The sequence below is a fragment of the Jaculus jaculus genome, chromosome 1 (assembly GCF_020740685.1).
Source record: "Jaculus jaculus isolate mJacJac1 chromosome 1, mJacJac1.mat.Y.cur, whole genome shotgun sequence".
Classification (NCBI taxonomy): domain Eukaryota; kingdom Metazoa; phylum Chordata; class Mammalia; order Rodentia; family Dipodidae; genus Jaculus; species Jaculus jaculus.
In genome coordinates, this window is record NC_059102.1 from 132,861,130 (window position 1) to 132,973,199 (window position 112,070).

General features: G+C 47.5%; 1 protein-coding gene across 4 annotated transcripts; it reads right to left on the reverse strand.

Annotated features, from left to right (window-relative positions):
* Positions 1–7,356: 7,356 nt before the first annotated feature.
* On the reverse strand, positions 7,357–72,338 carry Gsn (gelsolin). Of its 4 annotated transcripts, none has more exons than XM_045146687.1 (18): positions 72,280–72,338; positions 58,490–58,579; positions 38,729–38,933; positions 38,025–38,179; positions 29,653–29,814; positions 26,900–27,049; positions 25,733–25,822; positions 22,589–22,721; positions 21,308–21,396; positions 20,933–21,148; positions 18,641–18,774; positions 16,953–17,043; positions 14,652–14,822; positions 14,086–14,260; positions 12,253–12,377; positions 12,014–12,091; positions 8,776–8,836; positions 7,357–7,742 (listed from the first exon to the last, which is right to left on the reverse strand). In XM_045146687.1, the coding sequence occupies exons 3-18, from the start codon at positions 38,922–38,924 to the stop codon at positions 7,573–7,575; spliced, it is 2,196 nt and encodes a 731-aa protein (XP_045002622.1). In that variant the 5' UTR covers positions 38,925–38,933; positions 58,490–58,579; positions 72,280–72,338; the 3' UTR covers positions 7,357–7,572. The 4 variants fall into 4 exon arrangements, with proteins under 4 accessions (XP_045002622.1, XP_045002619.1, XP_004662813.2 ...); XM_045146684.1 differs by lacking the exon at positions 72,280–72,338 and adding an exon at positions 40,275–40,336; XM_004662756.3 differs by lacking the exon at positions 72,280–72,338 and adding an exon at positions 40,275–40,345.
* Positions 72,339–112,070: the final 39,732 nt, after the last annotated feature.

Sequence of the window (112,070 nt, forward strand, 5' to 3'; positions counted from 1 at the left end):
TTGAGCACTAGTCACAAGCTCAAACACTTGTACCTACAACCTAGCATTTTATCTTCAATATGATTTAGGTATTTATTATCACCATTTTATAGGTCCAAACAACATTAAGCCTCAGGTAAAACATCCCAAGCCATGCTGTTAGTAAGGGCCAGAGCTGGAGTTCAAACCCAGACCTGTCCAATTCCAAAGATTCTAAGGTGTCTCCATGTATCTTCTTTGTGCAACTCTGCCATCTCTATACACTGCCACCATATATGTAAATCCCATTTGTCAATCTCAGAGTTCCTAATCTCTATACACTGCCACCATATATGTAAATCCCATTTGTCAATCTCAGAGTTCCTAGACTCTGAATTCATTCTTGAGGAGGGCTCAAATTCAGTCTCTAGTTTTACAGTATCTGATCTAACAAAAGTTCAGTACAGCAGAGGAGAGTTGATTGGCTGTTTACAGCCACATGTTACACTGGCCTGAGTGGAAAAATAAAAAAGGATTCAAAAGACTAAAATAGAATGTCCCATTCCACTATATTATTTCAACTATAATAATTCCCCACACCAGGTCTTTCCCAAGTCAGTCAGCAAGTAAATGATTAACTCAGAACTCTTTTTAAAATATTTTTATTTGAGAGAGAGAGTATGGGCATGCCAAGTTCTCTGGCCACTGCAAAGGAATTCCAGAGCATGTGCCACACTCTGCATCTGGTTTGACATGGCTACTGGGGACTTCAGGCTTAGCAAGCAAGCACATTTTTTTATTTAAAAATTTTAAATTGTTTTATTTTGATTTATTTATTTGACAGAAAGAGAGAGAGAGAATAGGCAAGCCAGGGCCTCCAGCCACAGCAGACCTACTCCAGACACATGCGCCCCTCGTGCATCTGGCTACTGTGGAATTGAACCAAGGCCCTTTGTCTTTGCTGGCAAACACCTTAACCGCTAAGCCTTCACTCCAGCCTGCAAGCAAGCACTAAACCACAGAGTCCCCTCCCCAGGCCTGGAGCTGTTCGGTTTATGTGTGCATGTGTGCCGCCGCACGCGTCTGGAAGTCAAGAACAAGCTTGGGTGTCAGTTCTCACCTTCTACCTTGTTTGAGACAGTATCTGTTCTTGCTGAATCTGCCAGGCCAGCTGGCTGTGAGCTGCTGGGGTGCTCTGTCCCTGCTTCCCATCTTGCATAGAGGCATACTGGGACTGCAGGTGTTTGCACCACCACTGGCTTTCCATGGGTGCTAATGATCGGGCCTCACATTATCATGCTTGTGCACCAAGCTTTAGCCCACTCAGCCAGCTCCCCAGCTCTTATGATAAATCTTCAATTCACACTTATGACACATCATAAAGCAAATAGATGAGAGCAATAAGGCTGCTTTGAGAGTTCGTTACCAAGGATGGTCTTAAATCAGGCTCTGCTTCTATATCTGATTATTCTTACCAGTTAAAAATGGAATTTGAGCCAGACGTGGTGGTGCTTGCCTGTAATCCCAGCACTGGGAAGACCGAGGAAGGAGAATCGTTGTGAGTCGGGGGCCAGCCTGAGCCTACAGAGTGAATTCCAGGTCAGCCTAGGCTAGAAAGAGACCCTACCTCAAAAACAAAAGCAAAAAAAAAAAACAAAAAAAAAAAAACTGGAATTTGACTCATAAAGTTAGAATTCTACCGATCCTCTTTTGTCTTTTACAATGATGCAGATAACACTGGGTTTACAGCAGGTCCAGGCTCAATTGAGGCTAGAATTTTCCTAAAGAAGATACTTAAAGAAAGGATGCAGTTTTTTAACCCACCCAGAAGAGTTTGGTGAGAAAGGAAGTGGAAAGCACTGTTGAAACAGGTTGCGCCTGACACTACCTACACAAGACCATCATAATAAGAGGAAACGAGGATGACATCAAAATAAAAAACTGACTGAAAGGGGGAGGGGATATGATGGAGAGTGGAGTTTCAAAGGGGAAAGTGGGGAGAGGGAGGAAATTACCATGGGATATTGTTTATAATCATGGAAGTTGTCAATAAAAAAAAAATAATAAAACAGTTTTTATAGAAATGTGGAGACTTAGCCAGGTGTGGTGGTGCACGCCTTTAATCCCAGAACTCAGAAGGCAGAGGTAGGAGGATTGCCGTGAGTTCAAGGCCACCCTGAGACTACATAGTGAATTCTAGGTCAGCCTGGGCTACAGTGAAACCCTACCTCACAAAAAAAAAAAAAAAAAAAGTGCAGGTTCTCATTGCCAGTCATGGTAGTACACGCCTTTAATCCCAGTACTTGAGAGGCAGAGGTAGGAGAATCACTGTGAGTTTGAAGACACCCTGAGACTGTGAATTCCAGGTCAGCTTGAGCTAGAGTGAGACCTTACCTCGAAGCTCCCCTCCTCCCCCTAAAAAAAGAAATTTGGAGATTTAGCCGCCATAACATAGGCTGAGAATCTTCCCTAAAACATTCTGGTGAAGAGGGGTCTAGAAATTGAGCCTCTGAAAATTATTCCACAAGACTATAATGAACCTTTATTATAAATAACCTTTATTTTTAGCATTTTGTCCCAAAATAGTCTCCAACAAAGTAACTATCTAGTGTCCACTTTCCTCTTTCCTTCCTACAAACCCCAGCTTTGTTTAGCTGGTTCCAGCTGATAATTGTCACCTCAGAAGAGGAAGAATGCACCCTGAAGAGGATAAATTTCATTGGATCATGAATAATCCCCTCCTCCATGATCTTGTCAAGAGTGGTTCTGTGACCCAAAGTGGGCTCTGAGTCCTGAGTAAAGATTTTCTTTGACCTTAGGAGCTCTTCTCCATTTTCTGGGAAAACTTCTAGAAATGATCGTTCGTCCTTTCTGCCGATAATTGACAAGTATGGGTCGAGAGCCAGAATGCCCACAGACTTGACTACCAGGCTGGAGCACTGTGCCAAGAAAGCCAGCAGGAGACCCAGGCTCACTGATGAGCCCCACAACTCTGGACTCATGATGCGCTCATGGCTCTCCACCCCTCACAGCAAACACTTCCAGCTCAGGGTGGAATTTCCTCCACGGATGGGCTAGGCCCTATAAACATTCTTTCACCATTTTTGATCACACTATGGGTCATACATTGGGTCAAAAACTGCCTGCCTTCATCTGTATAAAGGATGATCACTGTGAGTTCAAGGCCAGCCTGGGACTACAGCGTGAGTTCCAGATCATCCTGGGCTAGAGTGAGACTCTACCTCAAGAAAGAAAATACTTAAAGGCATGTACCCTACCACTGAGCTACCTCTCCAGCTCAAAGAAAGTTGTGGGTGTGTGTGTGGGGGGGGAGTTATACATGTGTGTGTGCAGGTGTGCATGCCCTGTGCATACAGGTATGGAGGCCAGAGTAGGATGTATGTTCTCCTTTTCCTCTTCCACCTTATTTCCCTGAGACACTGGAGCTCTCTGTTTGTTTTTTTCTGTTAGAATGGCTGACTGGTGAACCTCAGCGATCCTCCTGTCTCTACCACTCTCAGAGTTGGGGTTATAGGCATTTTATGGGGTTTTATGTGGGAGTTGGGGATCAAACTCAGGTCCTCATGCTTGTACAGCAAGTGCTCTTACCCAGTAAACCAGCCCAAGTTCTATGTTATATTTCTAATGTCTTTCATATATTAAGTACAAAATAACTGTAGAATTCAGTCTCCCACACAGGACCCAAGGCCAGGCCAATCTTTAAGAGAGGCCGCTTCGGCACCTGCCCCGGGGTGTCATAGTGACTTCACTGGTGTGGGCTATCATGAAGTCTAACGTGGTTAGGAAGACAAATATATGGTTGAAGTTAAACTATTCCTGATTTCCTCTGTTGTCTTTGAGGAAGAAAAGGAAGTGAAGGTGGTTCTGTTGCATGAGCGATCCAGAATTCTCTCTAGATCACAGCCGCTCCCTCGCAAACCAGTGTAAACCAAGTGAAGAATGTATGGGTCAGCCCACCTGCAGTGAATTTCTAGGAGCCAAGCTTGCTTTGTCTAGACAGGCCTCCACCTGCCTCCAGGGAAGGCACTAGAATCAGTTATGGGAAATCACTAGATGGTTTCAGTATTTAACACTTGTCAAGTTGCTTTAACCACTGAACATAGTAGGCAAGGTGTGTCTTACGCCAAGTCCTAATGCTTTGGCCTGTTATTCATGGGCCCCGCCCACTGCTCACTCGGCTCCAGGGCCTAGCACTTCCCACCTTCTGCTCTAGCCATTCAGCTGTCTGTCCCGTTCTCCTCCATAGCACCCCACCTTTGACTGTACTGCACCCTCTGCTTGAGATGGCTTGCTTCTGAAAACCTCCGCACAACCCCACATCCCCATCCCACTTTGAGAATTCCTCCTTTATTGCCCTCATCACTTTTGCAATGACTCAGAATCCCTGGAGGTAGAGCCCCTAGGGAATGGTTCCTTTAAAAAGCTCCCTGGACAATTTCAGGGCTTGGCCAGCTTTGGAAACAACAGTGTAAACACACACACACACACACACACACACACACACTTCCCACCATGTAAAAACTTCACACTGGGTTCTGTTTTGCTATAGTCCTGCCCGCGGGTGCTTTATTCTGTAACTTGCAGTGTCATGGAACAAAAGTAGGAAAATGGCAAGTTGTGTCCAGAACGACTGAAGGAAGAGAACAGACTGTTTCCCAGCAAGCTCTTTGCACTGGTTGGCACCACCCTGGCGAAAAGGTTTTGAAAGAGTTTATGGAAGTGCCCCACAGGGACTTTAGAGGCTCTGAGCATAAGCAGAGATTTGGGCCCAGGGGAACCACATGGGGCATCAAGGAGTCTTCCTCCTACATTATAAGGATAGCAAACATGGGCATCTCTTGTTTGTAATCTTTCTTCCTTTCTCTTTTTCAAGGCAGGGTCTCAGGCTGACCTGAATTTACTATGTAGCATCAGGCTGGCCTTGAACTCCCAGGACTCCTCCTACCTCTGCCTCCTGAGTGCTGGGATTAAAGGCGTGCGCCACCACGCCCGGCTTTGGGCATCTGTTGTGACAGCAGCTCCTGAGGTGATGACTTCTGCAACGATTCTCTGGGCAGCAGAATGAGCCAGCAGTAGATAGGAAAGCTCAGGCAGATGTCACAGGATGTGGTAGCTGTGACAATGCATCTTGTCCAGTTTCTAGTACAAAAATGTAGCTAAGGATCCCAGCTTCTGGCTTTGAACTGTATTCCCACAGCTGCCCAAGGCCATGCCTTTTGATGACAGGACATGGGAGGAGTGTTCACGGGAGATATACAACTCATTTGTTGGCTCAGAACACTTTGAATAGAACACGTTTGTGTACCTACGTTCATAATAGCATTGTGCAAGCAGTCAAAGGTACAAAAACTCAAACACCCACCAATGGATGAGTAGATAAACGAAGGTGTTGTGATATACACAGACAGCAGAACAGTATTCAGCCACAGAGGTGTATATGCTATAACACGAATCAATCTTGAAAACGTTATCCAAAGTGGAATAAGCCAGACACAGATATCAGACATTGTATGGCTCCCCTTAAATGAGGTTCTCAGAGGGCCAAAACATAGAGGCAGAGTAGAATTGAGATTTCCCAGGGTATGAGAAAGGAGGGACAGAAAGTTATTATTTAATGCACGTGGTACTTATGTTGGGGACCACAAAAAACGCTTGGGTACTGGTAGTGGTGATGAGCACACTGCATTGTAAAACCTGTAACTGGCAGAGTAGGAGTAGGAAGCTTGCTAGGTAGTTAGGGACGGCCATCGAGAGGAAGCCATCTTGTGTCCTCAGCTGCAGCTCAGCTGCTCCTTGGCTGCATCTTGCCTTTGGAATGTAGTAGTTAAATAGACTGTAGGGCTACAACAGTGAACTTGGGGCTGGAGAGATGGCTTAGACGTTAAGGCACTTGCCTGCAAAGCTAAAGGACCCAGGTTTGATTTTCCAGGACCCACATAAACTAGATGCACAAGGTGGTACATGTGCCTGGAGTTCATTTGCAGTGGTTAGAGGCCTAGGTACACCCATTCATTCTCTCTCTGTGTCTCAAATAAATAAATTAAAATTAAAAAAAAAAAAAACTTCAACAGTGAAGTTGAGAACACTGGGGAAGGACAATCATAGGGTTAAGAGCTGGGTGTGAGAAAGCTAAGCTGACCAGATAAGAGGAAGAACAGGTCTCTGGGGGAAACAACAAAGCAAGATGGGCAGGCTGTGGCTATACCCCCTCCAAGAAATCCAACTTGTGACATTCCCTGGACTGTCTGAGCTCTCTTCCTTGACTCATCAGCCAATCTAAGTCCTATATACATTTAAGCTTAATCAATACAGTTCATTTCAACTTGATGCCTAAGTTCCATGGGCCAAGGACAGATATCCTCAGCACATAAGGCCCTAGACAAAGCCACTGTCCACCTGTCTTTGGGTCCCCTCTTCTATGGATTCTCCTCACACAAGAGCTCTTGTCTCTTTGCTTCCTCTTGTCAGTAAGCATTTCTCTAACTTGCTTTTACTCTGTACTAAAATTTCTACTTCTGAACTCATCCTTCTTTGGCTGTGAAATTCACTGAATTCTGCAAAACAAAGAACCCAAGGCCATGGGTCCAGTAGCGCCTTGGTAACTGTCGAAGAGCCCAGCACCCTAGTTCCTGAGTTAAGCCTGTCTAAGGGCTGAGACCAAGCTTTGACTCTGCCAATAAGACTATTACATAATATTACTGAATTATAGACCTAAAAATGATTGGCACAAAAAAATTGTTAACATAGCTTGCTACAATTAAAAAAAAAACAACAAAAAATCTGGGCATGGTGATACTTATCTATAATCTACTCAAGAGATTAAGGCAGGATACTTGTAGGGTCAAGGCCACCCTAGGTAACTTAACAAGAGCCTGTCTCAAAATAAAAAGGTAGAAAAGGGGCTGGAGAGATGGCTTAGCAGTTACGGAGCTTGCTGGAAAAGCCAAACCACCCAGTGGTAGAGCACTTGCCTAGCATGTCCAAGACCCCGGGGCTCAATCTGCAGTACTTACCAAGAGAAACAGCAACCATATCCTTAAGTTTAAGAAGAACGCTTTGACTTTGGCTCAGGCCTGCCTGGAAGCTTTGCCAGACTTTCCTGGATTAAACAGTCTGGTAGCATGCTTCCTCCAGGCCTTCTTTCCTTCTCTTCCTCTTAGGCCGGCCTTCCCTGTTATCCCTCCAGGACAGTCCACGTGCATCTCACTGCGGCTCGGGAACCAGCATGAACACACGGGGTGAGCTCACAGGCCCGTGCGAGGCACCTGTCTGGATAGCCTCACAATCACCAAGGTCACGGGCAGGGCAGACACTGTTCACTATTACTACCGGGGAGGTAGAGCTGTGGAATGAGGAAAAGGCAGAGCCACACTTGGCTAACACACTTCAAAAAGCTTTTATTTCCAAAGATATCTGAGACAATTTTGCGAAGGCCCGAAATTTTGCAGGGCTCGTTTTAGCTACGCATGCATGCACATACACGTGTACATACACATGCACACACGACAGACCTGCCCTGTTTGCCATTGGGTCTTTTTGGGAGATGGACAGTTCTCAAAGGCACCGGTGGATGACATTGGGCCTGGCCCTTGTTCAGGCAGCCAGCTCAGCCAGGGCCCGGTCCAAGGGGTCCACTGACCAGTAGTTGTCGTCCCAGCCGAGGAACCAGCCCACGAAGGAAGGCGGCTCGTGGCCCTGCTTCACAACCGTGATGGGGGTCCGCCTGTCCCGATTTGCGGGGTCCGTCTCGATGTACCGCTTAGCTTTAAGCACACACAGAAGAGAAGGAAACCCAGAGGTTTTTTGGTGTCTCCTCCCCAGGGAGAGGTTGGCTCAGGGAAGGGGTTGTAAGTGAAGAGGGTCTTGGTCCTAGCGTTCCTGCTGCCCACCCTGTGCTGGACACAATCGCACAAAGACTCCTGTGTGGGTTCTCCACCGCCCTGCCCCCAACACAGGACAGGGCAGAAACTAAGGCTTAACTTCCTCCTCAACAGAGCTCTCAGCTCTTGTCTGGCTATATCATTTTCCTGGGGAATCAGAAGATACTAAAGAAAGTATTTTGGGCTGGTCATGGTGACACACATCTTTAACTTGGGAGGCAGAAGTAGGAGGATTGCTTCGAGTTCGAGGCCAGCCTGGGATTACAGAGAGAGTTCTAGGTCAGCCTGGGCTAGGGCAAAACTCTACCTCAAAAAAAAAAAAATGTTTTGAGGTTCTTTGTTCCTAAATTATTAGCTCTATTTGGCTATCAGGATGTTTTTCCACACGGAGACCTGACAAGTGTGGCTTTAAGCATCCTGGGAGTTGATCATGGTTTCTTATCTGTTTCTTTCTTCCACTGGGACACCCTGAAGCTTTCTAAAGGAACATATCTGTCCCTTTACACTTGCCATAGCTTGGGTCTGGTATATTTCTCCAAAGACTTAGTCCTCAGCTTGGCACCACAGGGAGGTAACAGGAACTATCAGTGCGGGGGCCTTCTGGTCCTTGGGCCCACCCCTTCGTCTCCTCTTTTATCAATTCTCAGCATGCCGGAAATGGCTTTGCTATTTTACATACTCCGCACCCTGCTGCCTCAGCACAGGCTCAACTGACCGTGGGCTGAAACCTCTGAAATGGACCTTCCCTCACTATATGCTGATCGCCTCTTATGGAAAGCTGGTGGACACTGCACTTTAATCAGGGCTTAGGAGGAAGTCTCTACCTACAGATGCTAACTCCCAGACCAGTGTGGGAAGCTGTTCACACCTTCCCATGGCCAAAGACACCTGGCCCGTGACAGGCCTGAGTTCTTACCAGAGGTCAAGGCTTCTGTCTTTTCCTCTTCCAGAGAATCCTTTCCAACCCAGACAAAGACCTAGAGGGGAGACGGGAGATAAAAACACAAGAGAGGTGCTCTTGAGACTCACTGCTGGAGGAAGAATAAGGGAGAGGGGCGCCCCAGGTGTCAGACAAGACAAAGCCCTTAGGAGGGCAGCCTGCCTGTGGACGATGACTGGAATGCATGGAACAAAGGCTGCACAGCAGACACCTACAAACGGGCCTTGCTTGTTTGCCCATCCACTAAAGCGTGCCGGCCGTTTCCCCACAAGCTTAGTTACCTATGGTGACTAACAGTCTAGATTTCCAAGTTCTCTCAAAGATGGGAGGATCTGCAGACTGAAGAGATGGCTCTGCAGTTAAAGGCACTCACTTGTAAAGCCTGATGGCCTAGGGTTCCATTCTCCAGTACCCACATAAAGCCAGATACACAAAGTGGTGCATGTGTCTGGAGTTTGTGGTAGTAGGAGGCCCTGACACACGCCCATACTCTCTCTCTCTCTCTCTCTCTCTCTCTCTCTCTCGGCCCTGACATGACCATACTCTCCCTCTCAAAAATAAGTAAAAAACATTTTTTAGGGCTTGAGAGATGGCTTAGAGGTTAAGGCACTTGCCTACAAAGCCTAAGTACCCATATTTGATCTCTCTCCAGATCCCATGTAAGCCAGATACACAAAGGTGATGCAAGCATCTGGAGTTGGATTGCAGTGGCTGAAGCCCTGCCATGCAAGTCTCTCTGTCTCTCTCTCTCTCACTCTCGCTCTCTCTCAATACACACACACACACACACACACATTTATTTATTTATTTATTTATTTATTTGACAGTGACAGACACAGAGAGAGAGAGAATGGGTGCATCAGGGTCTCCAGCTACTGCAAATGAACTCCAGGTGCATGCGACACCTTGTGCTTCTGGCTTATCTGGGTACTGGGGGACCGAGCCTCATAATGGGGTCTTTAGGATTCACAGGCAAGTGCTTAACCACTAAGCGATCTCTCCAGCCCCTGTTGATTTTGTTGTTGTTGTTGTTGTTGTTTTAACTGGAGGATCTGGCAACTCCAGGCAGTCACCCTCACTTGGATGAAGTTCAGCAGTGGTAGATCCTTTAGGGGGCTCCAGCTTGCCTCAGGCTAGGCCACTGCCCAGGTGGCCCCCTCGGAGCCTACTGCCCTCATTAGCACCGCAACACCGAGGCACTGAGTTGATAAGCCTTCTCTAGAAGTGCACAGGTTGCCCCTTCAGATGCATGGGTCTGTTCAGCAAATGGGTGGCCAAGCACACTCTCACATCCAACAAATACCCACTGTGAGGCTGCTGGGTTCCTACGTGTCTTGATTAAGACAAACTAAAAACTGCTCATGTCATGCCATGTTGAGCTTATGACAGATCTACTTAAACATCAAAATCTCTTCTGCTGCTGTGGGTGCGCAGATGTGCAGGTGGGCGTGGGTGTGCATGTGGAAGCCAGGGGTTAACATCAAGCATTTGCCTAGCTCATTCACCATCTGACTGACTGAGTCAGGGTCTGTCTCTCCCTTGAGCCACAGCATGGTGATTCAGCTGGTCTAGCTAGCCAGTTCTGCCTCCTAGATGCTGGGAATACAGGAGAGCCTCCATGCCCACCTGGCACTTACATGGGTTCTGGGGATCTGACCTCTGGTCCTCACGCTTGCACAAAGGTTGCTTTATCCACTGAGCCATGTCCCTAGTGCCTCTTCTTTGCTTATCTTCATGTGTCATGCAGCTCTCAAATGTCATATATTCAATAACACCTGTCATTGATTAAACAGCACTGGATCTTAAATGCCAGGCTCGATGACTCTTCCTTTTGCATAGACCTGTTATCTATGGACCTGGAGGAAGCCCCTCTAAGGCCGTACGCTGCCTATTCCGCTTATCCTGGGATTCCCACTCCTCAGCATCTTGATGTGAAGATGGCGATGTTAATATTGGCTTGGAGCTGCATAGCGAGATGAATAGGGAGCTAAAATTGTCAATGGATCAGTCAATACACTAGCTGAATGGCTCAAGCTGTAAGCACTCTGGTATGATCTTCCTATTGGGGATTCCTTGCTGCCCCATGGTGGAGCATGGGCTTGGGCCTTCATGGCCAGCTATTCTACAGCCTAGAGGAGGCTAGGAGCCGACACTTGATTAAAGGAGTTGTTGGCCTGACACTCCCATAAGAACAACACCTCAAAGGGCAGAAGACATCTTCTTGATACAGCCCTCCATACCCAGCATCCACCATTCAAGAGTGTCAGCACAGGTGGGTGCTCCACCAATACCAGGCGAATGGATGGATGCCATTGCATTGCCTAAGCTGGGTCCTCTACAACAGCCACAACAGGAGATGAAATGAGAGAGCACAGAGGCCTCTATAACAGAAGGGACCAGCATATGACATGGAGCAAAGATTAACTTTCTTCATCAACAGATATAAAGTAAGAGTTCAGGGCTGGGACACTGGTTCAGTACGTAAAGTGTTTGCCACAATGCATGAGGACACGAGCTTGGATCCCCAGCACTCATGTAAATGCCAGGCATGGCAGTGTGCACCCATAATCCCAGCTCATGGGAGGTGGAGACAGGAAGATCCCCAGGGCAAGCTGGCTGGCTATACTGACCACAGTGGTGAGCTCTGGGTTCAGGCAGAGACCTTATCTAAATAAAAAAAGGTGGCAAGGAGCTAGGCATGGTGGCACACACCTTTAACCCCAGCACTCGGGAGGCAGAGGTAGGAGGATCACCGTGAGTTGGAGGCCCCCCTGAGACTACATAGTGAGTTCCAGGTCAGCCTAAGCTAGAGTGAGACCCTACCTCAAAGAAAAAAAAAAAAGGTGGCAAGAAATCAAGGAAGGCAAGCAATATCAAGCACTGACCTACACACATGCACTCATACATGCACACACACTACATATACATGCATATATATATATACATACATGGATACACACACACATACATATACACGCACAATCAAGACTTGGGTCATCTGCTCTGCATTTGCAGGATGTTTTGTGGTTTCTGAGGGGCTTGCACTTGCCAAGTAGGTCCCACTACTGTCGTTATACAGCCAAGGCTCAGGGAGAGACCATGACGAGCAGCCTTCTCTGATGCCATGCAGGGATCCTCATTTTATCCGCTGGGCTTGGAGCAGGAGTCCAGCTTTCCCTACTGCCCTGGACTTCACCCTCTCTCCTTCACTCACCTGGTCCCAGGTGTCCAGGAGCATGACGTCGTCAGTAGCCAGGTCTTCCTGCATGAGCTCACCGGGAACCTCTTCAATCTGGGAAGGGTCAAAGGAGGCCAACAAGAGCATCAACAGCAACGCAGAGCTCGTGCTGCCCAGCGGGACTCTCTTGCACTCAGTCATCTCTGTCTCTCCTGCCCCTGCCATTCACTGGCTCCCTGGCCCAAGTAGTGCAGAGGCATGACCTTCAGACTCACCACAAAGCGTCCGATCTTGTTGGAGCAGGCGAATAGGCGAGGAGGATGGGCATCCATCTTCTTGTCCTTGAGCCTCGGGGATGTGCGGTAGGCGGCCTTCCCGCCCAAGGCTTCCCAGAAGCTGTCTGTGACAGGAGGACATACCAGTTGCAGAAGAAAGCCACCACCCCACACGCACAGTTTACTTGAACTGGATAAAGTGTGCCCAGACCCAACTAGCTGCATTCCATCCTAAAATCCCAGGGGCTCAGCTCAAGAGGGAAGGGAGCTGAGGGAACGGAACGTAAGATGATGAAAGGAAGGCCTGGGGACAGTAGATGCGCAGCAGACACATGCATAGGACGAGGCACTGTTGGGGGGGGGGTAAGTATTCCCACGCAGCATGTGAGCAGTGATGGCTTGCACAAAAGTTCACATAGCTAGGAAATGATAGAGCCCTAGGGCAAATCTTTTCAGACTCCATTTTTTTTTGGGGGGGGGTAGATTTTCAAGGTAGAGTTTCACTCTAGTCCAGGCTGACCTGGAATTAACTATGTAGTCTCAGGGTGGCCTTGAGCTCATGAGGATCCTCCTACCTATGCCTCCCAAGTGCTGGGGTTAAAGGTGTGCGCCACCACGCCCGGCAGATTCCAATTTTTTTTTTTTTAATTTATTTGAGGGCTGGAGAGAAGAGCTTAACAGTTAAGGTCCTTGCCTGCAAAGCCAAAGGACCTTGGTTCAATTCCTCAGTACCCACATAAGCCAAATGTACAAGGTGGTGCTTGCATCTGGAGTTCGTTTACAGTAGCTGGAAGCCCTGGTATGCTTATTCAAACTCCAGATGCATGCGTCACCTTGTGCAACTGGCTAACATGGGTACTGAGGAATCAAACCTGGGTCCTTAGGCTTCTCAGGCAAGCTCCTTAACCACTAAACCATCTCTCCAGCCCTTCCATATTCTTTTTTCTATACATGCCACCAATGCCTATCCACATGTTGCCATTTCAACTGAATTTTATCACAATTAAGTGCAGTAACATGTTTATTTCCTCATTCCCATGGATTCCCCCTAGTCCCATTTCAAGGGCCAATAGCTGCACATCCCTACGGGCCATCAAGCTGGAGCTGGGAGATATCTACCCTCATAGAAGGTTCTACTGGACAGAGCAGCAAATGACCAAGGTACCCTTCCCCGCTACCAAGAAATGCCAAGCAGGAAAAGATGGGCTTCAGGTACCAGTGGAAAAGAGGGTTGAACCAGAAGAGGCTCCTGACCTATGCTCAAGAAGCAAAGGAGAGGCTGGAGAGATGGCTTGGCAGTTAAGGCACTTGCCTGCAAAGCCAAAGGACTCAGGTTTGATTCCCCAGGACCCATGTAAGTCAGATGCACAAGGTGGTTCATGTGTCTGGAGTTCATTTGCAGCAGCTGGAGACCCTAGTGCGCCCATTCTCTCTCTCTCTCTCTCTCTCTCTCTCTCTCTTTGCCTCTTTCTCTCTCCCCTTCTCTCTCTGCCTCTGTCTCTTTCAAATAAATTGATAATAATAACAATAATAGTAATAAAAGAAGCAAAGGAGGCCGCAGATTGCCTCTGCACTGAGAAAGCCAGCTGCTGCTCCGATGCAGTCTTCCTTACCCCCATCTCTCAAGGTCCCTGGGAAGTGACTGTCTCCTCCTGCAGCCCTGCACAGCTCTCCTGTCTTTGATATCTAGAGACCACCTTGTTACTGCCACCATCCACCTGCTTCCATCTGACACTCATGAGGAAATGGGTGCTGGGGTTGAGTAGGAGATGGAGCAGCATGCAGCAGGAAGGGGGCGACTGTGCCAACACCAGGTCCCTACATAGGCCCCACCTGGCTCACTGCCTTCTGCCACCTGCACAGGCTGGGCCCGCAGCACCTTCAGCAGCTCCTGGGCCCCGGTCTTCTCTGGCTCACTGGCTCCTGTACCCACCCACAGGTAGGCAGCTGAAGGGGTTTTCAGCACAAAGACATCGTTGGAGTTCAGGGTTCCAGCCTTTGGGATCACCTGGGAGGACAGCATTCAGTTAATGAGGAACCAGGAAAAACAAAAACAAACAACAACAACAACAACAACAACAAAAACAGCCCCGTTGCCTCCTAACAGCCCGAGGTGTTCTGGAGCAAGCCCAGCTTCCTGGTAGAGAGACAGAATCAAGCACAGTGTTGTATAGAATGGGTAGTAGGCTATTCGTTATGAAGGTATGCAGGGACACTGGGTACCCCTGAACTAGGGAAACTCCAAAACAGAAGATCTTGCTGCCAGGGGAGAAAGGTCAAACGAGCTGCTTCTCACCCCCCATGCAGCCCCACCCAACACTGGGCATGAAGGTTCTGCTCATGAAGCCTGGCAGGTTTCAGCAAGGCAGTCCCTCTTGCCATTTGAGATCTGGTGTTACCTCGACAGCCCGAGTGGCTCCAGAGCTGCTGGCCCGGACCTGGAAGAGGCGGGTACTGGCAGGGGCTGTTTGCCCACCCTCACGGGAGGTGCCACCCTTATAGATGATCATGGGCTTCCCGCCAAACAGGCTCATGAGATGGGCAGGCTCCTTGCCTTGGACCACACGGCTCTGGCAAAGAGAAGAGAGCATTGGTCTTTCTATGTGGCCCTGGGTCTCTCCCTCCTGTCAACAAGTCCATGCCTGAGTGAAGCACCAAGGTTCCACAGCACCCAGGCGCTGGAGTGAGAAAATAGGGTTCCGGGAAGATGGAAACATGGCCAAGGGCCCCTGGGCACTGCCTCAGCTTCTATTTTCTCCCTGCAGCCCCTGTGAGGACTTGCCCTGCCACCCCTGAGTCTGGTCCAAGCACTCAGCGAGTCTGTATTTGCAAATCCACCCTTAAATGGAAGCATGGGAATTGCTGAGGCCATTCTTCCAGAATGCTGACATCAGTCTCAGACATGCAGGAGGGTGGAGTGGGGCGGGAAGAGCCTTTCAGATCTGGAGGGACACTTCTGCATTCCATGCAGCTCAGAGGTGGCTGCTCTCAGCAACTGTCAGCGTGCCAGAGGGAATGGGATGGGGGACCTACACCAAGACAGATGCTATCCGTTCCTGCCCCATGTGCCCACCTCACTTCTCATGCAAGACCCGGCCCCTGCTAACTGAATCCGTACCTGAGCTTACATGGTGCTCGAGCTGCGCTCACAGATCCCATAACCCACTGAAGCAAAGTTCAGATCCCAACCTCACCCCACAGATGAGAACCCAGGCAAGAGTCTCAACTTTCCTGCAAGATGGGGTCCAGAATGCTCCTGCCAGTGCTGTTGGTGGGGGAGGAGCCAAGACAGTGACTGTCTCCCTTGGTGCTCAGCACCCAGACTATTCTGGTCTCGGAGGCACCAACAACCTGATCCACACCTACAGCCCTGTCCACGCCAAAACTGCAGGATGGAGCCAGAGAGTCCCTGTCTCCATACCTGCCTGCCTGCTTGGCTCTGCCACGGTGACTTTTTTTGAAATAACTAATCTATCCCCCTCATTTTATTATAATCACTTAGGGAACTAAGGCTTGAAGGAGAGGTGATTTCTTTTTTAAAAATAATTGAACTAATGGCTTAGTGGTTAAGGCAATTACCTACAAAGCCTAACAACCAGAGTTCGATTCCCAGGTACTCACATAAAACCAGAGGTACAGAGTGGGCCCTGCAGCTACAGCTCCTTTGCAGTGGCAGGAGGCCCTGGTGTGACTAGTCTCTCCCCCTCCTCCCATTCACTCTCAAGCTTTCTTTCTTTCTTTCTTTCTTTCTTTCTTTCTTTCTTTCTTTCTTTCTTTCTTTCTTTCTTTCTTTCTCTCTCTCTCTCTCTCTCTCTCTCTCTCTCTCTCATTCCTTGCTAATAAATAATTTCTTTTTTTTGTTTTTTTTTTTTGGTTTTTCGAGGTAGGGTCTCACTCTGGTCCAGGCTGACCTGGAATTAACTCTGTAGTCTCAGGGTGGCCTTGAACTCACGGTGATCCTCCTACCTCTGCCTCCCGAGTGCTGGGATTAAAGGCGTGCACCACCACGCCCGGCTTAATAATTTCTTTTTTAAATCTCATTACCACAAATTCACCACTAAGCAATTTTGTGTTGCTCTCTGGATCAAGGTCAGTACCTTCACTGTGGCTTCTATATGGTCTGGCGCCTCTAAGCGACCCCCACTGGCCTCATATCATGGCCCCTTCCTTCCTCCTTGCTTTTCTACCCAATGTCCTTCCCGTCTCAGGACCTTCGTACATACCCCTCCCTCTGCCAGGACCATGCTTTCCTTCTGTCTTGCCTGGCCAACTCCCATCCATCTGTTAGGTCCTACCTGAAGACGTCCCATCTAATCCGGTCAGACCCTGCCTGGGGTTCCATCTCTACACTCACTGCACTTGCATAAGGAAGGAGCCCTGAGTGCTGGGCCTGACTCTAATGACTCACAGTGTCAGCTGTGTGCTCAGGCCTGTGAGGCAGGGACAGTTTTCATCACCACTTTGAGAACACAGAGGCTCTGAAAGGACAGGTTATTTGCCTAAGGTTGTTCCCTCATCAGGGTAGAGACTACATGTGTGTGTCTCTGGCCTGCAGATATGAGGCCCAATACAATACAAACGTGCAATCCTACACTACTGCGTGCGCAGATGGGCAGATGGATGGATGGATGATCCGACAGACAAGTGGTTGGACAGGCAAGGTCCAGGCTGCAGCCGTGAGAGGTAGCAGGCCAGCTCACCTGGACAGGAGTCCCCCCCAGCTCCTCATCCAGCTGGGCAGTCAGAATGGCAGATGCAGCGACCTCATCCTGGGTAGACTGGGCACCCTGCCTGGAAGAGGGAGGGAGACTCAGCAATAGGCTAGCACAGAGCCCTGGACCTGAGAACCATGAGTCTCCATGTTGCAGGTACACACATACACAAACATACATACACATACATAAAAACTTAAAGAAAAAGCTAACAGCTGTAACTTGGACAAAAAAAACCTGAGACTAGGACTGGAGAGATGGCTCAGGGCTTAAAGGTGCTTGCTTGCAAAGCCTGACAGTCTGGGTTCAATTCCCCAGTACCTATGTAAAGCCATATGGACAAAATGATGTGCACGCATCTGGAATTCCTTTGCAGTGGCAAGATGCCCTGGCATGTGCATACTCACTCTCTCTGTGTCTCAAATAAATAAATGAAAATATTTTTTAAAATGTCTGAGACTGTATAGTAAGAGGTACACTAATTTCCATCTTTCTTCCCTCCCTCCTTCCTTCCCTCCCTAGGCATAGAACCCAGGACTTCCCACATGCCAAGCAAGCGCTCTGCCACTGAGGAACACTCCCCAGCCCAAACCATAAATTTAAAGAATAAGAAGATACCATTTTAGCAACTATCAAGTTGACAAACATTCAAAAGTTTAATCACACAGTTCCCTGGGGTGGGCCTGGGGAGGCAGGGACTCTCGTGTGGGAACATGAAATGCCACAAATGCTATCAAGGGAAAATAAGGTTATCAATCAAAATGACAGGTTCACTGGCTATGACCCAGCAAGGCTACTTCTGGGAACTCACCCTAGAGGGACTTCTCTAAATATTCATCATGTTTGTCTACAGCCACTAATCTCAGTGGTGCTTCTAAAAGCTGAAGGTTGGCACCCGCCCAAGCACAGAGCAGCGGGGGACTTGTCAAACAAACCACCGTGTAACCACCCAAAGAACTGTGACACAGCTGTAAAAAATAACAATAACAGTAACACACACACACACACACACATACACATACACACACAGAGAGAGAAATTATGACACAGGTTGATTTCAAGGAAGAACTCAGTCATAAAAGGAAGATTTGGGACAATACCGCAGCATGGCATGCCTATATTTGCATAAGTCATGACTGGGAGGATAAGGAAAGAAAGACTGAGATCAGTCACAGGGAAGGGTGGAGTTTTAATGGGGGGGGGGTCCCAGGTGGGGGTGAGAGTTCTTTCTCAACAATACCTTTACTCTGCTTTGGTTTGGGAGCAATGAGACTTCATCCTCTGCTATCAATGATTGAGACTGTTATTGTAAGTGACATTATACACAATGGGACACATTTATGGGGTACAGAGGAATAATCTATAATTATCGTAACAGAAGCCTCTGTGGAAAGATAAACTTGTACCAGGACTTGGCACAGCCTGTGGGAGAAGCTGGATGCCATGCCTTGACTGGTCATGTCTCATGATGTGGCTGTGACATTCTGACGGGACTAGTTTAAGAGTTGTAACTCCGGGTGAGAATGGGTCCCACCAAAGGCTTCCACACTCCAGACGCCCTCACACCTGCTCACTCTCCTCCTCCTCTCCACCCCCCACCCCCGTCACCATGCTCGGGCCCAGCGGAGCTCCCCCATTATCCCTCCCATCACACCGCAGATGGCCCAGGGCCTCACCAGTTGTAGATTATCTGTCCCTGGCGGCCACCGTGGCGGTAGTTGTATAGAATGATGTAGCTGTCGCCCCCATAGAACTGTCCATAGGTGGAAGGGTCCACAGGCACTTTGTTGGAGCCTTCAATTCTCCATATCTACCAGGACAGAGATGGGATCAGATACCACACAGCACACCCTCTCCCACCTCTGGTCAGCCGGAAATCCCAGCATGGGGGTTAGTGGTTCGACAGGCTTTTCACAGAAACACCACAGGCTCAGGCTAATCACAGAACCACCGAGAGACAGGGCAGGAACTCCATCCCAGGTTTCTGCCCCGGTTCCTTCCACTAACCCTACCCCATCCGCTCACTGCCCCCAGGAGGCCGCATCAGCTTGCCAGAGTCAAACTCGGGTCCTGTAACCTCGGACAAGCTGACTTACAATGGCTGCTGTGACTGTTACCACTATCTGCGTCACGACTGACTGACCCGCCAGGATTTTACATGTTACCTCCAGACGCAGGGCCATCACCAGATGGCCTCAAAATGACCCCTGCTGGCAGGTCTCTGCAGGGATCTGGTGACAGGACTTTATCCAAGCAGTCAGAAGGCCTGCAGCGACACCTGGTGGTGTATCAGAGACCCTGGCAATTCTACCATTTCTGAATCTGGGGAATCGTGCAGTGATCCATTTTATAGGTGAGGCTCAGAGAAGGTAAATAACTGGCTTCAGGTTACTTAATAGGATGCCAGGCTTTTTTTTACACTTCTTTTCCCTAAGCACTTTCATGGCTTCTTCCTCCCCCCGAAGGGAAAAAAATGACAGAAGTAACACTAAAAGAGCACAAGCCCTGTTATCCCTGCCACCGGGAATGCAATGGGCGTTGTCTGAAGTAGACTCAATGTTATGAACATCTCTGAACCACCTCCACCTTCACTGTGACCTTTCCATCTCTAGGGCACATTCTCTGTCCTAACTATTGTAACAACCTCATAGGCTCCCTGGCTTCATTTTCCTGTCTCCCAGCCCATTTTCACAGTGATTCTCCACAGCATAGGCCTGAGTCTGTCATATGTCTGTTTTCAAAACCAAACCAATACAGCCCTTAGCAGCCCTCAAGTCTGCCGTAAGTCCGCCCTGGGACCAGGCATTCTTGGCTCCCTCCTGAAGATGCCATCAACTGAGCAGCCTCTGGGGACAGCACCCTCCTTCCCAAACAGTAGGTCCTGCCTGGGATGGTGCAGACAGCTGTCCGTGGCAGCAAACTCCTAATCCTACCGTGACACCCAAAGACTCTTTTCCCATGAGGCTGCTCAGCCACCTCATCCTCGTCACCCTGCCTGTGTTCCCACACAATCTCCCGAGCAACCCTCCATCTCTAGGAATCACATATCTTCTCCCTTCTCAGTCCAGACACTCCTCAGGGCCAGGGTGGGATCTGAGATCCTTGGCCCAGGACATTGTGCAGAGTGAGCGTTCAAGGGATGCCGCTTGTAAATAACAATAAGAAGAAGAGGGGGAGAAAGAAAAAGGAGGGGGAGGAAGAAACATAAAAGAATCACATCTACCAAAACTGTAGTAGGAACCTCAAACAGAAACATCCTAAGGGAAGCAGGAGGCAGGGCATGAGCCAGAGGTACGAAAGGGGGGGGGGAGAAAAGGAGGGAGGGAGGGAGAGGCCTGGCCACTGCCAGCCCAGTCTGACCCCCAAACTGCCCCCAGCAATACTATAAAACATACTCAGAAGCTGATTTTGCTTAAAAGAAAAATTACTGCCTCTTCACTTGGCCCACAGGATAGAAGACTGGCGCCTTCGCCTCCATTTTGCATGAGATCAATCAGACCCTTACTCTGCGGTTCACCTCTGCATGCAGACATGTGACTCGCTCAAGGCCAAAGGCACACACTAAGTCACTGTCCTACACTTGCAGTCATCTTGGCTTCCAAGAGCAGCACACCCTCACAGGACAGACCCATCACGGGGACAATTATTCATGGCAACGAGGAGGCCTCACCCTGGAGCAGAAGTGACCACACTGGGACAATGAACAACCAGGACTGTTTAATTATGCAAACTTCCTATTCCTCGTCCCAACCTTTTCTCTATCTGAAGCTCACGTCGTTGCCTTGAACATGGACATGGGGACAGTGAACATCTCTTTCTGTCCTTGTCAACATGTCCACACTGATTGAATCTACTCTCTCTGCCTTTCACCACTACTCATCTCTTTAATGGGTGTAACGGGACGGGTGAGTCTGGCTGCTGGGGAATGCTGGGTGACCTTCTTTGCCTTAGAGCTCCTCTTACAGTACCTGTTTCTGGCCTGTGCCGTCGTCATCCATGCCATGCTGGGCGGCCATGGCAGTGGAGGTGTGTAGCGTGGCAGCGTCGAAGGGCACGCGCTCCACATTGGCGATGTGGCTGGAGAGGTAGGACAGACCCAGGCCATCTGTCTGGTCTGGATCCCGCCAGTTCTTGAAGAACTGCTTGAACAGTGGTGTCTCGCCACCCTCTGGGAGGACAGAAACCTGGGAAGGGTGGGGAAGGAGCAGGATGTGGCAGGGATGCCAAGCAGGGGCCCTCGGGGAACCTCGGGTGGCTTATCCATGGGGGGCGTGGGCTCTTGCCTGCAGCCTTTACCTCCATGGGACCCACCTTCCTTAGCCCCCCTGGCCTTGGACCCTCACCTGGGTCTGCTTGGGGTAGTCCATCTTGGAGATGAAGTCAGAGGCTGTTTTGAGGGCAGCCTTCCGCTCCTCTGTGTTGGCCAGCTTGCCTGTCAGAATCCAGAGGAGCCGCACAGGTTAGGAGCCTGAAGGCCCACAGCCAGTCCGCCTCTGACTCTCTTTAGACTTAGACCAAGGCCACAGCACTGCTCACCCAAGAGCTGAGGTTCAGATTGGTCATGACTGCCTTGTTCCCATTCACATACACGGAAACTAGTATCCCAGCCAAGACCACTCCATTAAGGGAGGAAGCAGAAAATCAGACTGTACCATTAGCGCAGAGGCCTACGGAAAACAACCACTACCCGGGAGTCTCTTTCCTTGTCACACTACAACCTAAACTTCGTCTCAACCCTAACAGCCTTGTGGAACAAGGTGAGCTCTTGACTAATTTGTACCTAGATTTCCCAGGTTAGCCAGCCTAGGCCCCAGGAGTCTCCCTCAATCTCTCCCCCTGTCTCACCGTCTCTCACTCTCTATATCCACTGCCTCCCTCCCTTTGGTCTCTTGAAGTGCTCTCAGCATACCTGGGGAGGAAACTGTGTCCTCTCAGATGTATATGAACCAGAAATTTCCAAGAGACTCACAGGAAACATTCTGCCCACAGAGACATCCTCCTAGGACATCCCTTCACGAAAGTCCCCACTGGCCAGCAGCGCGTTACAAGTCCCACAGTAACAAGCTGCTTTACACTGTTCAACCCACTGGGGCCCATAAAATTATATGGCCCACAAAAGAAACCTTTTGGGGCTGGAGAGATGGCCTAGCAGTTAAGGCGCTTGCCTGCAAAGCCAAAGGATCCAGGTTCAATTCCCCAGGACCCACTTAAGCCAGATGCACAAGGGGGCACATGCATTTGGAGTTTATTTGCAGTGGCTAAAGGCCCTGGCATGCCCATTCTCTCTCTGTCTCTCTCTCCCTATCTCAAATAAATCAATAAATAAAAATTATCTTAAAGAGGAACATTTTTAACTAAGTTTCTACATGATACCAATTAACTTCCCAGGGAACTGATCTTGGAACATACTAGGGTAACAATCATTTTTCTCCCTAATAGGGAATTATAAGGCTTAGTAAGAAAAATGCCCAAGATCCTGAAGAGTCCACTGCAAAGCCAAGATGTTAGCCCAAGACTCCTCATTTCTTTCCACTGTTCCGGGGGTCTTCCACACCTCCTGCCCTCCTGAAGACTGAGTTCTAGAAGCCATGGGAGCCTGTTCAACCTTTGCCCTTCCCCAGTACCTTTCCAGACGAAGATTTTCCCATCCCTGCCATGGTCCAGGATAAAGCAGTCCTCTGACTTCAGGGTGCCCTGGGTGAAGGGGTTCTCGGCAGCCACGAGGGACACTGACATAGTGCCTGCGCCATTGGAGACCTGTGGGCACAGGAGAGGGATGCATGTGGGCGCCGAGCCAGTGCGTGGGTCGCAGTGACATTCAGGCCCACTCCTGCTCTGTGGCACTGCCAGGCTTTCGGTTTCCTTCGCCACCAGCCACATCTGCTGACTGGCAACTCGGCCGTAACACAGAAGCTGCACGTGCAAAGGGAAGACGGGGTAAATGCAGAACAAAAAGGGGGTTCTTGGGGTTGATGGTGTAGCTTAGTTGGTAGAGTGTCTGCCTAGTATGCATGAAAGCCTGTGTTCAGTTCTCAGCGCTAGATAAAACTGAGTATGACCGTGCGTATCTATAATCCCAGCACTGTGGAAGTAAAGGCAGGATCAGAGGTTCAAGGTCATCCTTGGCTACACAGCAGGTTCAAGGCCAGCCTGGGAAACAGAGAAGCAAAGGGGGAGGAAAGGGGAGGGGAGGGGAGGGGAGGGGAGGGGAGGGGAGGGGAGGGGAGGGGAGGGGAGGGGAGGGGAGGAGAGGAGAGGAGAGGAGAGGAGAGGAGAGGAGAGGAGAGGAGAGGAGAGGAGAGGAGAGGAGAGGAGAGGAGAGGAGAGGAGAGGAGAGGAGAGGAGAGGAGAGGAGAGGAAAGGAAAGGAAAGGGAGACCTTGGAGAATTGAAGAGTTTGCTGAAAAGTAATTGAATTCAGAGTGGCAACAAGCCAAATGCAATGTGGTGTCCTGGACTGGAGCATGGCATGAACTTGGCGAAATCCAAACAATGTCTGTAGTTTGGTTAACGGTGTTCACTTCGTATCAGTCACTTGGTTTTGACAAGAGAGCCTGGTTATATGTTAGGATTCTAAGGAGAAGATGTTGAGGGTATATGGGAAATTTTGTTCTACTTTTGCAATATTTCTGTAAACCTAAAAACTTCCAGAACAAAATGTTCATTCAGCTGAAAAATGAAATACATCATCCCAGTCAAGTTTCACAAGACTGACCACACCCACTGCACACAGGCTCTGGGTAAATGGAGGCTTCTAAATCCCTGGGGAGGGATATCTGGAGGCCGTGGAATGCAATGTAGAAAACCAATCAGCTTTGATCCAGTTTTGAAAATGACAGGGAAAGAGGCCAGGGAGATGGTTCAGTGGTCAAGAGTACTTGCTGCTCAAGAATGACGGCCTGATTTTACTAGTTTTGCATAAGTCTTCAAGTTTGTGAGAGCCATCAGATGGTAGCAGAGATCAACTCTTATGGATTCATGACTTTGTGCATCTCTCGACTCCCTTCTTGGTAATGAAGTCCTATGAGAGGCCGTGAGGTTCAGATGTTTGAGAAGACACAGCTCTCTCAGTGCCAGGGCACGGCTGTGGGAGGAAGCAATGGTCCCAGCGAGGAAGGGTTATAGAAGCCATAATCACCATTGCTGAGTCTTTACCATGCTTCAGACAATGCTCCGTGGGCTTTATCTGGACTACGTGTGTCACCCAAACTGCTCACTTTACAGATGCAGCTGAAGTTGAAACTGACTGACAGCTACTTTTTCACTGTGGTCCAAGAAACTCCCAGAACTGCTGGGAAACTTCCAAAAGACCTATAGGATCAAACCTACATTTTCACAATATCTAGACATTTTTTATGTTTACCTTTGCTCTCATTCTCACATTTACGCCACTGATTTTTCCTAGATATTACCTGCTATGTGATATTATCTCATAGAGGAGGCGAAAGAAGATATGAAATGCAACTGTCTGCTATTAGAAAGCCAAGCTTAAAAATCTTGCAAAAAATGTGAAACATAGTGACGTTTCATACATTCTTAAAATTATAGCTATTTTTCGTAAAGGGCATCATCTATACACCTTTTAAAAAATAAATTAAGTCATATTTTATTTTTTTAAAAATGAGAGCCCAGGAAGGGCTGAGCCATCTTGAATTCAATTCCTCTGAATCTACGTAAAAGGCTGGCTGGGGTCACACACAGCTGTAAGCCCAGCATGGTGGGTGGATCACTGAGGCTTACTGACCAAAACGTGGTAGCTCCAGGCTCGAAGGGGCCTTGTCTCAGGGAAGTACATGGAAGTACATGGATGAGAAGAGCTCCTTTCCTAAGACACTCTCTCACCCTCTCCGTTGTTTTATTTATTTTTGTTTCTTTGTTGTTGTTGTTATTTTGGGAGGGGCATGTTCTCACTTTAACCCAGGCTAACCTGGAACTCACGCTGTGGTCCCAGGCTGGCCCTGAACTCATGACCATCCTCCAACCTCTGCCTCCCAAGTGCTGGGATTAAAGGTGTGCACCACGGTGCCTGCCTCAGTTATTTTTTTTTCAAGATTCCCAGAAACATTACAAAGTAATCCCAGCACATGGGAGGCTAAGGCAGGAGGATGAGCTACATAGTGAGACAGATTTTGTCTCAAAAAAAAAAAGAAAAGAAAAAGTCCAGGGCTGACCGTGGCGGTGCATGCCTTTAATCGCAGCACTTGAGAGGCAGAGGTAGGAGGATACCTGTGCATTTGAGGCCACCCTGAACCAGAGTGAATTCCAGGTCAGCCCCCTCCCCCTCGCAAAAAAATAGTCCAAACATGAACAACAACAAAATCCTTCTCTTCTTTGTAAACAGTAGGAAACAGGGAGCTGGGGAGATTGCTCAGTGGTTAAAGGAGCCTGCTTAGCAAACCTGCTGACAGGAGTTCGAATCCCCAGCACCCATATAAAACACACATGAAGCAGTGCCTGTCTAATACCAAAAATGGTTACAGCAATGAAGGATGGAGTCAAGAGACTCTTGAAGTTTGCAGGCCAGCTAGTCTGGACTTCCCAGTGGCAAACAACAATAGAGATGCCATCTCAACCATTGTGGAAAGAGAGAAGGAATGCCCTGGGGTTGTCTTCTGACCTCCACACACACATCATTGTGTGTGTACAAGAGGACATCCACTGTAATGTGGGGAAGTCCCTTGCCCAGGAGAGCTGGGGAGGACCAGGCTTATTGCTTATTGCTTCCCTGGCCCAACCTCACACCCAGTGGGCCAGTGCCTTGGAGCTCACCTTATAGAGCTTGGCCAACTTGCGGTTGGCTGCATCTTCCTTGGCGGTGTCCTCAGTGCCTGCAGGCAGAGCTGGCATGGGTCCCAGCACCTACAGGAGATAGCAAGATGGGGCAGAACAATAGCTGTGAGTAAGAAAAGTCCAGACAGAGCTCCCCAGGCAGCGGGGCCACACAAGCAGCTATGGTCATGCCCATGAAGAGCCCACCTCTCTTTCCATGGTGTCTCGCACTTGCTCCCAGGCCTCTGTGGATGGAGCTCACAGATCTGCCTATTAAAGCCCTTCCTTCTCTGTGCCCTGCCTACAGACTGGATTTTCTCATTGACCACCTGCCTTCTATTTGAGCTGCATGCAGCTTCCAAGCACCTTCCATCACAGGCTAAGAAGAGACGTCATTTCACTCTTGCACCCACGCATGAGACATGGATCAGAGCTCCCAGCTTACAATAGGAAAGCTGAAGGCCAAAGAGATGAAGTCACTTGTCCACACAGCTTCCAGGTGGCATCAGAATTTAAATATCAATCACTGTGACTTCAGAGCTTGTGCTCACTGCTCCCTCTGAGCCTGTCCAGCCTTAACAGCCCAGCTCCTGTCCCTCACAAGCCATGGTTGATGACCAGGGTCCTCTTTTCCATATCGCTCCTCTGCTCTTTCCAAAATGTGGAATAGGAAGCCCTCAGCAAGTGGGAGCCAACTGGCACAGAGCAGGGCTCATGGTCTCCTTTTCCTGGTGGACCTTGCCTCTATTGATAGATCCTCAAAGCACAGTAGCTAACAATCCCATCATACCATCAACTCCATGGACCATGAGCTACACAGGCATGGTCAGAAGAGGAGACTGAAACTGGGTCTTAGTTGTCTCCCAGGGGATGATCGGAGAGCCACTTTCCCAGCTCTTCTAGAGAACTGAGCCTCCCTGTTGGAAGGGGTGGCTCACATTCTCAGCATGTGCCAGGATTCCAGCTCAGCTCTCAAGGAAGTTGGAGTTGCCAAGGACATTGATAGCCCTACTCTCTAAAAAATGTTCAAGGCCATATGGAAAAAAAAAATGGTCTTCAAGGTTGGAACAGAAAATATTTCCTTGTGGTCACAACTTTGATTGGCATCAGAGGAAGAAGGCAGGCACAACCTGCCCTCCGCCCACCCCACCCATATCCCGTAGGCACCTGGAGCATTCCTTCAGGCTCGGAACCTTCCTCAGACACGTGCACTTGGGCCCGGCCACTCCGTTCATTGTCCCGGATGCCCTTGGACACTTGTGTGGCCTTCAGCCTTTCAAACCGATTGCTTTTGGAGCCACACCACTGGTAGATGTTCTGAAAGACAGACCCCAGGAAGTCATGCTGTAGCCTTTGTAGCTGCCCTGCCCAGTGGCACAGCAAGAGCACTGTGGCTACTACAGGTGAGGGCTAGCAGAGCGTGGACACACACGCTACCCACGTCCAGAAGCTGCGCTCCCTGCACACAGACGTGGCAGTGCTCGTCTACTAATCCCTATTCACATTATAACTCCATCTACACTGTGCATACAAATGCTGGCCAACTGCATTGCCTGACTATTGTGTGTTCCCTCCAAAATACATGGTGAAGCTTGACTGCCATTGTAGGGATGCTGGCAGGAGTGAGGATCAGGTGTTAGGTCATTAGAAGGATCAACATCTTTCTTTCTTTTCTTTTCTTTCTTTCTTTCTTTCTTTCTTTTTTTTTTTTTTTTTTGTCTTTCGACGTAGGGTCTCACTCTTGCCCAGGCTGACCTGGAATTCACTATGTAGTCTCAGGGTGGCCTAGAACTCTCGGCGATCCTCCTACCTCTGCCTCCCAAGTGCTGGGATTAAAGGCGTGCACCACCATGCCCGGTTCAACATCTTTCTTTTTTTTTTTTTTTGGTTTTTCGAGGTAGGGTCTCACTCTGGTCCAGGCTGACCTGGAATTAACTCTGTAGTCTTGGGTGGCCTTGAACTCACGGTGATCCTCCTACCTCTGCCTCCCGAGTGCTGGGATTAAAGGCGTGCGCCACCACGCCCGGCTCACAACATCTTTCTTATGTGAGTCATTATAATGGCAGACCTCTCAAGTTTTAAAAAATATTTTATTTTTATTTATTTCTTTGAGAGAGAAAGAGATACAGAAATACGGAGGTAGAGAGAGAGAGAATGGGCATGCCAGGGCCTCCAGCCACTGCAAATGAACTCCAGATGCACACACCCCTGTGCTTCTGGCTTACGTGGGTCCTGGGGAGTTGAACCTGGCTGGGCCCTTTGGCTTTGCAAGCAAGCACCTTAACCACTAAGCCATCTCTCCAGCCCCAAGACCCATCACTTCTGCACATGGCCACTTGCGCTTTCTACAAGTGCCGGGTGAGGAGGCAGTGCAAGGCCCTCACCAGAGTCACTAGGTCTCAGACCGCGCAGGCTCCAGAACGGGGAGGAGACTCTTGCCCTTATGAATCGCTTAGCCTTGGGTATTCTGTCACAGCAACAGAGCACCTGCTGGCGGGAACAGAAGCTGCTGCCACCACTTTGGAAAATCATTTGTTCCCAGCTCCTAAGAGCTCAGGTAACCGTACCCTATAAGCCAGCAATCCTACTCCTAGGCATACATGGGAAAACTGCAGGCAATAGAAGATTCATGCTAGAATGTCCAGGGCAGCCCAAACCAGAAACCTCCCAAAGTGCCCCTCAACAGCAAGAAGGATAATAAAATGGTGGCATGTCCACACGATTGTTTATGGAACAAGGAGAACAAGCCATGTACGATACAATGCCACAATGCAAATGGCTCTCAGAAATGCAGAGTTGAGGGCTGAAGAGATGGGTTAATGGCTAAGGCACTTGCCTGTGAAGCCTAAGGACCCAGGTTCAATTCCCCAGTACCCATGTAAGCCAGATGTACAAGGTGGCACATACATCTGGAGTTTATTTGCAGTAGCTGGGGGCCTTGGCATGCCCATTCTTTCTCTCTCTCTCTGCCTCTTCCTCTCTCTCAAATAAATAAATAAAATATTAAAAATTAAAGAAATGCAGAGTTGAGCAAAAGAATTCTGACACAAAAGACTGAAGTCTTGCATACATAAGGTTCAGAAACAGGCAAAACAAGTGTGTGTTGTCAACAAGGAATTCCAGATGATGGCTGCCCCTTGGGGCAGAGGGACTGTGGAGAGCTGGTGATGTTCTGACCTTGAATCCAGGGTGTCACAGATGTGTTGTTCACTTTGTGAAACCCATATAGCTGACAGTCAGGGTTCACATCCTTCTCTAAGTGTGTGCTTTACTCCAAAGCTTATGCTAAATCAGCAGGGGACATTATACCAAGGGCTTCATAGGCACAGTAGTTTTGGGGTGCATTTGCAAGTTTGTGTTCACATGGACCTGTGAGGCAAGAGTGTGCAAAGCATCACCTATGTATCTGTAAGTGTGCCTGTGGGTGTGTACCACACACACATTGTCATTTACTGGGTACACGTGCAGCTGACCATATGTGTGACATACACCGCAGGTTCAAGGCTACATGTGTGGGCACTCACAGGACATACATCCATGGTGGGCAAGAGTCTATTGGTTTTGCCCACACCTGCCACGTGCTTTTAAGTGTGTGCCTGTATTTTAAAATGTACACAACTGTGTATGTTAACACATGTTAGGAAGTCTGCACGCTGAGTACATGGTACAAATAACAGAGATCTGAGGCTTGTGCATGCATGCATGATGGGCTTGAGTCTATGCATGTGGCAACTGAAGCATGCCAGACCTACACTGGGTTGTCATGTGCCTGAGGGACAATGCACCCCAGGGTTTGATGGTCCCTGTGGTCTGCCTCACCAGTGCCCATGCACTTGTTCACAAGTGTTTCCCCGTCCCTAGAGTCAGACCAGACCTGGAGCACCACACTGGCCCGTGGGAAAGGGTTAGGCAGGACTCACGTTGCCCAGATCCAGAATGAAGCAGTCGCCATTGTTGAAGCTGTCCCAGGACACAGGCACCTCGGTGGCACGGACTACACGGCGCCCTTTGACCTGGAAGAGCCTCTGCACCACCACCTCATTGGGTACCACATGCTTAAATCCGGATGCCACACCTCCTTTCTGTTGACCAAGGAAACACTGTTAGTCCAGAGACAGGGTCCAGGGAAGCAGATATGGGTCAAGGGCCCAGGACTGAGCAAGAAGAAATTCTGACCAGTGGACCAGTCACCTTCTAGGAACAGTTATGTTCAGCTAACCTAGGACTTCCACCCCTGTGATCTTCCTTGGGACTGAGACATTCTTTTCTGAGGTTCAGAAAAGAAATAACACTGAGGAGCCCAAGGTCACACAGCTAAAAAATGTATTAGATTCCCTACACATCCCAACCCACTGAATCTTACACTCCACTCAAAAGACAGACCCTTGGAGCCACTTCCCAGGATCAAAGGACCAATTGCAAACATTCCTCTTGAAAACTAGTATTTCTCAAGAGAATGTATGTAGTGTACTCAAAATATTCTTTGGCCTGGAGAAATGGCTTAGTGGTTAAAGTGCTTGCCTGTGAAACATAAGGAGTCAAGTTAAATTCCCCAGGACCCATGAAAGCCAGATGCACAGGTGGCGCATGCATCTGGAATTTGTTTTCAGTGGCTGGAGGCTCTGGCATGCCCATTCTCTCTTTCTCTCTGCCTCTTTATTTTTGCAAATTAAAAATAAATAAATAGGGCTGGAGAGATGGCTTAGCGGTTAAGCGCTTGCCTGTGAAGCCTAAGGACCCCGGTTCAAGGCTCGGTTCCCCAGGTCCCACGTTAGCCAGATGCACAAGGGGGCGCACGCGTCTGGAGTTCGTTTGCAGAGGCTGGAAGCCCTGGTGCGCCCATTCTCTCTCTCTCCCTCTATCTGCCTTTCTCTCTGTGTCTGTCTATCTCAAATAAATAAATAAAAATTTAAAAAATAAATAAATAAATAAATAAATAAATAAATAAATAAATAATTTTTTAAAAAAAGATCCACTTAAAGAAAAAAAGATATTCTTCAAGTGGGAGGCTGAGATAGGAAGATCACTGTGAGTTCAAGGCCAGCCTAGAGCTGCAGAGTGAGTTCCAGGTCAGTCCAAGCTAGAGTGAGACCCAGCCTTGAAAAATCAAATATCTTTATCTATCGATAGATGACAGATCAATCGATGGATAGATATAAAGATACATATTTTTTTTATTCTACAAGGAAAGAGTTCCATGATCAAGGAACACTCCTTACCCACTGTTCCTGCCTGTTATATAATACACATAAGCATATTGAAAGTTCTGGAAAATCCTGTGGAAAATGTGCCTGCTTGCCTTTTATTTTACACAGCATCTCCCTATCTCATGGAGCCAACACCACTTTTCTTTAGCCTGTCCTGTCTCCTGCTCCAGTGTTCTGCAAAACACATTTTGAGAAGTGCAAATCCAAATGCAAACCTTTTCTGTTTTTCAAGGACCTCCAGAAGATGTTCTTAGGCTACCCCAATCAATGTTACCCGCCTCCTTCCTCTTGTGGCACCTCAGCAGGTCCCATGCGACTGAGCCCTTAGAAGCAGCCAGAGGAAGGAGCAGTTACCCATCATCACAGTGTTGATGGCACTCAGTGATCTCTGCCCCTCAAGCTCCTCCCCCATCCTCTGTAGCCATCACCAAGGCTGGGGGAAGGGGCCTACAGGAGAGCTTCCCTGCCACAGCCCCACATGCCCCTGACTCTGGAGGAAGCCAAAAGAAGGCTGGCTGGGGTTTCTGGAAATGAGCAGTCTCCAGGGCCAGGCTCAGTGCTGCAAAGGTCCTTATACAGGGTAAGCTGAATCCCAGAGACATAAAGTGACTTACAGTCATGGGCAAGTTTGTGGTAGTCACGGAAGCCTTGCCTCCCACCCTGTCTGGACTTCTCCCTGGTCCCTACACTAAGACCTTCTGTAGGTCCTCAGGCTACCGCAGCCGGTCCCTCTCTGTCCACCTCTCTGCAAAGCTGTGCTGAGCCTGGCACTAGCCAGCCGACTCGATGAGGGCAAGAAGGCAGAGGCAGCTGTTTTAAATCAGGCTCCTATTTTGTCCAGACACAGTAAACAATCTAGAAGTGCCCGTCACATGATGATGCTCATGTAAACCACACGGCTTAAATGCATATCACAAGGAAAGTGGAGCCTACCAATTAAAAAAAAAAAAAAAAAAAAAAAAAAAAAAACTGCCCAAGATCTTACAGTGGGGTGGAATGGTGGAGCTGGGATCAAAACCTGGTTTGCTTGAAACTTTAAAAGTGCGTTCTTCCTTTAATATTAGATTTTCTTAGTGCATAGGTCCCTTAGCTCACCAAGGGTAAAAGACAGGCCCAAGCCACTTTTGGAGCCCTGTGAAGTAGAAATATGGGGTTTTCTGATACTGTGCGCAGGAGTGCCCTCTGGTGTCCATTCTTGGTATATGCACGAGGCCTTCTGGGCTCTGTCCCTGGCAAGGCAGCATTCAGCAAGCACTCCATTGATTTGGCGTCAAGAATCCTTTCAAAGGGAGCTGCAAATGCCACTCCTTATGAATGACTGTAGTGTAAAGGTAGGTTTATAGTTCCACTCCTGAATCAGCCTACAACAATCAGTTGCAAGCCAGAAAATCTTCCTATCATAGAAAGAGTTTGGGTTCCCAGGTGCCAGACCTGAGGGGGGCCCAGTGACTGGGTGGCAATGATGCCTGGAATCAGATAGGAGAGGAGAGTTCAAAGGGAACAGTGTGGGGCTGGTAGAGGATGAGAGCTGAAGGAGGAAGGTTGTGAGAATCACCCGTGAGCAGGTGAGGAGAGCGCCTGATAGAACAGGCATGGCCCTGTGGTCACGGGCAGGGGCTGCAGGGTGAAGGGGTCGCCACTAACTGAGCTCCAGCAGACCTGGGCACCAAACTTGCCATACAGGCTCACAAGCCCGTGAGGTACAGCCATCAGCGTCCCACTTTTCAGGCAAGGACTGGAGGTTCAGAGATGATAAACAAGTTCTCCTCCAGCTGGCCTTCATCCCCAAGTTCGACCTTCTTATGGTCCATCCGGCCCGGAACTCATGAGAGGCTATGGGCAGTGATGCCAGGGCCTTCACTCACGTGGGAAGCAAGAATGAGGGGATCGGAGAGCTTTTCCAAAAAAGTGGGTGCTAGATGGATCATTTGTATTGATTCCTTAGAGACAAGGAAATAAGGAACAGGAGGAAAGATCGGTCACTTGTTTTTTATACTTGAAAGCATTTTACTTGTTCCAGCATGCCTTTTGTTATTACTAAGTACGTGTATAGTGCATAGAAGGAAAAGGGTTGGTCGGGTGTGGCGGCGCACACCTTTAGAGCCAGCACTTCAGTGACAGAGGTAGGAGGATTGCTGTGAGTTCAGGACCAGCCTGGGACTACAGAATGAGTTCTAGGTCACCTAGGCTAACATAAGAAGGAAAAGGGTTGTTTTATGTCATAAACCTTAGCACTCAGAAATAGTCTTTATATCTCTACAAGGTTCTCGCTGTCTCCTAGGAATGGAGCCCTGGTCCTTGTACATGCTAGGCAAGAACTCCACCACTATGCTATACATTCTAAACATTTTATTTTGAGACAGAACTTAATTTAACAGGCTGGCCTTAAAGTTATTCTCAGTAGCCCTGGAAGGCCTTGATTCTCCTCCTTAGCCTACCAAGTAGCTGGAATGACAAACATGTGCTACCACACCCGGCTTATTCTATTTATTTAAGAAAAGAAAAAATAAAAGCCAGGCGCGGTGGCACACGCCTTTAATCCTGGCACTTGGCAGAGGTAGGAGGATCACCATATGTTCTGGGCCACCCTGAGACTACATAGTGAATTCCAGGTCAGTCTGGACTCTAGCAAGACTCTACCTCAAAAAATAAAAATAAAGTAAAAGAATACTTGACTTCTAATGATTGTAGCCATGAGTTTCCAGAATAACTCCAATGTTACTGACGTAGGAGTTCCAACTTGGAAAGATAAACTGACAGAAAACATTAATGAATAAGAGCAAGCACTAGAAGACATTAGCGTATCTACAAAGGAGGAAGCAGGAACCGTTGGACATTTTTCCTAGTTTTACTTTTCTTGACTATGTTCTTTAGAATTGATTATTGCTATTTATTTCTTATTTCTCAGTATGTAGGAAGAGACTGGCATTAAATCATGTGAACAAAATTCAACAGGGTGAGTTGTTTAAAGAGCCACTCTTTGAATTAAAGACACAGATCAGTAGGTGATGTGTTCATGGGGAGAGCAAAAAGAAGCAGCTAGCAGCAACTTGGTGTGGACGGACAAGGGCAGACTTGCATTGTTTAAACCTGCATTTCTGTAGTATTTGATATTTACAATAAGATTCCTAAAACCCTTCTAATGAGACAGAGGAAAATGTTATAAAGTTTACATGGCAAAAACATCAAACTGAGGGCTTGGGAGATGGCTCTGCATTAAAGGCACTTGCTTGCAAAGCCTAATGGCCTGGGTTTGATTTCCCAGTACCCACAATAAAGCTGGATGCACAAAGTGGCGCATGCATGTGTTCGTTTGCAATGGCAAGAGCCTCTGTGCGCCCATTCATTCTCCATCTGTCTATGTATCTATCCACCTATCTCTCAAATAAATAATTGGGGGGGGGTCTGAGGTAGGTTCTCACTCTAGCTTAGGCTGACCTAGAATTCACTATATGGTCTCAGGGTGGCCTCGAACTCATGGTGCTCCTCCTAAATCTGCCTCCCCAGTGCTGGGATTAAAGGTGTGTGCCACCACACCTGGCTTTCAAACAAATAATTTTTAAAAAATCAAACAGCTTGCTAAACAACTGAAAACCTGCTGAAGAGAGGATGGGCTCCCCAGCCTCTACACTCAGAGCCCCTCTTTAAGAGTAGCTTCCAGCTGTTATCTGGTTTCCAACTGCTCCTCAGTCCAAGGGCTCTGCTACGTCCAGATTCCCTTTGAACTAAGGGTTTCAAATAACCTAGGCCTGGGTGGGGGGTTCCTAGGATTCTGGGTGAAGATGGAAGTGGGAAGCCATGAGTAGCAGGAGACAGAGGTTGTGAGCCATCTCTGAGCAGTGAGGGTGGGTGGGTGTTGGCGGGGGGAGCAGTAACAGAACAAGAACAAGAAAGGTCAGGCCAAGCCAGCCCTACCTGGAGGCACCCTTCTGTCCCTTCCATGCCCCTTCTCAGACTCCAGGACTACACTGGCTCCCGGGAAGAGGCTTTCACAGGAGCAAGTCTTGCGTAACAAGCCCTTCTCCTCAGCATCTATAATTGATGAAGGCCAGAGGCCGAGAATCTTGGGCTGGGCCTGCCAGGTGCGGGGGTGGTCCGAGGGCCTGCAGGAAGCGCTAAACACAGCCAGCCTCAGACCTCACATTTCCACTTTGAGCCAGGTCCTTTCACAACTGAGGCTCCAAACCTGGGCCTTGTTTGGGATCCAACCTCTGGACCATTCCTTACAATGTGGTCAAGAACATCTCAGAAAGCCCTGTATGGGTAGAGGAAGTTAGCTAGACATGGAGATGATGGCCCCGTGGGAGCTGAGATGGAAGCTCAGGGAATCCTGCCATACACAGTCTGAACCACTCTGGAGCTGAGCTGGTCCCTTCAGACCTGGGTGTCAGTCTCAGGCCTATGTGACCTTGGGCAATCTCCCAATGCCTTACTTTCCCCATTTACACGTTGGTGCTAATACCAACAAGTACCTCACAGCATGAAATGAATTAAATAAACTACTTAGAAGAGTCCCCAGACACAGAACAAGCAATGCAAGCATTGCACAAGAGCCTCCTGCGAGCTCACCAGCTCACTCCGCAACGTCTATGAAATGGGAATGTCCATGTTCACTCTGAAAGTGTTGGTGAAAATTAAATGCGATCCAGTAGGAAAGGTTCAATATATGCTAGTGATTCCTATTATCCTTATCTATTCCCTGGAAACCCTGGGGGTGGCCACAACTTGCTGTGCAACATTCTCTGGCCCAGTAAAATTGTCCTTGTGTTCATGAGAACTGTTGCGTTTGTGACTAGGTTAGACTGCTTAGTTTTCTCCTAGGCAACAGGTGACTGAAACATAGAGATAAGCAAGCACCCTCCAGCCCCTGAACCCCATGAAGGACAGACCATTCCTCAGGATTCTACCTGTCGCCCCTCCGCACACAATGGGTCAACTCTTTGAAGTCTGCCAGCATTCCTGCATCCTTGGAAAGAGACCACCTGCCTCATCTGGACTCCCCAGTACTCAGCCCTGACCCTGAAAGGGTGACAGAACATAGGCTGGGCTCGAACACAGCTTTCACCCCATTTACTGGCTATGGGTTGTCCCTGAACCTGGGATCACTTCCAGGGACAGGTGTTAAGCCAAAGTGAGATCACAAACATTGCCAGCGCAGCACCTACCACATGGAGAAACACCAAGAAGGTGTCGCAGATATGGGGATTCTGTGTTCTTTTCCTTTCCTTTCCTTTTTCTATCCTTCCTTCCTCCATGTCTTCCTTGCTTCCCCCCTTTCTCCCTTCCTCCTTCCCTTTTATTTGAGGGGGGTGCAAGTCCAACAGACCACCTTTTCATGCAAGAGTGAGTAATAGAGAATTGGCGCCCCTGGGCCTCTAGCCACTGCAATCGAATTCCAGACACGTCACCCCTTTGTGCGCATGTGCAAACTTGTGCTCTTACATCACTGTGTGTCTGGTTTACATGGGACCTGAAGAGTCAAACATGGGTTCTTAGGCTTTGCAGGCAAGCGCCTTAACTGCTAAGCCATCTCTCCAGCCCTGTTCCTTCCTTTTTTTTTTTTTTTTTTTCCCCTGTTTTTCGAGGTAGTGTTTCACTCCAGTCTAGACTGACCTGGAATTCACTACGTATTTGCAAGGTAGCCTCAAACTCATGGCGATCCTCCTACCTCTGCTTCCCGAGTGCTGGAATTAAAGGCATGCGCCACCACACCACACCCCTTCCTTCCTTTTTGACACAAGGTCTCATGTTGCCTAATCTAGTCTGGCATCCACTTGCTATATAGCTGCAGATGGCTTTGAATTCCTAATCCTCCTGCCTCCAACCTCCAAAGTGCTGGGATTACAAGCATGTACCACCACACCAGCCTGTCCTAGGGGCTTGAAACTGTTGAGTCAGAGCCCAGTGCGTAGGATGAGGGTGGGTTTACAGTCCAGGCCACATGCCTTTCCCAAAGCCTAAGTGTCAGGAAGTGGCACTGGCACCTGCACCCATCTCTTCAAGTTCTCTCCAAATACTCTCGACACTTCCTGCTCCGGGGACTGCAGTGAGACCCGGTCCTGCTACAGCTCTGGGGCCAGCTTCCCAGCTGTATCACCCCTCTTTCTTTAGGGTGGGGGCTGTAGGAAGAAGGCAAAGCTGCTCACTTGGGCAGCAGGAGCTTGGGCATGGCTAATAGACAGATGCCAGGGAAGCTAGCCCTGCCCCACCCAGCCCCAGGCTGCTGGTCCCAGGACCCACCCTGCCTTATTATCTGAGTCTCATGGGCACTTTGCCCATCGATCAATGCCTGTCCCTCACCTGGGAAAGACGGGGAAGCTGATCCAATGACACAGAGGACCCTGAGGCCCAGAGAGGGGCAGTGTCTTCTCTAAAGGCACACAGCAGCACAGTGCTGGGCTGGTACAGACAGGAGTTGAAGCTTCTCTAGAAGCTGGTCATAAGAGGCAGGTCAGTTTAGTGGACAGAATGTCAGGAAACAGGAGGTCTGGGTTCCTGTCTTAAAATCCAGCTCAGTGTGTGGCCATGGGCCAGCTCGCTTCCCAGCAACCCTTTCACCTATCTTCTCCCAGCCCTGCACAGCAAGTACAACTGGTCTCCCATAATCAGAGAGGAAAGGCAGGTTCACGAGGCCAAGTGGCTTACTGGGGTGCAGCATACTGGGGTGCAGGCTCACAAATTCTCAGCTTGGTTTTGCTTTCAGCTGGCTGGGAGCTCTGCCTTGGTCCAGACTCATAAAAGTTCCAGTTATCAGAAAGAAGGACATGTCTCAAAGGACCCTGGGCCTCCGGTTGACAAGGCTTTAACAATTACAAGGAACAAGAACAGGACTGGGCACAAGTCTCCCAGGGACTATGAGAGGGCCACTCCTTATTTACTGCGGGGCTGGGAAAACAACTATGAAGTCACAGAGAATTTTCTCCTCATTTTAAGAAAACGTATGTACAAGGGCACACTGCAAGGAGGGACTCCAGGCCTGACTGTGGGGCCATCACGCCACAAGGCTGGAAGACCAGTAGACCTGAGTGAGTTCCGCCACTGGCACAGCAGTCCCAGCCTCCCAATTAAGACAAAGGCCCACCCACCTTGTACTTCAGTCCAGACTTGAAGTAGCCCAGGAAGGTAGAAGACTCGAAGCCCTGGACCTCTCGGTGCTGCACGGCCCGACCATGCAAGTAGTCATCCAGCTGCACGGTAAAGATGGCGGCCGCCCCGCTCTCATCTTGGCTGCACTCGTTGCCTAGGGAACATTAGGCAGCATGAGCTTGGCTTCCAGAAAATGGTCCCAACTCCTTGAGGAGGAGGCATATGAAGAAGCCATTCGCACTGCCTGGACTCGTCCTAGAAGTTCAGCTAGGCATTGCCATTTGTGAACCTCAGTTAATCCATCTGTATAATGGGATGAAGGGCATATGCATGCAGATCACAACTGTGCTAGAGGCTCAGGACTTTGAAGAGCGAACTAGGAAGTAATGGAAGCTGGACTAGGGAAGTTCTGAGGGGTATACTGCCTCTCCCAAACTATCCAGAGTCACTTGTACCCTCAGCACCTGTGAGGTAGTAGGGCTGTTATCAGCCTGGGCACTCCCCAGACACAGTGACTTGCATAATCAGACACGGGTCAGAGGCAGAGCTGGAGTCAACACATTAGGCTGGCTCTAGAGTCTGGCGGCACCTAGCCCCCAGCCACGAGCCCAGCACATACTTGTTGGCCAGTCCGCAGCTTCCGGGTGTGACAGTGCCTCACAGGGTCCGCCCAGCTGGAGCTCCACAGAGGAGCCTCACTCACCCAGCCAGTAGTGGAGGTCATACTGCAGGTTCCCGTTCCTCAGCTGCACTGTCTTCAGGATGACATAGGCATCGCCCGTGAAGAAGTCTCCATAGAGGTTGGGGGGCACAGGCACCAGGTCAAACTTTTCCACGCGCCAGATCTGCAGGCCTGGCACTTTCCCTGCCTTGAGGAATTCAGGGTGCTCTACCACCATGCTGCTGGGCTGTGAAGAGACAGGGCAGGGTCTGAGCAGGGCAACAGGTCTCAGGACAGAGAGACCCCGGGCATGAGGGAAGGTGGGTTCCAGCACCAAGAGTGGCTCACTTCAGCCTTTTGCTCTCCCTGTGATGGACTTGAGTCACCCTTTCCTGGAGTTCACAAACGGGGAGAGTTTATACTCCAGGTCCTCTGCCTTGGGCAGGCCAGCACCTGTGTCTCCCACTCTGTTCCCTCACTTGCTTTGGGGGGTGGGGGCGGCAAAGTGCTCTCCCCTTTCTTCCTGTTGCCAATCGGCTGTGGTAACTGAGGCACAGAGAGGTGGACTGACTGCCAGGGACCCTCAGCTAGGAAACAGCACAGAGGGGTGGCAGGGCTCCAAGAGCACACACTCGGGGTCTGTGGGGAGACCCTCTCAGACAGCAGTGGTAAGTCCAGGAGTCTCAGGGGCTCCACTTCCTTCCAGTGCCTTCAGGGCTTGGGACTCATTATCCAATACCACTCTGCAGATAAAGGAACTGGGGACCAAAGAGGAGAGAGGCTTGGCCCAAGGTCACATAACCTATTTGTTTTGGTTCTCTGGAAAGGGCAAGATCACCCTCCCACCCTTCATCTCCCATCACACCCTAAGTACGAAGGGACTCGCTTGCTGGACCCAAGTGGCCTCCTGCGCTGTCTGCCTCCTCCCTCCTGCCCCCCCCCCCAGCATGCCACCCCTCCAACTCCATGTCTTGAAAAGGCATAGGGACGCAGCCCAGGTCTGCAGGTCTCTGTTGGGGAGAATGTCAAGGGGGAAGGGTCAATAGACATGCACAGGGGATGGCGCTCGGACAGGAGGATTAATGCAGCCTGAGGACCAGAACCAGGAGGTGCTGGTCACCTAGGCCAGAGGAGAGGTCTAGGGGTAAAAGTTGGTGGGGAAAGTCAGTCAGACAGCAGATAGGAATAGCTTGGGCTATGGGTGAAGAGTAGAATAAACGTGGGAAGCAGGAGAGAAGAGAAAAAGGGCAGAGACCCGAACAGGGGAAAATAAATAACCGGGCTGAACACAGGCACTCACAGGTGAGAAAGAGGAACAAAAAAACAACTGGATAAAGGGAGAGAGAGGAGTCACATGAGGAACCTGAAATAGGAGAAATCGGAAGAGACGAGGCGAGAAGTCAGGCACACACACGGGAAGAGAAATTAGCCCAGGAAAAGGAGAAACCAGGCGTGGGTTTTGGCACCAAATCAGAAGCTAGGAAAAAGTTCAGCCAAGGCGAGGTTAGCCTGCAGGGAGGGAAAAAGGTCCTGGCCGGGAGACCCCCCGCCCTCGCCCCAAAGCCCCAAAGCAGCAAAAGATACTTACAAAGCAACAAAACAGTTTTTCCATCCTAGACCTGAATTACTCCCCTTTTCCTAGCGCTGTATCTGCAAGAACTTACAATAAAGAGTTACTCCGGGCGCCCCGGGGACCCCGGGCACTCACCCGCGCCTCCGGAGCCCGTGCCTGGGGCGCCCGCGCTGGGGCTGCGCCCCGCGACGCGGTGGCGGCCCGGGCTGGCGGTGACTGCGCGCCCAGCGCCAGGAGCAGCGCGCAGAGCAGCGCGGGCGCGCGGCGGTGCGGAGCCATGGCGGTGACTGCGCGGTCCCGGGGTCGCGGCCTTAAGTAGTCGCCCGCTGCTCCCGCCCCAGCCCGGACCGCCCCGCAGGGAGGGCGCGGGGCAGGGCTGGGCCCCAAGCTCGCCGGGGAGGCGGGGATCTTCCCCATCTGCCCTGGATCTCGGAGACATCTAAGTTCCCAAAGGACCGATCCGCCTGGGCGTGGTCGCCCTTTGAATCCCAGTTTCCTGGACACTCAGTATAGGGGACTTGACATAAAGCAGGTGCTAACTCGGTCTCAGCTAAGTAGGGCTCAACTCAGTCTGGTTCTTCTGTGTGACCCATAAAAGCTCACTCTCCTCAATTCAATTCACATCTCCAGTAAAAACAAGACTAATATATATATCACAAGAGAATACCTTGTGAAGCCTTCCATTCAATGCCAGAGCATCCTTTCAGAGTGGGGACTCTGGGGAGAGCCCATTTCGCAGAGGTGGAAACAGTGGAGTGCTTAAGGTGAGCTGGGCACACAGCCAGGAAAGAGAACTGTGGGAAACTGAACTGTGTGGGGGTCAGGTCTAGCATCTGGGATGAACCCCCGCACAGGATGCCAGCGAGGCCACGGGCTAGGGACCAGGGAAGCAAGACTTAATGGGGGTGGGGAGCAGAGTCCTCTACCCCTGGGCATGTAGTGCTACTTGCCTCAAAAGTCCTTCTCTCTTTCATCCTTTCAACAGGCTTGTTTTGCATTTTAGTTTTATTTTGATCAAAACCTAGTAACTGAGTTGTACCCTGCTGACCCCACTTGCCTGTCCCCAGGGGCAACACTTCCATCTACCACCTTTGGGGGATGACAAGGCCCCCTGGTCGCTCCAGAACCATGCTGCGCATGTTAGGCCCTGGATCCTCCCCTCCACCCCCCAGAGCCAGGACCTGAGTCTTCTCCCTCTCCCAGGCTCAGTGCTGGGACGCTGGGAACTGGGTTGGTTTCTGCATCTGACTTGTCTGTGCCTGGCTCTCCCCATGCCTACAGCACAGAGCCAGCGCTGAGGGTTGGCCGAGTCCCTGCTCCCACAGCATGGCCCGCAGCAGGTCAACAGTCACCCACCCCAGCTCCTCTGGAGCCTGCATTACATACAAGACTTCTCTAACAGGGCTCCTTTGCCCTCTCCTCCCCCTGGAGTGGGGGAGGGGTCAGAACAAAGGCCAAGGGGAGAAGAGAGAGAGAAGACAGCAGAGACCCAAGGGGTCTTCATGGAGGAGGAAACTTGAGACCTGACCCTTGAAGGTCAGGGAGGATGGAGACAGAAAAGAAGGGGCATTCCAGAGGAGGGAACAGCATGGGCACAGGGCAGGCAAACACAGGCCAGATCCAGAGAATAACAAGGGCCCAGCGTGAAGCACAGAACCAGGGGAATTGCAGGCAGAGAGAGAGGCGGGTGGCCTGGAGGCCTCGGTGAAATACTAAAGAGTGTGGATTTTATACAGTGTCTGTGGGGAGCCTCAGAAAGATGCCCCCAAGCCCTCAGGAGACTGCCCTGGAAATCCACCTTCACAGTCTTCACTGTGGCTTGTGGAGCCTTCGGTGGGCGGCTCTGGCCTAAATTTAGAGAGCATTTCCCTCCTCTAGTCATCTGCAGGATGATCTCAAACCCCATACTGCTCTTGTGTTCTTGATAGAAGCAATGATAAGCCAGTGTCACCTCTCTAGGCAGTAATTTGATTGTTCAAATTCAACACAGGCACAAAGCTGGGTGTGGTGGCGCATGCCTTTAATCCCAGCACTCAGGAGGCAGAGGTAAGAGGATCACCTTGAGTTCGAGGCCACCCTGAGAATAAATAGTGAATTCCAGGTGAGCCTGGGCCAGAGTGAAACTCCACCTCAAAAAAAAAAAAAGAGAGAGAGAGAGAGAGAGAGAGAGTACACAACACACACACAATGCAACATTTCCTACAGAATTACTTAGAGATGCCACCAAAATATATGCACAAAGATGTTCACTGAAGCATTGCTGGAAGAAAATTGAAAAGGACTCAAAAGCCCTGAGGCAGTAAGTGATGGAGTTGGCATACAATGGACCACTAGACAGTGTAAAAAAAAAAATGATGAGCTGGAGCCCATGGTGCACGACTCATAGCAGGCACTTAGTAGACGCGGAGACCTTCAGCTGTAAGAAGCAAATGGCACAATGACTCCTCTCCTCCTTTCTATAAGAGTGCACTTTTTGCATCCATCCTTTCAAAGTCAATAAATGCCAAACTGATAAGACAGCGTGCTTGAAAGGGAAGAAGAAAGCTATTTTGGCCTAGGACTCTGCTATGGCTGCCCTGGTCACTACAGCTGGCGTGAGATGCTTTTCAGGGCAATGAAAAAGTTCTTAAAACTTGACTGTTGGGGCTGGAGAGATGGCTTAGCGGTTAAGGTGTTTGCCTGCAAAGCCAAAGGACCTCAGTTTGATTTCCCAGGACCCACGTAAGCTAGATGCACAAGGGAGTGCACGCGTCTGGAGTTCGTTTGCTGTGGCTGGAGGCCCTGGCATGCCCATTCTCTCCCTCTCTCTTTCTCTCTCTCTCAAATAAATAAATAAAATAAAGTTTAAAAAATGCAAAAAAGAACTTGACTGTAGTGATGATACACAACCAACTCATTATACTAAAAATCATAGAACTGTGTGCTTACAGTGAGTAAATCATGTATAATAGGTAAATTGTTCCTTAAGATACTTTCTGAAAATAATTTAAACATTGCTAAAGGGTCTAAAACTTTACAAGTATATATGAATGTTTTATATTTTTAGAATGTCAATCTAGGAATGATACTTAACAAAATAAATGCTTAAAGAGATATTTGTCCATTAGATAATTTAGAAAAAATGCCAACAACGAGGTCCAATTGATCAGTCCCCTCCAGAGCAGTGTGGCCCCAATTTGCCCAGTTGGTGATTAACAGGATTGTTATGGCTTAGCTTAGACCCCAGGGGTCAGTGACCACCATCCCAGGGTCCCTAGTCCCAGGTTAATGATCAGTAAGGCTCTGCAGCTTTGCTGGCCATAGAGCTTTGACCCCAAACACCAGACAGCAGTGACCAAGCCCTGGCCCCTGCCCTCTGGGACCCCAGAGCCTGGAAGCCGTCATCCCAGGACATCAACACCTGTTTTACTCTGCTCCTTGCCTGGAAGAGGGCTTGGAGTTCAAGGGAGCAAGGGGGTTCTGGTGCAAGAGAACAGAAGAGGCCCCAGTGCTAGAGAAGGCTCTACCATTGACTTCCTGCATGAGTCTGGGTAGTTCATTGTCCTTCTGTGGGCCACAGTGTCTAAATATGCAAAAGACAAAGAAGGGCCCATGCTCGGATTTAAGACTCTCCACACACTGGCTGCACCATTCTACCCAGAGCCCACGTGTCTGAGCCTCAGGGCTTCCATCTGCAAAATGACACTGGACCAAGTCACCTCGACATGTCCTTCTGAATCAGATCACCGAAGACCCCGGCATGAAGAAGGAGACTCTGCAAGCTATGGCAGCTGCATGTCACCACACCTCTGGGCCCAGCTAAGGAAGGAGACTCAAGGAGGGACAGCTGCTCAAGGGAAGGAGCAGTGCTGAGATTCACACCCACTGTGTGGCTGGCTCCAGAGACCAAGCTCTGGCCGGGTGGGGGAGCGGGAGCTCTGGCCCCACCCCAGCGGGCCAGGGAGCAGCAGCCCTGTGCAGGCAAAGTGCTGTAGTTACTAAACCAGCCAAGCCCACGCCAATTTGGCAGCCTGGAGCCAGTGCCACCACACTCAGCAGGCCAGGGCAGGAAAGCCCTCTAGCCCTCCAGATACCTGGCCAGACACCTGATGTCATTATCAAAGGCATGTCTAGGAGGATTTGCAGACAATGTCCACTGACGGACGACAGACTGTAGCTTCTCCATTCTGACTCTCATGGTGCTTGGGCCTGGCATCGTGGCTCTGACTTGGAGCAGCCTGGCTCATCACTAACTTCTCTAGCGTGTCATAGTCCTTGTTCTTCACTGCGTCTTGGGAACCACCTTCTCTTCCGGACCCCTCTTAGGTGTTGCTCTGTGTGCTCCCCCACCCCACCCCATCCCATAGAAGTGCCTGCCACAGGATGGAGCAGTACAACTCATGTCCTTCTGCAGACACCTCTTCCTCCTCTGCGGTTGGACCCAGGACCCCCACATCCAGCTCTGGGCCTTTCTCTCTGTGACTAACCTCATGTTAGTCTCTGGTCCTCTGTGGGCCTCCCACGGTAGATACCAGACATGAAAGAGGTGGCTAACCCTCACCTTCCACCCCTGGCCATGGGGAACAAAAGGCCTTGGCTGGGCTAGGTAGACACCGCCCTGTTCTGTTCCCTCACTCCAGACACTATTGCTCTTCATCTCCCAGGCAGCCAGCCATTCATGGGAAGCGATTTCTCTCAGAACTTGTTTGCTTTAGGCACACTGCTGTTCTCTGGTCCCCCTGGGAGCATCCACCCTTCTGGCCGAGGGTTTTGCCAGCAGGGACAATGGCCAGTAAACAGAGAAGTCAGTTATGAAACCCAGAAAAACTAGACAGGCCTTGGACGAGCTCTGGTGAGCCCTGTCAACTTGAAAGCACCACAGGTTTTCGAATCTGCTGGACACGGCTCTGGTGAGCAAGGTCTCTGTTTCTTCATTTGTTAAAAAAAAAGTGTGTGTGGGGGGGATTGTACCTGTTCATGCAGCAGCAAAGGGACGCAAAGCCTGACACACAGTAGAAGCTCCCCCAAAGTGCTGCTGCACAGGATGCTTTCTTCATACGCAGGCCTGAACTCATCACGTGCACACCCACTGAATGGCAGCAGCTGACGGTATGTGAGGGAGACACAGATCTCCCCAGTGGCACTTGACTTCAGGCTGGGCTATGTGACCTGGTGTCTCAGGTCACCACTCATGTGTATATTAGCACAGTGATGCCTGGCTGCAGAATTGTTGGGGATGGGGGTAACAGGAGCAAACCTGCTAGATTGAGGGGCACAGAGTGGGAGGGTCATAGCAAAGGGTCATCCCCCCCCTCCTCTCTTTGTAGGTGATCATACCAAGCAGAAGAGGGTCAAGTTTCAGCAGATCTTAGGGAACAGGGCTCTCTACCATGGCCAGTTGGACATCAGCCCTAGCTAAGTCCATCCTGAGTGTAGACAGCCTTTGGAAAGATGGCCAGTGGGGCTTGGCTGAAGCTATTCCAGGGACTAAAGCCACTGGACCTCTCCCAGCTTCCGGAGCCAGTCCCTCCTAGTGCTGTGAACCAGGTCAGGAAATTTGGAGGAGTCCTGGCCCTACCACTTCCTGACCCTAGAAGTAAGATTTGACAGCATATGGGAACCTGTGATCCTTTCTGCCTAGACTTCCTGCTGCCGCTGAGCTTCCTTCCCTGTCTTGGGGCAGGAGCTGGCCCTGGGGACTTGGGGCTGCGAACAACTGTGTCCTAGGCCACACACCCCCACAATCTGCAACCACCCTCTGAGGGGTTTAGGCAGTCAACAGTGGGACCCAGGCTCAGTTGTAGGCAGGTTACTGCAGAAAAGGCAGGATATGTGAGGTGGGGGCCACAGATGCATGCTGGGACCAAAAAGCAAGGTCTGTGATGCCCAAGAGAGCCAAGAGCAAGAGACGCAGCTGCAGCCTGCAGCTGCACGGAGGAAGGACGTGGGTGTGTGATGTGGGAAGTGTTCCCACCAGAAAAGTCTAGGATTAAGTACCTGTCTTGACTGGCTAGCTAGCTTTGAGCATCACTTTGACTCTTGGAGCCTTGACTTCCTCATCTATAAATGGGGATTATAATACTTTCTTCTCATGGGAGTCATAATAATTTAACAAGGTATGTAGGGGCTTAGTACAGGACTCAGTGCACAAGCATGGGAAAATAAAGCTGATATTATTGTTGGCTGAGTTTCTATCTCTCTGAATCTCAATTTCCTTGTGTATAAACTAGAAGTAAAACTTCCTTTCTGGTAGGTATGGTGGTACACATCAGTAATCCCAGTGCCTAGGAGGCAGAGGCAGAAGGTCTGTTGCATGTTCAAGACTAGCCTGATTACACAGTGGGTTCCACACTAGCCAGGGTTACGTAGTCTGACTCTATCTCAAAATAAACAATAACAAATAAGCAATAACAAAAAAGCACTTCTTGAATGCTAGTTAGTAGATGTGAAATAGCTGAGGAACATAAAATAGTTGTTCAACAATGTGAGTTTCCAAAAGCAAATTCTGTAGGAGATATCGGCAGACCCATCTTTATAGCAACACTGAAAGCAGAAGCAAGCCACGTGTCTACTAATGAGTGAGAATATATGAGCAATGTATATGTGTGTGTATGCTTATATATATTCCACATGAAGGAATATAATATACCTACATACATATAAATCTCCTATACAAAGGAATACTAATCTTAAAAAGAAATACATCCTTCTATACAGGTGAACCGTGAGGGTATTACATTCAGTGAATTAAGGCAGTCACAAAACAGCAAATACTTCATGATCCTACTTACATGAGGTACTGAGAATAGTCAGATTCGTAGGACCATACAGAAGAACAATAAGTGCCAAGGGAAAGAGAGCGTGGAGATATTGTTTAGAGGACAGAGCTTCAAGCACTGCAAGATGAAGCACTCTGGAGATGGCTGGTGGTAGTGGATGCACAAGAGCGTGAATGTATTGAGCACCATGGAACTGCATGAGGAAAATGGTCAAGATGGCAAGACTCATGTTATGTGTGTTATACCACAACAGAAACAAACAATTAGAAAACAAATGCTGATTCCCTTCCTCTTTCTGAGACACAGTGAGCTGTCCAGTGGTGACCCAGCCAAGAGGGCTCAGGTGACAAGTAAACCAGCCCACCTCTAGGATCCTTCAGGCCCTGGGACTCAAAGAACACAAAAAGAAACAGGCTTCAGACCAGCAGGACTGGAGGATGCTCCCCAGGCAAAACCACTGCCCTGAGGGGGAAGCAGGGTACAGGCTGTCAGAGGATGGTGCCATGCCCTCCTTCTGCAGACTCCACAGGAAGCCCTTCTCGGTCCCCAAGCCTCCCACAGCTAACTACCGCCAAAGCTCCCTGTGTGCTGGGCCCTGGCTGTAGCACTAGCCCATGCTCTCCATCCTGCAGGCAGAAGCTCCAGAGAAGACGAAGGGGAAGAAGAGGCAAGAGACGGGACACAACAGGACCCAGGAGTGCACGGCGTGTCTCTCTGAAGGCTGAGGGAGCTAGCCAAGGGAAAACCAGGCTGTGTCCAGGAATGAATCTGAAAAGAGCTCACTGCCGGGGGACTTGAGCAAGTGGGTTCTTCCACAATGCTCCAGTTTCCTTCTCTGTCAAATGGGGTGATGATTCTGATCTTGTGGGGGTATCTGATAAGACTGAAGGAGCCCCTGGCACAGTACCCAGCTGGTGTTCAGTCACTGTAATATAAAGATGATCCCCAGCACCTATGCAGCCCTTACACCCCTCTAGCTTCCTAGCCCCATGCCCACCCTTGACCTCTACTTCTGTTTTTTGTTTTTTGGTTTTTTTTTTGCATCCACAGCAGAGGACAGCTGAGAGGTTCCAACCATGGCCCAGAGATGGGGTGACAGCTGATCCAGAGCAGGATAAGTATTTGGGGGAAGGCCTTGGCCCACATGTAAAAAGCCATCCTTGCTACCTAACCCTCTGGGAAAATCTCCATAGCTCACCCTCTCCCACTTGTTTGAACATGGCCTGCTCTCCCCCACCAAAAACAACAAGGGTACCCTGGATTCTCACCCTGACATTCGCCAGCGGGGCAACACTGAGCAAGGGACTCGACCTCTCTGACTTCACTGTCCCCAAGCATGTAATGGCCAGACAATGTCACAGGTTTGTTACAACCTGATACTAGTAAAACCACAGGAAAACTCCAGTGAGGGGATGAAGGCCAGACGATAGCCAAAGCAGGCAGACAGACAGAAGGCACATATATAGAGGTTGCCGTTGCAACAGGACCAGGTAGCCACAGCGAACTGCAATAGACTCTTCCATGGCCCCAGTGCAAGCAGAAAGACAGGACTCGTAAACTTCCTGACTCTAGGAGACCTGGGGACTAGCTTTGGCTCTTTGAGTGACCTCAAACCTGGCACTCTTGTTCAGATGTGACAGAGGAAGTTGATGAGTTCCAAGTGCCAAGAGGACTCAAGAAATGCCTGTGTAGAATCCATGGCCTCTTCTGCACCTCTCACAGCAGCTGTTGGCAATCTCCTTCCTGGGCTGCAGCACACTTTTTTCCCTAAGGCCCAGAATGTACCTCGCTGGAGGCAGCAGCAGCAGCCGCCGCCAGGGAATGGAGGCGAAGGAGGGCAGTGTAAAGGAAAATTACCCCACATGGACCTGGGCCAATATTAGCTGGCTGGCTCAGAAAGAGGGGTCCTGGCAGGCCCTTCCTGAGCTATGGACTTGGACCCATGCCTTGACCCTGGTCTGAGCTAATGAAGTGGTGGGTGTGCTCAGGCCTCAGGTCTCCTCTGGGACACTCCCACTCTTTGGCATCCAGAAACAGGGAGGAGGGGCAGGGGGAACAGGCAGGCCTTTGTGAGAAGGAGAGAAAGGTCCTGCCCTGAATAGCTTAGGGGAGGGGGCTGCCATGACAGAGGAGCCCACCACTGCCACAGCTCAAGCCCCGTGCTCCTGAGACCGCGGCTATGCATCATATGCATTGTGCCATGCCCACTGTTACGTATACTGACTATGCCGCTCACCAGGTCCTGTGTTCCTCAGGCCTTGTCTAAAATAGCTCTACTTGTCAGTGCCTCAAAGTCACTTCAGCCTTGGATCATGCTTCGTGCACCGCATCCTGTCTGCTGGACGACGTGCTCTGCCGGGGGAGGTCTTTCCTATCCCAGGTTCACTGTTCCAGGTCCCAGCCCTTGGCACTACACACCCCAAACCTTGTTCTGGGTCCATGAACTGTGTCCCTCACTCCAGGGCCACTCACGGCCTAGGGGGCAGGGCTAAGGCGTAGGTAAGGGGGGCAGGCTCTGGGATACACTCCCAGCCCTCTGTCACCATGTCGCCCTGCTAAAGCAACTTTCCTTGCCGGGGTTTTGGCTTCTGTCGCTCTACAATGGAAATGACGGTGACACTCATCAAACACAATTGTATGGGATTAAAGCACTGGCACAGTGAGCGCTTTGAAATGTTGGCCAGGGTTGTTGCAAAGGTCTTGTGTGACAGGCACCAGGGCCTACTGCATGTGAGACACTGCATGCTGGGGAAATGCAAAACCTAACCCGCAAGAGGACGTGTTTATCCCCCTTCTACTGAGGAGAGAAATCAGAGGTTGAGAACAGGGTGATGATTCACAAGAGGTCACAGAGGAAGAAAGCGAAGCCAGGAGAGCCACAGGGGGCTGGACATTCCAAGACATAGAACATGGATTATTTGTGGGATATGGGCCAGTGGAGACAGGCTACAAGGTTCTTTTGGGGAGTGATGAAAATGTTCTCAAACTGGATTGTGAAGATGGCCAAGTAACCAGATACACAAGCATCGTTGAATTTATGGAAACAGCTGAATTATGATGGAAATTGTATGTAAATTTGCTTTTATCAATTATGTAAATTATATTTCAAGAATGAAGTTTCCTTTGTTTTGTTGTATTTTAAAATATATTTTTGGGCTGGAGAGATGGCTTAGCGGTTAAGCACTTGCCTGTGAAGCCTAAGGACCCCGGTTTGAGGCTCGGTTCCCCAGGTCCCACATTAGCCAGATGCACAAGGGGGCGCACGCGTCTGGAGTTCGTTTGCAGAGGCTGGAAGTCCTGGCGCGCCCATTCCCTCTCTCTCCCTCTATCTGTCTTTCTCTCTGTGTCTGTCACTCTCAAATAAATAAATAAAAAATTTAAAAAATAAAAAATAAAAAAAAATAAAATATATTTTTATATTTATTTATTTGCAAGCAAAGAGAGAGAAAAGAGACAAACAGAAGGAACTGGCACACCAGGACCTCCAGCCACTGCAAATGAACTCCAGATACATGTGCCACTTTGTGCATCCCACTTTGCATGGGAACTGGGGAGTGGAACCCAGGGTCATTAGGCTTTGCAGGCAAGCACCTTAACTGCTGAGCCATCTCTCTAGCCTAAGACTACAGTTTCTAAAACTAAAACAAGACCATAGCATCTGGTAAGACACGTGAGGTCTCCATTGTCAACTGTCTGGAGACCTAGCTGGGAGTGGCCTGGAGCCACTGACACCAGAGGGTGGCCATGAGAATCTCTGCAGATCAGGTGGGCAGCAGAATCTCTCAGAGAGTTCAGGAAAAGTGCAGATTCCTGGGCCCCACCCCAGCCTTGGCGTGTGTAGGTCTGGGGAGGGTCTGGGAACTTGATTGTTAAGGGTCAGCTGCCAATGGGAATCACTCAGCAAAGCCAAGGTTGGGAAACGGAGGCCAGGTGGGAGAGGAGAGCTGTCAGGTCTGGCCCATCTAACAGTGGAACAGCCAGTACTGGAAGTGAGGCTCCCCTTCCTCGCCCTCTGGCTCCCTCCAGGGCACCCCTGCTGCCAGCTGTGACTCAGAGCTCTGAGTCATCCCAGAGCACCCACAGAGGAAACTTCTTAGGAAAAACAATCCCACACAAAGCTCCCTATCTGAGGAACAGGATAGGCCCAGCGGGCCGAGGGGAGGGAAGGCAGCATGCAGGATGGAGTGGCAATCCAAGGCTCCCCAAGACCTGACCATTCCTCTTAGTCACTGAATTGTTCAGGGCCCCGCGGCTGTGGAGATGGGGCACTGAAGGAAAGCATGATGCACAAGCCCAAGGACCTGTGTTTTATCCCCAGCACCCATGTAAAAAGCCAAGTATGGCCATGCACACCTGTAACCTCAGCACTAAGTGGGGCGACAACAAGAAAATCACTGGGGCTCCCTGGTCAGCCAGTCTAACCAAAAAAAAACAGGGAGCTCCAGATTCAGTGAGAGACCCAGTTTCGAGAAAATAAAAAGGAAGAGCCACAAGGAATCCAACCACCTCCTCTAGCCTCTGCATACACATGTGCATACAACACACACACACACACACACACACACACCACATATTCTACACACACATCAAAAAAAATAAAGTTTTCAGCCAGGCATGGCAGTGCATGCCTTTAATCCTAGCACTCGAGAGGCAGAGGTAGGAGGACTGCCATAAATTCAAGGCTACCCTAGGACTACACAGTGAAGTCCAGGTCAGCCTGGGCTAGAGTGAGACATTACCTCAAAAAAAAAAAAAAAAATTAAAGTTTTCCCACCCGCAAATAATACTTCCTACTATCTACAAAAACTCATTATTCACCAGGCATCATGAGGACTTTATAAGCATTATCCTCCCCCCATCCCGGAGGTAGGGTCTCGCTCTAGCCCGGGCTGACCTGGACTTCACTGGGTGCTGGCCTCAAACTCACAGCAATGCTCTCACCTCTGCCTCCCGAGGGCTGGGATTAAAAGTGTGTACCACCACACCCCACTTCGTTTCTGTTTTGTGAATCCTCACTCAAACTCATGGCTGGCATCATCCCGTGGCTTTTTTTTTAATTTGGGTTTTTTTTTTTTAATATTCTTATTTTATTCATTTGCAAGCAGAGAGAAGAGAGACAGAGAGAATTGGCATGCCAGGGCCTCCAGCCACTGCAAACGAACTCCACATGCATGTGCCAATGTGTGCACCTGGCTTTACATGGACACTGGGGAACCGAACCCCGGTCATTAGGCTTTGCAGGCAAGCACCTTAACCATTGAGCCATCTCTCCAGCCCCTCATCCCATTTTATAAATGAAGAAACTGAGGTTTAGTTAGTAGAAGTCTACATAGTTAGAAAGTATAAAGCATGATTTGAATCCAAGGCTACCAGACTCTGAAGCCCAACTCTCCCTCTCTCCCTCCCTCTCTCTTCCTCTCTCCCTCTCTCCCTCCCTCCTTGAAGAAATGACTACTGTACAGAGTGGCCTATAGACTGAACTTAACAGGCATGCACGGTCCTCTCAGTTAACAATGCTTTCATCCTTTCGTCCCTCCTCCATGTCAGGTCCTGCCTCAGGAACATGGGTAATCATCCAAGGGTCTGTGGGCAGGAACGCGGGTGAAAGAGCACAAAGGGGGGAGCCTACAGCTGAGGAAGCATGGTTCTGCCTTTGCAGGCATGGAGCCTGGCAAGCCAGGTGGAGGGACACTGGGAAGCAAAGGCAGGGAGGTGTGGCCCACACAGACAGCTAGCGTGGCTGGGTGTGAGACAGTGGCACTTGAGGAGGGAGGCGCTGGATGCCATAATCCTGGCCTGACATGAAGCCTAGGGGCTAACCGTGGAGAAGATCGGGTGAGAACAGTTTTCACCTCTGCAAGGAGCCTGGCTGGCAGCTGAACTGGAGGTCAGGAGTACTGTTTCCCCTCTGACTCCCTTGCCACCTCTCTTCTGAGTAGATGCTGGGAGCACCCAAGTCCCCTGCTACTCACACATGGGTCGCAACTGCCCCTCAGGGCTTTTTCCTTGGCCATGGCTGGGCTTGGCAGAGGGCAAAGCAGCCTCCTGACACAGGCTAGTCTAATCACACAGTCCTTCACCCACGGGACCCTGGGGCTTATGATGAAGTAACTGCATCGGGCTCAACTCCACAGGTCTCATGGCAGTCACAGTTCCGGAAGCAGCTCTTCTCCCCAGCACGATCAACAACCAACCCCTCCTCAGAAGACCGTTATTCACAGTGGTCATGTTCTGTGTCACTCTCTTAAGCAGGAGCCCATAGATCCAGGGTAATAGTCTGCTCTACCTACTGGGGATACTGGAGCTGGGTCTTGGGTCGCTTTTCTACTTCCTACCTTCTGGGTCTGCTCCTGCTTCTCTCTGGGCCTCGGGTCCCCAGTGTGAACCAAGGAGGTCAGTGGTACAACCTCAGGCCCTTCTAACCACAATGGTCCTGGAGACGTCTGTGACATCCCCTGCCCACTGAATTCCTGTTTCACTGAGCTCCCTCCAATGGGCTGGGGGTTTTAGTTTATTATTTGTTATTTACTTATTTTTCTTTCTATAGTCATGCTGGGAACCAAATTCAGGACCTTGTGAATGTTAAGCAAGCACTGTATCACTGAGCTATGTCACCAATATTTCTGTTTCTTTTTCTTTTTGTTTGTTTGTTTTAAGTAGAGTCTCATTCTAATTCAGTCTGACCTAGAATTCACTATGTAGTCTCAGGGTGGCCTCGAACTCATGACAATCTTCCTAGCTCTGTCTCCCGAGTGCTGGAATCAAAGGTGTGTACCACCACACCCAGCTTGCTTGCCTGTTCTCTTTCTTTCTTTCTTTTTTTCCTCTCTCTCTCTCTCTCTCTCTTTCTTTCTTTCTTCTTTTTGGGAGAGAGAGAGAATTGCCAGGTGCCAGGACCTCAGCCACTGAAATCAAATGCCAAGTGATTGCGCCACCTAGTAGGTATGTGTGACCTTGCACTTGCCTTACCTTTGTGCATCTGGTATGTCAGATCTGGAGAGAGATCGAACATGGGTCCTTAGGCTTTGCAAGCAAGCACCACTAAGCCATATCTCCAGCCCTGTTTCTGTTTCCTGATGCAAGGTCTCACTACATAACTCAGGCTGGCCTATTATCAGGCTCACTAAGTAGCACAAGCTGCCTTTGAACTCATCACATAACTCAGGCTGACCTCAAACTCTCAATCCTCTTGCCTTTACTTCCCAAACACTGGGATTACAGGTATCACCATGGCCAGGACCAGGAAGTTTTAAATTTTCAACATTTCCAAAACTAAAATTTCAGGGATGGAGAGATGGCTTAATGGTTAAGGCACTTGCCTACAAAGCCTAACAACCCAAGTTCAGTTCCCCAGTACCCACATAAAACTGGATACACAAAGTACAGCAGGCATCTGAGTTTGTTTGCAGTGGCTGGAGGCCCTAGTACACCCATTCTCTCTCCTATCTCTCTCTGCTTGCCACTAAATAAAAAATATTTTTTAAAAAAGCAACTAAAACTTAATAAACATTTGAGCCAGGAAGAAATGATTGGGTCCATGGCCTGCCACTGAAGTGACCTTGGATGAGTCACTGTCCTTCTCTGGACACCACATTACTGAACATAAAATTAACTTTATGATTACTAAAGCTGGAGGGAGGTCAATGGTACTTTTTTGTTGTTTTGTTTTGTTTTTGAGACAGTCACATGTAGCCCACAGGCTGGCCTTGAACTCACTATGCAGCTGAGGATGACCTTATACTTCTGTTCCTCCTGCCTCTACCTCCTGAGCACTAGTATTACAGGCATGTGCCACAACACCCAGTTTTATTCCAAATACTAGAGATGGATTGAACCCAAGGTCTCATGTATGCTAGGCAAATACTCTACCAACTGAGCTACATTGCCAGCACTGATGGCATTTTAAAAAATGTTTTGTTGGGGCTGGAGATATGGCTCAGTGGGTAAAGACACTTGCTTTCAAAGCCTGACAACCCAGGTTCAATACCCTAGTACTTATATAAAAGTTACAATATTTTTATTGCTGTTTAGGATTTTTGAGAACTCAGCCAGCAGTTATGATAAGGCCTGCTCATACCCCTTGTGACTAGTCCTTAATGAGACCCCAGTGCTAAAGGCATTTCTAACATTTTTAGCATTTCCCTAATGGCTTCTGTGAGGGCTGCTGGAAACACCTTCTTTCTAGTTCAGATTATGAATTTAGGAGATAAAGGACTTGCCAGAGGAAGGTGGGAGGAGTGTTCATGATCTGAACAGTGCCATAACCATCCAACAGGAAATAACGACACCCCAGCCGTCCGTGTACCAAACATTTGCTAAGGACCTTACTTCCCATCAGATCATTCTCAACAACCTTATACAGATCAGGAAACTGAGGCAGAGAGGAGCTAGGGACTTGCTAGGAGGCATACAACAAGTCCAGGCTAGAGTGATGTGTGGTCAGACGTGCTTGCTTCTGGGATCTAGAGCCAGCTGGACAGTGGGGACAGAACCAAACAAGAATAAGGATCAGAAATGATCAGGGAGGACTTTGTTATGTACGTAGTGAGGGGAATGAAGTGACAGGGCTTCACCAGTGACATTCACTCTTGCTAATGAGTGTCCAGCATTGTCCTCTAATCTGCCATCCCCTTTGCCTGCCACCAACTGACTGTTACACAATCCCATTAACCAAGTCACTACTCAGCTCAACAACTACCCATGGCTCCCTGGCACCCACAGATGGAGACTTGGCACTCAGGCTTTCTCCCACCCTCTCTCTCTCCCCATCACCTCCTACTACTCCCCGCTTCGGTCTCCATACATGGCTCGGAAGTCCCAAGGGAGCCAGCCCTTCGCACACAATAATCCTCTCTCATCCTGGGAACTCCATCTACCCTCCTCAGGAAGAGCCTGTTGGCTGGCTCTCCGGTGCCTTGGCATGCATCACAATGCATTCTGGTCTCCCTCCAGGATAAGAGCAGCTGCTGAGCCTCGCCAGGGCACAGTCAGAACGGGGAGGAGCAGCTGAAGAAGGTTTTTGCAAAATGCCAAAAGAACCCTGAGGCAACACACATGTCTCAGAATTGCCAATACCAGGTCTCACAGGAGGCACAGGGTCAGGACACCCCAGTGAAGAAAACCCCAAAACAATACTGCTTCAGAGTCATCAGACAGGTCCTTGTGTCTGTCTCAGGGCTCCACTAATGAAATCCTGGCAAGTCACTCCCACTGGAAAACTTCCAGTGGTCCCGGTGTAAAACCCAAAGTCACATGACCTAGAAATTTTGGTTCCCCTTTGTCCAGCCATCCTCTCTCTTTGAGACAGCTTCCCTTCCCTGCTCATCCTGCCGGCCCACACTCGCTCTTCAGGGCTCCGCTTTTTCAGGAGGTTTCTCTGGTGAGTCCAGATAAGATCCAGCTTCCCACCTGCCCCCATAAATCAACATTTCCTTCTTCACTGAAGAAAGAACAGATCTGTGGCACATGTAACAATCTATGTGAGACACAGACAGGGGGAGATCCATGGCACATATAGCAATCTATGTGAGAGCTAGACAGGGTTCAGAAGTCCTATCTTTCACTGACTATCCCAACACCCAGCTCACAGCTGAATATCTGTCGCATGAGTCCATGAATGGATGGTTAAGAGAATGAAACAGTAAACCTATTTACAGTACTCAAAACAAGGTGTTCACAATGCTGGTAAACATTTAAAGCAGAAAATCAGAGCCATGTCTACAGTCAAAACAAACAGATGGGGGCTAGAAAGATGGCTCAGTGGTTGAGGGGCTTGCCTGCAAAGCTTAATGACCCTGGTTTTGTTTGTTTGTTTTGTTCTTTCGAGGTAGGGTCTCACCCTAGCTCAGGCTGACTTGGAATTCACTATGTAGTCTCAGGATGGCCTCAAACTCATGGTGATCCTCCTACCTCTGCCTCCCAAGTGCTGGGATTAAAGGCGTGCCTACCACGCCCAGCTACCACCCTGTTTTGATTCCCCAGTACCCATGTAAAGCCAGATGCACAAAGTGTAACAGGCATCTGGAGCTTGTTTGCAGTGACTAGAGGCCCTGACATGCTCATCCTCTCTCGCTCTCTCCCCTTGCAAATAAATAAAAATGTTTAAAAATAAATAAATAAGTGAAACAGATGGTATAGTCTCCCAGCAGCAAAGACCAGAATGTTCTAGAAGGAGAAGGTATCAACATGCTAGAGACATGAGACAGGAAATGAAAGGATTTGATAAGAGGAAGGTACTGGGTCACGCTGGTTGAATACAAGTTCATGGACTTGGGTGTGAGGTAGGTAGGTGCAGGGGTCACCAGGCAGATTCTTGTAGGACACTCAGTTGGACCTGCAGGACCTGAAAAAGTGGGGCAGGTAGAATGTGAGGCCCTAGTGGTTTCATTAGCAAAAGCAGGCACAGGGCGGAACACTCCTTACTGGTAAGATGTCTCGCAGGCAGCTTGGGTTTTAGAGGTGTCAAGATCAAGTGCCAATCATGTTGTCTTTGCAACAACCAAAGTGGGACCAGACCCTTCTCTGGCTCAGTGGACCTTCTAGGAGTCCCTGCCTCAGAGTACTGAGTATGTTAACAGACCATGAAAGGCCCTTCCATCTGGGCTTTGGTAAAGAGGAATAGCTTGTTTGAGTAGTGAGTGCCAGGCACACTGGTCCTTTGCTCCTTTGGGCAAGCAACAGTGGGCTGCTTCTGGAGCCCTTGGTATGGTTATCAATTCATTGCTGTGTGCTTGGGAGCAGGGGACCTTGCCTCCCTTTTACTGATCTTTCCCACCTCACTGTTCACAAAGTCCTTTGATGTCTACCAGCTCATCCCCTCCCCACCACGGCCTTGTTATGTGATGGGCAAGGCAGAGAAATTGAGGTCCAGCCTGGGAGGAGAATCAGGTCTCCTGGCTTGCAGCCCAGGACTCTGCGCTCCACCCACCGCCCTGACCCTGGCTACAGGCTCTCCCGGGAATCTGATAGTGGGCGGGCCCTGCCCTGCTAACCTGCCGGGTGCTGATGACTCATCCTCCGGCCATGACTCACACTTCTCAGGTGCCTCCTAGGGTCAACAAGTGGCCACACCCCAGCTTTTCTCACTTCTCCAAGGGAAAGATCCTGCTCTTCCACCTCCCCATCACTGGAAATCTGCCCTACCACAAAAGAGCTCTCAGAATCCTTAAGAGAGAAAGCAACTTTTCAGAAGTCACACAGCAAGCAAAGCAGCGCAGCCGGGGTGGGAGCCAGGCAGCTGGGCCCCACGGCCCAGCGCTGCATCCCCTCGCTGCAGGAGCACCCTGACCAGGGGGAGGAGCAAGTGAGGTCACAGACAAACAGGATTCACAGCCTTATGGGGAGCCCTGGCAGGGGAGACTGCAGAATCCGCTGGGGCCATCAACAGCTATTTCCACACCAGAGTCCCTCTAGACTCCCCTGGACGGCCAGGGCGGGAACTAGGAGGACAATGATCTTTGTTGCTGTACCTACCTTGCAGGGCTGCTCAGAGGGAAGAGCACTGCTCCGTGGGAAGGTGTGGAAACTGTGGCTGGAACACTGGACCGAGGATGTCAGCAACACCTGTAAAGGGGCCCAGGAATCTCAGTGAATCTCAGGAATCCCCACTTACACAGCTCCAGCAACAGGGCACTGAGTTCCTGCCAAGGCTACCTACACTTGCTGTTGGAGGACTGGGCTGGCGAAAAGAACTGGTCTTAGGATAGTAAGCTAAATGTCCCGTGGAGGCAAGGGTTCTGTCTCACCCTGATGCCGCAGGCAGGCACAAAGCCTGGTGAACCCCAAGACCAATCAGTACATGTTAGGTGAGTAGATGAAGGGCTGTGGTGGGTTATGCGGCTGGGCACTCCACCCATCGTCCAGGGACAGCCCGAAGCACCTTCCCGGTCACTCCCTAGAGTCCGGGTCACCTATATGTAGGAAGCAGCTGAGCAAGCGGGTTCCTGTCTACACTGGGAGATGTTTCTATTTAAACTACCTTTTCCACACCAAAGGAAGACCTCCCAGTCCCAAATGCAGATGAGGCCACAAGCCCCATTTTCAAGATCACAGTAAGTGGTCCAGATATCAGGGATGGGTTCTACAGTGTCAGTGACAGAAGTGTGCAGTAATGGGTGTGGGGGTCATAGGACCCAACACAGAGAGGTCAGAGGTCAAAAGTTTATTAGTCCCCCAGGAACTGAGTTTAAACATTTTATTTTTATTTATTTGACAGAGAAAGAGGGGGAGAGAGAGAGAGGGAGGGAGGGAGGGAATGGGTGCACCAGGGCCTCCAGCCACTGCAGACACACTGCAGGTGCATGTACCCCTTGTGCATCTGGCTAACATGGGTCCTGGGGAATTAAACCTGGGTCCTTTGGCTTTTCAGGCAAACGCCTTAACTGCTAGGCCATCCCTCCAGCCCAGGAACTGAGTTTAAATAATACCTCTGCAGGTCTTTCTCAAAGAGTCCTAGAGAAACGCCCTGGTTCCTGGGGCAAGTCAAAGCACAGTTGGATTTTGTAGTTTTCTTTAAATGATGAATGACCCTCCACACACTGTTAATTCTGTAGGAGGGTGACCTGTTCATATCTACACATCTCAAGCCACACTTTGCTGTTCACTTGAAGGGCTGCACGTGAACCACTCCTCTCTCCATGTCCCCCACTAGGCAAACAGCACCACCATCCATCATCCACACAAGGGACCAGGGCAGACTCTTCCAGCCACATTGTGCCAGCTCAGCCTCCGACCACACCTGAATGCACCTCCTCTCCAACCTCCACTGCCAGTGTCTTGGTACACACACTGTCTGTCATCTCTCTCCTACCTGGACAGCTTCACGGGATTCTAACTCACCTCCTGCTCCCCTTTTGATGCGCCCACAGTGTTCTCTCCTCTGAGCAGCCCAGATCACATCAACTGGCTGCTCAGACTCTGCCATGGCTCCCCATGACACCCAGGCAAAGTGCAAAATCCTTAACAAACTTTTCAACTCCTGACCTTTGTGATCTGCACTCAGCAACCCCTTGAGTCCTGGGACTCAGTAGTCCCATCTCCCACCTTCACCTTGCCAGGCTCTAAACACGAGTGTACTTTATCCCTTGAGTCCTCCGAGTAACCTTTGTGCACCCTATTTCCTCTGAGTCCCCACAGCCCCCAGGACCTCTGGTAACTTTACATGGCAAGGGTCTACTTCCACATCAGCATCTCTCAGTAGACTGAGATCTGTTCCTGTCTATCCCAGAGAATGGCCCAGGGCTGAGGCCACCATGGCTCCAGATTTGCCAAAGGGAGACACTAGTGAATGGTATGTTTGCACATGTGCATCACATGTGTGTGCACACACACATTCCTACCGAGCTTGCTTCAAGTACAGATACTGCCATCTATGGGCAAGAAAAGCACTATGCTCTTCTCAAGACTGCAACATCAAGAGCCTTGTTTTCCACAGTTAGTTGAGGGATTAATTAAATCTACGGACTAGTTAAGTCTAAGTTAGTCTGTTTTCCTTTCTGGACCTTAAGGCTGCAGCAACTTAAAAACAAGGTCTGCAAACTGCTGACTCTGGACCACTGCCCACGTGCTCCCGATGGAGCCAGAAAGAGAGGGCATTCGTTGCAGCCTTCACAACCCCCTTCTGCTGAATTCCTTCTCAGAGCACAGGGAGGAGACACAGTTCCCAAGAGTCAGGCCTGTCCACTGTGGAAAGTCCAGCCTTTAGGAAGGGAGCTCACTGCCAGGAAAAGTATTGTAGTAGCTAGGTGTGGTGGTGCACTCCTTCAATCCCAGTACTCGGGAGGTAGAAGGATGGCTGTGAGTTCAAAGCCAGCCTGAGAGTACATAGTGAATTCTAGGTCAGCTAGACTAGAGCAAGACCCTACCTTGAAAAAACAAACAAACAAAAAGAGGACCCCATCTGTCTGGGTGGCTTGCAGGTGATGGGGAAAGATGGAGCGACATCTCCTCACATCCTACAAGACCACTCCCAAACTATTAGGAGGACTTTCAGACTCCATGTCCACTCACATAAGGATTCAAATCCCACCCCCACCAGCCCCATGACACAGTGGTCACTTTTTATGCACCTAACAAGTGACAAACACTACAGGTATCATGTCTTCTCCTCACATTAACTCTGCCAGCCAGGCATCGTAATGCTTATCTTGCAAAGCAAGGGCCCAGGCTCAGAGTGAAGAAGTAAGGTGCTGACGGTCACACAGCTGTGATGCCTGGGCAGTTCCTGCCAAGCCAGGTTACCTCCCCTGGACCTCGTGTGCAAGTCTAGATGCTCATTCACTAGTGAAGCCTTTGAAACTTTGGTTGCACTGTCCAGGGCCAGACAGTACACTATTTGAGGCTTTGTGGGCTATATGACCACTTGTTATAGTCTTTCTTTGTGTGTGTGTGTGTGTGTGTGTGTTGATTGGCTGTCTGGTTTCCTTTTTTAAACAATATAAAAATGTAAAACATATAAAATATAAGATATGCATTTTTAAAATATATTAAAACAATTTTTATCTTAGGGGCATATGAAAACAGAGTGTGGCCTCTCGAAGCAATAGTTTGCATTCATAAAATCTGCACAGAATAAAAACCTTCTGGGGGAATTGTTTATCTAAGCCACATGCCACGCCCTTCAGCCGCTTTCCTCTCCTTCAGATGGCTTCTTACTGAGTCACTTGCTCCTGAAGAAGGGCTCTACCTCACTCCACAATTGGGCTGAAAAAAAAATTGGCAGAAAACTATTTCAACAATCACTCATCACTCATATTGTTAGAAACTTGGCTGTGAACCAAATAGACAGGCAGTCTGACCCCGAGTTAGAAGAGGGGCGAGAAGCTGGGTAAGAAATAAGTCTCGAGGGTAAGACAGGGATGAGGAGCAAAGTTGTCGTCATTATCATCTCGGCTCTAGACCAGATCCTATTTCTGGCTGTGTATCCCTTCATAAAGGATTTAACTCTTAAGTGTTGATTTTAACTTGATAACCAATTTAGAATCTCCTAACTCAAAGCGCGATCCATGCACTACGGCCACTGTCAGCGCTACCAGCGAGGAACGGGGAGAAACGCAGACCTCAGGCCGCACCCCCAGCCCGAAGCAGCACGGGCACTTTCACCAGGGCCCCAGGTGACGTGTGCACAGGAAGTCTGAGATCCTCAGGATATCTCTGCTGTCTAACTGCAGCACTGTTAACCAACCCTGTCTCTAAAGGCGTCTTTCGTGTTGCCACAGTGTTAAGTCGGGGCTCTCACACCACACGCCCATGGTCTCAGAGCCCGCTCCGCTCCAGAGAGCCCAATGGGCCAGACCAGGACCTCAGCTTCCTCTTGGAATCCAAGCCCAGACGCATGGGAAAGTAGACCTCATGGAGCAGAGCAGGTGCCAACCCTACAGTGCAGAAGGGGGAGCCACGTTAGAGAGACTGGCAGATGATTTACCCAAGATCACAGCCAAGACAAGCCATGGGCATGACCATGGCCACATTCCTTGATCTTCCCAGGCCTCCCTCAGGTTTAATAGAGTCTGAAGTAATTGTCATTTAGATGAGCACTTCTGAAGTCTCACAAATGGTGGAATATCACTCAGAGGGCTACACGGGTGTTTGGGGAAACACACTCTGAAAGCATGAGAACCACTGGTCATGGTGTGAAGAAGTGGGGCTAGGCGATGTCTGACGCCCACTCTAATAGCTGGGTCTGGAAACTATTGTGAGGTGATGGCGTGGTCGGCGGCTGTGGCACTGTCACTACAGGTCACCCCAGAGACAGCAGAGTCTCAGGGTTGGGAACACAAAGGCCGGTCCTTCCTCTCCAAGTATGGAGGCAGAGGGTGGTTTGGCACAGGCACTGGTAGGCATGATTAGGACCTTATCCATTTCACAGGTAAGGAAACTGAGGCCCCAAAGATGCCAGGGCTTCATACCAAAGCCAAGAATCTTTCCCTTCAGCTACCAACAACGCAGTGGGTCCAGGAATTAGGATTCCTCTAGGAAAATCCCATGCTGGGAGTGAAGATGGGCCACCCTCAGGATCCCTGATGTGAGAATACTGTAGCCATATGCATATTCCCTGGCTTTTGTTTGGTCTCTTGTACAGGTTGTGACCCTTATAAGCAAGGTGAAAACAGATTTTTTTCTCTCAGATTTAGACAAAATTATGAATGAGTTCATTTTTCCACTTCTCTATAGATTATGTCACTTTCTCTTAAAGTGGGGGATCATTTGGTCCCAAACACACCTTATGGCAGAGTGGGGAACCCTGCAGTAACAGCAGGGATACCTTGTATGAAGAAAACATGACATAAGAACACACAAATGAGTGCCATAGTATTTATAAGTCCCTTTCCAAATATCGTGTTGTCTTTTACAAACGCATATTACAAAAATGATTCATCTTGGGCATTAATGACAAAGGCCCCTGGTACAATGTTTCTTGCACTTGGGTTTGTGTAAAAATCCCATGAAGATCTTGTGAAAATGCAGATTCATATTGAGTAGGCCCAGGGCAGGCAGCAGTTGCCAGATAAAACACTGGATGCCCATTTAAATTTGAATTTCAGATATCCAGTGATGTTTGGGGAGGATAAAAATTCATGCTAAATATTTCAGGGAGAATACTAATACTAAACAATTAGTAATTTTTGTATCTGAAATTTTTTTAATTTAACTAGCATCCTGTTTTCTTACTTGCTAAATATGGCCACCCAAAGGGCAGAGCCTGAGAGTCCACATTTCTAAAAAGTTCCCAGATGCAGCCCTATCACTTCTAAAACACCATTTAAATCTGTGAAAACTAGACTTTATGGAGCCATGAATTTTATGAGCTTTTTGAAGAAAACTAGGGGAAAAAAAAAAAACAAAACTAGAATGGCAACTCCCACCTTCTGAAAGAGTGTTCTGGAAAGAAGTATGGTCTGCTTTGCAAGAGAAACAGATACCATACCCTGGGGAAGGGGTGAGGTTGGAGGAGGGAAACAGGACTGAGGGTAGCTCACAAAAACCTCCACAGCTCAGGTGCACTTTCCCTTCTGACCAGAACCTCAGGAAGCCAAGAACACATAGCCAGTTCTCCCTGGAATGACCCATCTCTACCAGCTCCCAGGACAACTTTGCGTCACATGAGCAAATACCAACTCCAGGCAGCTGACTGACTGGTCAGAGCACCGTCGGGCAGTTTTCAAAATCTTAGGAAGTTAGTACAGAAAACCTAACTTTACAGATGAGGAAACCAAACCCAGAGAGGTGAGTTGCTCAAGGTCCTAGCACAAGTACAAAGCAGAAACTGGAAAGAGAACCAAGTTTTCTCTGCTCTCTGGCCTGAAACCTTAACTTTACCCTTCCTGTTGCTGAACTGGGCAGATATATTTGCTGAAGGAACGAGTGAGTGGGCAATGAGGCATGATGCATCAGACACCTTGTGTATGACAGCTGGACTTGTGGTGACCAGCTGCAGACGCTGTCACCCAGTAAAGGATTAACACAACCTTTCCGAGCAACAATTTACCATAATGTAGCTGTGGTAGTTTGAATGTGACCGTGTAAAGGTATGGCCCCATAGAATCAGGGGTTTTGTTAAAACTGAGATTGTAACTTCAGCCCCTAGCAGGCTGGGGGGAGGGTTTGTGTGCCTTGGGGAGGGAAGGGGGGTGTCAGTGGGGTGGATCTGAATTCCATCCCAAAATGGAGAGAGTAGTTTGAGCCCTGGCAGGTTTGTGTTTGCTGCTTGTATTTAGTTTTTGCTGGCTGTTAGGTTTTGGGCGGAAGGCTTTTTTTTTTATTTTATTTTTTATCTTGTTTTCTCTCTTTCTTCTTGGATATATGGAAGTAAGCAGCTTTTCCCCACATTGATGGAACTTTCCCTGGATCTGTAAGCCTGAAATAAACCCCTTTCTCCCCCATACTGTATCAGGCTAGATGCTCAACCCAATAATGTGGAGCTGACTACAACAGTAGCAAAAGCAATAAAATATATCATTCTGGAAGGAGAACTTCCATTTCTAATAATGAGGGAAGAACACAAAAAAATTAAACACTGGGAAGCTTATTGCTTATGAGCAGTTTAAAGTGTAACACTAGATGAATATTGAGTAAACAAAGCATATACATCCCAAAGTGAAATAGTAGTGATGAAAAATCAGGTCAGCATATGTCACTTTTCATAACTAACAAAAGTGGGGCTGGGGCGTGGCTCCACAGCAGAGTGCTTGCCTAGCATATACAAAGCCCTCAGTTTGATCTTCGGTGCAAAGAAAGAAAAAAAAAGTAAAACTCATTTTTATACAAATGAAATACATCATTTTACCCTTTTAATCCTCTTACTTATTGGAGTAAAAGAGTTTGTATAGAATAAACATGTATTTATCTGCTTAGGTATAATATACTCTAGAACACTTTTTGTGTGTGTGTGTGTTTGCTTTTTTTGAGGTAGGGTTTCAGGGTTTCATTTTAGCCCAGGCTGACCTGGAATTCACTACGTAGTTCTAGGGTGGCCTTGAACTCACGGTGATCCACCAAGACCGGCCCTAGAACTCTTTTAGGTTAAATTAGGGCTGGGGATATGGCTCAGCAAGTAATAGTGCTTGCCATGCAAGCAAGAGGACTTCGAGGGCCTGAGTTCACTCCCCCGCACTCACATCAGATGCTGAGCATGGCCATGCACACCTGTCACCCCAGTTCTGTCAGGGGTGGAGAAAGAAAAATCAGTGTGATCAGTCAGCATTGAGGGGCAGCTCCGGGTTCAGTGAGAGACTTCATTTGAAGGAAATTTACTTTTTTTGATTTATTTCTCCTTCAAAATTTTCTATTTTCTCCTTCAAAAGAGTGATAGAAGACACCCCACATTTTCCTCCGGTCTCTGCACACATCTACACACACACACACTCACAAACAAACACACGTGCATACACTATACTACACACATCACACCCATACATACAGCAAGAATTTAAATTAAATTAAATTAAATTTTTATTTTTAGTGCAAATTAATTTAATCCCAGCGCTTGGGAGTCTAAAGTAGAAGGATCACTGTGAGTTCAAGGACAGCCTGGCCTACAGAGTGAGTTCCAGATCAGCCTAGGCTAGAGTGAAACCTTGCCTCAAAAAAAAAAAAAAAATGATAATACAAATGCAGTGTGACCACTAGCAATGTAGTATAAAACAAATGCATTGAAAAATCACTCTGTGGTCTCAGGCTGGCCTCAAACTTACAGTGATCCTCTTACCTCAGCCTCCCAAGTGCTGAGATCAAAGGCATGCACCATCACACCGGGCCTATTTTCCAAATTTTCTCTCAAAGTATCTAGTATAATGAAAGAGGGCAAAGTCAGTGGAGGAGGGGAGACCAAAGCAAAATTATCACCCATACCACCAGGCCACGCCCCAGGTTTGACTAGTATTTACTGAACACTCACCCAGAGCGCAGCCCAGCCCCACCACAGCCTTTATCACACAGAAATCAAGAGCCCTGCCCTGAAGGCTCACATACATGGAATATATACGCTTTGCTTGATAAATAGGCCTTCCTCAAATTATATATTTGTTAAAGATGAAAAGTAACAAGACTATTGGGTTAAACAACTCAGCAAAGGAATCCACTTCCCCCGGCATGACCCCTTCATCAGAATTCTTTCAAGGCTCCATGATTCACCCTTTCTGGATTCCTCTTGGAAGAATAGGTGACTGACTAGGGCACTCGACAAGCAGGAAACACGCTGTCCTCATTCCCCACACCACTGTGTGCAAGAGGTGCCATCACTTCCCTCCTCTAGGTGGAGTCTCGGTTGGCTTGGCAGCATCCCTGTCTCTTCGCAGGACCATTGAAAGAGGAAACGAGACAGTGCAGGCTGAAGGAGAGCAACAGTTAGCATCCTGCAACCAGCGGCCACTGCAGAGCAGGAACCAGGACCGGTGAGGGAAGCCTACACTTCTTGCCTTCAAGACGGGGGCAGCCACTTCAGGCCATCTTCACGAGCGGGGGTAGAACTTCTGGGTCTGGCTGGCGCGCACTCACTTGCAGCCCTCCGACATGCAGGGGCCATGCTGGGGTAAAGCCCCCGGTTCTGAGGCCTGAGCGCCGGACATTAACGCTGTCCGCTTCACGGCACACTACGGAGAGTGGGGCCTGCAAAAAGACATGGGGTAGCCAAGTCCTGCCCCTCACTTTGTCAGTGACAAAAGCAGGACCCAAACCCAGGCCTTCAGTTTACCACACCCGCTGCTTTTCTGGGCCCTACCCTTCAATTGCTGATGCGGTCCCAGCAGGAGATCTGGCAGGGGGAGGGGACGTTGGCCAGCAGCAGGAACCTAGCCTGCTTGTGGTCTCCAGCCCCACAAACCACATCTGCTGAAACATGACACACTCTCATTCAGCTGAAAGGGAGTGGATATTTTTACTTAATATCCTTCAGCTGCCTAAACATTGGTCTCTTTCTGTCCCTCCCCACCAAAGGCATAACTCCTGGGACCTGCTTTTCTGCTCTTCAGCCTGCTTTTCTTCTCAGTGAATAACCAATGGGTATAAGATAACCCACTTTTCCCTGGCTTTCCCAGACAGATTTTTAGATCATGGGATAAAATGGTGGAAAGTGGAGACCAGTTATGTCAGGGCTCCCGTCTCACTAAAGGAGCTTGTCCACTAGTCCCTGTGATCAGGAGACTTGATTTCCTCAAATATACAGGGCCCTATTGATGGTAAAGAAAAGCATGAGTTTATAAATAATGCTGGAAGGGCCTTCTAGAGTCCCTGAGTTGCTCTGCAACAGCTGTAGCAGAACGCCCACTGGTTCTTACACTGTGTGGGCTGTGGGGACCTGCGGGAGAATACCTACTGCTGTAGCTCTTGTCCTCACACCTGCAGAACCCCAATACCGTCCCCTATAGCCACTGTGACGGCTTCCGTGTAAAATGTATCCCTTAGCCTCACATGTTTGTGATTTGGGAGATAGAGCCTTGCTGGCGGAAGTGTGTCACTGGAGGCTGCACTTAGCTCATTCTCTCTCCTTCTCCATGCTGATGTGGAGATGTGACGCCCAGTTGTCTGCTCCAGTCCATGCTTTCCTTGAGATAACAGAAACTTCCCTTCAAAACACATTAATGTATAGATAGATAGATAGATAGATAGATAGATAGATAGATAGGGAGACAGAGAGACAGAGAGAGAATTGGCATGCAAGAGCCTCAGCCACTGTAATCTAACTCCAGAAGCTTGCACCACCTATAAGTATGTGAGACCTTGCACCTGCCTCACCTCTGTGCATCTGGCTTACATGAGACCTGAAGAGCAGTACACGGATCTATCAGCTTTGTAGGCAAGTGCCTTAACTGCTAAGCCCTAAAAATATTTTTATATTTTACTTATTTTAGAGAGAGAAAGAGAATGGATCTGCCAGCCATCTCTCCAGCCTTCCCCTCAAAATTTTAAGTCAGGCCAGGCATGGTGGCACACGCCTTTAATCCCAGAACTCAGGAGGCAGAGGTAGGAGGATCTTTGTGAGTTTTAGACCAGCCTGGGACAACAGAGTAAGTTCAGATCAGCCTGGGATAGAGTAAAACCCTGCCTCAAAAAAAAAAAAAAAAAAAAAAGCCAGAAATAAATCCTTTCCTTCCAAAGGTGCCTCTGGTCAGGTGTTCTATATCAGCAACAAGAAAGTAACTGCTGAAGCCATTCAACCCAAGGCACATTTTGTCACCTTTCTAAGCCTCAGTTTCCTCCTCTGTAAAAGGGGATCATTGTATCTCCCTCAGAGGGAAGGTTTCAAGTAGACAAGGAAGTGATTAATAACCACGGTATCTTGTTATTATCATGCAGACCAAACTCCTTCAAAGCTAGATGAGACAACTGAGGTCCACAGAGCTAGAACGTACCCAAGAGCAAACCGAGCTAAGACGATAGCTCCACTCCTAAGCTAGCACTCTTAACTTCTCTCATAATCGGCATAGCAAATAACCACACTTGGAGGCCGCAGGCGTAGGCCACCAAAATTTTCTTGAAGAAAACCAGAGACTAATGTCTCAGCAAAGTACTACAAACCAAGCTGATACCATCTCTAGAACCAGACAACATGTCATCAAAGAGCCAAACTGTCCACTTGGAGGGGGAGGAGGGGCCCACTGGCACTGGGTTGCCAGGAATCATGACGGCCTCCTACCCACAGCTCTTACTTGTAACAATCGGCCCAGGCATATGTTTCTACTTACCATGGCCACTTCTGACGGAAAAGGAGGGTGTGTCGTAGGGATGAAAGGGCCTGAATGTTTGTCTCTCTTTTTTAATCTATAGCAATATTTTTTCTTACTAATTTTGAAAAAGGGAGGGCTAGCTGGGTATGGTGGCGCATGCCTTTAATCCCAGCACTTGGGAGGCAGAGGTAGGAGGATCACTGTGAGTTCGAGGCCACCCTGAGACTCCATAGTGAATTCCAGGTCAGCCTGGGCTAGAGTGAGACCCTACCTCGAAAAACCAAAAAAAAAAAAAAGAGGGGGTGGCACTGGAGAGATGGCTCAGCAGTTAAAGCACTTTTCTGCAAAGCCTAAGGACTGAGGTTCGATTCCCCAGGACCCATGTAAAGCCAGATACACAAGGTGGCTACAAACGTATCTACTTTGAGATTGAATTTATAGCAGCTTTTGCAAGAGGCCTGCGGCTGGGCTTCCAATACCTGCCACTGGTCCACCCCAGCAGGCACTGCTCTAGTTTGGACCTGCCCACTGACCATGCAGCACCCCCACATCAGCTGCCACCAGGCGACGAGAGGTTTTAATCATGGCTCTGGTCACAAAACTTTTTAAAAATTTTTATTTATTTCAATATATTTTATTTATTTATTTGAGAGAGAAAAAGTTGCAGAGAGAGAGAATGGGCACGCCAGGGCATCCAACCACTGCAAACAAACTCCAGATGCATGAGCCCCCTTGTGCATCTGGCTTACGTGGGTACTGGGGAATGGAACTGGGATACTTTGGCTTTGCAGGCAAATGCCTTAACTGCTAAGCCATCTCTCCTGCCCCACACCTTTTTTTAAAAAAATGTTTATTTATTTTCAAACACAGAGAGAAAGACAAAGAGGGAGAGAGGCACAGAGAGTAAGAGAGACAATGAGCACACCATGGCCTTTAGCCACTACAAATGAACTCCAGATGCATGCCCCACTTTACATGGCTTTACATGGGTACTAGGGAACCAAGCCCAGGCCATCAGGCTTCACAAGCTAGCGCTTTAACTATTGAGCCAGCCCTCAAAACCCTTTTCCAATGCCTTACTGACTGCAGAGTAAGGTCTAAGCCCATTATGTTATGATACAGTTCCATCTTCATTTAGTCCCAACTCGACCACTCCAACTTTGCCTCCCACCCCATTCATTGTAGCCTAGTGTCCAAGGAACTGTTCAGAAGACCTCAGTCTTTGCAAATGCTATCCCTACTTCTTAGAATAGCTCCTTCCCTAATCTCTTTTCTCCTAGCAAACTATTACTCATTTCTGAGGCCTGGCTCACCCAGACAGAATTAGTCACCCCCTCTTACAGACTCAGGTAACTCTCCATATGGCATGATTGAGTCAAGATGAGAACCATCTTGAGGATGGACAGTTTTGTCTTCCTCAGGGCTTATGGGCTTTGGTGGTCAAGACGCAGAGCACAGTCCTGTCCCAGACAGGGAAGTACCATGACCAGCAAGCACGCCTACTTCCCCAGGCTCTTGTTAGCCCTAATAAAAAGACTATGGAAAATTCTGGAGTAAAGTGCCCTCCCCTAGTTCACAGGGAAACCTTTGCTGCTGTATAATTCACCCAAGTGCCAAACCAAGTTCCCCGGGCTGTTTATAATTTTCTTGGCATTTATAAATAGGGAGGCCCAAGAAAGGAAAGAGAAGTTTCAAAGAAACTGCACGCCCACCCCCCACATCCTTCCTCCTCTGCTCCCAACTTCTTTCCCAGTAATATTCCCCCAAAACACCAACCAGCACCCCCAAGCATATGGGGACAGGAGCTCAGTCCTTTAATGACTAAAACATGCAAGAAAGAATGTAACATCCTAAGAGCAAGGAGTCTAAAAAGATGGATTAGAACTGGGCCCTGGGCCTGCTTCTGCCACATAGTCTGACTAGCAGCCACTCACAAACTCTCTTGGGTAACAAACTCTCCAGCAAGCTCTCATCCTCTTGCCTAACTCCGAAATGTGTTGGAAAAAGCAAGAATAAGTCTTTGAAAAAAGTCTCAGAGGGCTGGAGAGATGGCTTAGCCGTTAAAGCATTTGCCTGCAAAGCCTGCGGACCCAGGTTCCACTCCCCCAGAACCCACTTAAGCCAGATGTACATGGTGGCACATGTACCTAGAGAACGTTTACAGTGACTTAAAGGTCCTGGGAGACCATTCTTTCTTTCTGTCTCTCTCATAAATAAGTAAATAATAAAATATATTTTTAAATGTTCCAGAGGCCAAACAAAGTTAGAGGCCCCTCCCAGCAGCCACGCCTTCCACACAGGCCACTCCATCCCCAAGATAGCCATGAAGGAGTCTTGCCTATTTTAAAGAGCCTCTGCTCTGGAAAGAATATGAGGATAGAAGAAGGTGGGTTGGTGTCTCGGCAGAGGGGGAGCCACACAACAAGGTCTCCTGCTAGCCAGCACTGCAGCCCTCCCAGGACCCTGCGGGCCCAAGAGCAGCCAGCAAGACCTGGACCCGGGGGAAACGGCTGTAATCAGGCGGGGGGAAGGGTAGACACACCCCCCCCCCCAGAAGCAAAGCCATGGAAGTCCAGGGCTAACGGGGTTCCAATCACTGTCTTCAACTCAGAAAATCCTGCTCCGGATCGAGAAGGGAACACCCTTCTGCAGGGCGGGAGGAGACAGCGAAGTGCAGATGCCAGACTCCTACAGGGAAAAACTTTCTAACAGTCCTGAGCCCAAGAAAGAGGAAGAAGGAAGGTATCACTCAGGACCGAAGGATCCGAGCCACCGCCCTGACCGCACGCCAGGCAGCAGTCACCTGCAGGCCGGGTCAGGTACTCCCACATGCAAGGGTGACCCCAGCCCAGTTCCCCCACCCACAGGGTGGGGTCAAAGTGAGCTCCGGTGTCTGCACCGCCGCGGGGTCTCGGGGTGGACCCCTTCTGCCCAGCTGCACCCCCAAGCCACGCTCCCCGACCCCTGGGAAAGTGAGCGAGGAAACCCTGCTCCAAGCGATGCCTGCGCGCGGGACCTCGGACCAGCGGAGGAAGGACCGGAGGGATTCAGATGGGCCCGCGATCCCCAGATGCCCGAGGCCACCCCCGCCCGCCTCCCTACCGGCTGCTGCGGCTCTGGCGACGGCGGCTGCTGGGTCCAGCTGTGCTCAGCTGGTTCCGGGCGGCGGGCGCGCGCGGGGGAGCCGCCCTCGGGGCGGGGCGCGGGGAGGAGCGCAGCCCGGAGGATGGAGACTGGCTCCAGGCTAGCATTCACCCAGTCTACCGAGAGTCACTTTAGGAAACCTCTCCCAACGCGCCGCCGAAAGACGCCTAGCTCCCCTCCTTGCACCCGGAGGACACGGAGGCCGGGAGCGTGGAGGAGAGATCTGGAGTCTAAGGGGAGGAGACCCCCGGGGGTACTCCCGAGCTGGGCTGAAGCCAAAGAGCTCACGGAGCACACGGCTAATAAGCTGAGGCAGATTCCATCCCTGGAGGGACTTCCAAAGCAAAGTCCTCCAACAGTGAAATGGCTCCCCCGAGAAGAAGAGGGGAGATGGACACGCATCTTTCCCAAAGCCATCCGGACCGTAGGGGCAAGAAATGCCATGTCCTAAGACAAGAACACGAGCCTGGCTTTGGAGTCAGAAGGCCTAGGTTGGAACTCTTGATATTTCCCTGTGGTTCTGGAAGGGCTTAAGAAACCCAAGTCTAGTCCACCCAAAGGGACGTAACTAATTGCCTCTTCATAGAGCAGTGGGGGATGGGGACCCCACGGAGGGAGGAAAGGCACTTAGCACAGCGAGTTTTACCTAAGTAGACATTCTTACTAGTGCGATAGCAGATATTATGTCAGGTAACTGGAAATATCCACACTGGTCAGATAGGTGAGTGCAAGGTCGCTTACAAATGCCGCGTGTGTGTAAGGTTTTACTTATCTCAACCGCACCAGACATCACTGGAAAAGCATCCATTTATAACAAGATCGGCTCCCAGCAGTCTTGTCCCAAACATGGCTTCCCAGACCTCCTGCAGTTGCTCCGCGCTTCCAATTTAGGAGAATTCACATACCAGACAGGGGACTGGCCCAAATGACAAGTGTCCGTTCCCAGCCTGGGCGTTGGCAACAGCCCACGTTTAGAGTAAAGTTTCCTCTGACACAAAGGCAAATGTGCAGGGATCAGTATTGCTAGGTTCCAGGGATCAGAGGAGGAAACAGTGTTTCAGTAGCAGAGAAAGCAAGCACACAGCATTTGCTTCCTGATTTGATTTTTTTTTTTCCTATTGAGAAGCATCCCGGGGCGGGGGGTGGGGGGGCACGGGGACCTGAGGAAATCGCAGCCTGGCTCTTCCTCCCACTTACTTCTCTTTGTGCACCCACAGAGACCACAAGGACAGCTTTTCCAATGCCTCAACCATACTCTGGGCTTCCCCTGTATTACCATTCCATTTCATTTCCACCTCCTTCCCTGGCCTCCCAAGACAGGCATCATTCACTTGTAATGTGCCTTCTTCAGACCAGGCGACAAAGCCATAGAAGGTGTCGTTCAAATGATACTGTGTAGCCTGGCTCTCTCCGCGGGAGTCCTTGGCCCCCATGCTTTTGTTCACACGGCATACTCTACCCCTCCTCCTGTCGAGGGAAAACTACCCAGTTCCACTTTCTACGGAAAATGAAGCACAGTGCTCATTTGAGGGGAAGCTCACAACTTCTCTCTGCAACTGTTTTTTTTTTTTTTTTTCAAAGGCTACCTGTGGCCCACTGTAGGCCAATGAGGCAAAAGGCACCAACACAGGCTGTGTGGCTCTCTGCTCTTTGACTGCAAGCCCAGGCAGACACGTGCCTTGGGATCATCTAACATATCATTTCTAACCCCAGCAATTTCTGTCAGGCAAAGGGAGGGTATCTGTGAATCTGTGTCTCTGTAGAGTTGGATGAAACATTGGAAGAAACATTGAAGAATATCTGGTCCAACCCCTCAGTTTAGAGAAAGGGCAACTGAAGCCAAGAAAAGCAAAGGGACTTGCACCTGTTACTTTACTTTTCATTGCGGGGCTGGAGAGGTGCCTGGGCTCAGACTATCACTAGAAGTGACTTCAACCGAGGAATGAGGATGGGGATGTTAATGACAACGGATACTTGTAAAAGAAAGCCCGGCATGCTCCTGGTGCTCTGCTACAAGTATCAGCGAATACTTCATGCTGATCAGGATGTAGCCGGGTCTGCTCTGTGAAGGTCAACTCTGCCTTAAAGGAGTGCTAGCTGTCCCCTTGGCTTGGTGTCCTGTCATAGTTTTCTGGATTCCTTGGCCCTCAGCATCAGTCAGGCCTATTTGTCCTAGATCCTCACCATCAGATGAATGTTTGGCAGATAGAACTTTCACAGGTTTTTGCCAGAAGACCCCCTCCCTCCCCAGAAAAAGGATGGGAGAGATGAAGGCCACACATAGGCCATGAAGTAGACAACTGGGGGATGCCTGCTCCCTATTCAAGAATACCTCTTCCTACCTATTGGGGCGTCTCTCACTTGAAACCCATGTTCATACTGTATGCTTCCCCTACCTCTTCTCCACACAGGGGACAGCATTAGAAGTGGACACTTGAACCAAGCCGGATTCTCCTAATTTTGGAATTGAAGCTTGGATGTCGTGGCTAACAAGCTAGGCATATGAAGCTGGTGATCTATGAAAGCCCTGGCTACTTGAGGCAGCCATCTTCCTTCACGGAAGGGTCTTCTGTTAAGTTCCAAAACAAGCAGAGGGTGGAGGCTGGCGGACGGGGCCAAAGGGAGCAGGGAGCTTGTGCTTTGCTCAGCCTGGGCCCCTTCGGTGATGGCTGGAGCCAGCTCACATCAGCTCACAAGTAGAGCTGATTAGTAAATCTTCAAGAATGTTTTACAACCATCTGTTAACTGTGACCTTTAATAACAGTTCATGTAAGCTTATAATAAAATAAATTATTACTGTAATAAATTCTCCAAACACAATTTCCTAACTATTTTAGTCTAATTCATTACTATGTAGGATTTTAAGGTTATTTTAGCTATTTCTCATTATGACAGAAATACTATATGTAATTGTATACTATTATCTATCTTTTCCCAATACTGTACTTGGTGAAATCATGCTAGCAGCCTGAAATCAGCCAAAGTGAAAATGTTTACACCACAGAAATCAGCAAAAGCCTTAAGTCAGGGCCTCCAACCTCCCTGCCCCTGAGAACAAGCCGCTAACATTTACCAGCACACCACTGGTCCATCCCCGCCCCCATCCTGCCTGCTCTCTGTAATCACTGTCTGCTTATGCGCATCACCCATTAGACTGGGAACTCAATGCAAGGGAAGTGTGCGTGCCTCATTTTCTGATATAACACAGGTCAGTGTCTGCTGCAGAGTGAATGCTTAGCAACTTCTTGATGAGTTAATTAATTAGTGAGTGAGATGAGTTTGGTCAGACACAAGGAGTCTGAACACATTAGGAAGAATCTGCAAGAGCTGCCGTCGCAGAGGTTGTTTTTAATGCCCTCAACAGAAATGTGTTGATACCATTGTTTCTTCTGTATTACTTTGCTGTTTTGGTTTAGTTTGATTTGGGTGTCAGGGACTGAACCCAGGGTCCTTCCCACATGCGACGCACCCACTCCACTGAGCTACATCCCCAACCCTACCCATTGTTTTCCCGTGAACTTAAACCTATGAGTTCCTCGTGCCCACTGTCAACTCAGTCCTGTGACCCACCGATTTCTACACCCTGGATTACTAGTGGGCATGAGTCTATAAGTATGGTCCATCAGTGCCAAGAGATGCACAGCACGATGTCACCGTCACAGCAAGGGTCACCGATTCTGTGACACAGCAAAGCACTTCCTAGCCCTCCAGCCTCCCAGGGCAGATTTTCAAGGAAAGACCCAAAGAACAAGACGTCTTTTCTTATTCTGCCAGGCCTGACCCTGATCCCGCCCCTCCCCCCTGCTGTACACAGTGGTGGTGTGACAGTGACTCTCATAATAACTAAGCGCGTAATTGTAACTGCCACATTCTAAACACTTACTATTTGCTGCCGCTTTATCATTTTCATTAAATCTTGTCACCTTCAGTATCTGAATTCCATAAGCAGAGTTAGAAAGGGTTAAGTCACCTACTCAAGCTAGAAAAGCCATAGAACGGGATTTGAACCCAGGTCTTTCTCCAAGACACAGATGCTTCCTACAATCAAAATGAAAGAAAGCTGAGGGCTGGAGAGATGGCTCAGCAGTTAAGGTACTTGCCTGTGAAGCCTAAGGACCCAAGTTTGATTCCCCAGTACCCACGTAAAGGCAGATGCACAAGGTGGTGCATGCACCTGCAGTTTGTTTGCAATGGCTGGAGGCCCTGGTATGTCCATCCTCTCTCTCTCTCATAAATAAATAAATAAACAAATAAATAAATAAATAAGCTGGGGGCAAAGTAAGGTTCTTCTATGACTCCTATTCAGAATCAAGAATCAGTTCATGGGCTTCTGCGTGAGAATGAAAATAGTAGCAGAGGCCAGTAAGTTAAAAAGGAGACATAAAGGGAAGAGAAAGGAAGAGGGGAGGATACTTAATAGGTTGATATTGTATATATGTAAGTACAATGATTGTAATGGGGAGGTAATATGATGGAGAATGGAATTTCAAATGGGAAAGTGTGGGGGTGGGGAGGGAGGGAATTACCATGGGATATATTTTATAATCATGGAAAATGTTAATAAAAATTTAAAAAAATATAAAAATTTTAAAAAAAAGAATCAGTTCATCTTAAAAGTGTTAGGGGAAAAAAAAGAGTTAGGTCAGGGGTTAGCTCCCTCCCTGTCTACTTCAGACAGTGACTAAGCACAACTTGTTCTCTTTATTACTGTGATGTTGGGAATTGAACCCAAGACCTCGGGCATACTAAGTTCTGCCCTCTACTACTTAGCTCCATCTCTGTCCCCTATTCACTGTTTCCTTGTATGGAGAATGCTTGGAGTCGTTGTTTTTTCTTTTTCTTTCTTTCTTTTTTTTTTTTTTAAATCACGCAGTATTTTAAGATAGGTTATACACTGTGCTTTAGAAATAGAGTCGGGGCTATGGAGATAGTTCATTGGGTAAAATGTTTGCCTTGTGAGTATGAGCACCTGAGTTAGGTCCCCCAAACCCACATAAAAAAACCAACCAGGTATAGCCAGGCATGGTGGCATATGCCTTTAATCCCAGCACTTGGGAGGCAGTGGTAGGAGGATCGCCATGAGTTCAATGCCACCCTGAGACTACGTAGTGAATTCCAGATCAGCCTGGGCTAGAGTGAAACCCTACCCCAGAAAAACAAACAGACAAACAAATAAAAATCCCACCAGGTATGGTGGTACCCTCTTATAATCCCAACACTGAGGAGGTGGAGACAGGAGGATCCTGGGGCTCTCTGGCCAGTCGGGTTAGCCTGAGAGGCCTATCTCAAACGAGGTGGACTGTAATATTCAAGGCTGTCCTCTGATCTCCACATGCACACACACATACGGACATGTATCTGTACATACAAACATGTGCACTCATGTGCAAAAAAAGAAAGAAAGAAAAAGTAGTTCATGAAATCCCTTAAACACATTCACACCAAAAACAGTCACTGTTAACACGATGTTATTTTTGGACTTGAAGCACACGGCCTGAGTCACTCAGCCTCCCTGTGCCTTGACTTCTTTGCCTCATGACTGTCTCCACTGCAAGAGCTGTGGGAAAGTTAAATTAAATTATTCATATCAGGCTGGAAAGATGGCTCAGCAGTTAGAGACGCTTGCTTGCAAAGCCTGATGACCCAGGTTTGATCCCCCAGTGCCCACATAAAAGCCAGATGCATAGTGGTGCATGCGTCTGGAGTTATTTGCTGTGGAAAGAGGCCTTGGGGTGCTCATTCTCTGTTCTTTCTCTCTCTCTTATTGCAAGTGAATAATAAATACAAATTTAAAAAAGAAATATTCATGTCAAGGTCTCGGGCTCCAAAGGCTCTGTAAACAGTAGCTGATATCACAAAAAACCTCTAGGAAAAAGCCTGGGGGTGCTTAAGGTGGGTGAGTTTGTGCCACAGTGACAGGCAGAGTATGTGGACCGGGCTACAGACCAACTTGGACAGAAAGTGGCTTCACGCTTACAGTAAACAGCAGGATAGTGTATGCATGGGTGGCTGCTCTGGGTGGGTATTAGGCTCACTCAAAACTAACCTTAGCCCAGCGTGGTGTCTCACACCTTTAATCCCAGCACTCGGGAGGCAGAGGTAGGAGGATCACTGCGAGTTCCAGGCCACCCTGAGACTTACATAGTAAATTCCAGTTCAGCCTGGGCTAGAGTGAGACCCTACCTCAAAACCCCCCTAAAAAACAAAAAACCTTCAATCGGTCAGAATGGCCCTGCTACACTTCTGCTTCACAGATGAAGAAACTGAGGCTCAGCAAAGTGAAGTACTTTGTCTTTATTGCACAGGTGGGAAATGACAGGGCTGGCACCAAAATCCAGATTTCTTCCAGAGCTCCTGCCTCCAGAGAAGGGATGGGAAGAGAGAGGGAGAGAGAGAGAGAGAGAGAGAGAGAGAGAGAGAGAGAGAGCCCTTCCAGTGGAGGGGTACCGGGGCCCACTGGCCTCATAGCCTGTGCCTGCCAGGGATTTAGCAGGAAGAGCTGGCTTTTGTTCTAGATGAATCAGGCCAGCTGTTTCTGAAAGGCCAGCCCTACTCTTCTGGGCTCCAGCACCAGAAGGCATTAGGCTGGTAGTGTGTAGGTCACCAGTGGGGGAGGGGTGGTGCTTTGTACCCTGGACTGTACCCTTTACAGACGTATATTATCAGCACATGGAACAATGGGCTTTTCAAGCATGACACTGTGCCTTGGAGTTGAAACACAGTCAGGCTGGCAATACATTACCTTCTTTGGAATTTGGAAAAATGACAAAAATAAAATAAAATAAAATAAAATGAAAAAGGAGTGGATGATAAGAGTGAAGCTATCATCAAAAATTAACCTCCAGGGATGGAGAGATGGCTTAGCTGTTAAGACACTTGCCTGCAAAGCCAAAGGACCCAAGTTCAATTCCCCAGGACCCATGTAAGCCAGATGCACAAGGTGGTGCATGCATCTGGAGTTTGTTTGCAGTGGGTGAAGACCCTGGTTCACCCATTCTCTCCCTCCCCCCTCTTTCTCACTAATAAAGTAAATAAAAATTTGTTAAAAATTAATCTCCAGCTGAGGAGACGATGGCTCAACGGGTAAGAGAGCTTGCCTTGCAAGCATGAGGACCTGAGAGGGCCTGTGTGTGCATGAGTTCCATGTCCAGCCCCCACGTAAACAGCAGAGCATGGCCACTCATGCCTGCAGTCTCGGTCCTGCGGGAGGCAATGACAGGAGCACCTGGGCTTCGAATGACAGCTCTGGGTTCAGGAAGAGGCTCAGTCTCAGGGGAGCACACAGAGGAGTGACAGAGGAGGACACCTGACATTCTCCTCTGGCCTCTGCCTGTGTGTGAAAGGGGTGCATGCATTTGTACACACAAGTGTATACACACATACATACCATTCCACAATGCCATACACGCATGCCAAAATACATTGAGCTCCCAGCACTGGCAGGCAAGAGAATCATGAGTTTGGGCTACATAGGGAGAGCTTATTTTTAAAGGAAAACAAAAGTTGATTCTCTTCCTCCCATCTCCCCCTCTTCCTTTCAGTTTCTTCTTTCATACTTTTTGATTTCCTTCCCTGACTTTTCCCTCTTCCTCCCCCCGCCCCACGCTGTCTTCAGCAGTAGCATTTTGCTAGAATCCAAACATCCTTACCAAGCCAAACTCTCCTGCCTCTCCTTCACAGTTGGCCCTTAACAAAACCCTCAGCTAGCCCAAGAGTGCTCACACCTTGCCTCACTGGCTCAGCACAAGCTTCCCATCCCAGGATAGTCGGAAAGCATGGGATCCAACACACTGGCCTTCAATTCACTAACCCTTAGGTCAAGTCACTGTAGAACATCTTACTTATCACCAATAATGTGTAAGAATTTCTTCAAAAAACCCAGTGCATATATAATCACTGCAATTTCTTTTCCCTCAAATGAAAACCACCAACTCACTGCAGAAACCCAAACCTTGTTTTAGTGAGAAGCCCCATGTTTCCCTGATGGAGACCTGCTTCTCCTGAATGGTCCCCTGAAAGTCTCTGCCTTTGAAGCGTCCACTGCAGAGCGAGCAGGCAAGCAAGTGTTACTTCTCGCTGGGTGTGTGTATTTGTTGTCTGTCCTTGACCTCAGGCAGGTGACCCTGCAGATTCAGGCCACTGGGCAGGTGCCACAGCGCTTAGAGCTGTTCTTTCCTTAGGCCAGGCCCATGCTCAGATTCTCCCTGAGCCATTCTCTGAGCTCCCAGCTGCCCAGAAATCCCATACTCAAAATCTGCTAGTTTATGCACACCCCACCAAATATGGACGCTGACCACCTCCCTTTGTGTTTCCTGATGCCGGGCATGTGCCCCTGTAGGGATGAAAAGATAGTGTCCAAGAAGCCCAGGACAGCAAGCTCCACAAGGACGTGTAAGCCCATTTTCCCCTAGGACTGAAAGTGAAAATCAATTAAGTCTTCAAATCTTCAGTGGGCAACTTATGACACACCTTTAAGGTATACGTCTTAATCATAGCATAAACTATAATGGATGATGCAGCCTGGCTCTATGGGAAGCTCATGAGAGGATCTAGGAACCTGAAGTCCCCAGGGCTGGGGAGGCACGGGGTTGGTAAGTTCTACGTGCTGTCACTGCCCAGCAACAAGCTTCTCTAGCCTGGCATGGTGACGATAGTGATCTGGCCTTGTTTTCCCTCTTGTCCCCTTCCCACCCAAACCTTGTGCCACTGAATCATTAGCTAGTGGGCAAGTTGTGACCTCTGTCACCTTGATACCACTAACTCTCTGAAACCAAGTTCTCTCTTTCTCAGGATTGCCCACCAGGATATCCCCCTTTTCAGAGACAGGCTAGGGGGGCTGCCCTTGGAAAGCCTTCCCTGACTCCTCTAAGGTGTAGCATATGAAAGGTGTCCTTCACTGTTCCTAGTCCCCTAAACAAAACTCTGTTCCACAGAGCTGGACTCCTCTGTCAGGGTATTCCTCACCCCAGAATCCCACTTACTTCCCTTACACGTGATGGTTATCTGTAATGATTTACCAGTTTGCTTATTGTTTCCTCCACTAGACTAGGAACAGGGCCAGAGGTCTCTTTCTCCACTGTCTAGGAAAGTGTCCAGCCCAGTGCCCTGGACAGAACAGAGCCTCAGCACACTCCTACTGAGCTGAACTGACAGGTTGATTGACTTATCATACTGTGTTCTAATGTATCATTTTAGCTCCACCAGAGGACCCCTCCCGGGCAGGAACTGCCCCATTGTGCTTCCAGCGCTCAGAACATAATAGAAGATAAATGTTGAATGACTAGATGGATGAACGCACAAGTGGATAGATGACATGGCAAGAAGGAAGAGCTAGCATGAAAACAGGATTTTTAAAAAGGACCAGGAGAGAGAGATGGCTTAGTGGGCACTTGCCTGCAAAGCCTAATGACCTGGGTTTGAGTCCCTAGTACACACGTAGAGCCAGATGCACTGTGGCACATGCATCTGGAATTAATTTGTACTGTGGCTGGAGGCCCCGCCATGCCCATTCTCTCTCTCTTTCTCTCTCTCTCTCCTTGCTTGCAAATAAATAATATTGTAAAAAAAATAAAATAAAAAGAATTTGGGTCTGGAGAGATGTGCTCAGCAGTTAAGGTGCTTGTCTGCAAAGCCTAAGGACCCAAGTTCAATTTCCCCAGTACCCACTTAAAGCCAAATGCACAAGGTGGCACATGTTTCTGGGTTTTGTTTGCAGTGGCTAGAGGCCCTGGTGCACCTGTATTATCTCTCTCTCTTTGCCTCTTTCTCTCTCACACACATTCTCTCTCAAAATAAATACTAAGATATATTTTTTTGAAAGACCAAATAAAAGAATTCCAAATTACCTGTTGGAAACAGCTAGTGGGTAATTGTTGCTTTCAGTACTTGAAATAAATAGAAGGCTTTCCATAGACTCTGCTCACATGCATTGCTGGGGTACAAGGGCGGAACTTGTAATGGAGTTGGTCCAGGCTAATCTTTAAAGATCAATCACTACAGAAACCCAATAACTAGAGTAGTCTTTTGACGACTGGGCACGACATTGATATCAGTTTACATTAATTAGTAAAACTAGGATACCATCTCCAAATGTCTGCTCCCTGGCCTCCTAGATTTGTATCAAATATCACCCTTTGGTTTTTCTGTTTCATATTTTAAAAAAATACAGTAACTACTTAGATGTTTTCAGCATATATTTTAGCTTTAAAGTAGCTGTGTGCCTCCCAAGTTTCCTAAAATAAGATTTATAGATTCTAGTTCATATGTGTTACCTTATGAGGCAAAGAGATTTTATAAATGTGATTAAGAATCTTGACTTGGGCGGGGGGGCTGGAGAGATGGTTTAGCAGTTAAGTCACTTGCCTGTGAAACCTAAGGACCTATGTTTGACTCTTCAGATTCCACATAAGCCAGATGCACAAAGGTGTCATATCACACATGCCCACTAGTTGGCAAAACTGTCTGGAGTTATATTTCAGTGGCTGAGGCCCTGGAGTGCCAATTCTCTCCCTCTCTCTCTCTGTCTCTCTCTCTCTCACTCTCTCTAAAATAAAATATTTAATTTTTTAAAAGAAGAATCTAGACTTGGAGGACTGGAGAGATGGCTTAACAGTTAAGGTGCTTGCCTGAAAAGCCAAAGGACCCAGGTTTGATTCCCCAGGACCCACATAAGCCAGAAACATAAGGTGGCACATGCGTTTGGAGTTCGTTTACAGTGGTTGGAGGCCCTGGTATACCAATTCTCTCCCTCTCTCTCTCTTTCTCAAATAGATAAATAGAATCTTGACTTGGAGACTGGAGAGATGACTCAGTAGGTAGGTGTGGTTTCTGTACAAGTATGAGGGCCTGAGGGGGCCTGAGATTGCTGGAGTTCAGATTTCTAGATCCCACGTAAAACAGCTGGGCACAGAGACCAGAGAATCAGCCTAGCCCTACAAGCTCTGGAAACAGTATAAAGAGACTGGCTCAAAAAACAAGACAAATGCCGGGCGTGGTGGCGCACGCCTTTAATCCCAGCACTCGGGAGGCAGAGGTAGGAGGATTGCCATGAGTTCAAGGCCACCCTGAGATGACAGAGTTAATTCCAGGTCAGCCTGGACCAGAGTGAGACCCTACCTCGAAAAACCAAAAAAAAAAAAAAAAAAAAAAAAAAAAAAAAAAAAAAAAAAACAAGACAAGATGGAAGAGTGATGGAGCAGGACACTCAGAATCTACTCTGGCCACCTCAGGTGAGTGACCCTCACCATAGGCGGGCATAGGAGGTACCACAGGGCACACGCTACATCCCATACACACTGCAAAATAAAAATAAGTAAAAATGCCAAAAAAGAATCTTTATTTGGAAGGGTATCCTGGGTGATGCAGGTTACCCACTAAAGGAACCACAGGTGTTCTTAGAAAGGGGATGCAGAAGGAGATTTTACTGCAGAGATGGAGGGGAAACCATGTGAGGACAGAGCTCAGCCTGGAGACGGAGAAAGGAGCCTTTTGCCTTGGAATCAAATCTCCACAAGCCACACAACAAAAGGACACGGGTTCTCCTCTAGAGCCATTAGAGGTCACATAGACCAACAGGATTCTGACCTCTAGAGCTTTGAGAGGATGACTGGTATTATTTTAATATTTTATTTATTTATTTGAGAGAGAGAGAGAAGCAGATAGAAAGAAAGACAGAATGGGCACACCAGGGCCTCTAGCCACCACAAATGAACTCCAGACCCATGTGCCCCCTTGCGCATCTGGCTTATGTGGGTCCTGGGGAATCGAACCAAGGTCCTTAGGCTCCACATGCGATCGCCTTAATGGCTAAACCATTTCCCCAGCCTGACTGGTATTATTTTAATTCAAGGTTGTGATAAATGTTATGTAACAACAGGAAATGAATGTACCTCCATAATGGTTGTACCGTTTCAAAGTCTCATCAGGAAACCTAAGGCATGAACTTGGTGTGGTGGCCCATACCTGTAATCTCAGGACTCAGTTGAGGCAGGAGGACCTGGAATTCAAGGCCACTCTGAGCTGCATGGTTAGTTCAAGGTCAGCCTGGGTTACAATAGTGAAGCTCTGTCAAAAAAGAAAGAAAGGGGGGAAGGAGAGAGGGAGGGAATAAGGAAGGAAGGAAGGAAGGAAGGAAGGAAGGAAGGAAGGAAGGAAGGAAGGAAGGAAGGAAGGAAGGAAGGAAGGAAGGAAGGAAGGGAAGAAAGAGAGAGAGAGAGAAAGAAGGAAAGAAAGAAAGAAAGAAAGAAAGAGAGAGAGAAAGAGGAGCTGGGCTGATGGCTCAGTGGATAAAGCACTTGCTGTGCAAGCCAAGTTCAGATTCCCAGAACCCATGTAAAGGCACTCACGTGTAGCTCAAGTGACTATCATCCCTGCTTACCTACAGTGACAGGTCAAGCTCGAGGGCTAGCCGCTGCCCTGGCAAACATGATTGGGAACACAGCAAGAGAGACCTTGCCTCAAAACAAGATGGAAGGCAAAGACTGTCCTCCGACTCCACACATGCACACATGTGACTGCTCTCTCTCTCTCTCTCTCTCTCTCTCTCTCTCTCACACACACACACACACACACACACATTTAAGGTATGTCTTTTTATTAAATGAAGAAAAATTTCCCAGAAGCCTTGAAGCACATATGTCCTCACATTTTATTGGCCAGACCGTTGTCACATTCCTGTTCCTGAAAAAGTAATCAAGCCCTTCCCTTCCCCCCCAAACCTCTTGTAGGAAATTGGATCATTCTCTCCTGAACCTCACAGACCTGGAGCCTGAAAATATCAGGATGTGTCCTCGGGAAGGAGGACCCTATTAAGGCACAGTGTTGGGCCGGAAAACAACAGTGCCTACCTCAAAATATTATTTGCAAGAGAAAAAAAAGGTTCCTCAATTTAATGTATGTTTTATACAGGAGAAAAAACAAAAACAAAAACATTGGACTAGACTCTGAGAAGTGTCTAGCCTTCAGCCTCCCAGATCTGAGCTTCCCTTTGCCCAGCGTGGTCAGCTCTACCTTCCTCTATCCTTCTTTTTGCAGAAGAAGTAGGGCCCAGCTGAGCTCTGGTGAGTCACCAAGGTTAAGTGCCGCCCTTGACTACACAGCCACCTCCCAGAAAGATACACCACTTGCAAGAACTGACTCAAACCCTATTAAGGAAACTCTGTGTTCTCTCCCTGTTGTAGCCTTTTTCTCAGACACACCATACTAAGATTTCAGAATTGTGACAGGCCTGAGAGCAGTAATAATGGTATTCACAAGAATCATTTATAACAATTATTATTGAACATTTTTACTAGGTCCCAGGCCCCACATATGATATATTATCATATTTAATCCTCAAGCCTTTTTTTTTTTTTTTGAGGCAAGCCCAACAGACTGGCCTTTTCTTATGTAAGACAGCAATAGTGAGCAAGAGAGAGAGGATCAGTGTACCAGGGCTTCCAGACCCTGTAATCAAACTCCAGACGCATGTGTGACCTTGTGTGTTTGGCTTCCATGGGATCTTGGGAGTCAAACATGGGTCTTTAGGCTTTACAGGCAAGCACCTTAACCACTAAGCCATCTTTCCATCCCCCTCAAGCCTTCTTAATGAGGTGGATATTATTACTGTGCCTGTTGATAAGGAAAAGACAGGATGCATTGTCCAAGGAAAATGCTCAGTGAAGATCTTGGCTAACCAAGGTTTCTTCAGCTGAGATTTTTACTCTGAATCAATCCATGTAGGGAGAAATGACTTTTTAAGTCTCCAGGCTTTTTCTAGTCTCCATCTTGTATGCCTCTGAGGAGAATTTGAGATTTTTTCCCCTTTCATTAATTTTTGTTTATTACTAGTTCTGGGGACTGAGCCCAGGACTTCCCACATGGTAAACGTGTGTTGCAGTGTACCGCGAGCGAGCAAGCTTCCCAGGCCCCTGCGCACCCTGCTGAGTCTATCCCTTCACAGATCGACTTTGTAGCCCATCAAATCCCTTTTTGGTTCTGTTATTTTTTCCTAATTGATTTAAATTTCATTAGTACTATTTCCAGTTACTGACTTGATACTTGGTTGAACTTTCCTGTTTCCCAGAGCTTTTCAGTGAAGTCTGTAGATTTCAGGATGGAAGGAAGCCATCTGATACTGAGAACACCAACATGAAGTCGTTTCTCCTGATTCTACCACAAACACTCTGTTTACCACATGTCACTGCATTTTTTCCACACTGCTGCATTTTCCAGATGACTAAACAGTTCCTTTGTGCGTGCCATACTTAGAGACGTAGCTGTCTGAGCTGGAAGTCTTTCTCAAATGAATTCCGATGTGCAATCACCACCTGTGCTTTCTCCAACACCGTACTTCACACCATTGTTTGGTGGTAGCTCCCTCCATACCTGCCTTCTGCTGTGGGAAGTGCCTCTCCCCAACTCCATGAGTCCTAGCAAGACTGTCCTGGCTCCCACTCGCATGCTCCCAAAGAGGCCGCGTTTCCACTAATAGCCAGCCCTTGCAAGGATGTGTCTTGGGAGATCGTACAAATGACCAGGGTATACAGCAGAGTCCTGTGGCAGCAGACCCTTCAAAGATGTCTGGGATTTTTGCTGTCTTTGTCAAGGCCTTGTTGTTTTAAGTTTCCAATGATCCCAGAAGCCATCCAATGTCCTTCCAATACCTTGCCTTTCTTTGCTGTAGACAACACCCACCCTCACCAAAACACCTACAAGCTGGCCTGATTTGGAAGTAAAACTTTTTTTTCAGAAGTAACAAATTAAAATGAGATCATCAGGGCTGTAGAGGTGGTTTGGCGGTTAAGGTGCTTGTCTGCGAAGCCTAAGAACCCAACTTTGATTCCCCAATACTCATGTAAACCAGATGCACAAGGTGGTGCATGCATCTGGAATTCATTTGCAGTGGCTAGAGGTCCTGGCATGCCCATTCTTTCTCCCTCCCTCCCTCTCTTTCTTTCTCTCTCATAGATAAATAAATATAAACATTAAAAATATAAAATGAAATGGGATCATTAGTCTAGGTAGGAATCCAACATGAATGGTGTCATTAAAGGGGGAATTTAAAGCCCAACACTCAGAAGGCAGAGGTAGGAGGATCTCAAGTTCAAGGCCAGCCTGGCCTATATTTTGGGATATCAAACAAACAAACAAGTGGTAGAGGGTTCCCTTGGACACAGAGGCACATACAGAAGGAAGACAGTGTGCAGAAGCACAAGGAGAGTGCCATCCCAAGACAGAGGCTTGGCATGAAGCATCTCTAAGCCAAAAGTGCCTGATACTCTCAGGAGCCAAGAGAGAGATATGGAACAGTCCCTGCCCTAGCATCAAATAAATCATATATACATATACATATATATATACAAATTGAATGTTGACAATTATATACATATAATTTATTTGAGAGAGAGAAAGAGACAGAGAGAGAGAGAGAGAGAGAGAGAGAGAACGGGCACTCCATGGCCTCCAGCCACTGCAAACGAACTCCAGACGCATGTGCCCCCTTGTGCATCTGGCTTTGTGTGGGACCTGGAGAATCAAACCAGGATCCTTTGACTTTGCAGGCAAATGCCTTAACCATTAAGCCATCTCTCCAGCCCCTTCCCTAGCATCTTTGAGGCATGGTAGCCCAGCCAACACCTCAAGTTCAGATTCCTGGCCTTTATAATGCAATACAATAAAATTCCATTTTAACCCCTGCAGTGTATGGTATTTAATGGCAGCCCTAGGAAGAGCCCAAGAGAGCTTCAAGGGTGTAAAAGCTGTCTGGATTGACATATGGCACAAAGTACTTGCATGTCACCAAAACTCATCTCCATTCCTTCTTCCTGCAAGTATGATTGTAGCCAGCCACATGGCTGCACACGTTAGACCATCCTTCACCTCCTGGCATTTACCTAGAGTTAAATTCTGACTGATAGAACAAAGTGGGAAGGAGGTGCACCTTTGCTGGTTCTGGGTCAAGATATCCAGCAGCCTCCTCCACTCCCTTTCTCACCAGCTCGACTCCAGCTGTGAAAGCAACCCAGCTCCCTGCAGGAGAAAACACTATCCTTAGGGAAGAACGAGCATCTCAGAGCAAAACTTCCCTGCTGTGCCAGAACACTCACTTCCAGAGGAGACGAACTACCCAGCGCCACCTTTCCATCAGAGGCACTGGAGTTTTCCCCCAATGATCTGTGCTTCTTGGGTTGAGAGAAGAAGCAAGGCACTTTGCTGGCCTTCTAGAATGAGTAGTAATAGTGATCTATGGAAGTAGCTAGCCCTTAGGAACTTTGGACAAATTGAATGTTGACAAGCACTAGACCAGCTGTTTCCAGCAGCATTTGAGCACCCTAAGTAATAATGATGAAACACACCAAGTTTCAAGTTTGATGTAACTGCCACAAAGCAAAGCAAAAAGCAAAGTTTCAGTCAAAACTCAGGACTTTCCTGTAGCTAGGCAATGTTTTTTTTTTTTTAAATTTATTTATTTATTTGACAGAATGAAAAAGAGAGGGAGGGAGAGAAGGAGGGAGGGAGGGAGACAGAATGGACACTCCAGGACCTCCTGCCACCACAGTCAAATTACAGATGCATGTGCCACTTTGTGCAACTGGCTTTACCTGAGTATTAGAGAATCAAACCAGGGCCTGCAGGTTTTGTAAGCAAGTGCCTTTAGTAGCTATCCATTTCTCCAGGCCCCAGGCAAAATTTTTTTTTAATTTTTTATTTATTTATTTATTTGAGAGTGACAGACACAGAGAGAAAGACAGATAGAGGGAGAGAGAGGGAATGGGCGCGCCAGGGCTTCCAGCCTCTGCAAACGAACTCCAGACGCGTGCGCCCCCTTGTGCATCTGGCTAACGTGGGACCTGGGGAACCGAGCCTCGAACCGGGGTCCTTAGGCTTCACAGGCAAGCGCTTAACCGCTAAGCCATCTCTCCAGCCTGGCAAAATTTTTTTAATGGAGGCATGGGCTTGAGATGGCAGAAGCCAAAATCACCTTTGAGGAATTTTGCTAAAAATCAGTCAAGTGTCAGCCAGCTATATGAATGCTAGACTTCTTTTATAAAAAGGATGGTGTATCTACTCAACAGTGGACACTACAAGTCTTAAATTTGAGCCAACGGGTGTGACAGTGGCATGTCTGTTATGGGGGAAACTAACCACTCTCTAACTGGACTGGAGATTTGCTCCATGGGAAGGAATATATGCCTGATACCAAAAACCTATGACATGGGAAGTTATGAGACCTAAGGGTGTAATGTCTGCTGGTATCTGCCTAAATGTATATATTATGCTCACCAAACTGCCTGGTAAGCACTTCTCATAATGTTCATACCCACATGTTAATGCTACTCTCATGTTTGGTTAGAGATGTTCGAGAATCGTCTCTTTGCAGATGGCAGTGACCTTGGGATGACTCAGAAGGTATCATGGTGCTGGAAAGAAGTGACAGGAATGCTCAGTACTACAATATCTCTATCATACCTTCCAAGGCTGAGGGTCTAATGTGGAAGAGGTAGTGTGTCGGGAGCCATAGAGCAAAGCCTCGCCATTTTGCCTGGGCCTGCTCATAAGCTGACTTATTACTCAGAAAGCTGGTCCATCCAGCTTTCTGTTAGGTACTTCTGGAACCAGTCAGCAGACTGCTTACAGAATCTTATCTTTTGCAAAAGGCCAGTTTATGGTCAGGATGTGAAACCTGGTGCAGTCAGGATGTTAAGCCAGTGAGGCAAGATTAGATGAACACCTAATTACATCCCCTCTAGGTTTCCTGACAACTCCTTGCCATGGCCACGTCCCCTTCCCCCTACAACCCTATATAAACCTACATGTAAGAATAAACTCTCGAGGCCGTGACAAACATCTAGCATGGTCTCCATTTTGTGTCTGTTTGCCTTCTTTCATTCAGGTTATTTTTCCCCTCGCTTCTTTGTTCAACTCCCTGCTGGCTGGGGCAGTGGTGGAAAGAATATAAGAGCCAAAGGAAGGGCAGGGCTCCTTACAACATGCTCCCTCCAGACACAAAATGGCCTGGATATTCATGACCTCACAGTGCCTGACACTACCTACACAAGACCATCATGAGAGGAGGAAAAGACCATGACATCAAAATAAAAGAGAGACTGATTGAGATGGGGAGGGGATATGGTGGAGAACGGAGTTTCAAAGGGGAAAGTTGGGGGAGGAGGGTGTTACCACAGGGAATTTTTTATAATCATGGAAGTTGTTAATAAAAATTTGGAAAATACATAAATACATTTAAAAACACACATGCAGAAAGATGGTGTATCTAGAAATTGCTAAGGACTTGAGGAGCCCCTATTCACTCACTGCTCTCAGTCTGCAGTCCTTCCCATATCCCTTCCCTCGTGCCCTACCCACTGCTGCTCCATGCAGAACGAATAGATGCTCTCCCAGAAATGTCCATCCTTCATATTTTATTTGAACTAATTTTACAGTAAAAATGGTCAGGACTCACCAAAGAGCCCACATGGAATCTAGGAGCTGCTGGCCGTGCAAAAGAAAGCTTTGTAGAGGCTCTCAGTGTCCACTAGGACGCTGTTTCCTCTGGAAGGGCTTCCTTCCCTGGGCTCATCTGTCTTTTCTCTTTTTATTTTTTAAATTTTTTTATTGTTTATTTTTATTTATTTGAGAGCGGCAGAGAGAGAGAGAGAAAGAAGCAGAGAGGGAGGGAGGGAGGGAGGGAGAGAGAGAGAGAGAGAGAGAAAGAGGGAATGGGCGTGCCAGGGCCTCCAGCCACTGAAAGTGAACTCCAGATGCGTGCGCTCCCTTGTGCATCTGGCTAACGTGGGTCCTGGGGAATCGAGCCTTGAGCTGGGGTCCTTAGGCTTCACAGGCAAGCACTTAACTGCTAAGCCATCTCTTAGCCCTGGGTATATGGAAAGCATTTGTAGCCACAACTTAGGCATAATGATGGGATACATACTAACCAATGTAATAGAAGCAGAAGTGACACATGGTGACTTAACATCTCCCCTTAGGAGAAGACCCTCTTCATACTCCTCATCCCTTCCTCCCCACTATTGCTTGAAGTGTTGTTTTGAATGTAAGGCTAACATCATACATAGCACAGGGAAAAGAAGAAAGAACAGTGTCCCTGGCATACTGAAGCCACATTCCAGCCTGGACCACTTACCCAGACTTAAAAAAAAAAAAAAAGGAAGGAAGGAAGGAGGAAAGGAAGTTCTGGCTTGTCTCTAGGTTTACTATCTTGGGATTTTTTGTTGCCCCAAACTGAATCTTAGGCAATGAAGTTGGTTTAGGAACATTCTAGATCCAAATTATGGCAAGCTGCAAATACTTTCATACATATATATTTTAATATTTTATTTATTTATTTGATAGAGAAAGAGGGAGAGAGAGAGAGAATGGGCACACCAGGGCCCCAGCCACTGCAAATGAACTCCAGAAGCGCACGCCCCTTGTGCATCTGGCTAACGTGGGTCCTGGGGAATTGAACCTGGGTCCTTTAGCTTCGCAGGCAAACACCTTAACTGCTAAGCCATCCCTCCAGCTCAACTTTCATATTTTTAAGATGAAGTTTTATTCACATCTTTGATAAATGGGACCTTCCTGCTCTATCACCACGAATGCTCACAATGTAGCACCTGGGTATCAAGCTATTGGAAATTCGGAGCACTCTTGCTCCCCACCCCCACCTTTCCAACTCCCAGTTGAATGGGTTGGATACCTCACCCAATGAAGCTGCCAAGGTGACTCTTTCTTGTCTTTTTATAGAAATAGTGTTTTAAATGAGTTATAGGTTTTTTGTTTTTTTTTTTTTAAAAATGTATTTGCAAGCAGAGAAAGAGGAAAGAGAGAGTGAGGGATGGATGCACCAGGGACTCTTGCCTGCTGAAGTGAACTCCAGATGCATGTGCTACTTTGTGTGCCCGGCTTTACAGTGGTGCTGGGGCATTAAATCCTGGGCCATCAGGCTTTGCAAGCAAGTACCTTTAACCTCTAAGCTATCTCCCCAGCCCTGCATTGCAGTTTTAAAGAGTTTTTCTAACAAGTGTCTTCACCTGAAGTTTTTGTTTCTGGACTGGCTGGTTCTTTGCTACCTTTACCCAATTACTGTTTGAAGAGTAGGAGGGGTCAGTGGGAAATCATATCAGCCTAAGACTCGCATGAGTCATCTCAAGGGTAGAAAAGGAAAAATATTCAAAGTCTCCTGCTCTCCTTCCATGGACGGAGTGGCCATTCTGTTGATGATAATGCTCTTTTTTTCTCTCACTGCGTCCCAGGCTGGCCTAGAGCTAGTACTCCTCTTGCCTCAACCTCCTGAGAGCTGGGCTGACAGGAGTGTACTGCCGTTCCCAGCGATGATCATGCTAGTTTTCATTTCCATGGCTCTTAGGCTACAGACCATTTTCATGTCTAAGACGTGTTTGCCCTTCTGAGTACTGTGGTCTACAGGAGAGAGGACAGTCATGAAGGCTGAACCAGTGGAATCCCAGCTTGGCTTCTCATTAACTCTAGACCACAACTGACTGTGTGTTAAAGGAGGGGTATGATAACGTTTACTCTCCGTCTTAGTGGTAGGAATATGCTTGCCCTGTGCATAGCAGGTGCTTATATGTATCTGTTGAATCATGCTATGAAGTTTGCAAGGGAGGGATTAAGCCCTGACTTATATATGAAGAAATTAAGTTCATGAATATGGGAAGGGGATTGTCCAAAGTCACAGAAGCTGAACAGTGAGCTTCAGAATCCAAATTGATTGCTTTGTCTACCACCTTAACTCACTGATTCCCAGAGTTTATTTTATGTTATGTTGTGGAGCTAGGGATTGAACCCAGAGCCTCACATGCTGGGCAAGTGCTCTATCACTGAGCGACCCCCAAGACCTTTCAGGATTTAACAATGCTGACACAAGTACTATTGGTAAAGGTAGCTTTAATTTATTATTTAACATTTAAGATGCTATGCTAAACACTGTTTTATTTTATTTTTATTTATTTACTTTCAAGCAGAGAAAAACACACACACACACATGAGAGAGACAGAAAATAAATGGGTGCACCAGAGCCTCCAGCCATTGTAAACAAACTCCAGATGCGTGCACCACTTTGTGCATCTGGCTTCATGTAGGTACTGGGGAATCAAACCCAGGTAGTTAGGTTTTGCGGGCGTGTGCCATAGCTACTGAGCCACCTCCCCAGCAACGCTTACTTTTTTTTTTTAAGCAACATTATTTACTTATGAGAGAGGGAAGCAGGCATCAGGGCTACAAACAAACTTCAGGCACATGTGCCACTTTGTGCATCTGTCTTTACTTGAGTACTAGGAAATCAAACTTGGGTTGGCAGGCTTTGCAAACAAGCACCTAGAATCACTGAACAACCTCCCCAGCCCTTCACCACTTTTTTTATGAGAAAGAGAGAGAGAGAGAGAGAGAATGGGTGTGCCAGGGCCTCCAGACACCGTAAGAGAACTCCAGATGCATATGCTATCCTGTGCGCATGTTCTTGTTTCACCTTGTAAGTTTGGCTTACATGGGTTCTGGAGAGTCAAACATGTCCTTCAGCTTCTTTGCAGACAAGTGCCTTAACTGCTAAGCCATGTCTCCAGCCCTAAACACCTTCCTTTAAATAATTCCATTTACATTTATGAGCTAGGTGTAATTGGTTACCCTATTTCACAGATTTATCTAGGTAAACTAACTTGCCCATAGTCACAAGGGAAAAACTTGTTTGGGTAAGAAAGGAAAACTTGGTTCTTTCTGACTTCAAAACCCAAGCTCTTGCTGAGCATGGTGATGCATGCCCTTAATCCCAGCACTCGGGAGGCAGAGGTAGAAGGATCACTATAAATTCAAAGCTAGCTTTTTTTTTTTGACACTACATAGTCAATTCCAGGTCAGCCTGGCTTAGAGCAAGATCCCACCTCAAAAATAAAAACAAGGGCTGGAGGGATGGCTTAGTGGTTAAGGTACTTGCCTGCAAAACCAAAGGACTCAGGTTTGATTCCCCAGGATCCACATTAGCCAGATGCACAAGGCGGGGCACATGTCTGGAGTTCATTTGCAGTGGCTGGAGGCCCTGGCGTGTTCATTCTCTCTCCCTCTTTCTCTGTTAAATAAATAAACAAACAAACAAACAAATAAAAGTACAATAAAATAAAAATAAAAACCAAAAAACAACCCAAGCTCTTATCCCCACATTACTTTTTTTTTTTTTTTTTTTTTTTGGTTTTTTGAGGTAGGGTTTCACTCTAGTCTAGGCTGGCCTGGAATTCACTCTGAATTCTCAGGGTGGCCTCAAACTCATGGCAATCCTCCTACCTCTGCCTCCCAAGTGCTGAGCTTAAAGGCATGGCCCCACATTATTACCTCTTAAACATAATATCTTTGGAATGCATTGCTAATTATCTAAGTGTAACATTATTAACCAGATGTCTCTGTCTTACTAGACATATTCTGGATACAGTTAACTAAGTATTTGTCTGGCTTTGGATTCATTTATATGTCTTGATAAGGTCTCTTCTACACCAGAAGCCTGGTATGGTAACTTTCCTAGGATTTATAATTAAAAATGCTATACTTGATCAGCATTTCCCCAAATATTGTGAGGAGGCACAGCATTTCCTGTCTCTAGTCTTCTCTTTTTTTAAAAAAAATTTTTTTATTCATTTTTATTTATTTATTTGAGAGTGACACAGAGAGAAAGAGGTAGATAGAGAGAGAGAATGGGCACACCAGGGCTTCCAGCCTCTGCAAATGAACTCCAGACGCGTGCGCCCCCTTGTGCATCTGGCTAACGTGGGACCTGGGGAACCGAGCCTCGAACCCGGGTCCTTAGGCTTCACCGGCAAGCGCTTAACCGCTAAGCCACCTCTCCAGCCCTCTAGTCTTCCCTCTTATTGTATTCTTTTTCTGTTGTTTAATTTTTTTTAACTTTATTTTTATATATTTATTTATGTGAGAGAGAAAAAGAGAGAGAGAGAGAGAGAGAGAGAGAGAGAGAGAGAGAAAGAGAATGGGCATGCCAGGGCCTCCAGCCACTGCAAAAGAACTCCAGACATATGTGCCCCCTTGTGCATTTGGCTTATGTGGGTTCTGGGGAATCACACTGAGGTCCTTTGGGTTTGCAGGCAAGTGCCTTAACTGCTAAGCTATCTCTCCAGCCCAGTATTCTTTTCTTTTCTTTTCTTTTCTTTTCTTTTCTTTTCTTTTCTTTTCTTTTCTTTTCTTTTCTTTTTTTGAGGGATTTAGAGAGAGAGATAGAATTGGCACATCAGGGCCTCCAGCCACTGCAATCGAACACATGTGCTCCCTTGTGCATCTGGTTTACTTGGGTCCTGGGGAATCTATCTTGTCAACTCAACAGGGTTTGGAACTACCTAGGAAACACAGCTCTGGGTATGTCTTTGAGGGAGTTTCAGAGAGGTTTTGCTGAAAAGGGAAGACCCAGCTTGAAAGTGGATGATAACCTTGTATGGGCTGAGGTCCTGGACTCAATAAAAATGAAGAAAGCAGAAAGTCAACTGAGCACCAGCACTCTTCTCTCTCTAGAGAAGGCTGTCAACATTCAGAAAAACATTTTCCATATGTTTACCAGTTCATTCTCTTTTCTTGTTTGTTTGCTTTGATTTTTTCAAGGTAGGGTCTCACTCTAGCTGAGAATGACCTAGATTTCACTCTGTAGTCCCAGGCTGGCCTTGAACTCACAGCAATCCTCCTAGCTCTGCCTCCTGAGTGTTGGGATTAAAGACATGCATCACCATACTCTGCTTTTTTTGTAACCAGTTCTTAATAAACTATATAATAGAAAGAGGGCAGATGAGCAGCCAGCTAAAGTACAGGTCAGAGTCTGGGAGGAACATCCTGATGCAAGAATAGGAGTCCCTGAAGAGCTGGGGATGCTGCCCTGAGACGTGTTGATTAACCCAGACGCTCCCTGAACCACATAGTTTCACCGCAGCTTTACCACACCACACAGGGACGATTGGTCACCGGCCTCCCACTTCCAGCCCTCTCCTCTCTTTAGAGAACCTTATGAGAATCATGTTCCATCCTCTGTTAACCAGTTCCTAAGAATTACTTCACTAGAACAAAAGACAGACATTCCAAGCTTCTAAGAAATCCCAAAGGATTTAGGAACTCTGTGTCTAGAACCAGGGTGGAAGATCACACATTAGAACCAATGATTCTCTTAGAACTCGCCACTCAGAGAGTAACTAAAGGGTGTTAGAAACTGCTCCAGGGCCCAGGAGCAGACACATACACACAGTCACACTACACTGCGCCATTAGGCAATTTCCTTGTGGGGCAAACATCAGTGTAGTTGCGGAAACTAACACAGCCGCAGGTCACTAGGTGATATGATCTCATGGAGCCACGTTCATGCCATCATGCATGTGTTATTCACTGAACTGTATTGCTGAGCATGACTTAAAAAAAAAAAAGTAAAAATTAGCCAGGCATGGTGGCACATGCCTTTAAACACAACACTCAGGAGACAGAAGTAGGAGGATCACTGTGAGTTCGAGGCCACTCTTACACTACACAGTGAACTCTAGATCAGCCTAAGCTATAGCAAGACTCTACCTAAAATAAATGAATAAATAACAAAAAATATAAAAATACCTTCACACCAGTTAACCCTAACTATTGTGCTTAGAGCTTAGAGGGCTTTTCTTGGCCTGAATTACCCCAGCCAATGGTAATACTCCTTGTCTGTCAGGTCTCTTCTAAACAGGACTTGCCCACCTTCCCGCACTTTCTCCCGCCGCCCTCCACAACTCAATTAAGGAACCTGCCGCACTGCCATTCTTGTCCTCGTAGCTCTCCGTCAATTGTAAGTAATGTGTTCTTGTGGAGTTATCGGTTCTGTATCAAGTCCTCCTGAGACCGTAAGCTCTAGGCGGGCCGAACCTGCCTCTGGCATAAGCTGTCTTCCCAGCACTTGTGCACAGCTGGGCCTGAACACCCACGAAACATCACTTGGTGACTGTCCTGGAGAGTGTGGAAGTTTGTGTGGGCTCCTAGAGAAGGCGATGGAGAGGAAACACACACTTAAAAGAAATCAAATTATAAATGCTAGACTATGTGCTGGGCAGAACATGCTTATCATCAGCACACTTCTCAAAGGCATCCTGAGATGCGAGTCTCATGAATCCCACTTCTTATAGCTTTGTGACATGCGGCAGGTCACTTAATCTCTTCATGCTTATATTTACCCATCATTTACAATGCAGTGACTGTAGACTACTTCACAGTCGTGCTGTGAGGATTGAATGTGATAATACTCAATTAACTCTTTACAACACTGCCTGGCACACAGTAAGCACACCCAAAATATTATTATAACCATGATGCCAGTTTGGGTGACAACTGTATATCCTTTCCATTGAATTTGTTATTAAGTTACCTGGTTCTTTAGGAGTCTTCTAGGCTATTCAAAACTCTAAAGTGTTTAGAAAAGTGAGAGCAATGCAATGTATTCTTGCCTGCCTATGGAAACACAAATTGATTCTATACCATAACTGTACATTTAACAGACAAGTGCAAACATCACATTTTATTGCCTATGAATAATCCATTCAGCATTTATTATCAAATTTATTTCTATAATCTTCTTCTAAATTTTATTTTTTTATTCCCAAGCAGAGAGAGACAAAGAAAGAGGGTGGGTGCACCAGGGCCTCTAGCTGCTACAGAAGAACTCCAGATGTGTGCACTACCTTGCGCATCTGCCTTATGTGGGTACGCACACCGAGCCATCGCTACAGCCCTATTTCTACATTCTTGATTCCCTGTATGTGTGAATATTAATCAGATTTCTTTTTGCCCTCTCTCTTATCTTCTCCCACTAAACCCTTGTGTGTGTGTGTGTGTGTGTGTGTGTGTGTGTGTGTGTGTGTGTGTGTGCGTGTCCCACTGAGTTAAATTAGGGCTGCTTTCATGAGCATGGGTAAGGGGTTATTTACTGGAGTATGCTCAGCTTACTTGTGGATACATCCTGAAGAACATGTAACCCGCAGCAACCATTAACTCCCAGCAGCTCTTCTAGGAGGATGGGGTCCTTACCCATCCATGATGGAATGTTAAAAGGCAAGCACCCACAGCTGCGAGTGTAACAGCCACGCTGTGCTCAGCAGACAGGCTAACACAGCGCTCCTCTCTATCCTCTGGCTCTCAACATTCTTCCAGTCCCCTCTGCAATGTATCCTGAGTCTCGGAAGGGGTGGTATAGATGTCTCATTTAGGGCTAAGCACAAAGTAATCACTCATTCTCACCACTATTTTTTGGAGGGGGGCAGAGGTAGGGTCTCACTCTAGCCCAGGCTGACTTGAAACTCACTCTAAAGTCCCAAGCTAGCCTTAAACTCTACCTCCTGAGTGTTGGAATTAAAGGCATGTGCCACCATACCTGGCTTGATTCCCAGCACTTTTGATGCTGGAGATGGAACCCAGGGCTTCCTATATACTAAATACATACTCTACCATTAAGCTATGCCCCCAGACTCTAATCTTCTTTTTTTTTTTTTTTTTTTTTGGTTTTGAGAGGTAGGGTCTCCCTCTAGCTGACTGACCTGGAACTCACTCTGTAGTCTCAGGGTGGCCTCAGACTCACAGCAATCCTCCTACCTCAGTCTCCCAAGTGCTGGGATTAAAGGTGTGCGTCACCATGCCTGGCTCTTAAACATTCTTATACTGAGCACTTACTTCATAGAAACAAAAAATAATAATAATAAAAGCTATTTTCCAGGCTGGAGAGATGGCTTCGTGGTTAAATCACTTGCCTGCAAAGCCTAAGGAGTCAAATTTGACTCCCCAGGACCCATGTAAGCCAGATGCACAGGTGGCGCACGCATCTGGAGTTTGTTTGCAGTGACTGGAGGCCGTGGTGTGCCCATTCTCTCTTTCTCTCTCTCTCTCACTCTGCTTCTTTCTCTCTCTTTCAAATAAATAACTATTTTTGAAAAAACTATTTTCCCTTGAAAGAGGAAAATCAGGAGGCTGTCCTGCTAGAAACAGCCATTGGGAAAGAGTGCTGAGGGAGAGAGTAAAACAGAGTAAGGTAACTTTGTTAGGTAGTTTAGGGTGACCAGGCTTCTGAAAGTAAAAAGCAGGAATGTCTTTGGGCCTATCCTTGCAGTCTCCACTTTGCTGGAGATCAAAGTATGATCTGACTTCTTACCTTTTGTCTAACCTGCTTTTCCACAAACTACCTGGGCCCCTCCCTGGGAGGGAGGTCTCCTTTCCTAGAATTTAAATCTGATACTGTCATTGTGGTTGGTCAGTTTCAGTCCCCAGAATGAGGCATCATGGCTGGCCTCTTCCTGAACCAGCCCTTACCCCCTAGCCCAGACCGATCATAATGTCACACGGCTCACCTTAGGCAGAAGGTGAAGGCCGCCACAGTAAGGTTATAAATAGACCCTTATCAGGAGCGAGGGCTCTCTTTTGGTTGGCTACTAGTAAGCTTCTGGTTCTGTTAAGCTTCTGTCATCTCAGCCCAGCTGGGCTAAGAGGAGGACCCCTCCCTTACTCCCATGTGGGCTCTCTACATCCTCCTGCCCTCCACATGGCAGAAGTTCTCCACACTTTCCTGTCTTTCCTTCTCTTAATCAAATAAAGTGTCTATAAACCTTACCCTCTGGTCTATGCATTTTAATTCTTTAAATTTATAAGATAAGAATCTGGGATACTATAAATTTATTGGTGCATTGGTGTATTGGCAAGGAACCACAAAATTCCCATTACACATTGGTGCATTGGCTGGGAAATTCCCATTACATGAGGGTCAAATGTAAGCATCCCCACCACTGTAGGCTTAAGTACTGATGTGAGGAGATCCTGATATAGGATTTGGGGGCTTAGGAGGGGGTCCCCCAGAAGTTTTGGGTTCTGTCCTACCTTTAGTAAAGAATTAATAAAGACAGACCCAAGAAGGATAAATTATGAATTATTAAGTTTATCTAGAGGGAAATCACAAACTGTGGGGTTATTTAAGGGAGCCTGGGATTTAAGAGAAATGGCTTGTAAAGACAGACTAGAGTAAAGCTGCAAGCTCTAGGCTTAAGAGAAACTGAGGCTCTTTAAAAGAGGTTAGAGAAAAGCTGTAGGCCTGTGAAAGCTCACTTTAGAGAAACTAAGGCTTTTGAAGAAGGATTTGAGTCACAAACATGTGGAAAGTAGAATCTAGAAGCTTCTGTAGGGAGATATCTGCCATGTGCTTTTTTTTTTTTTAATTTTTATTAACATTTTTCATGATTATAAAATATATCCCATGGTAATTCCCTCCCTCCCCACCCCCACACTTTCCCGTTTGAAATTCCATTCTCCATCATATTACCTCACCATTACAATCATTGTAATTACATAGATACAATATCAACCTATTAAGTATCCTCCTCCCTTCCTTTCTCCACCCTTTATGTCTCCTTTTCAACTTACTGGCCTCTGCTACTAAGTATTTTCATTCTCACACAGAAGCCCAGTCATCTGTAGCTAGGATCCCCATATGAGAGAGAACATGTGGTGCTTGGCTTTCTGGGCCTGGGTTACCTGACTTAGTATAATACTTTCCAGGTCCATCCATTTTTCTGCAAATTTCATAACTTCATTTTTCTTTACCGCTGAGTAGAACTCCATTGTATAAATGTACCACATCTTCATTATCCACTCATCTGTTGAGGGACATCTAGGCTGGTTCCATTTCCCAGCTATTATAAATTGAGCAGCAATAAACATGGTTGAGCATGTACTTCTAAGGAAATGAGATGAGTCCTTTGGATATATGCCTAGGAGTGCTATAGCTGGGTCATATGGTAGATCAATCTCTAGCTGCTTTAGGAACCTCCACACTGTTTTCCACAATGGCTGGACCAGATTGCATTCCCACCAGCAGTGCAGAAGGGTTCCTTTTTTTCCACATCCCCGCCAACATTTATGATCATTTGTTTTCATGATGGTGGCCAATCTGACAGGAGTGAGATGGAATCTCAATGTAGTTTTAATCTGCATTTCCCTGATGACTAGTGACGTAGAACATTTTTTTAGGTGCTTATATGCCATTCGTATTTCTTCCTTTGAGAACTCTCTATTTAGCTCCTTAGCCCATTTTTTGATTGGCTTGTTTGATTCCTTATTGGTTAACTTTTTGAGTTCTTTGTATATCCTAGATATTAATCCTCTATCAGCTATATAGCTGGCGAAGATTTTTTCCCATTCTGTAGGTTGCCTCTTTGCTTTTTTCACTGTGTCCTTTGCGGTGCAAAATCTTTGTAATTTCATTAGGTCCCAGTGGTTAATCTGTGGTTTTATTGCCTGAGCAATTGGGGTTGTATTCAGAAAGTCTTTGCCAAGACCAATATGTTGAAGGGTTTCCTCTACTTTTTCCTCTAGCAGTTTCAAAGTTTCAGGTCTGATGTTAAGGTCTTTAATCCATTTGGACTTAATTCTTGTGCATGGCGAGAGAGAAGAATCTATTTTCATCCTTCTGCAGATATTTATCCAGTTTTCAAAACACCCTTTGCTGAAGAGGCTGTCTCTTCTCCAGTGAGTATTTTTGGCATTTTTATCGAATATCAGGTGGCTATAGCTACTTGGGCTTACATCTGGGTCCTCTATTCTGTTCCACTGATCTACATGTCTGTTTTTGTGCCAGTACCATGCTGTTTTTGTTACTATGGCTCTGTAGTATAGGTTAAAATCAGGTATGGTGATACCACCAGCCTCTTTTTTGTTGCTCAGTATTATTTTAGATATTCGAGGTTTTTTGTGATTCCAAATGAATTTTTGGATTGTTTTTTCTATTTCCATGAAGAAAGCCTTTGGAATTTTGATAGGGATTGCATTAAATGTGTAGATTGCTTTAGGTAAGATTGCCATTTTCACGATATTGATTCTTCCAATCCAGGAACAAGGGATGTTTCTCCACTTTCTAGTGTCTTCTGCAATTTCTCACTTGAGTGTTTTAAAGTTCTCATTGTATAGATTCTTTACTTCCCTGGTTAGGTTTATTCCAAGGTATTTTATTTTTTTTGATGCAATTTTGAATGGGAGTGATTCTCTGATTTCATCCTCTGTGTGTTTGTTGTTAGCATATATGAAGGCTACTGATTTCTGTGTATTTATTTTGTATCCTGCTACATTGCTGTAGGTTTTGATCAGCTCTAACAGCTTGCTAGTAGGGTCTCTAGGGTCCTTTATGTATAGAATCATGTCATCTGCAAATAATGATAACTTGATTTCTTCCTTTCCAATTTGTATCCCTTTTATGTGTGTCTCTTGCCTTATTGCTATGGCTAAGACTTCCAAAACTATATTAAATAGAAGTGGGGACAGTGGACACCCTTGTCTTGTTCCTGATTTTAGTGGAAAAGCTTCCAGTTTTTCCCCATTTAGTAATATGTTGGCTGTAGGCTTGTCATAAATAGCCTTTATTATATTGAGATATGTTCCTTCTATTCCCAGTCTCTGTAGGACTTTTATCATGAAGGGATGTTGGATTTTGTCAAATGCTTTCTCTGCATCTAATGAGATGATCATGTGATTTTTGTCCTTCAACCCGTTTATGTAATGTATTACATTTATAGATTTGCGTATCTTGAACCATCCCTGCATCTCTGGGATAAAGCCTACTTGGTCAGGGTGAATGATCTTTTTGATATACTCTTGTATTCTGTTTGCCAATATTTTGTTGAGAATTTTTGCATCTATCTTCATGAGGGAGATTGGTCTGTAATTTTCTTTTTTTGTTCTATCTTTGCCTGGTTTTGGTATCAGGGTGATGCTGGCCTCATAGAAGGAGTTTGGTAGAATTCCTTCTTTTTCTATTTCCTGGAAGAGCTTAAGAAGCAATGGTGTTAGCTCTTCCTTAAAAGTCTGGTAAAATTCAGCAGTGAATCCATCCGGGCCTGGGCTTTTTTTAGTTGGGAGATTATTGATAACTGTTCGGATCTCCATGTTGGTTATAGGTCTATTTAAGTGATTAATCTCATTTTGATTTAATTTAGGTAGGTCATATAGATCAAGGAAATCATCCATTTCTTTCAGATTTTCATACTTTGTGGAGTATATGCTTTTGTAGTATGTCCCTATGATTTTTTGAATTTCTCTGGAATCTGTTGTGATGTTGCCTTGTTCATCTCTGATTTTATTAATTTGTGTCTCTTCTCTCTTTCTTTTGGTCAGATTTGCTAAGGGTTTATCAATCTTGTTTATCCTTTCAAAGAACCAACTCTTTGTTTCATTAATTCTTTGGATTGTTCTTTTTGTTTCTATTTCATTAATTTCTGCCCTAATCTTTATTATTTCTTCCCGTCTACTAATTTTTGGTTTGCCTTGTTCTTCTTTTTCCAAGGCTTTAAGGCGAAGCATTAGGTCGTTTACTTGCGACCTTTCTAATTTCTTAATATAGGCACTTAAGTCTATAAATTTACCTCTTAGAACTGCCTTCATTGTGTCCCAGAGATTTTGGTATGTTGTGTTCTCATTATCATTTGACTCTATAAATTTTTTGATTTCCTTTTTGATTTCTTCATTAACCCACTCATCATTTAGTAGTGTATTGTTTAGTTTCCATGATTTTGTGTATGCTCTATAGCCTTTCTTGCTACTGATTGCCATGTGCTTTTTTGTGTAGGGAAGTTAAGAGGGCAAATGGTGAGGCTCAAGGACAAATGAGAGGACAAGATATCAAAGCAGAGACCTGGAGACTTAGAGGAGAAATGAGTGGTGAAGAGGCTTATACTCACGGTTACCCCAAGTTGAAAGAAATCACACAGGTAGCAGACCTAGGATTAGTGAGAGCATCCACATGGTGGATCTGAAGGGTGAGGAAAGTACACACATAGTAGAAAATCATACATGTACTAAAGCAGAGGCAAGCAGAAGTACCATCCAGACCAAGAAGCCTGACCGCCACCACCCACCACACTCAGCTAGGCTGGGTGAGAGGGGAAGCCCCTGAAATGTGTTCAAGCAGGGGTGAGAGGGCAATTAGACAGCATGGACAGGAAGATGGCCACAGCCTTTGCAGTATAGAAAACTATTCTTTTGTCAGATTCAGGTATGCAAGGGAAAGACTGGATGTGTTTGTAGATTTGGAGGGTAGACCCCAGCGCTGTCTACCAAATAGCGCACTAGACCGTGAGCAGCAGGGCCCTGCAGATCAGTCTTGATCAGACAAGAGTTTCATTCTTTTTTCTTAAATTTATTTTATTCATTTGAGAGAGAGACAGAGAGAGAGAGAATGATGGGTGTTCCAGGGCCTTCAGCTGCTGTAAACGAGCTCCAGACACGTGTGCCACCTTGTGCTTGTGCACCTGGCTTATATGGATCCTGGGGAATCAAACCTGGGTGCTTTGGCTTTGCAGGCAAACACCTTAACAGCTAAGCCATCTCTCCAGCCCAAGAGTTCCATTCCTGTGTCAGAGGGAAGTAGCATGTGGGGTGGCATCTCCTGGTTCTCTCTGAGCCTTGATTTCTAACTGAAACTGCCTAAAAGAAACGAGCTTTCTCCTATTCTCTTTCAACCCCTCAGGAAGTGGGCAGGCTGGTTTAATTCCCAGCCAGCTGTTTTTCCTGGCAGAATGCACTTAGGCATAAAACAATAGTAAATGACAGTGTGTCAGTCTTGGTGGCTGGGCTGGGCATCAGGTCTGAGAGCTGGCCTTCAGCCCTGGCTCTTTCAGTCTCTTTGATCTAGAGCTGATTCATTAATTCAGACTCAGCCTACATAATGTCCCTTAATCCAATCTGCTGTCACTAAAAGAAGAAACTAAGGAAAGAGTTTGTTATGAGCCAAATATGAATGACCATGTTTTTCACTGACACTATTGAGGGTGGGTGGAAGAGGAGCGGAAACCCACAGAGGGCACATAGCAAATTAGAGGTCACTATGGCGATAGAATCCTGTGTCCAGCAGAATCCTGGCCAATGCCTTGCACTTCACCGTATTAGTCTGACCATGAAGGTGGTGGGAAGCCAAGCTAAGGGCCAGTGCCACTCATACTTCATATATTTTAATGAGAGGCCAAGGTCAGGTCTGGGCTTTAGGAAGTTTTCCTTTAGAACTTGGAGGAGTGAAGTGCATCCCTCCCCACCAGGGGGCGGGCCCAGAAGGGGAACTACACTTAAGACCATATCTTCTCCCAGGCCTTTAATAAACTGCTCTTGCAAAGAAGCCTGTCATTTAATACATGTTAGGGGAAAACTGGCTGCTTTTTTGTTTGGGAATGAAACATGGTCAGAAGGTTCTTGTTATGTAAAGGGATATGGAAATTTCCCTGGAAATGGAGAAGGTTAGAACAATAAGCCGCAGAAATGAAAGGCTGAGCTTCTGAAGTTAACTTGCCTTTCTGTGAGCTGAAGCTTGTTTGGGCCAAGAGGCCTCTTCTTAGAGACCCTGCCAGGAGCACAAGGAGAAGTGACTGCTGAGCACTGACAAGCCGGAAGACCCTCCTTCAGTCTAAGCTCCTCTTGGTTATGTAATGTTGTTCCCCATCTTTGAGGCCTTATGGTGGTTTGATGTGTCCCCGATAAACTTAGGTGTTCTGAATGCTAGGTTCCCAGTTGATAGAGATTTGGGAATTAATACCTCCTGAAGGCAGTGTATTGCTGGGGATAGGCTTATGGGTATTATAGCCAGTTTCCCCTTGCCAGTGTTTGACACACTCTCCTGTTCCTGTTGTCCACCTTATGTTGGCCAGAGGGTGGTGTCCACACTCAGTTTGTGCCATTGTTTTCCCCTGCCATCATGGAACTTTCCCTCGAGGAGTGCGCAAGCAAAAATTAACCCTTTCTTCCCCAAAAGCTGCTCTTGCTTGGGTGATTTCTGCCAGCAATGCGAACCTGACTGCAACAGTAATGTTGGTACCAAGGAGTGGTGTCATTTGCTGCTAGATACCTGACTGTGTAGCTTTGGCAAGAGGGATGTGGATGAATTTGAAACTTTGGCATAAGAGATGGCTTGCAGTGCTGTAAGTACAGCTTGATGGACTATTCTGGTCAGAGTTGAAAGACCTGAATGCAGTAAGAACTATGGACTGTGATGTTTGGTTTATGGTGGTGAAAAGGAGCTTTGTCTGGACTGGGCTAGAAGCAGTTTGTGTGAAAGGTTTGCTATTATGCCCATGTCCTGAGAACTTGTGCAGGGTTGAGCTGTGTAGAAATGGACTGGTGTGAGCAGAGGGGTATGGCACAGAAAGAAATCTTTAGGCCAAAACTGCTGCTTGTTCAGCTGCAACTGTATGAGAGATTACGACCTTTGAGATTTGGCCAGCTGAATGGCATTGAGATGATGGAAAGAATGCAGGCTGTTGAAGGGAACTGAATGTTGAAAGAGTGTCCTGTTCTTCAAAGTCTGCTATATTCCCCCCGGATTAACAAATTGGCACCCCACCTGGCATTATGCAGTATAAGAAATGCAGAAAAGAGAGGGTCATTGAGTTTGCAACACAGTCTTGTGTTTGGAAATGGCCATGGGCAGTGTGAAGCAGGTTTGCTGGATGCCTGCATGGAAACCTGGTGGAACCGTGAGGATGAATCATGGGTTGCAGTGGAGACACAGTGGAGATGCTGGGACCACAAGAAGGCTGCTAAGGAAAGCTGCCGGGGCCAGATGAAGTTTTCTAGGACTGTGAGTAGCCTAGCTGGAGGGGCAGAATTGGAACTCAAGAGACTTGTTGCTGGTTAGGATTATGGGACTTGGAGACTTTCCACTGACTAGAGTTGTTGGAACTACAGAGTTTGATGTTTGCCTGGTTTAAATCTTGTATTGGTTGAATATTTCTTTGCTATTCCCAATGCCATATTTTGCAGTATGAGCATTTATTCTGTGTCACTATGGGTTTTTTTTTGGGGGGGGTGGTATTATGGCTCACCTTGGATTATGGGGATGTTTGAACACTATTAGGATTGATAAAAACTGTGGGGACTTTTAAAGATGGACTGAATGCATTGCATTTTACATCATGGATGGTTATCAGCTTATGGGGGTCAGAGGCAGAATGTGGTGGTTTGATTCAAGTGTCCACCATAAACTTAGGTGTTCAGAATGCTAGGTTCCCAGCTGATGGAGATTTGGGAATTAACACCTCCTGCAGGCAGTGTATTCTTGAGGGCAGGCTTATGGGCGGTATAGCCAGTGTCCTCTTGCCAGTGTTTGGCACACTCTCCTGTTCCTGTTGTCCACCTTATGTTGGCCAGGGTGTGATGTCCACTCTCTGCTCATGCCATCATTTTCCCTTGCCATCGTGGAGCTTCCTTTTCCCCTGCAAAGCTGTTCTTGGTCAGGTAATTTGCCAGTAATGCGAATCTGACTGCAATAAGCAGTCACACAATTTTTGCCATTTCAATGAGCTACTCACACTTTCATTTTCTAAAACATATTTTATGAGAGAGAGAAAGAGAGAGAGAGAGAGAGAACTAGCACACAGGGCCTCCAGCCACTGCAGTCAAACTCCAAACACATGTGCTACTTATATGCATGTGCGACCTTGCACACTTGTGTCACCTTGTACGTATGGCTTATGTGGGACCTGGAGAGTTGAACGTGAGTCCTTAGGCTTCACAGGCAAGTGCCTTAACCACTAAGCCATCTCTCCATCCCTATTTCTTTTTTCTTTTTCTTTCTTTTTTTTTTTTTTTTGAGGCAAGCCCAACAAACTGGCTTTCTTTATGTAAGGTGGGAGGAGAGAATTGGTGTCCCAGGGCCTCCAGTCACTGAAATCAAACTCCATATGCATGCCTCCCCTTGTGCACATGTGTGACATAATGTGATTTTATCACCATGTGTCTGGCTTACATGGGATTTGGAGAGTCAAGCATGAGTCCTTAGGCTTTGCAGGCAAATGTCTTAACTGGCAAGCCATCTCTCCAGACCCTCCCCCCTGTTTTTGGTTTTTTGAGGTAGGGTCTTTCTCTAGCCTAGGCTGACCTGGAATTCAGTATGGAGTCTTCAGAGTGGCCTCGAACTCATAGTGATCCTACCTGTCTCCTGAGTGCTGGGATCAAAGGCATGTGCCACCATGCCCAGCTCCTATTTCTTTTTTTTTAAATTTTTTAAAAAATTTTTATTAGCATTTTCCATGATTATAAAAAAAAATCCTATGGTAATTCCTTCCCTCCCCCCGCCACACTTTCCTCTTTGAAATCCTATTTCATTTTTTAAATGAGGTTATCATTCTATTTTTCACTCAATACTTTTCTGCACAACTATTTACTTTTAATAACTTAAATGAGTTTTTAATGCACATTTATATGCTTATGACAAATTTTTCAACTGATAAAAAAAATCTATTTTATGGACATCAACATCAGTTCCGTGAAAATAAATCCAGGGAACACCAAACAAAGTGATTAAACTTTGCCTAGATACTGTTGCTGGCTCCATCCTTGTTGGAAAGGGAAACTGGGCATTTAAATGCCTATTACACACAATCTGATATTCTCCCTGATTTAATCAGAAGGAATGAATGGCAAGAGAAAATGAACTAACTCACTGGATGGTTCAGTTTCTGAAGGCCTTTGCATGGGACAGCTAAACTTAGCTGGGATTCCACCACTGATAACAGCTAGACTTTGAAAATTACTTTAGACAAGTCCTACTCTCTCATTCATTGGCTGAGTGACCTTGGGACAGTTCTTGGACCTCGCTGAGCCTCTGATCCCTTGCTACAAATGAGTATGTACCCAATATCTACGTTCTGGGCTTCTGACAGCTGAAGTGATTTGGAGCATTTGAGGCCCTTTACTTAAGCTGTGTTCTCTAAGGTGACAATGGCAAGAATAACGATGCTGTCAGAAAGGCTTTGGCAAAATTCCTTCCATCTGAACTTATTAGCATGGGATGTGTTTCAGAGAAATGGGCAAAGGGTGTGGGTCTTTGTTCTTATAAACAGATACAGGAGCAGGAGGCCAAAGGAGCATAAGAACTGACTGATGAAGACGGCAGAACTCCTACCGGTGGATTTGCAGAAAATGGCAGCATTCCGTGGATTCTCAGAAGCATCAAGTTAGTGGAACTGGGACGGTGTAGTTCAGTGTTAGCTCACTTTTCTGACATGCATGAAGTCCTGGGTAGATCCCTAGCAGTGAAGAAAATAAAATGAAACTGAGTGGAGATATTAGGGTACCGTGGTCCTGCAGAATGGATGCTCAGGCAACTTTGGCTGGTTCTCAGATTTCACTGGACCAAACTCTACCTTCACCCAGAAGCCAATATTTGTGCTTTTTTGTTTTTGTTTTACAAGGTAGGAATTTTGTCTAGTTCAGGCTGATCCCAATTCATTCTGTATTCTCAGGCTGTCCTCAAACTCACAGTGATTCCTCCTTCCTCTGCCTCCCAAGTGCCGGGACTAAAGGTGTGTGCCACCATGCCCGGCAAAAGACAGTATTTGGAAGACAAGTGTTGGTCAGGAGAAAATAAGGTTCATTCAAGGGGTAGCACCCTCATAGATGGGAGGAATGTATAACCCCTAAATAATACATCTCCAGGAAGTCAGGAGTGTGAAAAGGTTTTGGTATTGTGGGTCTTCATCATCCAAGGCATATGCCTCTCTTTTCTCCTGATGGGACCATCATGATAAACCCTGACCTTGAGGGAGTAGTGACAAACATATTCCTGTTCTACAAGTTAAACACCACAGAGATTTTCATGCCTTATGTTAGCTGGTGCACAGGACTAGAATAAGGAAGGATATTGTTACAGTCAACTTCACATTGCTGGCAGAAATCACCCAACCAAGTGCAGCTTGTGGAAGGAAAGGGTTGATTTTGGCTTAAAGATTTGAGGGGAAGCTCCATGATAGCAGGGGAAAATGATGGCATGAGCAGAAGGTGGACATCACCTCCTGGCCAATATCAGGTTGATAATAGCAGCAGAAGAGTGTGCCAAGCACTGGTAAGAGGAAGCTGGCTATAACACCCATAAGGCCACCCCCAACAACACACTGCCTCCAGGAGGCTCCAATTCCCAAATTGCCACCAGTTGGGAACCTAGCATAGTTTATGGTGGACACCTGAATCAAACCACTACATTCCACCTCTGGCCCCCATAAACTGATAACCATACATGAAGTAAAATGCAATGCATTCAGTCCAACTTACAGCTGAATAGACAGAAGTTTCAGCCCAAGGATTTCATTTCTTTCTGTGCCATATCCCTCTGCTCATATTAGTCCATTTCTACACAATGCAACCCTGCACAAGTTCTCAGAACACAGGCGTAACAGCAGGACTCTCACACAAACTGTTTCTAGCCCAGTTCAGGCAAAGCTCTTTCTTACCTTCATAAGTTGGACTTCACAGTTCATAGTTCTTACTGCATTCAGGTCTTTCAACTCTTGCCAGAATACTCCATCAAGCTGTACTTACAGCACTGCAAAGGGTCTCTTAGGCCTCATTTTCAAATCCTTCCATATTCTTCTCATAAATCAGCTCCAAAAAGCCAAAAGTCACAGTCATGTGTCTAGCAGTAATGACAGCAGTTCTTGGTACCAATTTTTCTGTTGCAGCCAGCTTCATGTTGCTAGCAGAAAACACCTGGCCAAGAGCAGCTTCTGGGGGAAAAAGGTTTATTTTGGCTTACAGACTTGAGGGGAAGCTTCATGTTAACAGAGGAAAATAATGGCATGACAAAAAATGGACATTATCTCTTGGCCAATATCAGGTGGACAATAGCAGCAGGACAGTGTGCCAAACACTGGCAAGGGTAGCTGGCTATAACTTCCATAAGCCAGTCCCCAACAACACATTACCTCCAGGAGGCTCCAACTCCCAAATTGCCACTAACTGGGAACCTAGCATTCAGAACATTTAAGTTTATGGGAGACACCTGAATCAAACCACCACAGGCATTATACATTCTGGTGTTATGTGAAGGTCCAAGATGCTCTGGATTCTGTGAGTCTAAAGAAAGTTTATTTAGCAGTTATCATCTGAATCTTTTAGGTGCAGATTTTCTTTTTAGCTTAGAATATCAGGCAAAGAGAAGGGAAGAACTCTCCAGAAGAGTTCCAAAGGAACATCCATGTTACATGAAGGGTGACCTCTACACGCCTGATAACTTGAAGATTCTAGAAGATAACTAGAATAATTATTGTCTTCTACAGCAAGGAAAAGAAAATGCTCAATAAAAAAAAAAAAAAGGGAGCTGGAGAGATGGCTTAGTAGCTAAGGTACTTGCTTGCAAAGCAAAGGACCCAGGTTCAATTCCCCAGAGCCCACATAAGCCAGATGCACAATGTGACACATTCATCTGGAGTTCATTTGAAGTGGCTGGTGGCTCTGGTGGGCCCATTATCTCTCTTTCTCTCTTCCTCTCTCTGTCTCTCTCTCTCTAATAAATAAGTAATACATAAAATATTTTTTAAAAAATTTTTGCTTATTATTTTTATTGATTTATTTGAGAGTGACAGAGAGAGAAAGAGGCAGATAGAGAGAGAGAGAGAATGGGTGTGCCAGGGTCTCCAGCCACTGCAGACGAACTCCAGATGCGTGCACCCCCTTGTGCATCTGGCTAATTTAGGGAGCAGCCCCTCTTTTAGCCAAAGACTAATGGGAGCTTCTTATTGGACAGCATAATCTTTGTCTCCATAGGATTCTGACCTGGTTCCCAGTTCCAGATATGAGTTCCTTTTCACTGGGTGCATCTCTTAGCCAATCAGAAAGCTCTGGTTATCCACCAAGGCTGTGTGCCACCATTGCACTAGTGTGTATATCTTGTCAGGCTGGTTACTTCTGAGTAGCTTATTCCCCTGCTTGCTCACACTGTTGTTGGCCACTTTCCTCCAGTAGCTCATGTACT

Bases quoted from the DNA above. Each gene is read 5' to 3' on its own strand.
- Gsn (XM_004662757.3), bottom strand. From the start codon at position 40,538: ATGGCTCCGCACCGCCGCGCGCCCGCGCTGCTCTGCGCGCTGCTCCTG. The intron at 38,934-40,394 runs GTGAGTGCCCGG...GTCTCTTCACAG, and splicing joins CACGGGCTCCGGAGGCGCGG to CCCAGCAGCATGGTGGTAGA. The intron at 25,823-26,899 runs GTGCCTACGGGA...TATCTCCTGTAG, and splicing joins AGCCTGAAGGAATGCTCCAG to GTGCTGGGACCCATGCCAGC.